At 48.7% G+C, this 140,358-nt stretch overlaps 6 protein-coding genes across 6 annotated transcripts; 4 read left to right on the top strand and 2 right to left on the bottom strand.

Moving 5' to 3' along the window:
- Nucleotides 1-9,617: 9,617 nt before the first annotated feature.
- LOC311200201 (C-type lectin domain family 4 member A-like) lies at nucleotides 9,618-21,197 on the top strand. Its single transcript, XM_084274389.1, has 6 exons — nucleotides 9,618-9,809; nucleotides 12,521-12,637; nucleotides 18,918-19,013; nucleotides 19,618-19,769; nucleotides 20,004-20,116; nucleotides 20,998-21,197. The coding sequence occupies exons 1-6, from the start codon at nucleotides 9,743-9,745 to the stop codon at nucleotides 21,137-21,139; spliced, it is 687 nt and encodes a 228-aa protein (XP_084130515.1). The 5' UTR covers nucleotides 9,618-9,742; the 3' UTR covers nucleotides 21,140-21,197.
- Nucleotides 21,198-28,115: 6,918 nt separating this feature from the next.
- On the top strand, nucleotides 28,116-39,330 carry LOC311192204 (C-type lectin domain family 6 member A-like; the record flags this gene model as incomplete). Its single annotated transcript, XM_084264628.1, has 8 exons — nucleotides 28,116-28,193; nucleotides 28,346-28,494; nucleotides 29,420-29,535; nucleotides 34,120-34,215; nucleotides 35,263-35,355; nucleotides 38,232-38,383; nucleotides 38,506-38,732; nucleotides 39,012-39,330. 8 exons carry the CDS (start codon nucleotides 28,116-28,118, stop codon nucleotides 39,169-39,171), a joined length of 1,071 nt encoding a protein of 356 aa, XP_084120754.1. The 3' UTR covers nucleotides 39,172-39,330.
- Nucleotides 39,331-62,495: 23,165 nt separating this feature from the next.
- TCAF2 (TRPM8 channel associated factor 2) lies at nucleotides 62,496-72,078 on the bottom strand. Its single transcript, XM_084263359.1, has 7 exons — nucleotides 71,456-72,078; nucleotides 69,416-70,386; nucleotides 68,274-68,368; nucleotides 67,112-67,325; nucleotides 66,033-66,272; nucleotides 64,695-65,032; nucleotides 62,496-63,755 (listed from the first exon to the last, which is right to left on the bottom strand). The coding sequence occupies exons 1-7, from the start codon at nucleotides 72,070-72,072 to the stop codon at nucleotides 63,510-63,512; spliced, it is 2,721 nt and encodes a 906-aa protein (XP_084119485.1). The 5' UTR covers nucleotides 72,073-72,078; the 3' UTR covers nucleotides 62,496-63,509.
- A 7,993-nt stretch (nucleotides 72,079-80,071) lies between these two features.
- FKBP4 (FKBP prolyl isomerase 4) lies at nucleotides 80,072-96,741 on the top strand. Its single transcript, XM_084279117.1, has 10 exons — nucleotides 80,072-80,290; nucleotides 84,046-84,190; nucleotides 85,478-85,620; nucleotides 88,625-88,745; nucleotides 89,263-89,419; nucleotides 90,745-90,835; nucleotides 91,157-91,240; nucleotides 91,950-92,135; nucleotides 92,749-92,988; nucleotides 96,067-96,741. Exons 1-10 carry the CDS (start codon nucleotides 80,207-80,209, stop codon nucleotides 96,163-96,165), a joined length of 1,350 nt encoding a protein of 449 aa, XP_084135243.1. The 5' UTR covers nucleotides 80,072-80,206; the 3' UTR covers nucleotides 96,166-96,741.
- Nucleotides 96,742-99,274: 2,533 nt separating this feature from the next.
- ITFG2 (integrin alpha FG-GAP repeat containing 2) lies at nucleotides 99,275-109,946 on the top strand. Its single transcript, XM_084277090.1, has 12 exons — nucleotides 99,275-99,453; nucleotides 101,015-101,110; nucleotides 101,550-101,591; nucleotides 102,320-102,491; nucleotides 102,789-102,928; nucleotides 103,341-103,489; nucleotides 104,606-104,700; nucleotides 107,114-107,167; nucleotides 108,020-108,111; nucleotides 108,644-108,761; nucleotides 109,375-109,548; nucleotides 109,711-109,946. Exons 1-12 carry the CDS (start codon nucleotides 99,358-99,360, stop codon nucleotides 109,842-109,844), a joined length of 1,362 nt encoding a protein of 453 aa, XP_084133216.1. The 5' UTR covers nucleotides 99,275-99,357; the 3' UTR covers nucleotides 109,845-109,946.
- Nucleotides 109,947-121,158: 11,212 nt separating this feature from the next.
- On the bottom strand, nucleotides 121,159-136,469 carry NRIP2 (nuclear receptor interacting protein 2; the record flags this gene model as incomplete). Its single annotated transcript, XM_084274379.1, has 6 exons — nucleotides 121,159-121,251; nucleotides 122,071-122,123; nucleotides 124,851-124,978; nucleotides 125,460-125,542; nucleotides 131,098-131,274; nucleotides 136,239-136,469. The coding sequence occupies 6 exons, from the start codon at nucleotides 136,467-136,469 to the stop codon at nucleotides 121,159-121,161; spliced, it is 765 nt and encodes a 254-aa protein (XP_084130505.1).
- Nucleotides 136,470-140,358: the final 3,889 nt, after the last annotated feature.

Genomic DNA, 140,358 nt, shown 5'->3' with positions numbered 1-140,358 from the left:
TTATATATGGAATATATGGTATGGCATATCTTGTTGGCCAGTTTGGGTAGCAATCCTGGCTGTGTTCCCTCCCAGGTTCTTGGGCCCTCCCTGCCTTCTCATTGGCAGGCCTGTATGAGAAGCTGAAGAGTCCTTGACTGATTGTCAACAGCTAAAACATCAGTGCATTATCAACATTCTACTCAACAGTTCAAACAGTTCAGAGATGCACGGAGATGCTGCATCAGTACTCCTATACAAACCATTGCTTTGATTAGCTGTGAGGGACGAGGAACTGGATTCCAGTGAGCAGCCATGCCAAGATGGGTAGGAGAGCATAAAGAATATGTGCTAAGGGGCCACATATATGGCAGCATAGGCTGCATATCTGGCCCACATTTAGGGGCTGCTGTCACTGGTACCTAAAGCTAAAGTATGGGTACATCTACAAAGCACACTTGGAAATGACTGTTGCATACTTTTTGGGTTGAAGAGCAGGAAAAGTCCTTAAGCAATATATTCCACGTGGAAATAGGATTTCAGTAAGCAGAGAATCTGCCCTGGGTGCTCTGGTCTAGCTTCAAATGTAGCCCTGCTTTGAGCAAGGGTTGCAAAAGATGCCTCCAGCCTCAGCTATCTCCTAGAACAACTTTTGTGCCTCGCTGCGGTGAGGTAGGTCCCTGTGGTGGGCCATCAGTCTGGTGAGACATCTTTGATGGGGGGTGGTAGGTGATGGGGAACATCACATGAGGTCTGACAGTGGTCCTTCAGCTCAGGAAGGGTCGAGTCTGTTCAAGGACCAGTGTGGTGTGTTGTGCCTGCCCAGTCTTTAAAGGCTAAATGTGCAAAACACCCTGAACCGGAGGCAGAGCCTAAAAGAGACGTGGGCTGTGGTGCTGCAGGACAGTGTGAGTCAGCAAAGGGCACTTTGCCCTCTGCATCAGTGCCAGCTGGCAGCTCCGGGCCTGCAGGGAGGCGGCAGCCGGGCCCTTTGCCCTCTGAGTCAACGCCGGCTCCATGCTGGAGGCTGGAGCCCGGGAGCACCATCTCCCTGCCCTTTGCTTTACTGAATGCTGACTTCAGTGTCCCAGCATGGTAAAAACTGGCGATGCGGGCGCCAGGAGAGTGTGCCCTTGGCAACCAAAAAGTGCCCTTCCCCACCTGACTGCGCTGGCACCTGCGGTGTGAGGAAGCCCACAGCCTGAGCCCTTGCAGACCAGCATTAAAAGCTTCCTCAGCTTACTTCAGTGACGAGGTGCCACAGAGTGTCTGGCTGAGGTCACTCTGCCCCCCTCCCCCGGGTTTAATTCAGCTTTTTACAACTGTTTTCAGGCGGCCATTGCCTTACTCCTTCCTGACAGGAGGGCTGTGCTGCTCTGGGGGCCGGTTGTGCCCCTCTCCCTGCTGCTGGCCTAGCGCGGGATGGCTGCAGAGGCTCCAAATGGCGCGCAGGGCCTACTTGGCTATGGAGGGCTGCTGGGACGCGGGGTAAGGATCGGCGCAGGAGGCCGTTCGCAATCTTTCTGATAACGGCGCCCTTGAGGATGGGAGCGGCGGGAGAGCCGCGGGATGCCCGCGCCGAGGGGAGCTCTGCGGGGCCTGGGCGGCTTGTGGTGCTGCTCCAGTGCCATCTGGTGGGGCAGCCTGGCCGGCGCAGCTCTCCCCGCAGCCGTGGCTGTATTTGCCTGGGTGTGCGGGCGGAGGAGGTGAGGAGGCGGAGGGAAACAGCTCGAGAGCCAAGAAGAGCGGACCTAAAGTTGCAGCATGGGTCTGGGTGGGCTTTAGCTGGTTGTTTTCCATTTTTTGTGCTTGTTGTGGGTTTGTGTGGCTGGGTTCTGGTGAAGAAGGGGGGGGCTCAAAGCCAGAGGCATTGCTGGTGAAGGCTGAGCCCATCAGCAATGGTCACAGCGCCTCTAGGAATCATATTTAGGAGAAAAAAAACATGGCAAACAGCCACTTTTTGCCACCAGAGAAGGGAGTGAGAAGATATAAGAAACTGTGCAGACACCAAGGCCGGTGAAGGGGGGGAGAAGGCGCCCCAGATGCCAGAGAGAAAGATGCCCCTGCAGCCCGTGGAAAAACCCATGGTGGAGCAGGTGTCCCCCCGCAGCCCATGGAAAAGGCTGAGACCCCACCTCCAGCCCATGGAGAGGCCCCACACTGGATGGAGCAGATGGAAACATACAGGAGATGCTGTGACCTGGGTTGGAGCAAGCCCCTGCCAGCACTTGCAGCCCATGGAGAGAGACAGAGACACAGAGATGAGCGATAGAGAGAGACCCACATTGGAGCAGGTTTGCTGGGTGTGTGTGTGACCATGTGGAGGAGCAGGCTGGAGCAGTCTGGGCCTGAGAGACATTCTATGATTTATGACTGCACCCCATAGAAGTGACCCACACTGGGGCAGCTGGTGAAGAGCTGAAGCCCTGTGGGAAAGGACTCATGTTGGAGAAGTTTGTGAAGGACTGTCTCCCGTGGGTGGGACCCCACAGTGCAGCAGGGGAAGGGTGTGAGGAATGCCCCCCTGGCTAAGAAGGAATACAACTCATGAGGAACTGACCAAAACCGCTATTCCCTGCCCCTCCCCATGCTACAATGGGGGTGAAGAAGGGGGAGAAATCTTGACTAATCTGCTTAGAAGGGAGGGGTGGGGGAGGTGCTTTCAGATTTGGTTTTATTTCTCAGTATTCAACTCTGTTTTCATTGGATGGGGGTGGGGTGTGTGTAATAAATTAGATGAGTTTTTTATTCCATGCTGAGTCTGTTGTGCCCGTGACGCTGATTGTGGAATGATCTCTCCCTGTCCTTATCTTGACTCCTAAGCTTCTCAATATATGTTTTCCCCCCTGTCCAGATGCAAAGGGGAGGGATAGAATGTCTGGTGGGTGGGTGTCTGGTCTCCAGCCAGGGTCAAACCACCATAGTGCTTTTTTTTCCACTTCCCTTACTTCCCCTTCAAAAGAGGGACATAAGGTTCATTTCACCTCCCTGGGCAGAGCCGAATTCAAGGCTGTTTGAGAACCGTGCAGTCCTTGGACAGAGCTGACAAGGATGCATGAAAGATTGCTTCTGTGGGGAGGTGTTATGTGACCACAGCTTGTTCATGCAAATCCCATGTGCCCATTTTAAGAAGCTAAAAGTCACAGCTCTGCATCTGACAAGGGACACTGAGTCTGACCAGGACTTGGATCTGGCCCAGGTTTGGATTCAGATGTGCAGCTGTGGCAAGGAACTACACCATCTAGATCTGATCTCCAAAAACCTCTGGCCTTGAGGCTTGTGTCTCAGATCCAAAAGAGGAAGGGGGTGATGATGTGATGTTCCCAGTAACGTTATAAAACAAAGCTGTGAGATAATGCATCCGGATGTGTCCTCTGTTGGCTTTGATTGGTTAATTTGTTGATTAAGGGGAAAAATGACACATATTTTCTCTTCTGAAGAAACAATCCTGGGTTAATGGTATATGTGAAGTGGCAGGTTGGGGTCTTGTCTGTTTGAAAAACTGGACACAGTTCTTTCTTCTCTTATTCCTTTGCTGATACCTGAGGGATTTGGGGATCCTATAGTTGCAGGTGAGCACACCGATTTCCTTCTTTGAATCTGACTGAATTGAGCTTCTCCAGCTCAGATAACTTTGCCACATCATCTGTGCTGCCTGAAATCCTCACCTCTTGGTAAAACATGACAGACATTTGTGTGGGGCAGGAATGCACAAACCCTTTTAGGGAGGAATATTTCTTTCTCATCTTTCCTACTTTTCTCTCATTTCACCATGTGCTATGTGGTACTGTAACCACAGCGTTTTGGGGAGCTGCTGGGCTCCATCAAAGTGCCAGAGTGTCACTGCAGGTGGGTTTCTGCAATGGGGCCCACAGTACAAGAAAGATGTGGAACTGTTGGAGAGGGTTCAGAGGAGCCATGAAGATGATTAGAGGGCTGGAGCACTTCCCCTGTGAAGAGAGGCTGAAGGAGCTGGGCTTGTTCAACCTGGAGAAGAGAAGGCTGTGGGGGCACCTCACTGCAGCCTTCCAGTACCTGAAGGGAGCAGAGAAACAGGAGGGGATTCAACTTTTTAAAAGGGTAGACAGTGGCAGGTCAAGGAGGAATGGATTAAAGCTGAAGGAGGGATATCAGGGGGAAGTTTTTTACAGAGAGTGGTGAGGTGCTGGAACAGGCTGCCCAGAGAGGTGGTGGATGCCCCGTCCCTGGAGGTGCTCAAGGCCAGGCTGGATGTGGCCCTGGGCAACCTTGTGTAGATCCAGGCCTGGAGGTTGGTGGCCCTGCCTGTGGCAGGGGGGTTGGAACTCTGATCCTTGGGGTCCCTTCCAACCCAGACCATTCTATGATTCTATGATTCTGACTCGTGCCTGTCTGTGGTGAAGTGATGCCACTCACCAGAAATTAGCATGGCTTTGCAGTGCCACCTTCTATCTGTCCCACTCTCTGCTTTCACCTCCCTTTCTCACTCTCTGTTCGGTTCTCCTCTGTGTTCTCTTCGCCCCTGGATGCTCAAATATCCTTTTCTATGAGCTTTCACAACTCCATATAGCCCATTTCTTCCTAGGCCTCATAGTGTATCTCTGTGGCACCCTGGCTCACGTTCTGTCACAGTGGGGGTGACTGCCTTCCAGGACAGGTCTCTTCTCCATGTAGCTCTGGCTGCTGTTGCCAGACGTGCATGAGAAGGGTGTAGGATGCCTCCCTCTCAGGTCCCAACAGGCTGCAGCGCTCTCACACTGTTCTCTGGAGCTCCTACAGCGAGAACTGCAGCATCCTCCCCCTCCCTTCCCTAGCCAGTTCCTTGCAGGAGGGTACACAGTGGGATCCCTTATTGCTAAATGCCCTCTGACCAGCAAAACCCCTCAGAAGCTCTAACTGCTTGAATCCTTTTGATTAGGCATCTGCCATCCCTTACTAACTGCTCAGCCTCGGGCCCTGGGGCCCATTCTCCATGCTTTGGTGCCTTTTTATCTTCTCCCCTTGCTACAGGAGCTCTGCTCTCCCTTTATGACCTCCAGGGCCTTCAACCCCAGGAGAGGAGCACGGTGATGCAGCAAGGGAAAACCAGTGGCGTGGCACACATTCACTTCTGATGCTTCACCTCCTCACTTAGGTGCAGGAACAAAAAGCCAGGACTGGGTTTATGCTGTCTTCATCTGAGAGACCTGGAGACTTGTGTTAGCTAGAGGTACCATAAGAGCAGGAGGTGGCAGGGCTGACCCATCAGCAGGCAGCTAGGGTCCAGGAAAGATTGGAAGGATTGGATGTGGGCTTTGCTTAAATAAGAGGTCAGAGGCCTTGTGAGAGGGTCTGTGTTAGTGCTCCATCCAAGAAACTGGACAGAGCCACACATCAGGCTGAGTGATGATAGTGACAGTTACATGAATGACATTAAACAGAGCAATATAATAATAATATAACATATTTCCCCACCACCTTATTTCTGTCTTTCTGCCTTTCTTGCTCTCTGCTTTCCAGAATGCAGCACACTGCTTTCCCCATGTCTGTGCTCAGGGGGAGACCCCACCACTGGCAGAACAGCAGAGGCATTGTCCCTGGGAGATTGCTTTTGTACCAGATGGTTGGGGGAGCTGAAGCCTGCTCAGAGGATGACAGCCACATCAGCAACACTCTTCCTGCTGCTGGCTACAGAATCTCAAGCTATGCTCTTAGCACCTGACTGTACCCTGACCAACCTTCACCTGATAGATGCAGGACAAGAAGAACATCCAAAATGTTCTTCTTTATCTTTTGCTCCCTTCCAAATGTTACCAGAATAGGTCACTTTGCATTAAGCAAGCCCTCAATGCATTTCATTCCCATTATTTTTTTCCAGCTTCCACATTTAAGCCAAGTAAGCTTTCAGCATGCCCAGCATCCTGCTAATTCCATGCCTTTTGCAGAGTCACTTTTATTTTGGATTAGTTCCTCCCCACAAAAAAAACCCCAAATAACCCAGGGTTCTTGTGTGGGAAACTCTCCAATCTCTTCCACTGTCACAGTTAATTAATTTAGCTTTGTTTCAATGTCCTTGTTCTCTCTGACAGCTTCTTTTATACCCTGTTCTTTAGTTGTCTTCAGAGATGTGAAAAGGTTTCCAATTTCATTATCCACAGGAAAGAATTCTGATGGCTTCTGCTAGTTGTTTTCCAGACTCTTTGTTTAACCTTTGCTTTGTTGTGCTTTTACACTTAGTGGAGGTCATGATAATTTCAATTCTCCTCATTTGGATGCATGATTTGCTTTCTGGAGAAGGTATACTGATAATCCCTTTGGCTTCACATTTTAGCCAGCTCAGCTTCCTTTTGCCTTTTGCCAGACCTTCTAAAGAGGTGCTAGGTACTTTGGGCTGCCAATGCCATGCCCCTGTGTAACCTCCATGCCACTTGTGATAACTGAACTCCCTCAGCTGACCCTCTCCATCCTGAACAGCTTGTAACCAGTGTCTCTCTTCCCAGCAGCTTCCACCACAGCTGTGCCCAACTTCAAGGGGGGATTTTTTTCAGAACATGTGAGGTCACAGCTTTAGGATTCAAGTCCTTCTCTTTGCTTATCAATTCAATTTTAACTCAACTAGTTCAGCTTGATTTTTAGAAGAACTAAGTGGCATCTCCTCTGCTGGTACATGGACCTGCTTGCTGAATTGGGTGGAACTGGCTGTGAGGTGAAAGTCTGGCAGATAGTAGCCTATGCAAACTTCATCCATAGATGGGGGAGTGTCCTGCTTCCTCCAGGATGGAGATAACTTCCCAGGTGAGCCAAGTTAACCCAGGGCTGCTTTCCACTGTCCAGAATCAGGACAGGGAGAAAGACCACTAGTGCTTCTACTGCATTCTGTTTGGGTCAGCTAGCCAGGGGTGCTCATGCAGCTTGAAGAGCAACCTGCAGCAGCTCTACTATGAGTAAGGAAGGGAAGCAGAGCAGGACTGTTGTGATGGGCAAGCCTATGAGCTCTGGAATGGACCTGGGACTTGCAAGGTATGTGGGAGTAGGGAGCAGGGGAGGTACCTGGCAGTGCTGAGTGGGGATGAGGTGAAAGAGGTCTGTGGGGAAGCATGAGTATTGTGGGAGGACAAGTGTGTACTGGATGGGACACAGGTGGAGGGGGGAGGGAGGAACTGAGTAACAGCAATAGGAATGCAAGGAAACAGATTTGGGGTTTGGGTTTGTTTTTATAAGCAAGGTTTCCCATTTTTCTCTTTACAGCTCCACAACTCACTAACTGCTGTTCTCAGTTCTCCCTGTCTCCCACCCACTTACAGACCACCAGTGTATAGGTAATTCAAAGCACAATTTTTTTTTAGTGGAGGATCACCTTGATGTTGTTGCACAAGAGCCCAGCATTGTGGAATATGGAAGTATGGTTCAGGGTTGCATTTTGACAGCAAGAAACAAATGTGATGGTTGTGAAGGAAGAGTTGTGTCCTGATGTTTGAGTGCAATCTAGTGTATTCTAATAAAACCAGCTGCTAGATCCTGAATTTGCATTTCAAATTCCTCAGCTGTGTTCAGAGGTGGCAATGGCAACAAGCTCATGAAACTACACTGTGACTTCCTTCTTTGTCTGCTGATGTTATTTCCCTTTCCCTCGTGGTGGAAAGTTTGAAACCCTCACAGGAAGTAAGCATTTTCCTCATGAGTTTGGTTTGGTTTGGTTTGGCTGGCTAGGGGGAGGAAGCACATGGAGGATTAGTCTGACTGAAATCTCAGTGGAAAAATCTGGGGCTACGACAAGGTTTCAGCAGACACTTAGGGAGGCTTAATTCCAGTGAGAGGGCCAAGCCTGGAGACAAAGGGAGGTGCAGGAAAGATGTTGGAAAGAAAAGCAGGCAGTGTGCATCTTCTCAAGGGACCAGGCTCTCCAGCAGCTCTTCTTGTATAAATGCCACCCAATTTGCACACAGTGCAGAAAGGAGAAGTAAAACCAGCTCACTGCACAAGAGGAGGCTCCTTGGTAAAGAAATCCAGCCCCGTTCTGTTTAGAGGGCTGGTTCTCTAGAATTTGCATGCAAATGTCTGCTACATGCCTCCCTTCCCTCTGCCTTCTGCCACATCATTCTCCTCTGTTGCCTGTTCTTCCTTGTGTTCTTCCTTCCACTGTCCTAGCTCACCTCCAGCTCCACTCTGTGCACCCTCTTACTAGCTCCATGGGTGTTCTGCTCGTGTGTCATTCTTGTCTTCCTTGAGGAAATTCTAGCCAGCCAAACTAACCAAGCCACACTTCTTCCTTTGGAGGCTTCATGGTGGCTTTGCAGTACTTAGAGGGGGCTGATGGCAAAGGTGGAGGGAGACTTTTTACCAGCACCTGTGGTGACAGGACAAGGGGCAAAGATTTTAAACTGAAAGAAGCTAGATCCAGGTTAGATATAAGGAAGGAAATTATGATAATAAGGGTGGTGAGGCACTGGCACAGGTTGCCCAGAGAGGCTGTGGCTGCCCTGGCAGTGTTCAAGGACAGGTTGGATGGGGCTTTGGGCAACCTGGGCTAGTGAAGAGTCCCTGCACACAGCAAGGGGGTTGGAACCAGATGAGTTTTAAAGGTCCCTCCCAACCCAACGCATACCATTCTGTGATTCTCAAGTCCTATCTGCTGACTGAACCCTTCTTACTCTTTCTCCCCAAGGTATCCTGACTTATTGGCATTTCTTCTCAGAAGTCTTTCTGATTCATCACATATCTTAGCAGTCATGTCCCTTAATTGTCTTTGTTCAATATTTGCCCCAACTTGAAATCAGATTAAACAGTAGGCTGACATTTTCCCCTAGGTAATATCAGAGGCCTTTAACAGAAAGCAGCACAGGGAGTTAAATGACAGCAAAAATTATAAACCAGTCCTTTGTAGCCTCAGAAATGGAGCCTGACTCCCTGAAGCAAGCACTGCTCTGAACTTCCACAGGCTGTAAATCAGGTTGTGACAGAGAGGTCTCAGTGTGTGCTCTCCCAACAACCTCTCAAACCACCAGCACCACTTTTATTTTTTGGTTTAAATTCCACTTTGCTTGTTCTCCTCCCCAACCCTGGCCTCATCCTTTGCTTCTCCTTGGATATATCAAACTTCTGATTGTTTCTATTCCCCTGCCTCAGGCTGCAATTCTCCCATCTCACTTCTAGAGGAAGAGTTCTCCATTTGGCAGTTCTTCCAGTGCTAGCTGCCAGCTGGGGCCAATTTTCCAGGATGAGACATAGCATGTGATATTTGATGTAGCAAATGCTGCTTAACCATGAGAGACAAGTGAGGGCAGAATGTGTTTTGTGCTGGGCTGTGCTGCAGGTTAAGCTGGATGAGGGCCCATGATAGATGTAAACCCAAGAGCAATGGCAGAATTACTAACAAAGAAAGGCATGAAATTAAGGGTAGGGGAGAGAGTGAAAAAAAAAAAGAAGGATGAAAAAAGAAAAATCAAGAAATCTTAAAAAGGAAACCCGTTAGCTGAGACTCTGATATGGGGAAGGAGGGGTGTAACTTCCTTCTCAGCAGTTAGGTTCTCATTTTTCTTTTCTCTCTGGAGTGCCCATTATTCAGGGCCTGATTTCCCGGGCGAAGAAGATCTGTTCAGAGCATTTCTGCACTCCCAGGGCTCCTCAGGATATTGCCAGTGCTCCCAGTGCTGAGCACAGCCTTCTTTGACAGACAGGACGTGAATGAGCAGATGGGAAAGGCTCAGTAACTTACTGCTGTCTCCCTCTGGAACCAGGGACCAAAAAGGGCCACCTTTTACATATCAAGACTAAGGACAGAGATCAGTGATCACACCGTGGTTAAATGGCATCAGAAATCACCTACGCTGAGCTGAATTTCAAGAATGCATCACAGGCTCCAGGGGTGGAAGGTAAGGAATGGGTGAGCTATGCAGGGGAAAGGGGGCTGCAGGACAGGGAATGGAGTCTTTTCCTCCTGTGACTCTGGTTCTTACCTGGCCTTGACAAATTGGTGAGCAAGAGGAGTGTCTATCACTACATGAACAGGAGACTGACTGCAGTGAGAGGGTCAAGGAATGTCTACAAGAGGAGAGGGGGGAATTGTTAGAAGGTTGGAGGTGCAACATGAACCAAGATAAGTGTTGGGAGTACAAACAGTGGGTTTCAAGTGAGCATTCAGTAAGAAATGTACTTGGGCTCCCTTAGTCCCTTGCAACACCAACAGTGGTAGAGAGTCCAGGATGAGTGCTTAACCCTGCTGTGATGCAAGCAGGAGCTGCCTCTCTCTGTGCTATCTAGTCTTGGATGAGAGGGACATTTTTTGACAGACAGTTAGTACCAACATGAGAAACTGTGTTTTATTGCAAACAATCTGATATGTCACAAAGGTGGAGGTGCTCCCAGGGCAGCAAATAAATTCAAGCCCTGGCTGCTACAGCTCTTTCATCTGAGAGAGTGAGGCTACCGACTCCTGCTTCCTGAGAGAGCAGGAGTGGAGAACCAACCTGCCTCCTGACAGCTGAGCAGTCAGTTGCCTTCTGCAGCTTTTGAGAGGTGGCAATGGCTGTAGAAACTTATGGCCCTATTGTCCTTAGTTGACTGAGAACTGGTCCTTGGAGAAGAGAGACCCAACAGTTAAAAGGAAAAATGGACTTGAACAACCTAAAATACACAGAGGAGGTGTTATCTAAGATTCTTAGGAAGTCTGTGACTGACACCCACCACTCCTAAAATATAATGAACACAACAAACTTTTTTTTTATTGCTATTAAAAATCAAAGTTGGAAAATGGTGTCTTTAGTAGGCTTTGGGCTAACCTGAGGCATGTCCTGATCAGTGTGTATTCTGTGGTCATTTTGCCACAAAGTAGGAACAAATAGAGATGTTCCATGTGTGGCTCATTGCTCCTACCCTCATGTACAGGACCCTGTACAACAGCAGGTTCCAGTATGTGTGTGTAAATGAATGAAAGAATAAATAAATGCATTGTTATTGCTGTTACAGATATTAACTTGCCCAGGTACAGCTTTATCTCAGTTTTACAATCCCAGACAGAGCAGGCATCAGCTCCAGGTTATTCCTTGCCTGCTCCAAGGCACGAGTCATGGAAATAAGGCATGTAAATACTCCTGGATGACTTGAAAGCTTACTGGGTTTGATGCACCAAGATTAGCTGGTTACAGCTAGCATTTCCATCCTTGTGAGGTGGGGGTGGTGGAAGTTCCCCACTGTGTGCCCAGTGACCTATTCCACAGACGCTTGAGCCAGCAACGGTTGCTTTTTCTGCTGATGCCAAGCTCGTGCTATAGGTTTGGGAGTGTGCCCAGGGTCTGTCTTTGGGTGTGCCTGTCCAAGTGACCACACACTACTTGTAGCTTATATGATGATTTCATCCCTCTGCTCTCCTCAGGCATACAGCCTAGCACAGCCTAGTTTTACTACAGCAAATCTCTGAACCTGACTTGGTGTCCTGGATTCAGCTGGGATAGAGTTAATTTCTTTTCTAGCAGCAGGTGGAATGCTGTGTTGGGAGCTAGGATGAGAGCAGTGCTGACAGCACCCTGATGTTTCCAGTTGTTGCCCAGCAATCAAGGACTTTTGTTGTTCATATTTCCCTGCTAAGGAGAAGGGAGGGGACACAGCCAGGACAGGTGACCCGAACTGGCCAAAGAGGGTATTCCATGCCAATTACATCATGCTCAGCATAAAAGGGGGGCTGGTGGGGGGAGGAGCAGGCAGCTCCAGGACATGTGGTTTGGGGGACAATTTGGTTTCAGGACAGCTTTGAGTTTTATGGCCTGAGGTCTGTAGTTTTGTGAGAAACTGCACTCCGTGTCACCAGTCTCGTATGTTTTGCTATAAAGTCCTGTTATTGTTATATCTATCTTTCTGCTATCCCAGTAAACTATCCTTATCCCAACCCCGAGGTTTTGGTTCCTTTTTTTTGGTTTGGGTTTTTTTTTTTCCCTTTTCTTTCCCTCTTCCCCCTCCTTCAACTTCCCCCACCCCCTTTTAAAGAACAAGCAGCTGCGTGGTGACTGGTTCTCAACTGGGGCAAAACCACTACAGTTGAGAAGCAGAGATGCAAGGGAAAAAACATAATCTTCCAGTGATTCTGATCCAGCTTATGTTTGCACATTTTTTGTCTCCTTCCCTCATTCAACTTACACCAACCTTCTCCTACTCAGAAAGCCCATAAAGCTCAGAAGGAACTGAAGGAGGCATAAAAGATTTCTGTGGAGAAGTCAACCTGGAATCTTCATGTGAATGTCTCAAGTCTTACAGACAGAGCGATGTTGTGTTTAGCAGCTCTCAGCTCAACCTAGACAGACATGGTTTCACTCCAGATTTTGAGGCCATGTGAAGGCCTGACCTCCAAACACTAGCAATTAGCATTGCTTGCTCACTGATGGGGCTGGGAACAGTATTGCTAAACCTGACCTTCTCCACAAGTCACAGAGGTCTCCTGCGCCATCCCAACCTGCCCAGAGAAGTCTCCCAGACTTCCACTTCAGAAATGAAATTGCTTTTTTTTGTGTGTGTCTTGTACATCCTTGGTATGTGGGCTCACTAAGGGGAAGATGACACTAGTGTTGTGTTTGGTGTATTCCTTTGCTTTTAGTACCTCCTGAGACGAAGAAGCGTGAGCACCATCCCCAGAAATGCCAGCTTTGGCTCTCATGGCTGATCTCGCTGCTGCTCTTCTTGCTGTGCATTGCCCTTGTTGTTGTTCTCCTTGGTGAGTACATACAGACTGGTTCCAGTAGAGAGGCCTGGGATGAGTGCTGGGAGAAAATCATAGAATGGTTTGGGTTGGGAGGGACTTTTAAAGCTCATCTAGGTCCAACGCCCCTGCCATGGGCAGGCACACCCTGCACTAGATCAGGTTCCCCAAAGCCCCATCCAACCTCACCTTGAACACTGCCAGGGATGGGGCATCCTGTTCCAGTGCCTCACCACCATCATAGTCTACGTTATTTTCCTAATGTCAAATGTAAATCTACCCTTTTAGTTTAAACCCATTTCTCCGTGTCCCATCACTACACTCCCTGATAAACACTCCCTCTCTATCTTTCCTGTTGGGCCCCTCAGGACCTATCCCTAGAAGGGGTAGGACCTTCCCCTGGAAGGCTGCAATAAGGTCTCCTTGATGCTTTCTCTTCTCCAGGCTGAACAAGCCAACTCTCTCAGCCTGTCTTCACAGGAGAGGTACTACAACTCTCAGGTCATCTTTGTGGCCCTCCTCTGGACTGGTTCCAGCTGCTCAATGTCTTTCCTGTACTGGGCTCCATAGGGCTGGATGCAGTGCTCCAGGTGGCATCTTACTATGGCAGCATAGAGGGGGAGAATCACTTCCCTCCACCTGCTGGTCACACTGTTCTTGATGCAGCCCAGGATATGGCAGGTGCACATTGCTGGCCCCTGTTGAGCTTCTCATCCACCAACACACTCCGGTCCTTCTCCTCAGGGCTGCTCTCAGTCCATTCTCTGCCCAGCCTGTGCTTGGGATTGTGCTGACACACGTGCAGGACCTTGCACTTGGCCTTGTTGAACTACATGTAGTTCATGTGGACCCATCACTAAAGCCTATCAAAGTCTCTTCTGGATGGCATCCCTTCCCTCCAGCAAGTCACAGCTTGGTGTCATGGGCAAGCAGCTGAGGGTGCACTCCATCTCACTGTCCATGACTCCAACAAAGATGTTAAACAGTGCTGGTCCCAGTACCAACCCCCTACTTGTTACTGGTCTCAGTCTGGACATTGCACTATTGAACACAACTCCTTAAGTATAACTGTACAGCCAATTCCTTACCCACCATCAAATCAATGTCTCTCCACTACAGAGACAAGGATATTGTGTGGGCAGGGTCAAATACTTTGCATAAGTCCAGGTAGATGACATCTGTCACTCTTCCCATATCCACCAGCACTGTAACCCCATCACAGAATGCCACCAAACTTGTCAGGCATGATTTACCTCAAAGTAAGACATGTTGGCTGTCACCAGTCACCTCTTTCCTTTCCATGTGCCTGAGCATAGCTTCCAGGAGGATCTGCTCCATGATCTTGCCAGACACAGAAATGAGACCAACTGGCCTGTAGTACCCCAGGTCTTCCTTTTTTTTTAGCTTTTTGAAGATTGGGGTTATGTTTCCCCTTTTTCAGTCAGTGAGGACTTCACTGTACTACCACAACTTCCCAAGTATGAGGGATAGTGGCTTAGCCACTTCATCTACCGGTTCCCTCAGGACCCACAGATGCTTCTTGCCAGGTCCAGTGGATGTGTGGGCCTTCAGGTTTCTTAGAAATTCTTGAACATAATATTCCCTTACAGTTCATTCTCCCAGTCCCCACCTTTGCCTTCTGTGACCTGGGCAGTGTGACTACAGCCCTTGCTGGTGAAGGCAAACAGTTCTTGAGTAGATCAGCCTTCTCCATATCCTGGATAAGAAGGTAATTCATTTCATTCTGCAGAGGACCCACATTTTCCCTAGTCTTCCTTTTGTCACAGACACAGAAACTTTTCCTGTTGCCCTTGATGTCCCCAGCCAGATTTATCTCTATCAGGGCTTTAGCTTTCCTAGCCAGATCCCTGGCTGTTCAGACAATATCCCTGTATTACCAAGTGACCTGCCCCTTGCTCCCAGCCTCTGTAGGCCTTCTTTCTGTGTCTGAGTTGGTCCAGGAGCTCCTTGCTCACCCATGCAGGCCTCCAAGCATTTTTGCCTGACTTCCTCTTGCAGGGATGCATTGCTCCTGAGCTTGGAGGAGGTGATCCCTGAATTCTAACTAGCTGTCTTGGGCCCCTATTTCCTCCAGGGCATTCTCCCACAGTACTCTACCAAGCAGGTCCCTGAAGAGACCAAAGTCTGCTCTGCTGAAGTCCAGGGTAGTGAGTGTGCTGCACATCCTCCTCACTGCCCTAAGGATCTTCAACTCCTTGGTCACTGCAGCCAAGGCTGCTCTTGAGTTTCACACTGCCCTTGAGCTCCTCCTTGTTGGTGAGAACACGGTCCAGCATGGCACCTTTCCTTGTTGGCTCCTCTATCACTTGGGGGAGGAAGTTGTCATCAATGGAACTTTCCAATGTTCCATTGATATCATCTAGGAACTTTCTGGATTGCTTGTGCCTTGCTGCATTATCCCTCCAACAGATACCAGGGTGGTTAAACTCTTCCATGAGGGCCAGGGCTTGTGAACATGGTGCTGCTCCTATCTGTCTATGGAGGACCTCAGTCTCCCTGGTCAGGTGGCCTGTAGCAGACCACCACTATAATGGCCCCTGTCCCTGCCCTCCCTTTAATGCTGACCCACAAGCTCTGGGTCAGCTCCTCACCTATCCCCAGGCAGAGCTCCATGCACTCCAGCTGGTCCTTGACATAGAGGGTGATGCCCCGCTCCTCATCTTCCTTTCCTAAAGAGCCTGTATCCTTCCATCCCAACACTCCAGTGATAGGAGCCACCTCACCACGCTCTGAGTGATGCCAGTAAGGTCAAAACCCTGCAGGAGTGAGCACGTCTCTCTCTCCTCTTGGTTACTGCCCGTGCTGAATGCATTTGCACAGCAGCATTTCAATCGTCTGATGAAGGTGACTGGCTGGCTGGAGCACCTGGGATTCCCTTGGTGTACTTCACCACTGTTTCCCTGTTGGTTATATTACCTCAGGAGCCCCTGGCTCATCTCTGCTAGACCTCAGGTGTGGTGTGGTGTGTCCAGCAGGTCTCTGAGCAACAAGCTGGAGCCAGGGAAAGCAGAGAAATCAGAGCCCACAAGGAAATATCCTTCAACAAGGAGGGAGCTCTTGCTCAGGAACTCTTTTGTCATGAGAAAGGATGCAAGTGCCACATTTGGACTCAGAAAACCCAACTGTTCAGTATTTGAAAAGTCTGTTTAGAAGCAAAGTTCTTCCTGACTACTTAAACGTTGGGGGTTTAAGGGAACAGTTGTGACATGGTGCAAACTTCTCTCTTGCAGGGCAGCAAAACCAGATGTTTAGGGCTGCTGGTATGCAGGAGATGGCATGATGCCAGACAGTGCTGTTGGACACATCCTCTTTCTCAAAATAACAAAAATAGTTAGGTGGGAGGGGACTTCTGGGAGTCTCTAGTCTCGTGCCCTATTTGAAGCACGGCCATCTTCAGAACTTCAGGGTTACTTGGGCTTTCTGAAAGGCTTTTCCACCCTGATTCTGTGTATGTCTGCATACATCCCCCAGATCTTCCACTGTTTTCCCTGAGGCCTTCTCAGTGTTCCCAGGCTGCACATCCCCATCTTGCCTCTTTGGGACCACAAAACAATTCTCCACCTGCACACCACACAAAAAGAACTTAATTACATTCAGCAGAGGGGGAAAAGACCCTGGAGATGGCAAGCACAAATGTCTATACAGACAGCTAGACCTGCCCTGGAGCTCTCTTAGGTGCTTTGACACACTCTGTGTCCTAGTGGAAAAGAAACAGCTTTTCATAATTAGTCCTGGCATCTAAAAGATTAACTGCACAGTGCAAACTCTCACACTCTCTGGTGTTAACCACATTCTGCTAGAATATTCCATGAAGAGGGATTCTTGCACATGCAGAATGTGGAGATTGTGGTCGTTATTTCATTCTCTGAGAAGCATCATTTGTGGCATGTCTCACCCATTGTCAACAAAGGTGATGGATTCTGGAAGAAGGCTAACTTGGCTGCCCTTCCTTTTGATGTTAGTAGTTCCCAAGTCCCAGAAGTTTGCATTGCTTTGTTCCCAAAAGTCTTTTCACATTACTCTGCTAAGTGGTTGGAGAGGTTTGCAGTAGGCCTTGAGAGTCTAATACTCTTGTCTGTCCAGGTTCTTTTACCTGTTCCACACATGGAGGGTTTAATCCTTAATGGCAACTTTACTTACCCAGGGTAACTGATGTTTTGGTTTAGCAGAGTAATACAGCAGTGCATTTAAATAAAAATACAAGCACTTAGAAGAGGGTAGCAATTGCAGTCACAGAAAGGTAGGGGTATGAAGGCATCTCTGGAGATCATCTGATCCAACCCCCCTGCTAAAGCAGGATCACCTAGAGCAGGTTGCACAGGACAGCAGTCAGGTGGGTTTTTAGTACCTCTGGAGAAGGAGACTTCACAACCTCTCTGGGCAGCCTCTGCCAGTGCTCTGCCACCCTCACAGTAAAGCAGTTTTTCCTCATGTTCGGGTAGAACTTCCCAGTTTGTGCCTGTTGCCCCTTGTCCTGTTGCTGGGCACTCCTGAATAGAGTGTGTCCCCTTCCTCTTGACACTCACCCTTTAGAGATTTATACATGTTGATGAGATCCCCTCTCAGTCTTCCCTTCTCCAACTAAACAGACCCAGCGCTCTTGCTTTTCCTCATATGAGAGATGCTGCAGTCCCCTTATTATCTTTGTAGAGGATCCCTTGGCCTGCTGGCAACGCTCTTCTTAATTCCAGCTTGGGTTGCCATTGGCTTTCTTGGCCAGGAGGGCACACTGCTGGCTCATGGTGACCCTATTGTCCTTCAGGACTCCTAGGTCTTTTTCCACAGAGCTGCTTCCCAGCAGATCAGCCCTACCCCGTGCTGGTGCCTGGGGTTATTCCTCCCCAGATGCAGGACCCTACACCTGCCCTTGTTGAATTTCATAGGGTCACTCACTGCCCAGCTCTCCAGCCTGTCCAGATGTCACTGGACAGCAGCACAGCCTTCCAGCCTGTCAGCCACTCCTCCCAGTCTTATATCATCAGCAAACCTGCCGAGGGTGCACCCTGGCCTCCCATGCACCTCACTGATGAGGAAGTTGGACAAGCCAGGACCCAGTACTGACCCCTGGGGTACACTGCCAGCTCCAGGCTTCCAACTAGACTCTGTGCCCTTTATCACAACCCTCTGGGCTCTGCCATTCAGCCAGTTCTCAACGCACCTTTCTTTGCCACAGGCATGGTCAGTTGTGCATCGCCCTTGCCCATCTCCTCCAGGTCTTCTGCCTTTATAGGAATTCACTCATCAGGCACTGTGATTACTCTGCCCCCCTCACTACTAACAACATTTCTAGATGAAACAGTTGATGAAAATAGACATCTGTATTGCTTAGCACACCATGGTCAACTTCCAGTCAACAGCCCTGACTGTCTGCATTAGCAATAACCTTACAGTCCATCAGGCTGTGCATGTGGCCTGCTGACACCTGTCACTAACACTCTATTATTCTCCAGAAGGTGGCTGGTAAGTACTAGAAGCTTACCTTCCACACTGGTTTCAGCAGCTCTAGCTCTGTGTGATTGCATTCACAAGGGCTATCGTTTTGCTGGTGAAATAGGCCCATCGGATGTGTTACTCATCCAAACGACTATTGATGCCTGCCTTAGGAAGAGAGAAACAGTGCCATTGAAGTTTTGCTTTTTATTCACTGATTGTAAATAGATTTAGACAGGCAGCTTGGCTGTAGGTACCTACATGGCAAATGTGTGTGCTTGGAATCAATTCAACCCTGTCTAGTATGTCCTCAGTGTGATGTCCTCCAAGTGGTCCTTCTGGACATGGAAGATGGACTATTTCTGCCTGAGATGGCAGCCATACCACTTGTTCAGGCTACTTTTCTCAGAGCCATGGACCAGGGATCAAATAACCCCACATCTCCAGCTTCACAGCACCCAGGGGAGCCCGGTGTCAGCTGCTTGGTGTTGGGACAGACTCTGTTGACAAGCCATAGGCCAGCTATGGCCACCTGGGACTGCTTGGGCAGACCACAGGCTTCTCTAGCTTTGGTGGCTCCGTCAACCTGGCTAGGTCTTGTCAGTCAGTGGATGTAGAAGTCCTTGAGGGAAGCTGTGGGATGCTGGGAGCAGAAATGCCTGTGTTCCCTTTGCCAAAAGGACATCAGTTACGACTTATGAAATGGAAGGAGACAGCCTGAGGAGAGACGATGCTGAGGCAGAAGTTGGTGGGGAAATGGGGGGAAAAAAACAATGCCCAGAGATGGTGTTTTGAGGAGCCAGGACAAAGGGGTAATCCTGCTTCTTCTCCTCTTCCCTTCCAGTTGTTCGCTGCTCCCATGGCCGTGAGCAGCCTCCTGCGTTCCTGCAGCAGAAGTTCACAGAGTGGGACTGCATCTCAGCAGCACAGCAAGGCGAAGGTCGGTGGTGCTGGCACGAGTGCAGGAGTGCAGCTTTGGGATGGGAACAGTCAGTGCTGCATCTGGTCTGACAGCAAGCAGCGGTGGAAGCAGGCTCTGGAGATGCAGGCTCTAGAGGAGATGGGTGGAAAGGAAAAGGATTTCCTGCTAACAGCTGTAGGGGAGTAGAGGGCTGTGTTAATGCTGTCCTGGAGGGCAGTGAACACTGACAACACAAGGGGCAGGTACAGAGGCACAGGGAAGGTTAACAAGGGAGCAATAATAAAAGTGCCTCTCTAGTCAAGGAAAGAAAGGATATTCCCCGTTTCCTGGGGCCTAGAGGAGACTGTACAAACAGAAGTCAAAACAAATGACCAAAATAGCTTTGTCAAGTCAAGACCTGAGGTCACTTACAAGGATTACTGTGGTTTATGTACACAAATCTCATTGGTCATACCCCAAAACAATGGGAAAAAATATCTGTACTATCCTTGTTCATTGAAGCCCTTTCTATCAGGAAAAGTGATCTAAGGAGAACACAAGCATTGCTGCTGAACAACAGGGTCCTTGCATTCACCACATCTCTCACTATTAAAATCCATCTCTGTGGTCCTTCCCTGCACAGAGCAAGGCTGGACCTGCTGCCCAAAGGGCTGGAAACGCTTCCAGAAGAGCTGCTATTACATTTCAGAGGATACAATGAGCTGGAACGCGACTGTGCAGAACTGCACGGGAATGGGCTCCCACCTGGTGGTGATCAACAGCAAAGAAGAGCAGGTAGGTGCAGGGCTGAGAGGGGCACAGCAGCCACAGACATGGTGCCAGTCCCCAGAAGGGACTCGGGGCCCCTCCTTGCTCCTGCAGCTGAGGAGTCTGTGTGTGTGTGTGTCCTCTGTGCATCAGTTCAGTGCTGGTTCCCCTCTGCCTCCAGCCCCACCCCGCAGGGACTGCTGCTGTCTCCCTCTGCTCAGTCCTGCACCTCATGGACATTGCACTCTCCCTCATTTCCAGGAGTTCCTCACTAGAGAGCTACAGTCTTCATCAGAAGCAAATTACTACATCGGTCTGCGTGCGCGGAAGGTGGGAGAGTGGCACTGGATTGACCAGACTCCACTTACTCTGGAGTAAGTATCCCTGGATGGAGAGGGTTTGGTGCAGCTCTTGCTAGTGCAAGAGAGTAGGAGTGATCACAGAATCCCTGGGTTGGAAAAGACCTTTGAGATCATCGAGTCCAACCTTGTGAGGGTGTCTGCTGATGCTTGAGGGGAAGATGAGACAATCCTTGTGAGAGGTCAGTGATGGAGCAGGAGAGGGATGTGTAGGACACCAGGTGCACATGGCCCTACCCATGGTGGTTAGTGGTTGTTAGTTAGCTACCTGTGATGTTGCCATCAATGCTGTAGGCTCAGAAGAAGCTGCATCTTATCAGCAGGAAGAAACCTTGAGAGATGACTAGCCTTACCTGCCTTCCATATGACCCCCACCATGCATATGTACACAGGGCTGGTGCTGAGATGCTGTGGAAGAGTTGAGGCACAGGGAGAGAGCACCAGGGCTGTGATTTCTGTGTCTTCTTCTGGAGAACAAACTCGCACAGGCCTCTACCTCTGGAGATATTCAAGACCTGTCTGGACACCTATCTGTGCAATATGAGCTGGGGAGCTGCTTTGGCAGGGGGGTTGGACCCGATGATCTCTCGAGGTCCCTTCCAACCCCTGTGATTCCATGATTCTACTGGATGTGAGGTGCATGGGGTGAGCTGAGCAGTGGTGAGTGGCCTCCCTCACCAAGACTGAGCAGGGCCCCTTTGTGTTGGCTGTGGGCAGAAGGCAGGTTTCCATGCAAGACTGGTGCCAGTGGGACAGCAGAGGGAGAGGAAGGATACAGCTTCTGCGTGTGAATCAGCATCTGGAAATCTTCCCTCTCCCCTCCAAGCCTTGTACTCCACCATGGCCCTTTTCCAGTAGGGATATGCTGAGGAGTAACACCTCTGTCTCTGTCTCAGGTTCTGGCGGGAAGGGGAACCCAGCAATGTGGAAACGGAGATGTGTGTTGTTATCCATGCGAATCCAAACCCACGGAACTGGAATGATGTCCCCTGTATACGGCATCATCGGGCCTGTGAGGCTGCAGCAGTGACTGTGTGATGGAGTGACCCTTGCTCTGAGTAAAGCTGCAGGAGGAGCAGTGAGCTGGGAACACTTCAGGGCTGTGTTGGGAGGGGTGGGGGGGCCTAGCATCCTGCATCCTCACTCTTCTGGAAGAGATGATGTAAGTGGAAGTGATGTTACCCTGTGTCCAGCATCCCCTGTACATGTATATATATATATATCTATATTTCTGCAAGTACTGTGCCTCCTGGACAGGAAATAATCCATGCTGGGAGAGCTTTCTGTGCTGTCTCTGAGATTGCTCGTCCCTCCCATCCCATCGTGGTGAAGACAGATTTGTCAGTGGAAGCTGCAGCAAGCATGGCAGGTGCAAGGATAGGTCTGTATTGGAAGAGGGGTAATACCTTCCTCTCAATGCCACTTCCCCCATGGGAGTGACAGTGGAGTCTCGGCGTCATCATAGCAGCTCCTGGGCTCCTGTGTTCCCTTCCCTCTGAGTGGATGCGGCGGCCACGGAGTGGAAAGAGGCTGAGTTCTCCAGGAAGAAGACACAGGAATGGAAAACAGATGTTCAGAGCTGCCATTTCTTCTCCTTGAGCAGCGGTGTCTGCTGTTTCTCCTGTCACACAGAGAACGTCCTCTACTTGCATGGGTTTTGCTGCCCAAATACTGATTCCCTGTACTAGGGAAAATAAAATACTAGGCCAATGAAAAAGGTTCTGTGCTCTGTGTCTTTCCCCCCCTCTCTTCCCCCCCCGCCTCTTTCCCCCCCGCCTCTTTCCCCCCCTCTCTTTCCCCCCCTCTCTTTCCCCCCCTCTCTTTCCCCCCCTCTCTTTCCCCCCCTCTCTTTCCCCCCCTCTCTTTCCCCCCCTCTCTTTCCCCCCCTCTCTTTCCCCCCCTCTCTTTCCCCCCCTCTCTTTCCCCCCCTCTCTTTCCCCCCCTCTCTTTCCCCCCCTCTCTTTCCCTCCCTCTCTTTCCCTCCCTCTCTTTCCCCCCCTCTCTTTCCCCCCCTCTCTTTCCCCCCCTCTCTTTCCCCCCCTCTCCTTCCCCCCCTCTCCTTCCCCCCCTCTCTTTCCCCCCCTCTCTTTCCCCCCCTCTCTTTCCCCCCCTCTCTTTCCCCCCCTCTCTTTCCCCCTCTAAGCTGCAAGTGTTTTGCAGGTTTGGCAGGCACATCTAGTAGGGCTAGAGGGAACATGGAGAGTGGTGGCTGTTGGAGTTTTGGCAGGTGGGCTAGAAAGGTCTGCTAGGAGCTCACGATCCAGAGATGTTGCTGTGCTAGGATAGAGCCTTACACATCTACTGCAGTGTATTCTGCATCCACCGAGTGAGAGTAAAGCCCTAGTAAAGCCCTCGGAGACAAAGTGGCTGCACAATCCCGAAACTTGGGAAGGGCCTGGGCGCAGGAAGCTCTTTGTCCTGGAGTCAGACAGAGCTGTCAGTCACCTGGATGTTGTGAGTTCAGCTGTTGATTTGTGGGGAACAGTAGCTTGGTTTGTGTTGCTGCAAAGAAAGTGATTTGTTCCTCCTCAGCTTTAGGCCCTGCGCAGGTGAGGGTGCTTGCACAGACCTTCGGTTTGGTCAAGTTGCCTGGACAGCAACAACTGACTAAACAGGAACGTGACTGTGAACAGCTGTGTGAGTGTCACACAAACTATCTGAGAGAGCTTTTGGCCTGGTTGGAAGGGTCTAACCCCCCTCCAAAGCAGGTCCCCTAAGACAGGTCACACAGGGAGGTGTCCAGACGGCTCTTGAATATCTCCAGAGAAGGAGACTCCACCACCCCCCTGGGCAGCCTGTCCCAGGGCTCTGTCACCCTCACTGTGAAAAAGTTCTTCTGCATGTTGGTGCGGAACTTCCTGTGCTCCAACTTGCAGCCATTGCCCCTTGTCCTGTCTCCACAGACCACTGAGAAGGGGCTGGCCACTTCCCTCTGTCTCCACACTTCAGATATTTATAAACAGTGATCAGATGCCCTCTCAGCCTTCTTTTCTCAAAGCTGAACAGTCCCAGCTCACGCAGCCTGTCCTCATAGGGGAGATGCTCCAGGCCTTTAACCATCTTCGTAGCCTCCTCTGGACTCTTTCCAGGAGATCCCTGTCTTTTTTATACCAGGGAGCGCAGAGCTGGACACAATACTCCAGGTGGGGCCTGACCAGGGCAGAGTAGAGGGGAAACAAGAACCTTTTTAAGATAGAGAAGTGGGAAGGAAGTGACGGTGGAAATCTGTCCTGATAGCCACCCTGCAACTTTGCAACCTCTGTACGTAAGATATCCTCCCTCCTGGGTGCTGCAGGCAGCCCCCATTCCTGGCAGAAAGGGGGGCAACATGTCCAGGCCCACAACTCCAGCGTGTGCCCGAGAGCTTGTGCTTTCCCCCTGCCTTGCAGGTTAGCACACTGCAGCAAGAGTTGTGCAGACACACGGACCTGCATCTGCAGCAGGAAGCAGGTGAGGACGCAGCAATCCCTGGTCTGGGAGGTGGGATGTGTTCGTGCGGCCTGTGCTTCCTGTGGTGGGGGCGGCAGGCAGGAGGTTGCACAAGAGAGCGCGTGAACGAGTGTGGAAGTGGCGCTTAGCGCTGCTGGGGCTCAGTTACGTAAAGACTAGAAATGTCCAGTTGTTTGTCAATGTTTTGTGTAGCTGGCACCTTGCTTTATCCGTTGGTTTGCTGATAGAGATCCCCAGCATACAGGTCATGGTTTGTCAGTTCCTTACATGCCCCGAACAAATCGTTAAGCTGCTTTTGCCCTGCTCATTTGGGGCTTCAACTGATGTGTTAGCCATCCCGTGCCTCCCCATGTGCATCCCAGCGTGCCTCTTCACTGGAAGCAGCTAGCTGATGGGATGGGATGTGGGATGGAATCCCACAGTGGCCTGGGGTGCAGCCTTCACTCTGCCGTGCGCCATCTACTCCGCTGTGTGCCACCTACTCCAGGCCACTCACAGTGCAACGAGATCTGGTGGAGATTATTTATCCTTAGGGACACTTTATCCTGCAGCGTGTTGACTCAAGTTGCCTCCAGCAGTGCTAGAAGCACCTTGTATGCCCGTGCCTTTTCTAGTTGTGGCCAAGTAAGACGTCGTGATCCATAATGCACGGGGGTTCTGGCACCACCTAGTGATCCGTTGTGACCTCCAGCTCCGTAACAGGCAGGTCATACTCAATCCCTCCACTCAAAGATGCACCCTCTTTTCCCCAGCAGTTAGTTAAAAACAGCGTTGGCAAGCTCTGTGCTGTGCTCTGGGTTCCTGGGATGGGGCTTCACGTGGGGCTTGCTCAGGCTGAGTCACAGATATGCTTTCCTGTCATTTACCGACTCTGTTTTGCAGGATGTTGTAAGTGGGTTTAGCCTTTCGCTTGCAAATACCAACAACATGGGCATTGTCACACCCAGGCTCATCAGGAAAGAACAACCACCAAAGAGGTAAGGTCAGTAGTATGTCCTGTGAAGCTGTTTGAGTATGTGCAAGAGGAGGTTGGCTGAGCCAGAGTGATACGACTCTTCTTCTGTTTCCATTTGTCTCTGTGCGTTTCTGTGTTGCAACGAGCGTCTTGTGAAGCGCCCTGGCAGAGAAGTGATGAAAATCGCCCCGCCTCCATATGATGTGGGGAACACCCAGGACATGGCTCTTCCTGAGCACCAGATCAGAGGCTGTGGAGGCTCCTCAGCAGTGTGGGAGCTGCCCTAGTGCTACTCTGTGCAGGAGCAACGCTGTATTCGTGGCCATGTCGGTGATGTACAGTACTTGGCTGAGAAGAGTGGTAGAGATGATGAATCACCCAGGGCGAGTCCGTGCTGGAGCTGCAGGTAAGCACAAAGCCTTCCTTTCTCTCCTCCCACAGATGAAGGAGGAGGTAGGGGGAAATACAGGGTTGGGATAGATGTAACGATCATGGCATAGTGGCTGGCTTCATACCAGGAGAAGGGGCTTAGGACAAGAGCAAAGCGAGAGATGAGGGAACTAGGGAGTGCTCAGGGTAGGAATGACCTTATTCCCAGAGTTGGGGGGATGAAGGTCCAGGCATAGCACTGTCTGCCATCCCCTGTGGTGTTGATTCTGTAAATGGTGGTACTGGAGAGTGCTATTCTACCACCATGATCCAGGTAAAAATACCCACATCAAGCTAAGCATGAGCCACTGCTCCCACCTCTGGCGTCTCTAAGGAGAACCAAGCGAGGACTCTCTCAAGAGCTTGGAAGTGCCCCTTCTCCCTGTGGAGACAATCTCTTCTGTGCTTCTGCCTCTGTAAACGCCCAGCTGGACAGTCACTCCTCTGCCTGTGCACTGGTGCATAAAAGGGCTTGGGGGACAGAGGCAAAACAAAGGGAGCTGAGAGAAAGAAGCTCTAACGGGAGCTGAAGAGGCGGGAGGTGTGGACAGAGCATTCAGTGAAAGGGGTGATGGAGGGGTGGTAAGGAAGACGTGTTGGGGAGAAAGGAGGTGGGACAGGACAGAGGAAGGAGTGCAGGCTGTGAAGAGTACATGCAGGGCCTGTGATAAAAAGTGAAACAAAAGAGCAGCTTCAGAGCAGCCTCCCCTGTTGCCCTACTCTGGATGTCACCCACTGCTAATGATGGGCAGCAGGACCTGGTTGCAGCAGCACCTGGTTACAGCGCTCCTGGGGCTCCCCAGTCCTTGGAATAAGGGTACCAGCAGGTTGTTGGGGTACAGCTGTGCTATCCTGCCCCTGACTCTGAGCTGGGGGATTCCTATTCTTGCCTTGTGTTTTTCAGCCCCTGTGGAAGACAGAAGCTGCTCCTGGCTGAAACCCTGCGTCTTCCTCGTTTCCGTCATTGTCATCAAAACTGCCCTTGTAGCCATCTGCATTGGTAGGTTCCAGGGCCTCATAATTCCCTGGGAGGAAGGGGGCCATTGCCTGCCTTTTGTCAGATGGAAAAATATTATCCTAGTCTCTCTGCCAGCAGGCAAATGCCCTCCACCCAAACAGCCTGTTGTGCAGCCCCTCTCCTGCCTCTGTCCTCTTAGTCAGGAGTTAGGTCCCTTCCACAGCTAAGGTTTGTTCTCTGGAAGGGCCTTCCCACTGCTCCTCTTGCTTTCCCACCTGCCTGAATGATGCCAGCCCTGATGAAACCAGGTACTTTCTCCCTTCCCACCAAGAGCAGAGAAGTCTCTTTAGGGTCCAAGGGCCTATGAGTAGGCTCCCTGAAGGCTGGCGGGTGGTCATTGGCTCTCCTGACCTGGTGTCTCCCTCAGAGCTCCCCGTGACAATGTTGCAGCCAAGGAGCCAGTGTCATCTCCTTGGAAATACCAGTACTGGTCTGCCCATATTTTAGCAGGGTGGAGGTGAATCCATCAAAATCCTCCAGCCACGCTGCCTGGACTGACCCAAAGTGAAATCCTTTGCTTGTAGTGTCCTGGACTATCATATTGCTCTGTGATGACTCTTCCATGCTGCTTCTTAACTTCCTTGGGTGAGACCTTAATACTCAACAATTGTACTCCTTGATAAGGCTAAAAATGATAGGCTAAAGCTGCAGTGCCCAGGAAGATTAAGAGGGAATATATATCAATACTCCAGCTTTAATAAGCATATCCCACGACTTCTTTGACTCTTTCCTGACCCCATCCTCAAAGGATGCCTAAGCTCTTTCTGTCAGATGGGAAACTGTGTCTCAGCCAGCAGAGGTGAGAGGAGCTCATCTGATCCATACATGTGCAGAGGAGGAAGTGTCCAGCAGTGGGAGAGATGGCCTGCTGTTCCTTGCCTCTCTGCTCAACACAGATTTCAGAGCCTGTTAACATAAGAGAGTCTGTGGGGGCTTTAGACCAGAAGTGGGGGAGGGTAGGACAGGTTGTTTGTGAATAAGGAAAGCATTACAGTAGCACTTTCCTTCTCTTTCCTCTCTCCCCAGGTGTTTTCCTCCAAGGAAGCCATGGCCAGTACAAGACCCTGTTCCAGAACGCTGGAGAGTGGTGCTGTGTCGCCAACGTGTCTGCAGGCGAAAGTGAGTGGGAAGAACCTCACCAGTATTTATACTGGTATCAGCCCGCTTTTGATGTTGGGAATGGGATTGTCAGCCAGAGCTGGATTGCCTTGAGGAAGGGAGCAGGACAAGTGAGGAAAGAAAACGCTGCATTGCACAGTTTTACTTCGGATGCTATGGAAACGTGTTCTGGGCCAGTGGAAGAGGGTGGGTTGTTCCCGGTGTGCCTTTGACCACCCCTCCTACCCTTCCCCTCTCGCTGGCCCCCATGCAACCTCCACTGCTAGTCCAGTTCACTAACGTAGCTGCAAGTGATGCATCCTTTTGTAAGGGCTGCTGTTGCAGTTTTGTGTAGCTGGGTGCTGGGAGAGAAGGGGAGGGCTGCAGAAAATGGGTGCTGTAAGGAGCAGCCAGAGCTCTCTGCAGGCCTCAGAGAGGCAACATCGGCTGATCCAAGGCCGGAGTTGTTGCTGACCAAGGCTGAGCCCATCAGCCATGGTCACAGCGCCTCTGGGAATCACATTTAGGAGGAAAAAAAACGCAAGCAGCTGCTTTTTGCCACCTGCCTGTGGTGGCAGCAGCTGTCAGAGCACTTCACTGTTCCTTTGTGTTGGTCTGCATGAGCTGAGAGCTAAACCTTTGGGCAGCACACCTCTGATGGAAGAGTTCCCAGAAGAGTGCAAGACAACTGCTTCCCATCTTCCTCAGGAATTGTAATGCAGTAACTGTGCCTCACAAAACGGAGGTTGCATGGACATGGCAGAACAGACAGAGAAAGGGAGAGGCAGGTCAGGCAGGGGCCTTGTGGCAGGAGCCTGTCAGGCTGTCAGCACCATTACTTGTGGAGCATGGAAGAGAGCATTTACCTCTGTTCAGATTAGAAGTGGTTCAACCCCCTTTCCTGACACTGGGAACCTACTCTGAGGTCACTAAGATGGAAGACAGCACATCTTGTTCAAAAGCAGTGTTGGTTTTCCCCCACACACACAGAGGAGAACTGGACCTGCTGCCCAAAGGGCTGGAAATGCTTCCAGAAGAGCTGCTATTACATTTCAGAGGATACAATGAACTGGAACGCGACTGTGCAGAACTGCACGGGAATGGGCTCCCACCTGGTGGTGATCAACAGCAAAGAAGAGCAGGTAGGTGCAGGGCTGAGAGGGGCACAGCAGCCACAGACATGGTGCCAGTCCCCAGAGGGGACTCGGGGCCCCTCCTTGCTCCTGCAGCTGAGGAGTCTGTGTGTGTGTGTCCTTTGTGCATCAGTTCAGTGCTGGTTCCCCTCTGCCTCCAGCCCCACCCCGCAGGGACTGCTGCTGTCTCCCTCTGCTCAGTCCTGCACCTCATGGACATTGCACTCTCCCTCATTTCCAGGAGTTCCTCACTAGAGAGCTACAGTCTTCATCAGAAGCAAATTACTACATCGGTCTGCGTGCGCGGAAGGTGGGAGAGTGGCACTGGATTGACCAGACTCCACTTACTCTGGAGGAAGTATCCCTGGATGGAGAGGGTTTGGTGCAGCTCCTGCTAGTGCAAGAGAGTAGGAGTGATCACAGAATCCCTGGGTTGGAAAAGACCTTTGAGATCATCGAGTCCAACCATGTGAGGGTGTCTGCTGATGCTTGAGGGGAAGATGAGACAATCCTTGTGAGAGGTCAGTGATGGAGCAGGAGAGGGATGTGTAGGACACCAGGTGCACATGGCCCTACCCATGGTGGTTAGTGGTTGTTAGTTAGCCACCTGTGATGTTGCCATCAATGCTGTAGGCTCAGAAGAAGCTGCATCTTATCAGCAGGAAGAAACCTTGAGAGATGACTAGCCTTACCTGCCTTCCATATGACCCCCACCGTGCATATGTACACAGGGCTGGTGCTGAGATGCTGTGGAAGCGTTGAGGCACAGGGAGAGAGCACCAGGGCTGTGATTTCTGTGTCTTCTTCTGGAGAACAAACTCGCACAGGCCTCTACCTCTGGAGACGTTCAAGACCTGTCTGGACACCTATCTGTGCAATATGAGCTGGGGAGCTGCTTTGGCAGGGGGGTTGGACCTGATGATCTCTTGAGGTCCCTTCCAACCCCTGTGATTCCATGATTCTACTGGATGTGAGGTGCATGGGGTGAGCTGAGCAGTGGTGAGTGGCCTCCCTCACCAAGACTGAGCAGGGCCCCTTTGTGTTGGCTGTGGGCAGAAGGCAGGTTTCCATGCAAGACTGGTGCCAGTGGGACAGCAGAGGGAGAGGAAGGATACAGCTTCTGCGTGTGAATCAGCATCTGGAAATCTTCCCTCTCCCCTCTAAGCCTTGTACTCCACCATGGCCCTTTTCCAGTAGGGATATGCTGAGGAGTAACACCTCTGTCTCTGTCTCAGGTTCTGGCGGGAAGCGGAACCCAGCAATGTGGAAACGGAGAAGTGTGTTGTTATCCATGCGAATCCAAACCCACGGAACTGGAACGATGTCCCCTGTATACGGCATCGTCGGGCCTGTGAGGCTGCAGCAGTGACTGTGTGATGGAGTGACCCTTGCTCTGAGTAAAGCTGCAGGAGGAGCAGTGAGCTGGGAACACTGCAGGGCTGTGTTGGGAGGGGTGGGGGGGCCTAGCATCCTGCATCCTCACTCTTCTGGAAGAGATGATGTAAGTGGAAGTGATGTTACCCTGTGTCCAGCATCCCCTGTGCATGTATATATATATATATCTATATTTCTGCAAGTACTGTGCCTCCTGGACAGGAAATAATCCATGCTGGGAGAGCTTTCTGTGCTCTCTCTGAGATTGCTCGTCCCTCCCATCCCATTGTGGTGAAGACAGATTTGTCAGTGGAAGCTGCAGCAAGCATGGCAGGTGCAAGGATAGGTCTGTATTGGAAGAGGGATAATACCTTCCTCTCAGTGCCACTTCCCCCATGGGAGTGACAGTGGAGTCTCGGCGTCATCATAGCAGCTCCTGGGCTCCTGTGTTCCCTTCCCTCTGAGTGGATGCGGCGGCCACGGAGTGGAAAGAGGCTGAGTTCTCCAGGAAGAAGACACAGGAATGGAAAACAGATGTTCAGAGCTGCCATTTCTTCTCCTTGAGCAGCGGTGTCTGCTGTTTCTCCTGTCACACAGAGAACGTCCTCTACTTGCATGGGTTTTGTTGCCCAAATACTGATTCCCTGTACTAGGGAAAATAAAATACTAGGCCAATGAAAAAGGTTCTGTGCTCTGTGTCTTTTCCCCCCTCTCTTTTCCCCCCTCTCTTTTCCCCCGTCCCTTTCCCCCTCTCCCTTTCCCCCCCTCCCATTCCCCCCCTCCCATTCCCCCCCTCCCTTTCCCCCCCTCCCTTTCCCCCCCTCTCTTTCCTCCCCTCTCTTTCCCCCCCTCTCTTTCCCCCTCTAAGCTGCAAGTGTTTTGCAGGTTTGGCAGGCACATCTAGTAGGGCTAGAGGGAACATGGAGAGTGGTGGCTGTTGGAGTTTTGGCAGGTGGGCTAGAAAGGTCTGCTAGGAGCTCAGGATCCAGAGATGTTGCTCTGCTAGGATAGAGCCTTACACATCTACTGCAGTGTATTCTGCATTCACCGAGTGAGAGTAAAGCCCTAGTAAAGCCCTCGGAGACAAAGTGGCTGCACAATCCCAAAACTTGGGAAGGGCCTGGGCGCAGGAAGCTCTTTGTCCTGGAGTCAGACAGAGCTGTCAGTCACCTGGATGTTGTGAGTTCAGCTGTTGATTTGTGGGGAACAGTAGCTTGGTTTGTGTTGCTGCAAAGAAAGTGATTTGTTCCTCCTCAGCTTTAGGCCCTGCGCAGGTGAGGGTGCTTGCACAGACCTTCGGTTTGGTCAAGTTGCCTGGACAGCAACAACTGACTAAACAGGAACGTGACTGTGAACAGCTGTGTGAGTGTCACGCAAACTATCTGAGAGAGCTTTCGGCCCAAACATCCTATTGCTATGACCACCAGTAGGAACTAACCAGGGAATTGGGCTTTTGAGAGAGGAGTCGGTCTGAAAACAAAGCTTAGAAGAATCACAGAATTGTAGGGATTGGAAGGGTCTAACCCCCCTCCAAAGCAGGTCCCCTAAGACAGGTCACACAGGGAGGTGTCCAGACGGCTCTTGAATATCTCCAGAGAAGGAGACTCCACACCCCCCTGGGCAGCCTGTCCCAGGGCTCTGTCACCCTCACTGTGAAAAAGTTCTTCCACATGTTGGTGCGGAACTTCCTGTGCTCCAACTTGCAGCCATTGCCCCTTGTCCTGTCTCCACAGACCACGGAGAAGGGGCTGGGCACTTCCCTCTGTCTCCCACACTTCAGATATTTATAAACAGTGATCAGATGCCCTCTCAGCCTTCTTTTCTCAAAGCTGAACAGTCCCAGCTCACGCAGCCTGTCCTCATAGGGGAGATGCTCCAGGCCTTTAACCATCTTCATAGCCTCCTCTGGACTCTTTCCAGGAGATCCCTGTCTTTTTTATACCAGGGAGCGCAGAGCTGGACACAATACTCCAGGTGGGGCCTGACCAGGGCAGAGTAGAGGGGAAACAAGAACCTTTTGAAGATAGAGAAGTGGGAAGGAAGTGACGGTGGAAATCTGTCCTGATAGCCACCCTGCAACTTTGCAACCTCTGTACGTAAGATATCCTCCCTCCTGGGTGCTGCAGGCAGCCCCCATTCCTGGCAGAAAGGGGGGCAACCTGTCCAGGCCCACAACTCCAGTGTGTGCCCGAGAGCTTGTGCTTTCCCCCTGCCTTGCGGGTTAGCACACTGCAGCAAGAGTTGTGCAGACACACGGACCTGCATCTGCAGCAGGAAGCAGGTGAGGACGCAGCAATCCCTGGTCTGGGAGGTGGGATGTGTTCGTGCGGCCTGTGCTTCCTGTGGTGGGGGCGGCAGGCAGGAGGTTGCGCAAGAGAGCGCGTGAACGAGTGTGGAAGTGGCGCTTAGCGCTGCTGGGGCTCAGTTACGTAAAGACTAGAAATGTCCAGTTGTTTGTCAATGTTTTGTGTAGCTGGCACCTTGTTTTATCCGTTGGTTTGCTGATAGAGATCCCCAGCATACAGGTCATGGTTTGTCAGTTCCCTACATGCCCCGAACAAATCGTTAAGCTGCTTTTGCCCTGCTCATTTGGGGCTTCAACTGATGTGTTAGCCATCCCGTGCCTCCCCATGTGCATCCTGGCGTGCCTCTTCACTGGAAGCAGCTAGCTGATGGGATGTGGGATGGAATCCCACAGTGGCCTGGGATGCAGCCTTCACTCTGCCGTGCGCCATCTACTTCGCCGTGCGCTACCTACTCCAGGCCACTCACAGTGCAACGAGATCTGGTAGAGATTATTTATCCTTAGGGACACTTTATCCTGCAGCGTGTTGACTCAAGTTGCCTCCAGCAGTGCTAGGAGCACCTTGTATGCCCGTGCCTTTTCTAGTTGTGGCCAAGTAAGACGTCGTGATCCATAATGCACGGGGGTTCTGGCACCACCTAGTGATCCGTTGTGACCTCCAGCTCCGTAACAGGCAGGTCATACTCAATCCCTCCACTCAAAGATGCACCCTCTTTTCCCCAGCAGTTAGTTAAAAACAGCGTTGGCAAGCTCTGTGCTGTGCTCTGGGTTCCTGGGATGGGGCTTCACGTGGGGCTTGCTCAGGCTGAGTCACAGATATGCTTTCCTGTCATTTACTGACTCTGTTTTGCAGGATATTGTAAGTGGGATTAGCCTTTCGCTTGCAAATACCAACAACATGGGCATTGTCACACCCAGGCTCATCAGGAAAGAACAACCACCAAAGAGGTAAGGTCAGTAGTATGTCCTGTGAAGCTGTTTGAGTATGTGCAAGAGGAGGTTGGCTGAGCCAGAGTGATACGACTCTTCTTCTGTTTCCATTTGTCTCTGTGCGTTTCTGTGTTGCAACGAGCGTCTTGTGAAGCGCCCTGGCAGAGAAGTGATGAAAATCGCCCCGCCTCCATATGATGCGGGGAACACCCAGGACATGGCTCTTCCTGAGCACCAGATCAGAGGCTCTGAAGGCTCCTCAGCAGTGTGGGAGCTGCCCTAGTGTGCAGGAGCAACGCTGTATTCGTGGCCATGTCGGTGATGTAGAGTACTTGGCTGAGAAGAGTGGTAGAGATGATGAATCACCCAGGGCGAGTCCGTGCTGGTGCTGCAGGTAAGCAGAAAGCCTTCCCTTCTCTCCTCCCACAGATGAAGGAGGAGGTAGGGGGAAATACAGGGTTGGGATAGATATAACGATCATGGCATAGTGGCTGGCTTCATACCAGGAGAAGGGGCTTAGGACAAGAGCAAAGCGAGAGATGAGGGAACTAGGGAGTGCTCAGGGTAGGAATGACCTTATTCCCAGAGTTGGGGGGATGAAGGTCCAGGCATAGCACTGTCTGCCATCCCCTGTGGTGTTGATTCTGTAAATGGTGGCACTGGAGAGTGCTATTCTACCATCATGATCCAGGTAAAAATACCCACATCAAGCTAAGCATGAGCCACTGCTCCCACCTCTGGCGTCTCTAAGGAGAACCAAGCGAGGACTCTCTCAAGAGCTTGGAAGTGCCCCTTCTCCCTGTGGAGACAATGTCTTCTGTGCTTCTGCCTCTGAAAACGCCCAGCTGGACAGTCACTCCTCTGCCTGTGCACTGGTGCATAAAAGGGCTTGGGGGACAGAGGCAAAACAAAGGGAGCTGAGAGAAAGAAGCTCTAACGGGAGCTGAAGAGGCGGGAGGTGTGGACAGAGCATTCAGTGAAAGGGGTGATGGAGGGGTGGTAAGGAAGACGTGTTGGGGAGAAAGGAGGTGGGACAGGACAGAGGAAGGAGTGCAGGCTGCGAAGAGTACATGCAGGGCCTGTGATAAAAAGTGAAACAAAAGAGCAGCTTCAGAGCAGCCTCCCCTGTTGCCCTACTCTGGATGTCACCCACTGCTAATGATGGGCAGCAGGACCTGGTTGCAGCAGCACCTGGTTACAGCGCTCCTGGGGCTCCCCAGTCCTTGGAATAAGGGTACAGCAGGTTGTTGGGGTATGGAGCCAGCTGTGCTATCCTGCCCCTGACTCTGAGCTGGGGGATTCCTATTCTTGCCTTGTGTTTTTCAGCCCCTGTGGAAGACAGAAGCCGCTCCTGGCTGAAACCCTGCGTCTTCCTCGTTTCCGTCATTGTCATCAAAACTGCCCTTGTAGCCATCTGCATTGGTAGGTTCCAGGGCCTCATAATTCCCTGGGAGGAAGGGGGCCATTGCCTGCCTTTTGTCAGATGGAAAAATATTATCCTAGTCTCTCTGCCAGCAGGCAAATGCCCTCCACCCAAACAGCCTGTTGTGCAGCCCCTCTCCTGCCTCTGTCCTCTTAGTCAGGAGTTAGGTCCCTTCCACAGCTAAGGTTTGTTCTCTGGAAGGGCCTTCCCACTGCTCCTCTTGCTTTCCCACCTGCCTGAATGACGCCAGCCCTGATGAAACCAGGTACTTTCTCCCTTCCCACCAAGAGCAGAGAAGTCTCTTTAGGGTCCAGAGGCCTATGAGTAGGTTCCCTGAAGGCTGGCGGGTGGTCATTGGCTCTCCTGACCTGGTGTCTCCCTCAGAGCTCCCCGTGACAATGTTGCAGCCAAGGAGCCAGTGTCATCTCCTTGGAAATACCAGTACTGGTCTGCCCATATTTTAGCAGGGTGGAGGTGAATCCATCAAAATCCTCCAGCCACGCTGCCTGGACTGACCAAAAGTGAAATCCTTTGCTTGTGGTGTCCTGGACTATCCTATCGCTCTGTGATGACTCTTCCATGCTGCTTCTTAACTTCCTTGGGTGAGACCTTAATACTCAACAATTGTACTCCTTCTTGATAAGGCTAAAAATGATGGGCTAAAGCTGCAGTGCCCAGGAAGATTAAGAGGGAATATATATCAATACTCCAGCTTTATTAAGCATATCCCACGACTTCTTTGACTCTTTCCTGACCCCATCCTCAAAGGATGTCTAAGCTCTTTCTGTCAGATGGGAAACTGTGTCTCAGCCAGCAGAGGTGAGAGGAGCTCATCTGATCCATACATGTGCAGAGGAGGAAGTGGCCAGCAGTGGGAGAGATGGCCTGCTGTTCCTTGCCTCTCTGCTCAACACAGATTTCAGAGCCTGTTAACATAAGAGAGTCTGTGGGGGCTTTAGACCAGAAGTGGGGGAGGCTAGGACAGGTTGTTTGTGAATGAGGAAAGCATTACAGTAGCACTTTCCTTCTCTTTCCTCTCTCCCCAGGTGTTTTCCTCCATGGAAGCCATGGCCAGTACAAGACTCTGTTCCAGAACGCCGGAGAGTGGTGCTGTGTCGCCAACGTGTCTGCAGGCAAAAGTGAGTGGGAAGAACCTCACCAGTATTTATACTGGTATCAGCCCGCTTTTGATGTTGGGAATGGGATTGTCAGCCAGAGCTGGATTGCCTTGAGGAAGGGAGCAGGACAAGTGAGGAAAGAAAACGCTGCATTGCACAGTTTTACTTCGGATGCTATGGAAACGTGTTCTGGGCCAGTGGAAGAGGGTGGGTTGTTCCCGGTGTGCCTTTGACCACCCCTCCTACCCTTCCCCTCTCGCTGGCCCCATGCAACCTCCACTGCTAGTCCAGTTCACTAACGTAGCTGCAAGTGATGCATCCTTTTGTAAGGGCTGCTGTTGCAGTTTTGTGTAGCTGGGTGCTGGGAGAGAAGGGGAGGGCTGCAGAAAATGGGTGCTGTAAGGAGCAGCCAGAGCTCTCTGCAGGCCTCAGAGAGGCAACATCGGCTGATTCAAGGCCGGAGTTGTTGCTGACCAAGGCTGAGCCCATCAGCCATGGTCACAGCACCTCTGGGAATCACATTTAGGAGGAAAAAACTACAAGCAGCTGCTTTTTGCCACCAGAGAAGGGAGTGAGAAGATGTAAGGAGCTGTGCAGACACCAAGGCCAGGGAGGGTGGGGGAGGAGGCGGCCCAGGTGCCAGAGAGAAAGATGCCCCTGCAGCCCATGGAGAAACCCGTGGTGGAGCGGGTGTCCCCCCGCTGCGCACGGAAAAGGCCGCGACCCCACCTGCAGCCCATGGAGAGGCCCCACGCTGGAGCAGGTGGAGACATACAGGAGATGCTGTGACCTGGGTTGGAGCAAGCCCCTGCCAGCACTTGCAGCCCATGGAGAGAGACAGAGACACGGAGATGAGCAAGGGAGAGATTGACACATGAGCAGGTTTTCTGGAGGGGACTTGTGACCCCGTGGAGGACTGGGACTGAGAGACGGAGAGGCATTCTATGATTTATGACTGCCTGCCATAGCAGTGACCCACGCTGGGGCAGCTGGTGAAGAGCTGAAGCCCTGTGGGAAAGGACTCAGTCTGGAGAAGTTTGTGAAGGACTGTCTCCTGTGGGTGGGACCCCATGGTGCAGCAGGGGAAGGGTGTGAGGAATGAATGCCCCTCCCCCCCTCCGGCAGAGAAGGGAACCAACTTGCAAGGAACTGACCAAAGCCCCCATTCCCCCAGTCCCTGCCCCCCTTGTGCCACAATGGAGGGGAAGAAGGGAGCAAGATCATGACTAAAGGGAAGTCTGCTGAGAAGGGAGTGGTGAGGGGAAGGTGCTTTTAAGATCTTGTTGCACTTCTTTAAGATCTGGTCGTGCTTCTCGCTATCTGACTCTGGTGTCACTGTGTGTGTAGTGTAGTGTAATAAACTAGAGTTTTCTTCACTCTGTGATGAGTCTGTTTTGCCCATGTAGTTGATTACAGAATGATCTCTCCCTGTCCTTATCTTGACTACTGAGCCTCTTCCCTGTCCAACTAAAAAGGGGAGTGTTAGAACGGCTTTGGTGGGCGTCTGGCCTCCAGCCAGGGCTAAACCACCACAACTGGCTAAACAAGTGGTGTTCTACACATGCTCAATTTGATGTTCCCTGTGGAAAAAAAAAAACAACCCAAACAACTTCCTAGCTCCACGAGGTACATGGATGTCCATCCAACCACAGACAGGCTCTCCCAACCAACAAGAACTCAGAATATGTTGTGGAATTCAGAATGGATGGAAAAGTTTTGCAGAGTACATGATGGCAACATGCCACCCTCCAGCAGTTCAGTGGAAGGTCAGGGTGGGCAGCAGAGAGAGCTCCAAGTCTTCTTTGACTGTTTGAACTTGATTTTGTGTATTTTTCTGATGCTCTCTGGTGCCAGGTCTCTTTCTACAAAAGTACATAATGGTGCACTCTGGTACATAATGGTGCACTCTGAGTAGATTTAATATACACAGGTAGATCTAATAGCACAGGTAGGTTAACAGAAGTTTTGCTAGCTGTTCCACTAACAGGACTTGACTCCTTCCATTTGGTGCCCAGAATGGGACGAGAGATTCTGTGCTGTGAAGACAGCTCTTGAAGGGCACAGGGTTGTCTGGGTCCATCTTGTAGTATAAATACGATGTACTTGCTTGCTTTGAGTAGGCTGGAGCATTGGCTTGGCTGGGGCATTATCACTGCATGTGCCTCCCTGAAGAGCCCCTGACTGGGAAACCCAGGAAGAGAGTCCCCATGAAGCCTGAGAATCAGAGGAAGCATCTGAAGTAGCACGTACAAGGGTGGGTGTGTTTGTTGGCTACATTCAATGAACTCTTCAGACTGACAGGTTCTATACAGAGATATATTGAGAGTGTAACATATACAGCTCATAGATATATAGCCTCAAAGCACGTAACCTCATGCTCTGACAGAATATATCTGTGGTTTTTTAATCCATCATGTGACTTTCTGGCTATAAGGCAGATCTCTAGGAAAACCTGGGTAGCGTGAGGACCTGCCTGTGGTGGCAGCAGCTGTCAGAGCACTTTACTATTCCTTTGTGTTGGTCTGCATGAGCTGAGAGCTAAACCTTTGGACAGCACCCCTCTGATGGAAGAGTTCCCAGAAGAGTGCAAGACAACTGCTTCCCATCTTCCTCAGGAATTGTAATGCAGTAACTGTGCCTCACAAAACGGAGGTTGCATGGACATGGCAGAACAGACAGAGAAAGGGAGAGGCAGGTCAGGCAGGGGCCTTGTGGCAGGAGCCTGTCAGGCTGTCAGCACCGTTACTTGTGGAGCATGGAAGAGAGCGTTTACCTCTGTTCAGATTAGAAGTGGTTCAACCCCCTTTCCTGACACTGGGAACCTACTCTGAGATCATTAAGATGGAAGACAGCACATCTTGTTCAAAAGCAGGGTTGTTTTTCCCCCCCACACACAGAGGAGAGCTGGACCTGCTGCCCAAAGGGCTGGAAACGCTTCCAGAAGAGCTGCTATTACATTTCAGAGGATACAATGAGCTGGAACTCGAGTGCGCAGAACTGCACAGGAATGGGCTCCCACCTGGTGGTGATCAACAGCAAAGAAGAGCAGGTAGGTGCAGGGCTGAGAGGGGCACAGCAGCCACAGACATGGTGCCAGTCCCCAGAGGGGACTCGGGGCCCCTCCTTGCTCCTGCAGCTGGGGTAGGGGGTGTCCTCTCTGCATCCCTTTAGTGCTGGTTCCCCTCTGCCTCCAGCCCCACCCCGCAGGGACTGCTGCTGTCTCCCTCTGCTCAGTCCTGCACCTCATGGACATTGTGCTTTTTCCAGGAGTTCCTCTTCAACTCGGCAAGAAGAGAAGTTACTAATGCCTACGAAACAAAGTTCTACATAGGCTTATCTGCTTACAAAAGTGGGCAATGGCAGTGGGTGGATGAGACTCCCTATAAGATGACAGCCATGTGAGTATTGCAGGGGAGTGAGGAAGGTCTTGCAATTCACACCCCTTGGTTCAAGTGATCAGTACACATGTCAGAGAGGAGTCTCTGTCCCTAATTGCACTTAAGTCAGAAAAGTTGACTAGTTTTCCAGTCAAAAAGATGGCTAGTCTTTGTCTTGACAGAGCTCCTGATCTCTGTTGCTGTAATCTTCCTCTTTCTTTTCCACACCTGTCTGAGGTGACTTCACTCCGACTGTTATGTATGCCAGTGCATTCCCAAAAGATGAACATTCTTTTACAGGTTCTGGAAACCCAATGAACCCAATTTACTCTTTGCAGAAAAATGTGCTGCAATCCACATCAAGGGAAAGACAGATCCCAACACTTACAGTAACTGGAATAACATCCTTTGCTTCACAAGCTGCTATCGAATTTGTGAACTGACAGCCCAGTTTGTTTGAGGAAGGAAACTCCACTTTGGAAGTAGGACCTGAAGAAGTACCCTTGAGAAAGGACAGCTCATGAAAGAGCTGCTGAAAAGCTGATCTGAACCCACATGAATGCTTTATCTTGCAAGGTAGGATGAGCAAGCCTCCTACAGAATCCCAGCTCTGAAGGACTTCAGTTCCCAGCCTGTACCCCTGCATCTCTTTCCAATCTGACGATCAGTCCTGGATGAAATCACTCAGGCTGATCTCAAGGACCTACTATGCCCATTTTCACTCTCCTCCTTCACAGATGGGTGTCCTGACCCTCCTGTAGTTTCCCTGTCACCTTGTCCAGATGATGATGTGGAAAAGACCCTCTTTCTGTTTCATAAAAGTGGAGTGTTCCTTCCACCCTGGAAGGAAACAATTATTCATGCCTTATCTTTAATGTTTTATCTTTAATATTTAATTGTTAATGTTCCCTTTTTCCTTCAGTATATCCTGTGTCATTAGGTTATAAAACATATCAATAAATGTTAATTCTGAACTTTGCATGAGACTGTCTTCTGAGTGACAAGCCCCAGCCCCTTGCCAACCCAGCCTCTCTGCGTAGAGGATATAACTGTTCACTCTGTTTGGCACCCGCAGGTGAGAATATAAAATAATATAGATATTTTATATAAACTGTGCTCATAGAAATATATATATATAAATTGTATACAAATATATGCTGATATATATGTGATGCACAAATTCAGTTGCTCACCACATGTGGAAGGAAAAAGAACCCAACTAACCCCATACCCAGCCTCTTTCCAAGCAGTGCTCACAGCTCCCCCAGCTATATCTGGAGCGTGATGGTTACATGGTAGGGAACATCCCTTTGGCCAGGCTGGGCCAGCTGTCCTGGCTGTGCTCTCCCAGCTGCTTGTGTCAGAAGCTGAAAAGTCCGTGAATTAGTGTGGCCACTACAATTGCCTAGACACAATTAAGAACATCAGTGTGCTACCAACATTGTTCTCATGCTAAATCCAAAACACAGCACTATATTGGCTGCTGGGAAGAAAATGATCTCAGCTGAAAACAGGACACTGGGGTTGCTGGGATCTTTTCACAAAGGAGAAGGCTTTGTTGTTCTGTTTAACATGACAATAAATCAAAACATTGGATTGGAGTTCTCTTTTCGATTTCCCCCAACTCGGTTCTGGAAACCACAGCAGCAGGGTTTTGAGGAAGAAAATGGGTCAGCAGAAATACAGAGAGAGGGGCCAGTGTTTTACTGGAGGTTCTGGAGGTAGCCACAGCTTCGTCCTGGCAAAAGAGGGAGGTAATAATGGGTGCTGCAGAAGTGCTGAAGGGAAGTTCCTGAGCCCACCTCCCCGCAAACACAGGTGTGCACACACACATTGCACAAGCACAAACCCTGCTCTACTCCTTACTGTACGTTAGTTGTACAATACAACAAGGGAAAGAAGACATAAGATTCGGTCCCTGTCCCTGCTCTGTGCAGCCACTGTTGAAAGTGGTAAAACCCCAAGCAAGAGTTTCACCATGTCTCTGAGGAAAGCCAGTGCCCTTGACTAGCCCACCCCAACAGCAGCACTCAGGGTCGCCTGCTCCTTTAGGTAGGGATGGGCTCTGTGTGAAGTGGGTGCATGAGGAAAAGCCATCCTCTTAATGTACCCCTCTCTTAGAGAAGGATTTATCCGAAAGGGGCACCTTTCTCCAATGCAGCCTCTATGTCTCGAGTCTGCCTTAGTTCAGGAAGCAGCAGAAGCAGTTGTAGCAAGAGGCAGAAATAAGGATACACAGTCATGTGCAGCATTGTGGAGGAAACACACCCTTCTTCTGCCAGAGCGGAGAGATAGGGGCTTTTCTCTGTTCCCCTCACCCCTGTCCAGCTGCCAGGGAAAGTACCAATCAGCCCTGGGCCATAAGGTTGTGCCACAGGACTTTGAAGGACCGGTCACAGCTGCTATAGCTTGGGGTGGCTGCTGGGACTGCATGGGGAACCACTGCAAACCTGTGACATGAGAGCTGCACTGCAGAAAACATCTCCCACAGCTCATGGCCCTGAGGAGACAGATTTTCAAAGCTGCTTCACCTGGAGTGACACAAAGCTGCATCACCGGGTTACCCCAAGGCGCTCTCACCTGCCCAAGAATGTTATTCTCCTGTTCAGGAAGGTGCACCCATCCTACACAGAAATATGCCCAGCAATTACAAGTTTTCACCACCTGGTCCTACATCTGTAGGAGACCTGTTTGCCTCAGAGGGTTTCTGCCCTGGTGCATGCAGTGCCCATGGGTCTGCTGCCCACAAGGTTAGGCTGGCTGAGAGAGAGTGAGAAGCTGAGAAAGAATTTGAGCTGCCTTAGAGGAAGGCAGGCTGGCAATGCTCCTGAGTAGAGGTTATGAGGCAGGCATTTGATTCCCTGTTGCCATTTTTCAGATTCATTGTAAGATATTAAAACTACTGCTGTCCTGTACTGCTGGAAACACATACATCTCCAATGAGGCCAAAGCAATTAACAGTTAGATATTTGCCCAAAAGCTGAATCTTTGCTTTCACAGAAGGTTTGCAGACAAGAGTAGCCGCTCCCTTTGTCATATTTGGACAAACATGTTGGATTCACACAGAAGCTGTGATGTTTGGCAGTATCATTTGCCCTGTATCACTTCCCAATAAAATCTGTGTCCAAGCAACCTCTTGGACAGAATGAGTTTGGCTACTCAGAAGCAGCCTGGAAGCAGCTGGCCCCCCCACAATGCCACATCTTAAATATTTGAAATCTGCTTGAAGAATAATGCTTGTTTCTTGATTTCAAGATGGTGAACAAGACCACCTCAGATTCTGCTTTTCTGTCATAGTAAGAACCAGGATTCAGGGTTTCCCCAGGTCCCCTCTCATCAGACTCCCTCAAGAGAGGCAGGGTGGCCTGTAGTCCCACATCCAGGAGACCCAACAAATCCTTCACAGATGCTTTCCTGGAGTGACACAAATGTGACAGGCTCTCAAGGAAAAGCAGGAAAATCCTATTTCCATTCTGGTATCTTATTCCTTTCACAAACACAAGAAATCCTCCCTGTCACAAACACATGAAAGCCTCCTTCCCCAGGGGCAGGGCTTGAGCAGACTTGAGCGTCTGTTGGTTGACCATGGGACTGAGGGTAGAGACAGCCCGAAAAGAGAGGGTCCAACTTGATAGAGAGAGATGGGAGATTGAGGATCCCACCAGCATTGCTGAGATCTGCAGTTTCCTTCTCAGCACCTGTACAGATTGTGTGGGAGTTCTTGTTCCCGTTGATGGGACACTATATCAGGAAATATGCAGGAGTAGCTGACACGAAGACCTCTCTAGTCCATTGGACAGCAGATCCTGCCCTGTGTGTGGAGGACAAGCACAGAGCAAGCACTAATGGTTCCCATGGGATATTCCATAGTAACTGGGAACCACATAGGATCCTTTCCTCCTTCTGCCTCGGATTTCCCATCTTGTGTTTATAGGCCTTTGCCAAGACTGGGATAAAATATGGGTTATAAGAAGATTTTCCTAATACATTTAGCAGCTCTAGCTACATCAACCACCTGATTATTGTGCATCTGACCATTCATGAGGAAATCTATGCCTGGAAAAAAAGCATCTCAGATTCATACTGAATATACAGGAAATTAAAAATAGCTTTGTGGAAATTTTTCAAACATTGGGGTTGAGGAGATAATCATGCACTGTTAGCTTTTAATTCCTGAGAATCAAATCACAAAGTCTTTAGCTCTCAGCCGAGAATCCCCAAAACTTCAAACCAAAATCAGAATTGTAGGACTTTCCCAGGAGAATAAACAGCAGCATTTGAACATTTGGCTTCAAAGTTTAGAATAAAGTTACTCCAGTTTAGGATGGCTGAAGGATTTGGGGATCTTTCTTGGTAACATGTACTATTTGATGTACATGTGAATGATTTGTACTATTATTAATGCAGGTCACTCCACTGGCTTTGGATTATTCACAGATTTGACACATGTTTATCTGGATTAAGTGAAAAAAAATAATACTTGATCTTTGTATCCCATACTTCCCAGCTCTTCTGCTGAAGAATGCTCAGCTGTGGCCCAGGAGAGCTGGAATAACCTCTGACACTGTTGCTGCTATCCCTTGTGGTGCAGGTCAGTGAAGATGAAGAATTCTCTAACATTCACTAGAAAAGGAACCACAGCCAAAAGACAAGCAACTGCTTGGCTCATGATCTCAAAACATAAGCAAGTTTGGCGTGTCTGTGTCTTCACAGGGTAAATTGAGGTGCAGGATTTAAGAGAGGAACATGGATCTAATTATTTAGATTGGAGATCAAAATAGAATCACAGAATCACAGAATCTTAGGGGTTGGAAGGGACCTCAAGAGATCATCGGGTCCACCCCCCCTGCCAAAGCAGGCTCGCTATCTCATATTACACAGATAGGCATCCAGACGAGACTTGAATATCTCCAGAGAAGGAGACTCAACCACCCCCCTGGGCAGCCTCTTCCACTGCTCCGTCACCCTCACTGTGAAAAAGTTCTTCCGCATGTTGGTGCGGAACTTCCTGTGCTCCAACTTGCAGCCATTGCCCCTTGTCCTGTCCCCACAGACCACTGAAAAGGGGCTGGCCAATTCCCCTGCGTCCCAAGTCTAAGATATTTATAAACACTAATTAGGTCTCCCCTAAGCCTTCTTTTCTCCAGGCTGAACAGACCCAGCTTACTCAGCCTTTCCTCATATGGGAGATGTTCCAGGCCCCTAATCATCTTCGTGGCCCTTCTCTGGACTCTCTCCAGGAGATCCCTGTCTTTTTTATACCATAGAGCCCAGAACTGGACACAATACTCCAGGTGGGGCCTGACCAGGGCAGAGTAGAGGGGGAGGATCACTTCCTTCGACCTGCTGGACATACTCTTCCTGATGCATCCCAGGATCCCATTGGCTCTCTTCGCCACCAGTGCACACTGCTGGCTCATGGTCAACCTGTCATCAACCAGGACCCCCAGGTCCTTCTCCACAGAGCTCCTTTCCAGCAGGTCATCCCCCAGCCCATTGTAAACACACTCTAGTGTTGCTTTCCTGTCAACACATTCAGTCCTGGGAGGTGAGACACCTTCTGCCTTAGAACCTTCAGCAGAGCAAGTTGACACAACTTTACATTCACTAGACCTCTGCAGATCTATTCCAGCTGAGGACTGAGGTGGTAACTTCACTGCCTGGACATTGTTTTTCTTTTGACATGAACTAACACAGCAGTGTTAGTTCACTAACAGTGCTCTGAACACTGTTCACTAACACCCTGTTCTGAAAACAGAGCATGAATACAACCCTATTTTAAACATTAAGACAAATATTAGGGCCTTTCCTGTGCTGTCTGTCAAGGTCTTCCTTTCATCATTCTGATTTCTTGTTGCTGTAGCACTGATTTTACCTTAGATCTTCCATCTGTTTCTAGCTTTATTATCTCCTAACATATCTCTATTTCTAAAATGACTTTTCCCTCCTTGTTCCTACTCTTCTTTTAATGATCTTAAATACCAAACTTTGCATATCTGTTGCAAGAGTAAGTCTGGAACCTTTTTAGAGACAAGGAAATAGAGGAAGTAAAAAAAAATAGGAAGTAGTTGTTTTGTTTAACAGGTATTAAGACAGCAAATATTTCCCCTTTTGGGATTAAAGTTGTCTCTGTTAGGAAAAGAAGTAGTAGGACCCTAGCACACAGAGGTGGTCAGGGTTGGTACACAAGAATCACATGTACAACGCAGAGCTGCTTCTCAGATTCATTATTGTTCCATACCATTCAGGTTAAAACTATTGCAGGGGTCTGGCTTTATCACAGGCAACCACAATTTCATTTTCATGACCAAAGATCCTCCTTAGGACATATATTACATCACTGGATCATTTGACCAAATGGGGAAATAAACAGCCAGCTGCTGGGAAAGGCTTGGTTGGCCATCCCCTGTCCTTAACGAAAGGAGTCAAATTCTTCTTTACCAGATGAGAAAATGTTTCTGCCCACAGATTTGATTTTGAGTTATTATCATCTGGGAACTCAGACATATTTTGGTATTTAGAAAAGATTTCAGTGAAGGCTTCCAATTAAAAGGCCTCTTGCAGCTAGAGAACAGAAGAAAAGATAAACAGTACAAAATATATTTAGGGAAGTTTAGAATTACTCTCATTCTTTCCAAAGTCTTTCCCTAAATGAAATTACTGATTTTACCAGGTGTTTTTCTTTCTTTTATGTATGGGTAGCTGCCCAACAAATTCTAAATGCCTACTGAAGAATCACAGTAGCCCTTTAACACTGTCAGGCTGTCCAACAAGCCTATATCTGTAATACTGGCACAAAACCAAACATCAAGTATTTATGGAAGTGCTTTCCATCCTGAAGGAATGCTGCACTTGCTGCACTTACAGACTTAATTGCTACATTTTTTTAACAGCTGTTACAGTTGTTCCAAAAAAAATTAAATTGATACAAATACCAGCCCACCTCTGCATGCTTATAAGTATGCATCTGTATGTTGCATCTCTGAACACTGGTGATGAGTAAGAGTGTCTTCTCTCAGTGGGAAATACAGGCTCTGCACTTTGTGTTTGTACCACCGGTTAATCCTGGGTTAATTCTGCTGAATGAAGTATTGCACCAACAAAAATGAAACATTGGCTTAAATTAATAAAAAAAAAAGAAAAAAGACAAAAAAAAAGGAAACAAACAAAAAAGAAACTATTACCAGTGATCAAAAGTCATCTTTGGTAATGCCCAAAGGTTGTGATTTATCATTACATCCCAAAACAATAAATTCCACAGATCTTTACGCTGTGGTGAGATCCCAAATGACTCAAAAGAAGTAAATTTTTTTTGAGGTCTTCTTTGAAGAGGCTTCCCTACAGCTTTGTGTCTCCTGCTGAAGCGTGATACCCAGAGAGATCAAGACTGACTCATGGTGGTTTATGGAATCCTATGAACTGGCACACAAAGACAGTGCTGGAAGCTAAGAGTCAACAGAGAGGTCAGGTATCAAGTGGGTGCAAAAAGTGAAGCAGTGGAAGGAAGTAACCCTGGATTAAAATCAGTCTGTAAATCTGTTGCAAGATTAATTTGCCTGCAGGTATGTCTCCAGGGCAATAAATACTTCCCAGCCCTTCAGCTGTGCTCCACTGTCAATGGAATCTTGAATCCTGTTCTTTCCAAGCTGTAGTGTGAGTTCATTGTGGGCCTTACCTCATGGGATGCCCAACAGAGTCTCATTCACATAAAAAGACCAGAGGTTGCAGGTGACTTTGGTGGTGTGAGGGGGAGACTCATGTTCAGATTGCTGCTGGCTGTGGCCCAGCTCATGAATGGCAGCCCCAAAGGCCCATGGCTTGGAGAGGTGGCACGTCTATCGTCCCTGTCACTGACTCCAAACGGTGCATGACTGGGTAGGCAGCATCCCTGGGTCCCAGCCTGCAGGGATAGTAAACCACAGTCTTGGTAGTCTGTCTGGGAAAGCTCCTGGGATGGAACCCTACAGTGAGCAAAATACAACTAACTGCCTTTATGTTAACTCATTCTTTGAGCTGTTTTTCGTGAGTGGATGCTGCTCATGATGTGCTTACACTCCCTGTGCAGGAGTATCAAATGTATCAACCACAAGTAAAAGTTAAATGCACACATTTGCATGGTCTCCATTTCCACTCTTTGGCACTACCCAATGGAAAGAGGAAAAAAGGCCAAATTAATGTTGCCAGAGCTATAGACATCGCAGATGGCTGGTTCAGTGATGTAGATTAAGAGATGTAGCTTATATTAATATAGCTTTAATATAAGGAGAATTTGTGTGCTTTGAGAATATAAAGTATTTGTGTGTTTTGGATTTTAGTAGAATATGGCTGTGTGAGCTGTTTCATGGGAGCAGCTACAAAATTTAACCATAACAGTGGGACAGCCTTGAAAACAAAGAAACTGAAGATAGGGGAGTAGTAAATAATGAGCCCAACAACCAATTAAGAGACAGGGTATGTCCTGCTTTCAGCTAAAAGGGGTTCCTAACTAGTTTGTGCAGGAATGTGGTTTTGAGCTCAGGAATGTGTTTTTGAGAATATGGAGAAAATCATAAAGAGCGTGTGCTGAGGGAGAGGAAGATGTCCAGCCTTCATCCCAGAAGACCCCCTGAGTGTCACTGAACATGCTCTACCTGGGAGGAGTTAATGTAAATGACTTCCTGGAAATAATTTACATAACCCTGCCTTTTCTTAGAAATTATAATGAATATGTGGAGTTAATCTGTATAAACATGAGAAATTTGGCTTTAAACAGCTCACACATTCAGAGGAGCAATCCCCTGTGTGCCCAGTGCTGCAATAAAGAATACCTGCTTAACAGTCACCAAGGCTACTGAGTTTTGATTCCAGATTTTCAAGGGATCATCAGTTCATACTCCCAGCTACAGGAGTAGAGAGGAGATGTAGAAATTTAATTCTGCCTGTAGAAGAACTTTGTGTTGACACTGGTGTTTTCTTATTTTCAGATCTGGCAAGGAAGATGCTAGGGAAAATTTGTATCTTTGTATAGGCAAATAACTGTATGGCTTGTGTTGATGACAATTATACCAACACCCTCCCCAGCTCTCCCTAGAAACTCCATAAGTTTTGGCTCTGGAGGAAATACATGGGGAGGGAAACTCATGACAAATAGGAGACACAAAAAAAGTAGAAAAATGGATTATTTTTCTTAAAGTCCAGCCAAAGAAGGAGATTTTAATCTCGAAGGCAGGGAACTAAAATGTTTTATTGCAAAATTCTGTGTCAGGGCCCTGAGTTCACCAGAAGGCTTTAATGGCCTTCAGCAGCCCCACCGGGGGATTCCACTCACACTTCCTCTTGGTAGCCCCAGGGGTTGTGTTTCAGCTTGTCCCTGGGCTGCCAGTCCTGCCTGAGCTGTGGTATAGGCATGCCTGGCTCCAGCTCTGCCACAGCCATGCCTCTGCCTGGCCACGGACCCTGCTGATTCAGACCCTGACCCATGTCTTCCTCGCTTGGTTTCAGACGTGCCTCATCACAGTGGGCCTGCCCACTGAACTGTATCTGACCCTGGTTACTATCACTTGACCTCACCCTCAGACTGATTTCCTTGCCTGACCTCAGAACTGCCTCATTCCTGAAGACTTGTCTGGCAATCTGGACTCTCAGCTGACTCTGGCTGTCGTGCCAGGCCTGTCTTGCCTGGCAAGGGTGCTGGTAGAGGCGCCTGTACTGCTGGATGTGTTACTGCAGTTGGCTCCTGATGTCCTGTCCCTCAGGGAGCACTTGGTCTCCACTGTGCCCTGACAATGTCTGAAAGCCAAAAGTGAACTGGGATTATTTTTTTTGTGGAGGCATATTCTTGCCAGTGTTTTTAGCAAAGCAGCTGGTTAGTACTGAAAAATATTCTATAGTTCACTTCAGCTTTGGATAGAACCTGCTGCTGATGGCCACAGTTACTACCTCACTATAACTGTCATCATTTCGGTTCCAGTTTTGCTGTTCCCTTTGTTATTTGTAAATTTTCTTTCCAGAAAAGACAAACAGACTTAACATACTCCTTAATATCTCCCATTAATTTATCAGTAATGTTGACTACCATAAACAGATTTAAAAATCAAGTTTCTGTAGCTTTTCATAGGAATTTACCATCCTTTTCCTTCAGGGCCAATTCAGTAGCCTCAATGGACCATTCACTGGTTTATTGCAGCTCCAGAATAGCACAGGAAGGATACAGAGCCATTCACATCTCTGCAATGGTGCAGAGGCGTGCAAGAAGCTGGAAGAGGTCTCTCTGTTGGGTTCTACCAGTGTGGCCTCTGGTGGACACAGCTGGTTATCACACCGTGAGTATCCGATCTAGTCAAAGGTGTCCCTGCTTACTGATCCTTAAATGTCCCTTCCGACCCAGCGCATTCTATGGCTCTTTGATCTGTGTAGATGGTTGGAATACATGAGGAGAAGGAGCCACATAAATCAATAATCCCTAAGTCTTTGTTTCTGAGGGCAGCTTCACTCAGAGAATGGCAGCTATCAAAGCAAGAAGTGTTTCTCAGGGCAGCTTCTCAGTTGGTGCAAACTCATTTGAGAGACCTGCAGCTGTGAATCAAGTCTGCATATGTTCAGGGTCATGCTGGCTTTTAGCACTCCCGTTTCTCTACCCCTCAAGGGAAGGGACAGCTAGTGGCTTAACATTCACCTCCATTTGTCAACATCCAAGGATTTTAAACTCTGGCATTTGGAAGTCAGTTCTTCCTGAGCATCAGTAAAAATTCCTGTAGAACAGCCACATGTGTCAGCACAAAAGCTCCTGACTGGCCTGGGTCATGCACACACCATGGCTTGCATGCTTGGATTATGGAATCAGTGCAACTAAACAAAGCAGGAAAAAGAATGGTCTATGCTCTCTGACATGCACTGCCAGATTAACTGTTTGCTCATCCTTTATACCTGTACAAAAATATTCATGGCAATTATGTTACCTTTGTGTCCTGAGTCTGAAGTTTCAAATAAAGCTGTCACCAATCCTAAGAATGAATGAGAAAACTATAATACTCCCACATTCCCTGTTGATCTTGGGTCAGCAGGTACAAAACCAAGCAACTGACATGTAATCTAAACACAGTTGTTGCAGAGCCACTGACACATTACAACTTCATTGTTAAATTTAGAGCCATATATAGCCACACACAATGATTGGTTACTCTGATGAAATCCTTCTTACATAAGGATATGCTTGGAGGAACATAGAGCAGCGTGGAAACACAGCACCTGTTTATCATAGAATAATGGAATGGTTTGAGTTGTAAGGGACCTTTAAAGGTCATCTAGTCCAACCCCCTGCCATGGGCAGGGATACCTTTCACTAGACCAGGTTGTCCAAAGCCCCATCCAACCTGGCCTTGAACACTGCCAGGGAGGGGGCAGCCACAGCTGCTCTGGGCAACCTGTGCCAGTGCTTCACTGCCCTCATTGTAAAAAGTGTCTTCCTTATATCTGTCTGAATCTGCTCTCCTTTACTTTAAGACTATTACCCCTTGTCATATCACTACAGGCCCTACTAAATGGTCTCTCCCCATCTTTCCTATACCTCCCTTCAGTACTTAAAGGGGGCTTATAACTTACTTTGGTTATATTTCACTAGTGATCATAATTGACTGGTTATCAATAATTGAAGAGCACCCTGCTTACATTTGAGCCAGCCTATACTGAATTAGTCCTACTTGACTGACAGTAGCTACCCTATGTAAATTAAGCTGCTAGAGCTGTGGCTTATTGACAGGGCGGTGGCCTGGGCAGCTGCTGAACGTATCCATTCAAGTGCTAGGAAACACCTTTAGTGTTTTAATCAAATAGAGCTGAAGGCATCTGCCAATCCTACTGAGAAAAATACAATACCTGAACAAAGATTAATTGCAAATAATGGTGAGATTTGGCCTTTAAGAACCTCTTTACCATCCACTACTGGCTCCAACCTCTTCAGCTCCACTGGCCTAATGAATCGTGTTTAAGTAGCATGTTTCTTAAATGACAGCAAAAATCTGCTTACAGCAAACTTTCCCCCTACCACTATCCTCAATTCCCCACTGATGTGATTGTAGGTCTGCTAACATCAGGGTCTTATTACATAGCAAGCTGACCGTGTGTTTGTTACATGCCATGAGTTTTCAAGATCTCATCTGTCCTGCCTAAAACCAGCTAGAACTCTTTCCCTTCTTTCGGTTGCAAATAGCATAAACTCACTCTCACAGTAATAAGAGTAACATGTCACAGCACACATGCCACTGGTGGCCAGCCTGTCTCCCTCTGCTGTGTTTTACCCTGGGACAGCCTCAGACTTAGCAGCAGAATGTGTTATTTTTGTGTACAATCTCTTGGCATTTACGGAAGATTCTTACTCTCATGAGCAGCCTCCTTGGATGTGGTGGGATTCATATGCTGACTTGAGCATCTGCCTGATCTTGTGATAATATTACTGCCTTGTGTGTTTCCCTTACAAACATCTAGCACAGATAAAGGCAACATGTTCCAGCTATTATACTTGCCATGAGATATCTGGACACATGCTGCCCTCCTCTCTGGCCTTCAAAAAGTTGCTGGGATGGCTGCCAGTCTGGCTATTGCAGTCATCATCTTGTTCCAGATAAAAAGCAGGCTCTCTGGGTTGTCCATGTGGCATACATCAGCAGCTGGTACTAAAAGGACGATGTACTCTGTGGCCAGCTCAGCTCAATGAGCTGGGTACTGATGAATGGTTGGTTGCCAGGCAGAGATGTCAGTTTCCCCTCATTCAGCATTCAGGTGAAAAGAGGTAGCCAATTTGCAATGCAGTTTTAACTGTGAAGGCAAGGGAGGATCACCATAGCTAAACTCCTCACAAAGAGTAAGTTCACCTAGGTGTAACTGGGTTTTACTCGATGAGGAGACCCTGAGATTCTGGCAAGGGGTCCAGTCGTCATTGGTGAACCCCCATCTACTGTCACTACAAAGGAATTGATGATACTCACTTTTTAATAACAAGCCACTTTAAAAGGTGTCTCAGACATGCTCAGGCTGGGAATGTGAACAGAGCTTCATTCCTAAATGAAAGTCCTATCAGTGTATTTTCTGCACTGGGAAATACAAAAGTTTCTGCAAAGGCTTTCCCAGGCATTACTTATTCTGAGGGATTCTCTATACAAGATGATAAAAAACCAGGCAAATATAGGCAAGCCATCAGTACAGAAATACTCCTTACTCACCTGCCTATTCTTAAGTTTTGGGACCACTTACCAAGCCTGAAGAATGGAGCCTGCACAGCCTCTTTAATTGTGACTGATATTTGGCCTAATGTGCTCTCTTTTGGCACCATGATATGTGTGAGGCCACCCCGCAGACTAGAGATTTCCATCATGTTTTTTTCAGCTTGGAACTTCTTTACCACCAAGGGAGGCTGCTTCAGCTCTACAGCATAGCTGAGGTTGTCAGTGTGACAACCAACCTGCACCTGGTAGGCACCAACAGTCACCAAAAGGCACTACAACCCAATGGGCTGGGGTGGCTCCACTCCAAGCACAGTGTGTTCTGTAGCTACCACAGGTAGCAAGATGGTCTTGTCTCAGCAGGGAAAGGCAACAGTAGGCGACCATATAGAACGACATACAGCAAATGGAAACTGGCTAGTAAAATGTTGAACTGTGATAGCTGTTTGCAAAGTTTCACAGTCACCTGCTCTCCTGATTGTCTCTTTGCCATGTGCTTCAGTCTAAACTGTAACCACCATTGCCTGCCTGCCTCTCCATCCTGGGATACAAGTATAATTTTTTCATCATAATGGTGACTAAACACTGAACAGATGGCAAGACAAATTGTGGAATCTCTGTCCTTGAAGATATTCATTACTTGACTGCTCTAGGTGGCCCTGTAGACACTGAACAATCATTGAAGCAACTGACCTTCAGAGTTCCCTTCCAACTTCAACTATTCCATGATTCAAATTTCCATCAGCACGTCCCAAATACATTGGCAGTGCAGCATACCTGAAAAATTACTGTGAAGACAATGGCTTATTGCCTCAGCTGAGCTGCCTATTTGTGAAGACAATGGCTTATTGCCTCAGCTGAGCTGCCTATCGAGCATGGCCAGGGCTGAGCCTTGTTATCACGACACCGTCTACTGTCCTTGTTTGAACATAGCTCTGGGACAGACATGAAGCTGTAATGCATTCTTCCTTATGTAGCTGTATAAGGTCCAATTATTGAGCTTCCAAGGTCCCCCACTTGGTGGGTGAAGGGAAGGCTTTTGATGTAGTTTTTCGGGATTTTAGTAAAGCTTTTGATACTGTCCCTCACAGCATCCCTCTGGGCAAGCTGTCCAACTGTGAGATGAGCAGGTACATGGTGCAGTGGGTGAAGAACTTGGCTGAGAGGCAGAGCAAAAAGAGTTGTAGTGAATTACATCTGCCTGGTGGCCAGTCACCAGTGGTGTCCCTCAGGGCTCAATTCCAGGGCCAGTTCTGTTCAGTATTTTTATCAATAATCTCGTTGCAGGAGCTGAATGCACCATTAGCAAGTTTGCTGATGGCACCAGACTAGGAGGTGCTGTTGACTCTCTGCAGGGACAAGAGGCCTAGCAGAGGGATCTGTATAGATTGGAGCACTGGGCTGGAGGGAGGCATCTGAGAGTGCTGGTCAACAGCAGCTCCATAGGAGCCAGCAGCCTGCCCTGGCAGCCCAGAGGGAAAACCACATCCTGGGCTGCATCCAACACAGCAAAACCTCAGGACAAGAGAGGGGATTGTCCCTCTGTCTTCAGCGTTGGTACAGCCTCACCTTGAGCACTGTGTGCAGTGCTGGGCCCCACCCTTTCAGAAGGATGTGAAGGTCCTTGAACGCATCCAGAGGAGGGCAAGAGGGCTGGTGGAAGGGCTGGAAGGAATGTCCTATGGGGAGTGGCTGAGGGCTCTGGGTTTGTCTAGTCTGGAGAGAAGGAGGCTGAGGGGTGACCTCATTGCTCTCTACAGCTTCCTGAGGAGGGGAAGCAGAGAGGGAGGTGCTGAGCTCTTCTCCCTGGGATCCAGTGATAGGACACATGGGAACGGTTCAAAGCTGCACTGGGGCAGGTTCAGACTGGGTGTTAGGAACAACTTCTTTACTGAGAGGGTAGTCAAACACTGGAAGAGACTTCATAAAGGGGTGGTTGTTGCCCCAGGCCTGTCAGTGTTTCAGAGACAATGCCCTCAACAATAAACTTTAACTTTTGGTCAGCCCTGAAGTGGTCAAGAAGTTGGGCTAGATGATCCCTTCCCACTAAAATTATTCTATTCTACTCTATTCTATTCTATTCTATTCTATTCTAGTCTATTCTATTTGCAGCACTGGGCAGAAAAAGGGCACCTGTGGTACTGGGTCTTGTTGCCTCCACCAGCAGGCATCTGCACAATGCACAGTCTAGTGGGAAATGTGCAGCTAGAACATGGACCCTGTGTGGAAAATATCCAAACCTTTTGGATCCACACAGTATCTACCCCATGTTTCCCAGGGACTTTGAAGTGCACCCTGAGGTGCATTGACACCCTATAACAAAGGTAATAACTCTGTTACAAAGGCCTTAACAGTTACACAGGAAAAACAAATGCCATCTTTTATGTCCAATATGCTGCATCAGGAAGTATTTAAATACCTCTGGCAGTGGCCTTATAGCTGTGCTACAGATACAGTGGAGAAAAAAGGCTAAATGTGCCATAGCATGTCAGGTCAGGCCCAAACACAAGTTTCTTCCTGTACAGTCATCTGTTGAACATTTTAACATAGAGAAAGAGCCAAGGTTCTTGGGACTTTCTCAACAACCTGTAGAAACACCATCAACTTCTGCACATCCATCTCTATTTATAGTCATTCTTTTGGGCAACAAGGAGAAGAGTTCTTTTTTGTTCCAGCAGGACAAGAGCAGAAAACCCAATGCAGAAGAAACACTATGTACAATCTACACACAGTGCAAATGAATGTTTACATACTCACTGGGTGATAAGAGGAGCCCTCGGCTTTTCTTTGGACACTGAGAAGGTACCACTCTCTCCCTCACTGCCTGTGAAGTACACGTCAGCCATGTTGGTCACCTGGTTCCTAGGGAATTCAAACAACTTCTCCTTGCCACATTCACTAGCCCAGTGCCAGGTTTGGCCACCAGTGATCAGCCCCCCCCCATCACCCTTCACAAAGCCAGCCATGTCTTTCACCTGCATGCTGTCATAAGCCTCCATGCAGCACACCCCAGGGAGGGGGAAAGCTCTGTCCCAGCCCTGAGTAGCAGCTGGGAGGGGGAGTTCAAATGAGGCTTGAGCCACTCCACTGCATTTCTGAGGAACTGAGAAAACTTGGAGTCCTTCAAGATACCCTCATGGGAAACAACCACCATCTGGCCCTTCCCATAACAAGATGCTGCAATTAGCACTTGCCCATTGGTACTCACCAGCACTGGGAGGGCCTCATCTTCAATGAGCAACAGCTCACATGGATGCTGGTTTGTTGTGAAATCAAATGAATTAACATCTTTCACCAGAGAAGCATAGGCTGCTGTGGAATCCATCTCATTCAGTACTCTTTATCAAGAGTACTGAATGAGAAAGAAAAAGAAGCACTTTTTAGACTAGAAGTTACATTTGAAATGTTTAACAGACATGAGTTACTGAGATACATACCAGCTATGCTGTTCTACAGTCCCAGGACACACCTGTATCCAAGAGTGATGCACTTACAAGCAGTAAGGTGAGCCAGGAAAAAAAATACAGGAATGAGGAAACTTACCATAGCTACTAGACACAAAATAACCCTGAGAGACATATTAGGAAATGAACACTGAATACATAATTCCAGTTAAGCCTTTCTATATTCTTCTGCCTGCGGATGTTCAAATCAGTATGAAACTGCTTTACAACATCCACATGCCTGGATTTGTAGAAGAACAATCCAAATAATGTTTTAATTAGATAATAAGTAGACTTCAGATGACTAGGTATAGCCACAAGCTATTACATTTCCATGGCTCAGTTTTAAGAGGAAGTCTTGCATCCCTGGGTGGCAAAGGCCTTCAGCTGTCTCTAAGACTGCAGGGTTTAGTCTTCATCCCACTGGTGGAATTAGTGGCACTCACACCATTGTACACCTGCTGTCAGACTGTGGTGCAATCCATGAAAGTTGTATAGACTTAAAGGAACATACTCTATATACAGAATAAGAATTTATCCTTAGTCTCATTAGTGTCTTGATAATGTAATTACAGTACAGCAAAAATATTAATAGAGTTAAAATGATAGTAACACCTATAATACAAATCATTCCATTATTGCTAAATCTCAATAGTGATACAGTTACAATTTCTATACATAAGCTCCCTGGCATCTATCCATTTCCCCAGTGTTGGGTCCTGATGTTCAGTCACGCTGATCTTTTCTTAGATGAGGTGGTTTGCAGTGAGTCATCAATATCCTGAGCTCTTTACTGTGAGGACCTCAGTGGAGAAAAGTAGAGGGGAGTTGTTCTTCCTTGATCCTAGGTCCTCTTGGGAGTTATTTTTATAGTCCTTACAACCTGTTTCTTACTGGCCCATGTGTCAGTTACATGATGACTACTTAGTAATGGTAGACCTCTACCATATCTGATAAATATGCAGAATCAGTGTTAAGCTATAGGAGATAGCTCTCCTGACTCTTTCCTGACACTTGTAAATTTCTGAAGTTATATCTAAGAGAGACCTGTGGCCACTCAAGGCTTTCATAAGTCTTGAGCTGTTAAATTAGAACAAGGCTCGTGGTTGCCTCTAGCAGTAGCAACAATGCATTCACTGGGCAACAGACGATCAAAACCCTTTCAGAACATTACATATGGAGTGCTGAAGAACTAGACAGACCCATGCTTTTTCAAGGCTGTGTGTTCAAAGGCACATCTTTTGGCATAAGTAATGTGATCTCATTGCCTACCCAACCTGCCAGGATAGGATGGATGAATGCGTGGATGGATTCATGGATGGATAGGTAGGTAGGTAGCATATAGGATAGATAGCTGCATCCATTCATCATCAGCATGTGTCCTTTGGGGTTACACTAGTGTGGTAGGTTCCATGTATTTTCACCTGTCCATACAGGGACACTAACCAGCAGGGTAAAGCTGTGTTAAGCATATTTTCTTCTTAATCCAATCCTGCACTGGATGCTACTTTCTTACATAAGCTGACCTAGCAATACAATGAATTCCTGTATTAGCAAGAGGACAGAGCACAGACCTAGAAAAATGGCCCTCCAGGAGAAGGAATAGGGTGTTACCTCACATCTACCTCAGGCTGGAGTGAATGGAAACTCCAGCCATTTGTTATTTGCTTCCTATAACCTCAGTGGAGTGACCAGCTGATCTAAACCCATTTCCCTGGCAGCTGAGAAAATGCTGTCAAAATACCCACCATGCAAGGTTTTCTGCTGGAGGTTCAGATGGATGTCAGGGTCCTGAGTGAACCAAAAGGCCTTTATAGCCTTAATGGCCAATCTCACCTGCAGCTTTCCCCCAGTCCCTTTGCCCATGCACCCAGGCACTCCATTTTGGCTCAGCCCCGAGCCTTCAGATGTTGTTGGGGTGCCTGTCTCTGTCCCTGCCTCCTGTATTGGTCTCAGAAATTCGTTGTAGGTAGCTTATCTCCAGGATGCCCCTGCAGACATACCTGTCTCCTGTCAGGTCTCTGATGCAGTTCATTCAAGGCACAGGGTCTAGGCCTGACAATCACAAGACAGCGATTTTCATTCTGATCTAGCTGTGGCTAAACTATTCATCTTTTAAACCTCTTTCATTTGCTTTGCTAGCCTGTAGCCTGTGGGGAAAGGTATTGTTTGTTTCTGTGTGTTTGCACAGTGTGCTGCACAAGAAGGCTGTCACCCTTGCAGGACATGTTGGCCTAAAAAGAATAATGATGTCAACTCCTAGGCCAGATCTCTTTGGTTAGGGACATGCTTTTGCTTTCTTGACCGTTCAGTCATTTGTCTTCAGTGAACACTGAAATAACTACTTCTTATTTTTTTAATGTCAAGGTAACCTTTTTTTTTTTAAACTTTCTGTGTACAACTGTGTCCAACAGTCCTCTGGTGCCTGGAGTGCCTCCTCTCCCCCTCCTTCTTCCCGGACCTTGGTGTCTGCAAAGTTTCTTACATCTCAGTTGTTTTTTTTCTTTCCTCCTTAAAGATGTTGCCACAGAAGCACTATGACTGCCACTAATGGGCTTGGCCATGGTCAGCGGTGGGTCCATCCTTGAGCCGGCTTGTATTGGCTCTGTTGGACTTGGGGGGAGCTTCTAGCAGCTTCTTTCAGAAGTCACCCCTGTTACCAAAACCTTGCCACACAAAGCCACAACACCACGGCAGCAGCTTTACAGCCACATGCATTTTAATGTGTGTTGGATAATAAAGGCCCCACCTCAATAATGTAAACAGACTTGGAATAACCAGTGTCTCTTTGGCATTGAAGTTGGACAAGCAACCCAGGATAGAAGGATTAGAGAAAAGGAGCATGGTAGAGACCATAAATATCAGAGATGGCTTGCTGGGGAAACTTGGATCTCCCTCTCCACCCCCAGCGCTGTCTGTTGGGAAAGTGCACTCTTGGTCACATGCAATGAGGAAGCCTGTGAGGGGGCAAGACAGAACCCACACACCATGTGGCCATCTCTGGACTTGAGCTTACAGGCACAGCTGTGTGCTTAAATTGGGAGGAACCAGTAGGGATGCTTCAGCTGGGATTTCCTCTGACATGCAAAAATCTTCTGTCATGGTTTAAGTCTCCTGTCATCAGGTCTTTTATACTATATAGATGGCGTTGGCCCCTGACTCAGCAATCAAGCATTTCCTCTCAGACCACAGAGGTTTGAAAGGTGCCTGAATTGCCCACATCTCCTTCCACAGGCCAATGACTACTGTGTCCCTCCCCCTTTAAGCTGCTGCTGTTTGACACATCCTTGAATTTCTCCTCTCTAGGCATTCTGAGACATCTCGAAGCACAGCTGAAAATACACTTCTCCTTTGACAGAAGCCTTTAAATTTCTTCCTCTCTTCTACAATATTAACGTAAATTAAATTGTTTTGTACTTCCACACTGTTTCTCCACTGAGCAGTTTAATCCATTGTGGACCTCATAACCTCATTACTTGCTTTTGAGATGCTATGGGAGTTTCAGGGAGCTCTGCTTCAAAAAACAATTTGTTGGGTGAGGAGGAATGCTTCTTCCCATGTGTCCTGGTTCTGGCCAGGCGAGAGTTAACCTCCCCAAACAACCATCCCAGGTGAGCTGAGTTGGCCCAGGCTGTTTCCACACCACCTGACATAAAATGGGCTGGTCAGAGAGGGGTGGTTCTGGGGCAGTCTGAGTGGGGTTGGCCCTTGAGTCAGTGCAGTGCTATCACCACCTTGGGTTGGTGAAGCACTCTGTGTTATCACTGGGTGCCTGTATTCTGCCATGGGCTCTGTTGCCATGGTGCTGGTCAGGAAGCCATCAGCCTCAACTTGTGGGGCTTTGTGTCTCCCTGCTGGGGAAGGGGAGTGCAAGCAGTGCTGCCTGGGGCTGAGCCACGACTCCTTGGCAGTTCATGATTAATCCCTTGGCTGCACTCATTTTTTACGTTCTGTAGCAGCAGCTTCTGAGTGATCCTGTGCCTGGTCTTCTGTTTCCCCATTTGAGAAATGGAAGTAGGCTATGCACACCAGCTCTGGAAGCATTCAGGTATGTTTTTCAACCTGTTACCATGAGCCCAACCATGTTCAATTCTGCCTGGGTTTATTTACAGCCCATTTGGTGAGGCTGTATTTGTTTTCACAGCACATCATGGCTGTGCAGCACAAAGGCAAGGCTGCTGGATTGCAAGCACTTGTGCTCTCAGCCAGCCACTGATACTGTTTTGCATTTTTCCCTTACCAAGGGCTTTCCAGTATAATTAATTACCTTCCATCCTTCCTATTCCATCCAGGAACAAAGCATCTGTAAATTATGGGCAATGCAGTAGTTAACCCGGTGTCAGACAGCAGGAACAATATTTACTCTAGAGGCTGATGCAGAAAGTAATGGCTGCCAAATAATTTATGTAGTTATGAGTTTCAGTAATGTCCCTTGCTTTTACCCCTTTTTAAGGTGGGTCCAAGAAGGAAAGGCAAGCAAACATCACTGTTGTGGTTCAGCCCCAGCCAGCAACCGAGCACCATGCAGCTGCTTGCCCATATACACACACACCCCCTCCACCCTGGCAGGATGGGGCAGAGAAATGAGGAGACAGAGGCAAACCATGGGGTTGGGATAAGGACAGTTTACTGGGACAGCACAGGGAGAGGGAAGCAACAAACCATACAGCTCAGACCTCTGGCCTTGAGCTGCGCATCCTGGAGCTGTGTCACACCTCCCTGACCAGTCCTGTTTTATACTAAGCATGATGGTTAGTTTGGTTCAACTGTCCTGGCTTTGTCCTCTCCCAACTTCTGGTGGAAATTAACCCTATTCTAGCCAAACCCAACACAATTGCATACAAGGGTAGCACCAGATCCTTAAGAATGCAATCCATGTAATCCACGACTGAAGTCTCATCTAACTTGTGGAATTTTTCAGTTACAGTTTCATGAGAGCCCACAGCTTTTAAGCTGTGTGAACCATCAGAAGCTATGTCATACATAGCCCCTGTACTGTTTCTCTTTCAAAGAAGAGCAGAGGGCAATTACCAGAATTCAGTTTCTGTATGCAGCAGAATTCTGTTATCTTGGACCTCACAGTACTAGATACTTGCTGTTATGGAAGGCAGCTAAAGCCTAAATTAATGCTCTAATTTGGTCTGGTGACGACAGGGTAAGCTCCCTCACAGCAGCCCAAACATCTACAGTCTTCTGTGGCCGTTCTGGATGTACTCTTGTCAGCATGCAATGCTTCTGTCTCACCCTGCCCAGCCTCTAGCCAGGGTACTGCTTGTGCTTGTTAACTCATACAGAGCTCTGTGCTACAGCATCTACTCATGAGCAGCCTCCAGCCCACCACAGTTTAAAGGTGCCTCTCTCTTGCATCACTGCTGTTCTACCAGTAGTTCTATGCATAACCCATACCACGTGGCCAGCGTCTTGGCCACAGACTGTGTACCCAAAGTAGTGCTTTGCCTCTGAGACACTGTCACAAGGGACCTTTTGTTCTGTTCTTCAGCAACCAGTTTCTTCTGAATTGTAGTTGGGTTTTGGTTTTTTTTTTTTTTTTTTTCTGAAATCACAGACCTCATAAAGCTCTTTGATGTAGGACTTTGAAGGTCCTACATCTGCACGGTTGAATCTGGATTATCTTGGGTGAAGAACAAGGAATAATTCATGAAAATAAACCAGATCTATACATTTCCCTACAGGGTGTTATATGCCAAATACACTTGATCTGAAGGCATCCACATATCTTAAATTAAGTCATGATATACTTTATGGAAAGAAGCCAGCAATATCTTAATATTGTAGTTTAAGATTGTAGTTTATACTTCAATTGCTCTTTCCTACTAATAAAGTACATGTTTACATGCTGAGGGTGCACTCTGTCCTCTCACGCACGTCACTGATGAGTAGGTTGAACAAGACCAGAACCAGTACTGACCCCTGGGGTACACTGCTAGCTCCAGGCCTCCAGCTAGACTCTGTGCCCCTGATCCCACCCTCTGTTCTCTCTTTCAGCCAATTTTCAATCCTCCCCACTGTACATTCATCTAACCAACATTTCCTTAGCTTGCCTAGGAGGATGCAGTGCGAGACGGTGTCAAAAGCCTTGCTGAAGTCAAGGTAGACAATGTCCAATGGTTTCCCTTCATCTACACACCCAGTCATGCCCTTATAGAAGGCTACCAGGTTAGTTAGGAATGACTTTCCCGTAGTGAATCCATGCTGACTACTTCTGATAACCTTTTCTTCCACATGTTTTGAGATAACCCCCAGAATGAGTTTCTCCAAAATCTTTTGTGACGTTTTGATACATCTGACACTTCACCTACTGGTGAAATCACCATTAGCCTGATAATAAATGGAAATTTATTTGGGTTTTTAAATTTACTTTATGGAGAACAACAGACATCATTCTGAGGGTGACATTAATCTGAGTTAGTCCCAATTCTGAATTTATTTCCTACACATGCCTGCATATTTCAGGCTGCATTTAGAGCTGGTGTAAATAAATTGTATCTTCTCCACCTAAACTCCTATCCCTATGGTTGAACTAATCCATACTGGCTCAGAATCCAATTCATCACTGTGGTGGGTCAGCCTCAAGCAGGGGCTGAGCACCACATGCTGCTTGCTCACTTCCTGAGAAGAAACAGACAGAGCCTCCCTGGGCTGGGATAAGGACAGTTCACTGACAAAATCACCATGAAAGGGGAACAGTAACAGCCAGTTACACTCACACCCAGGGATAGCACAGAGTACCTTACCGACCCAGTGATTAGAGTGCTGCACAATTCAAGGACTGACCCCATGCCCCAGCTGCATCTGGACTGCTCTGGAGGCACCCAGGAGCACCCCTCCCCAACCAGCCCCTTTTATGGGGGAGTGATGTCAGGTGGTGTGGAAACAGCCTGGACTGACTCAGCTCCCCTGGGCTGGCTGCTTGGGGAGGACAACTCTGGCCTGGCCAGAGCCAGGACAGTCACCTTTTTCTTTTGTTCTTTTTTTCTCTTAAATATTAAAAGATCCAATTTGTTATGTTGGTCATGAAAAAGCAATAAATCCTGCCACACTTAGGTAAAAGAGCTGATAATAGTTTGAATATATTTTGTAATGTACACAAACTTAACTTTTATTCATAAACTCATTAGGGGTGAAATCTGCTTCTGTAGTAGGGTCAGGTGTAAATCTTTATGCCATGTAAATTTTCTTCTGACTCTTCAAACCAGGACCAAATGACTATTGAAACACTAAGCTGTGATTCAACTCTGCATTTCTTTTATTGGAAAAACAACTCATACTTCCTTTGCTCCTTGGAAAAGTCTGGTCCTCTGTCTTGATGAACTGCTGTTGTCCTTCTCTCTGCTCCCTCACGCTGTCATGTCAGTGCCTATTTTTTAAATCTTTGATCAATCCCCAAGTTAAACCCTTACTGACCACAATCAGGTCACCTCTTCTTGGTTTCCACTCTCCAGCTATGGTTAAGAGCCACGGCTACAACTTATACTCAAAAATCTGATTGTTGGATCACAGAGTCATACAAGGCAGGAAGAAACCTACAGCATCTCAGTATCAGCTAGGTATGATGTAAGCAGTATATAAGCTTTATAAGGTCATTTTCATCACAGTAGGCGTGGCAGATCTGCGTTCTTAGAGCTATTAAAGATTAAGGATTTTAAGCTAATCACAATCATAGTGAAAACTTTGTATTACTGAGACTATATAACTGAAGACTAAGACATTGTGGAGGTCACTATTTGCTTTACTGACCCTTCTTCTATTGGCGTTTTCCTTGAGACCACTCAAGGACTGCTCCACCATGAAACTTTCCATTTCCTCAGAGAGAGGTTCTGCAGGAACTAGATATGCTCAGAATGACATTCCTCCTGTGGTGATGAAAGGTCATTCATTATTTTCAGAAGGTGGCTTAGGTGGTTGCTGAGCTACACAGAAGTTTCTGCCGAGTTCCTCTTGGTGACGACCTCACAGAATCATGGAATGTACTGAATTGGAAGGGACCTATAAGAATCACTGAGTTCCAACCTCCACTGATAGCACAAAACTAAAGGATTTAGTGTAAAGCTAAGCGCCCAGTTAGCTATCAGTCAGCACACAAGAAGAAAAAGATAGGCCATAGGTAGTCTAAAAATCAAGGTTTAGCCATATTTTCTTCATGGTCTGTAGGATCTCATTGGGTCCTGTTCCCAGCTGGGTAAAGAGGACAGTTCCACTGCCAGTTCTTTCTTGATAGGCCAACCCCAGGTAGTAAAAAAAGGAGCCAGGTTCTTATTCACCTGCTGAGAAAACTTCTTTGCCCACAGGTTCATCTTTGAACTTTTATCTTTTGGGATGTTTGACATTTTCTGGTAGTCAGCGAAGAGCTGGATGAAGGGGTCCCAACCAAACCCTTCCTGCAACTGATGGAGAAAAACACAGTGTAAAAACAGTGAAGTTCTCATCTGACTGGTGTGAGATAGAAGATGTGGGCTTCTGCAGTCCCTCTTAGAATACATGTGAAGTTAGATAAAGGCATCCAACTTCCAGGCTTCACACCACAACTCACTGCACTGGAGTACAGAAAAATACACCTTCCCATTACACCAGGAGATGAAAGGCGCATTGGGAGAAGCTGGAAATGGCAGCAACCAACTCTACAAGCTGCTGATTTGGGCAGAAGAAAGCTTCTTGAGCAGTGAAAAGGCATCAAAGAGGACACTGACAGACCCTGGACAGATGGAGCATAGGAAATCAAGGAGTAATCAGAACACAGGAAGGAGAGACTGTGAGCCAGGCATCTTTGACTAGGAATAAGGGATCCAGATAATCCAGATAGGAGAATTGCTGTTGCATGCACGAAGAGTTTAAAATAAAGAGCCAGGGGAAACCTACACTGGTGCTCAAGATGAGGTTAATCTGAACAGCTGACATGGAACAGTGTAACGGATGCACAGTGTCCACTCAGTGTCCACAGTTCCTTACAAAGCCATGACCTGCATCTCACTGATACTAAATAGACTGACAGTTGCATTCCCCAAATCCTCCATCCTGCTGGAACAGATAAGCAGGAGGCAGCAGTTCTACATTAGGCAGAACAAGCAGGCAGCTATCTGCCTCTGATAACCCCCTATGGATAATGAAACTCCCGGAGCTGAGACCAGCTATGGACTGGGCAGTACTGTTTTGTGGGAAGGTTGGAGAGCCATGAGGAGGCTGACTGGAACGGGTCCGGTCTTGTGCCAGTCAGAAGCTGTAAGCCAATTTATACTGGAGGAGGCTCAGCTCCAGTCACCAGGCTGCAGACATCCTCTGACACAAGCTTCACTGACTGCACTAGCACACACGCTTTTCCTGGTTACCTGCAGGTATGTCTCCAGCGCAGTCCACACCTCCCAGTGCTTTAGTTGAGCACCTTTCTTCAGGTACTCCCTTATCCTTTCCTCCCGACACTTGGGTTTAAGTGCCTGATGGGCCTTGTGCCTGGGAATCCCCAGTACATTCTCATGAACAAAGACAGACCAGAGGTTGCAGGTGGCCTCTGTGGTATGAGGGGGAAACTCCCATGCCTGCTGCTGTTGATTGTGTCCCAGCTCATGGATAGGACCCCAAAGACCAGTGGTTTGCATGTGCTTCACATCTGTCATCTCCTTCACAGATCCCAGGTGTCCCATGATGGGGTAGCCAGCATGCATCCAGCCTGCAGGAAACACAGGAACCAACACATGTGGTAAGTGCCCACCCCAGTGCCTCTTAGACATAAATGACTGACACACAAAAAGTTCAGGTCCAGTTGTGTGAATGAAACCATTTAAGTCCTCCCCGAAGCAGAAGGGAATTTTCTGTCTGCATACTGATGTGTTTTAACTGGCATTTCCTCAGGACAGTGGAACTTCACAACCTCAAGTAGTGGGACAAATTCTTTCCCTGTGTCTTAGCAAAGGGTTAGGACATCAGAGTTCAGGCCAAACACTTTTTTCACTGTGGGATGATGAATTTAACCATGCTACTTTGAAAAACAACTGAACAAAACTCATACTGCAAAGTTCCACATTCACTATCTGATTTTACTCTAGATCAAATGCACTCAGTTCACAATTTGAAAAGCTGGGCTGGGAGAGCATGACCTGCAAAACTACAACCTCATGGGTTTTGACAGTGATACCAGTTCTTCCCCACTGCCATCATCTCAAGCAGATGTCTTTTCGGGCTAAGCTTTCCCCACGATTACCTCCGTGCAGCCCCCCACCAGCAGGTAGGCACGCATGGGTTCAACAACCATCCCTGAATCCGTAAGAACCTCAGTCCTGTGGCTGAGGCAGGGAAAATCAGGGATCAGAATGCCACCTCCCAGCTGTGCTGAATCTGCAGTGCTTTCAGGAGGGAGAATGAGTAACTACATGGGAGCCAAAGCCACTGCCAGCAGCAGCTCTGCCTCTTGACATGCCCAGGCGGCAGAAGAGCTGCATGAGACAACACTAGGCTGGAGAGCAGGGAAGCACCTGAAAGGGCCAGTACCTTTCCTAAGCACTGCCTTACACTGTTTCCATCCTGATGGAGCAGCTCACAGTTACAGAAGGGTCACACTCATTTGACACCTTACGTATCTTCCCAGCCTGGTTTCAGCAAAACAACAGGCACAGACATTTCTGCTGGAGGCCACGTGTCTCTCAGCCCCTTGAGAAGGTCAATGTACCTACCACAGGAGATCTGGACATCTGTTACAATCCTCTCTGGCCTTGGGAATTTTGTTGGTACGGCTGCCAATTTGCTTATTGCCACCATGATCTCGTTCCAGAGGGTCAGCAGTGGCCGCGGATTCTCCATGTCGCGGATGCTGTCAGATGGCACCGTCAGGATGAGATTCTCAACAGCGAGTTCTGCCCAGGGAGCAGGGTAGCGCCGGATACAGGCCTCCCACTGCTTCTCACAGGTCTCCCCTACATCAACACCACCAAAAAAAAACCATTAAGCACGGCTCTGCCTTTTGAGCCTGCTCCTAGAGATCAAGCTGAAGAAAGAGACCAAGGTCAGGAAATGATCTTGGAAAACGGAATGCGGTGGTTGTGAGGCTGAGGGTGGTGGCTGTTAGTTAATCCTCATCCTGTGCTGCTTGGGTAATCTCCTTTAGGCTCTTTTATGGCTAGGAGACAGACTGGGCAGGACTGGCACATCCCAGAGTAGTATCATACCAAGAATGGATCCCTGTTTTCCACCTGAGAAAAAGCACCAGTGTCCCTTGGTGATCTCACTTCTCCAGCAGATTTGCTATTTCATTTAACAATCCTGGTTTTGTTTAGTTTGACAGAAGAGCAAGAAGAAATCACATACAGGAAAAGAAACACTGATGGAAAACCTGGGAAATTCAGCTGGGAGGTTTACTGTAGGGACTGGAGGTGGCCATATGGGGCACAGTAAAGCAGGCAGAGCACAAGGCTGGCTTTGTTGTGGCAGAGGTCAGCCGGTCTGCCTCCAACACAAGGGTTTCCATCAGTAATGACAACTCCAACCTCCAAGACATGTCAGTTTGGACAAATCCTGCCCATCCTGTGACAGCTCCCTCAACTACCTCCTTCCATGTAGTAGGCACAGAGTGACTAACTTCGGACTTACCAGAATCCCAGAGGACCACAAAGCAAGGAAAGTAAATCTAGGTATTCCTAAACCCAGGCATATTTAAGACATTCCTAAACATGGAATCAACCTTCCTTTCAGCCTCAGAGACAGCAGCATCTGTGAGGAGCACTGAGAAGAACGGCACCAAGGCAAACAAACCTACCCAGCTTGAAGAAAGGAGCTCTGACTGCCCCTTCTACCGTGATGGGCACTTTACCCAGGACACTCTTTGCTGGTACCAGGATGTAAATGAGGCCACCCCAGAGGCAGGAAATGGACTGCTTCTGGCAGGCAATATCACAGGTGCGGATTACCACTGGGGCTCGTTTCAGCTCTGAAGCGTTGGAGAGGTCATCTGCGTGGCACCCAATCTGCACCTGGCAAACAGAAGGGTAGGGGAACAGCTGGTCAGAGGGCTCCAAGTGTCACCTGGCAGAGTCACCACAACACTGTGTCGTCTGCAGCAGCAGCTGTCCTTTGAGGGCACGCTTTCAGAGACAACCTGCTGACTCCAGTCTAGTCCAAGCTGTGGACAGTCCGGCCTGTGCCCACCAGAAGCACCAAACACAGTGAAAAGAAGCTGAAGTTCAGTAGAATCCCTGTCTCAGGCAGTCGTGCAGCTGCACTCCCATTATTATTGGGTCAGCCACATCCTTCACCAGCAGTACTGTGGTGACTTCTTGGACTTGCATTGACCATTCCTTCACCAGCATCGAAGTCACATCCTGTGACATGAGTTGGAGAGATGTGATCACTGCTGGCTTTTCTTGTGTTTCTTCCTGAATCAGCATGTGGCTGCAGGATCAGACAGGAACACCTGAGTTGTCTTTGCTTTTCAGCTACAGGGAGCTTGCTGCAAAAAATATCCAAGCAGGTAAGCATCTATCTGCTTTGTACTCTGCAGAGAACAGGATCCCAAGTAACCAGCTTCTATCTGATCTGGACACATCTACCTGAGCAACAGTGACAGCGCTGTGACGGTACCGTATGAGAGATCCGCAGAGACAGAACTAACTTTGGTGCACAGAAGAGCTGAAATACTTCTCTTGGGCCTGAAACCGCCGGGATCAGCTCTCTCTGCATGACAACAAAACAAACACTGCTGCCTGCAGGCAGCAGCCATAGCCTGGTATCCCACCATCACACAGAAGTAAGAGGAATGCAACGGAAGAGAGCGGGAAACAAGGTTAAAAATCATGCCAATACATGGAAAGTGCCACAGGGTGGCAGCAATAGGAAAGGACTGAAAAGGCAGCAAAACCAGCCGCCTGCAAGCTGAGGCCTCACCTGACCAAAAGACGTTGGTGTTAAACGGCAGCGCTTACCTTCAGACCAGCACCCATCACTAGGCAAGGGAATGTTATAACTGCTGTGTGCCCTTCAGGGAGGTAGAGTCCTGTACTCCTCCAGGCCGTCTTACCTGAAAAATAAGAGAACAGAGTCCTAAACAGTCAAGGACTTTTTCAGCCTGGGATTACAGATTTTGGAGATTTCAAACTGCAAAAGAAGAGTATTCTTTCCTTTTCTCTCTCTTTTTTTGTTTCTTCTACAGTCACAGAACTGTCTCATGTTCTACCCAACCTGTCATAAATACAGCTTTAATGCAATAAGGTAGCAGCGTGACCAAGAAAATCACACTGTTAGTAAGCAAGACAAATTTAAACTTTTCCAAATGCCAGGCTGAAATATGCTTACTAGAAAATAATAACAACAGTAAAATAACAATAACAATAATAATAATAGGAGGAGGAGTAGAAACCAAAACCCAGTACCTCCTCCACTGTGATCTTCTTACCCTAAAGCCCTTGTAAGGCGTCCATACTGCAGTGATGGCCTGTGTGGCAGGAATCTCATTGATAGATACAAGGCCTAAGCTTAGACAAATCATTCAGGGTATAATTCCCAAATACCTTGGCTCCAGTGATGATGTCAGCCCAAGAAGTTCCCACTATGCTTTCAGCCTCTTTCTTTTACCCCCAAAACCAGACCTTCACACCATCAATTATGCTGACAAGTTGTGAAACGGTGCTATAACTCAGGCTGAAGTTATCTAGATAAAAAATAAGCCTTTTGTTCCTAACTCCCACCTCTTTGTAGGATGGCCCCACAGACCAGCTGTATCAGCACAAATATAGTGGTGACAATATGTAGTACAGAGCCCCGAGTTTCTCCAGGAGGCTTTCTTGCCAAAGCAAGTATCCCAAGGTGCCTCTATTAGGAGGTTCTTCTTCCACAAGTGCCTGTGCACAGTAAGGAAGCAGGACTTGCATGGGAATATTGAAATCGGGGCTGGCCACAAAAGGAGCCCATCTGCCCCTCACAGAGGTCAGCCTCCTCACAAGTCCACAGTGCAATTGTGCATCTGTGCCCATGCTCAGGCATACACAGACACATCCACACTGAGGATGGGTGTCCCACTGATGCCAGCAACTGGATGCCTCAAGAGGAAGGGAGATATGCTCCTCACCTGGGTTTGTGCCATCAATTTCCACAGTGACAGGGACAGTACAGACCTCACCAGCACATTTCTGCACTAGGGCCGAGCTGTCTGTCATGGTGAGGGACAGCTCAGTCGCCATGCAGAGAAGGACCGCCTCTTTGGAGTTGCTTTTGACAGGGCACTTGCTGCTGACCTGTGGGATCCCATTTCTCTGAAGCACTTTGATCAGGATGCGGTGGAGTGAGGCATATGCCGGGCAATCGTGGGCTGGGATGTGCAGAAAGGCAGCGCAGTCCTGTGCTAGCCTTTGCAGCCAGCCCTTCAAGGGGGCCTTGAGCTCCTCACGCTCATCCACATGCCTGTTAAAAAGAGCGAGGGCCTTGCGGAAGTGGTAGTGCTCCCCAGACCCCACGGCCGGGTACTTAGCTGCCCGGGCGCTCTGCCCCAGGATGCTCAGCCCGAAGCGGTTAAGGATTTTGTTGCCAGGGTATTTTGCCACAGCAGCTTTGCCATGGTTCTGGGAAGCCCAGTACCAGGCCTGGCCTCCAATCAGTAGGCCACCTCCCTCTGCCACGAAAGCGTGAATCCTCTCCGCCTCTCCGTCGCTGTAAGAAGTGCAGCAGTACACGCTGATGTCATCTGTCAGCTGTGAAACTTGTGACTTCACATCTCCCTGAGAGAGGAGGCCACACAGTTTCTTCACTCTGGCATCCACACCCACCATCCCCTTTCTCCCGGCATCCAGCGAGCGGACAGCATTGAGCAGGAATCCTGTCATCTTAGGGGATAACAACTGGCTTTCGTGGCTTGCCACCACAACACGGCCTCGGCCATAGCACGCTGCAGCTAAGAGGCAACAGTGGGAGCTGTCCAAGCAGAGTGGGAAGGAGAGCACACCATGCACCAGCAAGGAGGACGGGGTACCCCCGGTTGTCAAATCCAGCTCTGACACATCACGCAGGAGAAACTCAGCATTAAGGCCAAGGTTGGCCTGGGGCCTGCAAAACCAAGAGAGTCCAAGTTAGCCCTCATTCCAGAATCCTTTCCTAAAAGGCAGCCCTGTCCATCCTGCTGCTGCTTCTTCCTCCCTCATCCTAGTAAATCATGCCAATTATTTGTTTGAAAATAACAGACATTTGGTATTATATTTCCACATGGAAAAGGCCAGGAAGGAAAGACCTGCAGGGATTTTCATTGTAATCTCTGCAGTTTCCAGTGCAGTGGCACGAAGCTGCCACAGAGGGGAAGTGAGGGAACGCTCATGCTCCTCGGAGAACCCACTGTGCCTTGTCTAACCCAGAAGAAAATGGTGTGAAGCACAGCCTGGCACAACTGCTGGCAAGGGGAGATGGAGGAAGACAGCAGAGCAACACCCAGGACTCTGCTGCCTGGCCTGCTGTGATTACAATAGCCCTGAGTTTTCAATCTGCTTCTGCTCCAGGATCCAAGGATTAAGGCTGTAATCCCAAATGAACAGAGAGCACGGAAGTTTCCTGCCCACAGCCTGTGTCAGAAGCTGAGAAGGGAGGTGGTGCCCAAGCCCAGCCCCTCAGCTCTGTGCCAGCCCCTGGGTTTCACTTGCCGAAGGTGACTTTCTGCAAGTAACCAGCTAAACAGGTTCGGCAGATGCCAGCCAGACCCTGCCCCAGAGGCCTGGACTGATGTTCCATCTCCAATCTGGCTTTGAACTGTGGGAAAGTTGCCCTGAACATGTGTGTGTACCCACCCAGGGAGAGGAGTTACTCCTCCCATCCCTGCCCGGGTGTTGCTGTGTGCTGCATTCAGGCACACTTGGTCAGACAGACTGCGCCTCTCATTTCCTTCCCCTCCAATGAATTCCCTGGGCCTGGCCCAGCTGTCCTGGCAGCAGCCGAAGGCACCATTCCTTCCAACTGCAAAAAACAGGAAGGTCCCCCTTAAATTGAAAGACAACAGTTGCACCCCATCCTGGCCATTGAAGAACCAGCGTTCGCCATCATTCTCATCTCACCTCAGGAACCTTCTGTAAACACCTCACCTGCATAGCATAACCTCAGCAGTTGTTCAAGTAGCAGTTCAGATACTCACGGGACATTTAAGGGGATCTTGGGAATCTTCTTGGCAACTTTGAAGATGCCTTTCTCCACAGAGTTGCCTGTGAAGTACACACCAGCCACACTGGTCACCTGGTTCCCAGGGAATCCAAACAGCACCTTCTCCTTGCCATGTTTACTAGCCCAGTACCAGGCTTGGCCCCCGATAAGCAGCCCTCCACCACCCTTCACAAAGCCAACCAGGTCTTTGGCTTGCGTGCTGTCGTAGGCATTCACACAGTACACCCCCAGGGAGGTGCTAAGCTCTGCCCCAGCCTGTACTTTGGTGCCAGCCCCGAGTAGCAGCTGGGACAGGGAATCCAAAGAAGAATGAACCCCAACCATGGCCTCAGAGGATGGCTTGAGCCACTCCACAGCGTTTCTGAGGAACTGGGAAAACTTGGAGTTCTTCAAGATTCCTTCATGGGAAACAACCACCATCCGACCTTTCCCATAGTGTGAAACGGCAATCAGAACTTCCTTCTTCGAGCTCACAAGCACAGGGAAAGCATCCTCTCCAACAAGTAGCAGCTCACAAGGAACAAAACCACCAGTGAAGTCCCATGGCCCAACACCTTTCACTAACAGCTCATAGGTGGCAGATGGTTTCATCTTCAGGTCACTCATCTGGTGGAGAGAAGACCAACATTCATTACAGCATGGATCAGCAAGAAAGCTGTAACAACTCGGAGGGGTCATTTCTGGGCCATCTATTAGGAACTCCAAACACATGGGAAACATTTACTGGAAGCAGCTTTGTGGTCACTGATTTGGGGCTTAGGTTTTTTTGTTTGTTTGTTTGTTTGCTTGGCTTTGTTACCACAGAATCACAAGGTTGGAAAAGACTATTAAACACACTATCAAACAGCTATTTCAACTTTGGTGACAAATGTATCAAGATGATGGAGGAAAAGAAAACAACTGTTTCTGCATCATAGAGGTAAACAAAGGCATTCCCTTTCCCATTAACAGTTTGTTTGGAGAGAGTACCGGAGGTTCTGTGGAATCTACTAGGAACTTGACTGGTAGAGGTGGTTCACATGGAAATAGCCAGAAAATGAACACAACACAAAGCATAATTCAAACATGTACTTCACTTTTTCCTTCCTACACAGATACATACAGAATTACACCAAGTTTCTGCAAGGTAATAGTCCAAAGTTGCACCTTTCTATCTCTGTTTAAGCACTATAAGCCCCTGCTTAATAGTAGAAGGTACTTTGAGGAGGAGGAGAGTCAGCAGAAATGATGAAGACAACCAGCTCTCCTGGAATAACTGTCAGTTTAAGCCATGCAGTACCTAGGAGAGCAGGTCTGGGCACATTATTTCAAGGAATTTATTTCCCTTTCCTGTAGCATTGTTTCTCCTGTTTTCCCACCTGTGAAGTAAAGGGAACAGTACTTACCTCAATTGCCAACCCCTCCGAAGTCTACAGGTGCTACGTGGTCTATTCAGGCTCCTGCAAGTGGAAGGTTTGGCTCTTCTGCTGAGCTGAGGCTGCTGTGACTGTGGAAAGAGGAAGGTTGTAAAGTAGAGAGTATGACCCAGTCCCACCCAGTTCCTGTCATTCAGGACTCACACTTAGAATGAAATATGTACTGACAGGGGAAGCACTGCCCCAGGGCAGGCCTGGCCCTTTCCTTGAAAGCATCCCATGCCAACACTAGGAGCAGCATTCTCTGGTCTTCACATGCATTTCATCTTTGGCTATCCTGAAAGCAAATCCTTGGCACAGAAACACAGGAAAATGGAGAAAATTCCTGGTGGCTTCTGTGGATCTGATGTTAATGCACCTATACTGTTACACCGTGGTGCAGGGGAGAGGAAAATCAGGTGGAGTTTTGGCAACTTGCAGGCTCCCCAAGGACTGCCCTACAGGACTAGGTTTGAAGTAAATTCAGTAAAAACCCTTACTTCCTAGTGACCACCCTTCTTCTTAAAGCATTCGAAAACTGACATCCTAGGCCAGGTCCCAGAAGAGGCTGGGCACTCCCTGCCGCATCTACAGCACACGGAGTGGCTGTCTGGGGAAGGATTTTAACTCTCTCTCAACTGAATGCAGTCACCACCACATAACAGAGCTCTCAAGTTCCATGTAACCACAGTTTCTCCCTTGTCGTTACAGCACAGTATTAACCATCCCAGTGTGGAGAGAAGGAAGGGTACTCCTTGAACATGACTACAGGTGAGGTTCTGTGGTATCAGGGCTTCACTCAAGGCAGATTTAGGATGCCATAATCTGCTGTACAAAAGCCATCACATCCAGGCAAAAGGGATGTGGTATGAGGAAGGAATACCCCTTGGTCCACTCAGGAGGAGTATCTCTGGGAGACAGGTGACTTGGGGGACTCTAGAGGGGAAGAAGGGAACAGACTTTGTGTGTCAAGCGCCCAGTCACTTGGGAGGTGAGTCCTTGAAGGTCCCTGTAGAGCCTGAGAGATCTCTGGAAGTAAAATGTATGGGATTGTGCAGTGTCTGAAAGAAACAGGACAAGGAGGCACAGGACAGCTACCGGGATGGGTCCGTTCTTAAAAACACAGGCAGCCTAATTGAGACAGACACAGTTCCTGGGAATTTGGCTGTTCTTCCTAAATATGAGGGGGTGGGCTGGCTCTTGGGGTTTCCAGCCTTTCTTCTTTTTCAGATTTACAGTCTAGTTGTCTGCACAGTAACCAAACCCCATATATGCTGTGAAGTCTATCGGCAGTAAAGAATCATTGGGCATGTTTAACATGTTTATCAACAAATTGAGCATGATGAGGAATGCTGACATTCTGCATTTGCTGTGGAGACAAAGGTATTTAGATTCATCATGTCTGCTCATCATCATCATCAAGATTTTAAAGTGAAAGAGAGTAGATTTACAGTGGATATAGGGAAGAAGTTTTTTATGATGAGGGTGGTGACACACTGGCAGGGGTTACCAAAAGAAGCTGTGGTGCCTCCATCAGTGGTTGAATGGGGCTTTTAGTAAGCTGGCTTAGTGAAAGATGTCACAGAAGGCAGGAGGGCTGGACTGGGTGACCACTGAAGGTCCCTTCCAACCCAAAACATTCTGTGATTCTATGCCTTGAGTGCTGTGTAGCACAAATCCAAAGGTAGCATACATAAAAATGTAAGTGTGCTTCAAAGTTCTATGGCATATTATTAAAAAGAAAGACAGCACAAGAGTAAATATGGGTGCAGGCTGGAGCATAGGAGGTTCCATGCGAACATAAGGGAAAATGTTTTCACTGTGAGGGTGACAGAAGACTGGAACAGGCTGCCCAGAGAGGTTGTGGAGTCTCCATTTCTGGAGACATTCGAAAACCAGCTGGACATGTTCTTGTGTGACCTAATCTAGGTGATCCTGCTCTGGCAGAGGGTTTGGACTAGATGATCTTTTGAGGTCTCTTCCAACCCCTAACATTCTGTGAAGTGGGCTCTAGAGCTGGATTAAGCATGCATACAAGTGACAGCTGGTGTTAGGGCAGTAATGTGCTCAGGCTCTGCCCTGCCAAAGGATCAGGAACTCAGGCTCATCCAGCTCATGCTCAGGTGTGAATAACATCCAGGGTAAATGTGAGGATGGACTATTTGAGAATGGGCTCAAATTTATATTAACCTGAAGATGGAGACAATGACTTTCAGGACCGAACACCTCAGGTATGTTCTGCATGCTTCTCCACCCTTTTCAACACCTGTGACAGGATAAGCACAAGGAGGCCACCAGTGGGGTAGGCTAAAGCAGAACCTGTGAAATCTGAAGATCAAGTAACATGCAAGAAGCGTGGTTAGATGCAGGAATAAATTCAAGTCCAATGGATTGCACTCAAAAAGGAATACAATACTGAAAACTTGGACAATGACCTTTCTTAAAGAGCTGCTCAAAACTGTGGCAGAACAAGGCACCTAGTGCAGAGCACATAGTCACAGAGCATCTCAAGTTGGAAGGGACCATAATGACCACTGAGTCCAACTCCCTCCACCTCGCAGGGCTACCTAAAACTAAACCATATGACTAGGAGCATCACCCAGCATCACCCATACTCCTTGAACTCCAACAGCTTTGGTGCCATGAACACTTCCTTGGGGTCCCTCTTCCAGTGACCAACTCTCTCAGTGTAGAACTTCTTCCTCATGTCCAATCCAAACTTCCTGTGATGCAGCTGCAGAAGTGGAATGGACAAGTGGGAGGCAGGGAAGCAACAAAGCTTGAATGAGACATGCAAAGTTGGAAAATAAGACATTAAAAAAAAAAAAACCTTTTCTGATGTTATATAACAAGTCAAAGAAACAAAGCTAAATACAGCACATTGAAATAGATCTAGAGAACATTAGGTTGTAAAAGTAATGACAACTCTAAAATTACACCAAAATCTAGATCCACCAAGAGCAACATCACAAAAAGCTCCTATGGTGCATGCCTTCCAAAGGTAACTGCTGATAAAAGTCAAATGGGTAAAAATGTAATCCATACAGGTAGCCAGAATCAGATTATTAAAGCCATCTCAGCTCAAGAAAGCGATTACCAAAGGAATTTACTGTATTTACCCCTTCACCATCCTCATTGCCCTCCTCTGGACACTCTCCAATAGAAAAGCTGAATGTCTAAACATACATCTGTCCAGCAATTTTACTTGCTTTGAGAGGTAAGGCATGGAGAGAACAGAATGAAAGCACCTGATAGTATGGGTATTTTAAAATTTGTTTTTTTTTTCATTTAGAAAGCTAATTAAAAGTAATGAAAATTTATTAAAATGAATTTTACTAATTTCCTATGAACTGAAAGCAGGCTGATGGGCTATGATCAGTACAGGGATACACTGAATCAGAAGAGATAGGTTTAACAAAGTGCTGATGAGTGTAAATATATGCATATATAAACCAGCACACATAAAATGAAATATCCAAATATTATAACATGCAGAAGCACAGGAGAAGTAAGCATAACCTTACTGAAAATAATTCTTAAAAACCAGGAACTCGCCTAAATGCAAGTCCTATGGCTCTAGTTAGGAGTGTTGACATCTGTTGGTGAACAAGGAGAAGAGCAGCTCAGAAATCTCCAAGAACTGCAGACCTGAGTCCTTTTCCAGGCCCATACTGGATGAGCTGAGCCTTATTTGCATGCCTGCTATGTAACAGCTCAGCTTATTTCTCTGTAAATGCTTCTAGGTTTTAAAGCAGGGGATGAGTGTACCACCACTCTTTTCATTTGAAAAGGAATGGAGAAGTTCTTTGCATGCAGGCCATGCCAGTCTACTATAGCCTGCAGAGGTGTGGTAAAGGACAACAAAAAGCCACTTTCCCTCTTCTAAACTGAAAGGGCAGCACAGGACTTGTTTTGCTCTACTGCCAGGGAGCAAGTGAAAGCAGGGCTATTGGGACAGCTGAGAATGAAGAGCAGGCAGGGTGTTAACTCAGGTGGCAGGCAGCAGCTGGCATCCTTCATGGCCCACCACAGATGCATCACACACACTAAGGGTGTAGGGTTAGGCCAGTGGAGCTTTGTGCCCCACTGTGGACTCCAAAGCCAGCACTGCTTACAGCGACAGAGAAACGTGCAGCTCGTGTAAAGTGAACACTGCTTCCTCCTTACCATGTACCACTGGGTTTTGTCATGCAACAAGCAGAAGTATTACAGGCTATCCCTGACCTCTTATAAATCGTATACCTTTCCAACTCAGTCCAAGTGTGATGCACCCAGGGCTTCTTGCAGATCCCGAGAGTAGCCAAGCAATCCATCAGAAATGTATGCCACATGAAAAAAAAAAACCCAAACAAGCCCACAACAAGTTTCCTTAGCTGTTACTGGGGCTATATAGATACCTAAAATTGATGTTTTAAGGCCTTATCTCAGTTAAAACGGGCACACAAATTATCACTCTTGCCCACGTCCTGTGAGCTATCCCCTCTGATATTAGTTTCCCCAGGAATGTCCTCGCCACACTTGAGCCGTGTTGGCTCAAATCACATCTTCCCTGGCAGTTGGCATCAGGGGCGTCCCTGCCAATGGCCGGGCTGTCCATCGCCTGCCAGCTGGCAGCAAGTCCAAGTCAACACAGAGCGTGTAGCTTCTGTCTTCACTCCGTACTTACACCCTGTGCTCGGCCCTTTCAAGGCCATCAAGTGCGCACCCAGGGGTTGTGATGAGCTTGGGTCCAGTTCACATTTCAATCACAGGTGAGCATGCAGGTTTGTTCCCTTTTTGGCTGACTGCTGTTACCTCATACTGTTACCTCTGAGCTTGTACAGACCTGTGTCCCTCGCTTACGCCCGCCTGCGTGAACCCGCGATGCAGCGTGATCCCTCCAACCTGAGAAGTGAACCTCCCAGTCAAAGCCTGTCATGGCAAGGCTTTGGTCAACCTGCACCGTGCAGTGACTCGAGTCGTGACATACCCAGGAAGTCAACCCTTTGACAGCACCCCAAAGGTCCCTCCTGCCTGATGGGCTAGCCCACTCCTTGTTTGCCCTCGCCCGTGCAGCACCAGTCAATAAAGCTACAGCTGAGCTGTGCTGGCCCACGCCATCTTTTACGTTTCATGTGCAAACCTTGCTATTTCTAGTAAGTCTTTTTATAACCCTATTCGTAAATCTCACACGTTGCAGACCAGTCCTAGATAGGCTTCATGTCCTGGGAGGCTGTTCCATGTGCCTGCTGCAATTGGTTGTTTATCAGGGTATTTTACTGTCCCGGACTACTTACTCTCTGTTATTTTAGGCAATCAGCTAGCTCACTTGTCTTTCACTCTGCCTAAGAGCTGTTGTCAAAATTTTCATTTTCACCTCTCCTGAGCGTACCCATTAACTTCTGTAGCCTTTCATTTGTATTCTCTCCACCCTGCTTAGTTTACTGCCTCTCGTTTCACTTTCTCTACCGTGCTCCTTCTGAAGGTGCGGTATCTTTTCAAAGCAGTTCATGCTGAAAAGCACACTTTTTCAGGTGAAACCTGCAGATTTTGCAGCGTGCATCCACCTGCTGAACTAACTACAGGTTATTTAGGTTCTTTTACTACTACTTCCCTTTGTCGATCAACAGAGCCAGCCTAAGGCTGTGCACAGACGCAGCTTTATACTAGCACAGAACAAGTCCAGGGTGCATGCAGAGTCAGGACAGATGCAACACGCGTATTCACTGAGCAGTCTCACATACTACTGCCAAACCTTCTGGAACCTTTCCAGGGATGCCTTCGGAGCTTACAGGTCTGCATTGCACAGCCCCACACCCTGAGATGGCATTCGAGTTTGGGAAAGCAACTCTGGAAACACTGAACAACAGCTTGTGAGCCTCTTTCACTTTGTGAGATCGGTTTTGTTGCCGGAGCCGGACCAGGCACCAGGCTGAAGATGCAGAAGGCATGCAATAGGCACTTGCGTCTTCTCCTCAGCCGTGCATGGCATTTGCACGGTCTGGCTGTGGTTGCACAGCCCCAAGCCCCTTTTCGGAGCCAAGGGAGCAGAGGAGTGACTGCTGCAGGCAGGAAAAGGGCAGCACGCGGCTGCTTGCCCCCTCAGCACCCGCTGGGAAGTGGCAGGAGAGGGGAAAGTTCCAGAAGGGCCGCGAAGGCGCTATAGAAAGATGCTGCCCTCAGCATAGAGTCAGTGTTAATTGCTTGCAGGGGAAGGCTGAAGGCTTTCACTGCAGTTATTTATGCCCGAAATGACTGAAGATCCTGGTCTGACTGTGCGGCGTTAGAAGTTGCAAACGAGTTGGGACAAAAATAGCATGCAGCCCGGGAGGTCTGTTCGGGTGCCCAGACCCTTGCCTGCTAATTCCTCAGCACCTGCACCCCTACACTCCGTATGCAGAAGGGCCATTTCTTTTTACTGCCGCATCCCCACGCGTTTCAGCGGCAGGTCGAGGTACAAAACAATGCCACTTACCCCAACGGATTCGGGCAGGCAAAGCCACAGAGCTAACGCTCCCGTGCCCTAAGCTCGTCTTCACCTTTGCCTGGTCCCAGGTAACAAAGCGTTTTCAAGCACGCTTTTCTAACGGGGCCCTGGGCCCAGCAAGCCCAATGGATGCCCAGGCTCCCCGGGCAGCAGGCTCGCTGCCGGGCGCGTTGCTCGTCCCCTACCACCTCCCTCCTGTATCCTTCCACAGGAGCCAACGAGCCCCGCGAACACCCGGGCAGCAGGGAGGATAATTTCGCTCTAACTGCGTTTTAAAGGAAAACTTCCCCCCGGGAAGGGCGCAGTGGCTCCTCCTCGCTGCTGGGTCGGGTCGGGCCGGGCCGGCCCCTTTCCCCGCGCCACCTGCGAAAGGTGGGCGCACCTTCCCGGGGCGCTGCAACAGCCAGCCCGCCCTCCTCATCCTCATCCTCATCCTTCACCCTCCCTCCCTTCTTCACCCCCGCCGAGTAACGCTGCCAGGCGGAAGCCAGCACATTCCCCTCCCGCCGCCCCACGGGCGACGGCCCCTCTCCGCCCCGAGGGCGGGGGGGGAGGACGAGGGGGGGGGACGCGCACTTTCATCCCGTCCCCTGGCACAGCCGAGCGCTTTCCGGCAGCCCGGCTGCCTCTCTAGAAACTTCTCGGTCCCTCCCCATCCCCTCCCCTTCCTCCTCCTCCTCCTCCTCCCCGCTCGACCGGGGGGCCGGCTCTGCGGCGAAGGCAGGAGGAAAGGAGGGCGGGCGCCGCTCGTCGCCGGAGGTGCGGCGGAGTGCTAGTGCCAGCCCGGCGGGAAAGCCGGTGCCGATCGCGACCCCGACCCCGTGAGGCGGCCCTTCCCTGCGCAGCGGTGGCAGCGGCGGGCGGGATGACGGCGGAGGAGATGAAAACGGACGGGGCTCCCTTGGAGGGGGTGGACATCACCCCCAAGCGCGATGAGGGCGTTCTCAAGGTACCCAGCGGCGGCTGCGGGCGGCCACTCCCCGTCTCCCCCCACAGACTCAGGGGCTGGTGGGGAGGGGTCCGCACGCTGGGGGAGGCGGGGGGGAAGAATGGAAGGGGGGAGCGGCCTCTCCTCGCCTACGAGCGGGCGCAGTCCCGGTGCTCAGCGCTTGCCGGGGTCCATTTTACCCCCTCAGCCCCTTCCCTGAGGGGGGGGGGGGGAGGGATGAGGCCATTGCCGGGCTCGCGCAGCCCCGGCGATTAAACACGAGCGGCGGCGCGCGGGGCGGGCGGGAGGCCGCCGCCGCGCACGCGCTGACCGCCCGCGAGGGCTCCCACGCGGCGGCGCAGGGCGGCCGGTGGCTCCCAGCTACCGCCGCCCCCCCCCCAGCCGAGGCTGCTCGTTACCACCATCCCACCGGGCTGAGGGGGGGTTGCGGATGGCGGGGGCGGGGAGGGAGCTGCGGCGGCGAAAGGCACTTCTCGCTGCGTTCGAGCTCTTCCCCCGGGGTGGGCCGGGCCCCCCGCTTGGCGCTCGGGGTGCGGCTCTGCCCGCACGGCCAGTTCTGGGGGAGGTGGGGGTGGGCTGGAGGTGTTCCCCCCACCCCTCCCCGTCCCCCCGCCCCGAGTGAGTGCCCCGTCCCCCCGCACGCGTTGGGAAGCTGGCAGTGAAACGTGGCGCAGGGCTGGAGCGCTCCGCATGCGGGCGCAGAGCGGGGGGCGCTGCGCTGCCCGCTTCTTCCCGCTTTCCCAGGCGCTGGAGACGGGCCTCTCCATCGTGGCGCGAACAGCCGCTCGGGCCTGAGGCGATGGGGCCCTGCACGCGTGGGCCTGCTCCGTCAGGGGGCACCCCGCCGGCCCGCCCCGGGGTTCAGCCCCGCTGGGAAGAGCGGGCGGGTGAGGTAGGGCCGGTTGTGCCCGCCGGTAGCCTGGCTGCCTCGCTCCCTTTGTGCGGTGAGGGCGGTTTGGTCAGGGTGGCGGGATTTACAGCGTGAGGGGGAGTCGCGCCGACTTCCTCTGTCAGATATTTCCGATTTCCATATCTCTAGAAACTTCTTTCGGCTCTTTGACTTCAGCGAGCACGTGAAGCTGGGGTCTTTTTTTTATTATTTCTTTAAAATCGCAGTGAAATTTCGGCGTTAACAGCGCCCGGAGGTACAAAAGCATCACCACATCCCAGGCAAAAGTCAGTTTTTAACCTTTAGGAGCCCTCTGGCTTTTAGTTCTGGGTTTGCCATAGGGGGGCCACTGCCTCCAGTTTAGGAACGGGTACCAGGCTTAGACTGGAGATGAATGGTGGGCTTCCCTCCGCGGCTTTCCCATGCTTTGGGCAGAGTCTGTATTATTTTTTGCCTGGAGCACGCTGCCGGGTGAAGTTCTCGTGTGGGTGGCTGCCCAGGAAGCTGCTGGCGGGTCTCACGCATCTCAGGTCCCTGAGGATGGCAAAAGGGAGCAAGTGTCTGCCTGACACTTCCAGTACCGACCTTGTGTCGATGGAGGAGTAGCAGGTAATTTTTATTACTGTTTTGAAAGGAGCAGAGGAAAAAATACTGGCAAAAGAAATAAGGCAATAAAACCCTTAAAAAATAAATAAAAAAAAGATATTGTGACTTGATAAGGCAAAAGATTACAGAGCTCATGAAGTCTAGCCTTTATGCATTTTATTTTTACAGTAGTTGCTGGAGTGCAGAATGCACCCATTGAAATCAGGGGTCTAACTCTTATCATCTACCCCAGTTTGGTACTGGTATCATCATACAGATTCCAGCAGATTTCTATTTGTTCGTTAGCTTTGTATCGCATTAGTACCCAGAGGTTTTAATTTGGTACTGCTGAATGTGCTTGTGCTGCTCCTAGGGTTAAGGATTTAATTTTAGAAATAGAAAAATTTGCAGTCGCAATATAAACTGAAAAATCAGGTTTCCCCACCTGAAAGGGAAATGTAAATGTGATGGAAAATAGGCTTGCCACGTTTAGCACGTGAAGAGAGTGAAACTTGAGTTTCCTGAAAATTAAACAAATGCAAAAGAAGATGATTGTATAAATACTGAAAATGAGATGCTCATTACCTTCCTGTTGGATAACTTGGTATGACACTGCAAGAAGATGGCTTTTGGGAAAGCTTAGCGAATTTCTGTTAAATGCAGTTATTTCAAAGTGACTTCATATTGACTGCTTCAAAATTACTACTCTGGATCAGCTTTTATTTACATGTATGCATATATATATATGTAATTATTATGTAGTTCAGGTTGGTTACCAGATTCCTTTTTCTCTGTGGGAGTGGTTGCTTGAATTTTTATCTTCTTTGGGGGAGAAATCAATGGATTAGTACTGTAATGCTAGTAACTGCTGTAGGAGTGAGGTGGTGCAGGATAAGGGGATGGTGTGCTGAGTGAGTGAGGTCAGGCATCCCTTTCCACACTGTGTGTTCTCTCCTTCAAAAACTGAGCGGGTAGTATTTTTTGTCTGGATGGTTTGTGCTTGTGGTTTTTGTTTGGTTTGGGGTGTTTTGATTTTTGGTTGTGGGTTTTTTCCTCTTTCTACATCCAGGGAGATGCTTTCTGACAGAAGCTGTTCACCTTGTCTGGCTTTGGGTGGAGGGTGCTGGTGTTTCAGTCAGTTGCAGGGATGGAGATTGACAGTTGCAGGAAGTTGAAATTTGGGAAGGGGAATCCCAAGAGTCTGCTCCCTTCAGTGAAAAACATTGGTATTGAAGTTTCTTCTTTAGAGTAGGGACACCAATCCATGCTTCTGTATAACTGGACCTGAGCAAGTGCTTATTTTGTTTGAACAGTGTTTCTCAAGTCTCCCTAGATGCCAGCAAGTAGGGTCCTCCATTGGTTCCCATTTGCCTGGCTAAAGTAATGGAAGAGCTTTAGCTCAGAGGTAGATGGTTTTGGTCACAGTTGGAGAAAACTTCAGTTTGAACTTATGGAATCCTGTTACAGGCAAGGCTTTGTATACTTGCTCTGTGAAATATGTCAGTATTATTTCCTATTTGTAAATACTAATTTAAAATGAGTGCTTGAGAGATGGACCAGTCTTGCTTTTTCTATAGTGTAGGTTTATTTGATACAGGCTGGGAAACTGCCTGAGAAGACCATCAAATCCTTGGAGCTGTATGTGAAATTGAGGTGCTGGCAATACGGGGGGAGGCAAAATTAATAGAGTGTGATATTTCCTAAGTGTTGCTTTGTTGCCTGCTAGAACTAGCCTGCATTGGAGTGAGATTCTGTTAACCTTTGTTAAACTGTCTGGTTTAACTGGGTGATCTCAGATCACCCCTTAGAATGGACTTTGCATGGAAAGAACCAGCCGGTTTCATTTAAAGGCTTTGCCTAGGACGCCAAACTCTGGGTTACTGGTAGAGCTGTGGAGAGGAAAGTACTTGGATCAAGTAAAAAAAAGCCCTCTGTCTCAAATGTTTTACCTGGTTAAGTTTCAAGAACGTTTTAAATCTTGTTGAGGAAAGGTAAGTGACACTGCTAACTATAGATGCAGAGATCCCTAAGCTGGTGTCAACTGCTGCCAATTACATTCTTGTATCACAGCAGAGCTGTCTTGTCTTGAGATTCTTGCATTTGCAACACTGCTAACCTGCAGGCAGAATGGGCAATCCATGTTCAGGTAATTGGAGTAAACCTGCAAATCCCTTATCTACTGAACGTGATAACATACGCACCTGAGTAAGCGGAGTTAATGTCTGATAAGCAGATAAGAGTTTTTATCATCTTAATGTTTCTTACTGTTTTTTTTCCTCAGGTTGTCAAGAGAGAAGGCAGTGGGACAGAGTCCCCCATGATAGGTGATAAAGTGACTGTCCATTACACGGGATGGCTTCTTGATGGCACAAAATTTGACTCCAGTCTGGACAGAAGAGACAAATTTTCATTTGACTTGGGAAAAGGTAATACCTTGTGTTTGGTATTGACCAGTTTTGGCAACAGTTGAGGTCGAATTCCCTTGCATGTGTGGCTCCTTTTTGCATGTTAAAGTTGCTTTTTAAACTTACTTTCAAAGCTTAAAGTTTATTCACAGAATGGCCCAATAAGAATATTTTTGAGGCTTTTCTGAATGCAAAAGCTCTGTAACCCTGTGATAAGATCTGCTGAAGAACTCACAGGCTTCAGGCAAAGCATTCCAGGGGAGCAAATTTGCCCTGAAGTGTAGTGGTAAAGGGTAATTAAATAGCCAGAATGTCTATTTTGTTGATATTTTTCTTTTTGCAAAAGACTCAAATTCAGGAGTAGTTCATTGTGACCAGACACTGGGGCAGGGTGCATGGGGGCAGCAGTCAGCTGCAGCATGATGAAATGTACTCAAGTTCCTGAATTAACCCAAATGTGAAGCTTGAAGCAGTGTATCTGTTCATTATCAAAAGCCTTCTCTTTTTTTTTTTTTTTTTAAATGCAAAAATCCCTCTATCTTTGTTCCAGCAAATCATACTCCTCTGAGTGCTTGCTTGGCAGTTCCTTACCTGCTGCCTTTCTGAGGGGGCATGATTGGGGGGGGGGGGAAATAGTGCAGCATACATGAAATTTGAGATGATATGAAGCATACCTATTAGCCCAAGACTAATAGAAGGGCTGCTTGACTGAGTTTAAAGGAGCAGCAAGTAGGAGACCTTGAGTAAGAGGATTTTGCTACTTTGAGGTTCCAGCTTCTGTTCTGACTTGGCTTTAGCAGGGATACTATTCCTCCCCTTTCTGTTACAAGTGCATGTAACTTTTAGTTACCATTCCTGCTGCTCTTTGCCAACTGATACAGAGTATCAGTACAGAGGGGAAAAGGCTGTTGGTTTGGATTGTTTTCAAACACAAGCAGGCAATCTCTCACCCTAAGACCTTCCTCTTTGAAGAGTTTATTGTTATTTCCTCACACTTGACATCGTGCCAGGCGCTTCAGTCTGCGCCTGTGTTCAGATGGCTGGTGCTCTCTACAGGCGAGGAAGTCAGGGGAGAAAGAGAATCACTATGCCCTGAATGAAGAAATGTAGCCAAATTTGGGTCTCCTGGTAACTTCAGAATTTAACTAGGATTAAAACTGATGGGCATAAATCAGAGTGAGCTTGAGTCTTAAAGTATTTCGGCTGACCTGGCTTTTGAATGCTAACAGCCATAGCGCTCAGTTTCACAGCAGACCACGTCTTTGATGTGTGCCTGTCAGTCATGTGATTGAAATTTGACTTGCATAGGTGAGGTGATCAAAGCATGGGACATTGCTGTGGCGACCATGAAGGTTGGTGAAATCTGTCGGATTACCTGTAAGCCAGAATATGCTTATGGCTCAGCTGGGAGCCCCCCGAAGATACCTCCCAATGCTACACTGATTTTTGAGGTAAGTGAGAGCCCATCTCTAAAACTGTACGCTTGAAAAGCAAACTACTGTTTCACCACAGCAAATGTGTGATGTCATAGCCTTTCAAAACAGGAATGCTAGATTTTTCTAAAGGGAAAGATACGATCAGTTAAGTAGTGTGGGCAAAGCATGGGCTTCTGGCCTAGCTGCGACTGGTCTGCAGTGGCTCAGGTTCCCTTATTTTGGAGTCTTTAAAATGCCTCAATATCTTCCAGTGTTCAGAGTTTTAATTTTACATTTATGGAATGATTCACTGCAGGAGAGTGCAGATTGGGGGTATGGGACCAGGGAAGAAGGTGCACTGTCTCAGTGGTGGGCTCTGTGGTAGTTGAAAAAACTTTAATCTTTGATCCTCTTTCCAATTATTCAGACTAAATAAGATGTTAAACATCATGAAGCTTTCAACAAGAGAAAGAGCAATTAATGTTCTCACTAACTTTATAACAGTTTCATACTGGCTTTGTTTCCTTTGCAACATTAACACAATCTTTATGAGCTACCAGAACATAACAGCCCTGCAACTGTGAACTGTTTTCTGTGGCGCTAAGCATTTTAACCCTTAAAGCAACCAGAATCCAAACTGATCTCACGGTGTTTGATGAACAAAGTCTGCCTGTGGATCTAGGCAGATCAAGCATACCATCAGGGAGAGGCACTGGTGCACACTTGGTCCCTGTGACATATGCAGCAGCCTCGAGTTTGATGTCTGGGTAACGCTAGCTTTACAACTCATACGGGCAGCTCGTCTCTGCTGAGGTGAACTGTGTGTCTTGGTGAGCATGGAGCTAATCAGCATGGGTGTTTCTTGAGCTCACCAGCAGAGCACAGGTTGCAGCTGTCTCCTCTGTGTGTTATTTCAGTAGGGAAAGCGGGTTACTCAGCATTCTGAGACTTGGGTTTGTCCTCTCTGTAGAGGAGGATATTAAAGCTGTTACTGGAGTGTGTTCTGACAAACAGTCAAAACAGTGTTTTGGGTGGATTTTGTTGAAGCAGTTTGGTTTTCTGAGAAATATTTTAATTGCACCTGAGAGAAGGCAGATGAATTTTAAGGGTGGTTTCAAGAATTACTTAATTCTATAATACTCAGTCAGTGGATTGGACTCCTAAATTGGGGGTGTAAGGAAGTTTTTTATATCTGATTACTCTTAAGATTGAATGTTTTATCTAATATTTGAGAGGTAAATACAGCCAGTAGAGTAGGGACTGAAAGCCTATATAGATTAGTAAGCATCTCTGAAGCGTAAATTAAACTTGGTTTGGTATTGTATTTAGATAGTGTATTTGCATCTTTTTTGCCTCATGAACTTGTGAGTTAAAGATGCTTTTTGTTAGGAAGGATTCAAAAAATACTTCCAACTGATAGTAGCCCATGCCATTAAAGGATGAGAGCTAACTAATTTCAAGTATATCAGAATCAGTGCTGATATTTCTGCAGTTGACCGTTGGAAATACAATACCATTTAAAGCTGTTCTTAGCATTCTTAATATATAAATGTGAAGATACTGATGGCTTACATGGGTTCATAGGATGCATGCTGGAATGCTGTATGCTTTGTACAAATGCAAATGACACTAAGTGTAATATAGGGCAGGATTGAAGGGGGAGATAAAACTGCTAACACCTACTTACTGTGTTCTGACCTGATGATTCTATGCAGGCAAACTCTCAATGCCTTTTTCCACTCACCTCATTTCAGTTGAGGGAAAGGAAGAACAGAAAGAACTTCAGCATAGCTAGCAGTTATGAAAGATGTTCAGCTTCTCTGCTCTTTACTGTCCATGCATAGTGTCTCAAAGCTGGAGACCACCTACCTCAGCAGCATAATATAAAGCGTTCTTAAGGGCTTAGCATTAGTACAGAGGATCATTGTCCTGCAAGAAGAGATACCTAACCTTTGAATAAGTGAAAGCACTAACTGCAAGATGGGATCTGTTTTGTCAGACTACTGTTGAGTCTATCTGATGTAGTCAGCAAGATGCTTCACTTCCCACTAGGTTTGTCTTAATAATGCCAGTCTGACATCTCCGTCTTCTAGTTACTATGCAGATCCGAGTAGTGTTTCGTTCATGACCCTTTATACCCCCTAATGTCTACCTGAGCAGTAATGTTAGAGAAGAAAAGAGAGACAGAAAAGCACTGAAGCTGCCTGTGATGGTTTTGTGCTTCCCTAATAAAATGGCCTGCAGATGACTGGCTATAGTGAATCAGCAGTGTTGGGTATTTTCTGAATTGGGAGGGTGGGATGGAACATAAATCCACAATTTTTTACTAAGTTTTATTAGGTAGGAGTGATAATCTGACTAGTATGATTCTTGGGCACTTAAAATCTTGTAAACTTGCACTTAATTTTGTCTTGCTCCTATGTTTACTTTTTATTATTGAAGTCAGCGTGGATCCTTTGCAAGTGCCATCATTGTACCACGCTTTTGTATGAGTTGCCTTAAAAAGGAGCCTCTAAAACTTAAAATTAGAGTATTTTGTAGCTGTGTCATAACCACATCAGCATTTGGTTATGACTGAAATAATGGATGGCTTATGGTTTGGTTTTGTGTTGGTTTTTTTTCCTCCTCATAATTGTTTTTGCTAAGCAACACTGATTCTTCCATTTCATGCTGGGCTTTTTTTGTGAAGGGAAACCTGCATGGTCATCAGTGGGATGTTCTGGAGTAACTACTTGTTACAGAGTCTGGAGAGAAAGATCAGGATATTATTTGTCATTAGGTATCCATCAAAACACAAAGTGGAAGTACTCTTTGTGCTGGTGAATCATATTAATTTTCTTTTGCTTTAAGTCCAGTGGCCTGAACCCCCAAAGCATTAGCCTTGAACTTTGTTTTTTAGTGTGTGATATTCTACAGGGCATTAACCAAGATAAACGGCTTCCCGAACAGCTGTAGCTTCAGGCATCTCTGGTGAACAAATTCTGTGAGCTATTGAATTGATGTGAGGAGACTGAATGCCAGGTTTTTCTTCCTTCTGCAGATAGAACTCTTTGAGTTCAAGGGGGAGGACCTTACCGATGATGAGGATGGTGGCATCATCCGACGAATCCATAAAAAAGGGGAAGGCTACTCCAAGCCCAACGAGGGTGCGCTTGTGGAGAGTAAGTATGTTGCATAAATAGTAAATGTGTTTACCATGTGGGAGGGCACAACCCTTTCCCCATCTATACCTCCTTGCCCTGAGAGAGAGAAATACATGGCTTCTCTTTCCTTTACCAAGTAGCTTAACCTAGAGTAAGCTTTCGTTCTCTTATTTCCAGTGAGGTTTACATTTCCCAGCAGCATCTGTGTTCTCTGGAGATACTGAACCTGATAAAGTGCTTATCTGATCACAAAGGTAGATGAGTCTAATGAAGTATTTACATTTGCTCAGAACAAGATGGGGGAGTAATTCTGGTACTTGTTGGAATAGAAAAGAACAAATTTGAGAGAGTTTAAGTTTAGCAGCAGAAGTTGCATTTGCTGCTAGTAGCCACCACTTACAGGTAGCTATTAAAAGAGAAAAGACTGTTTAGGAGGAGGCTTTGTCACTCTCTGTATTACCTGTGCTACTTGTCCCTAATCATACATAAATATATTCTGATTTTTTCTCTGGGTTGTTCTGTTCTTTGTTCCCAGTCCAGTTTGAAGGGCGGCACGGAGACCGTGTGTTTGACAGGCGGGAACTGCGGTTTGAGATTGGAGAAGGCGACAACTATGATCTTCCTCATGGTCTGGAGAAGGCAATTCAAAAGATGGAGAAATCTGAGGAGTCGGTGTTCTATCTCAAACCCAAGTATGCTTTTTCTGACCTTTTGATACTTGAAGGTCTTACACCAAGCATCTGTCAAGCATTAAGTGTGTCATTATAGTGTCCTTCAGCTTTAAGTGCTGTAGCAAAAACCTGATCCATCAGTCACCTGTTTGATGTATGAGAAATACACAGCTAAGGTAACTTTGCCACTAGGTAGTAAAGTAGTAGCACTCTGAAAGATCTTTAATTGAGTCTTTATAGTGTTGATTTCAGTGGTAATTTAAAAAAAAAAAAGTTCTTCAACTTCTATTTCTGTGGTCCCTCTTAACAAAGCAGTTCTTAACTGTACAGCAGTGCATCTAAAGATACTGAACAGCCTCAGAATAGGAAAAGAGCAGGTGAGCCTTCTGAGCAGCCCGATGTGACCAGTAATGGTGTGGTTAATAGAGAGTATCAGAAGTGCTCTGTCAGTCGAAAACGTTCACTGGCTTTGTGAAGGCCTTTTGGAAGACCTTCAAGATTCCTGTGACCTACAAGGCAGAGTTCTCTCTGAGCCTTGGACCATTTGGAGAACTCTGAGACTTAAGAACAGCTAACTGAGAGGTATGACTGCCCAATATTGTAACATTAAAACAGTCTTGGATATGAGAAGAATTTTCTCTTTGCAGTGAGAATGCATCTGAAACTAGTAGAGTTTGCTTGCACTGCTTGCTTCCATCAAACATGAATTCATTTCCGGTTTTAAGTCTTTTAAACTGGAGCCAAACCTGGTGGGAGAAAAGCAAAGCAATCAGATCTTGAGAGTTTTTTCTGCTAACAGGTCCTTGCTGGAGTTGCAGCAGGGAATCTTTCTGTAGGCAGGTACTGGTTGCCACTACGTTAAGTGTACTGTTAAGTGAACAGCAGTTCACTTATTCTCTATATTTATTGTTGTATTTGCTTTTCTGAGAAGAGTACTAAAATACAGGTGCTTCTGAAAGAAACATCCAGTCTCAGACCATTGAATATAAGAAAGATGTGTACAACTTGAAAGTGGGTTGGTTTTTCCCTGATGGGAGACATAACTTGCTTTTCCTTCATATAAGGTAAAAAAGGAGGTGTAGGGGGAAAGGAGCTGGTAGCTCAGAGATTAATTAAGCCCAGGTTTCTCCAGCTTTCTTCTACTTTGTGCTTGTTTATTTTAGAGGAGTACTTGGATTTCTTGAAGGCATTTGTCTTCTAATAATTCTGTATAGGCATCCCACATTTGCATGGGGGTTTTGCCCCCAGCTTCCTATGTAGCAAACGTGGCTGGATGGATAGTTACCTAGATAATTACATAACTCTTTGGGTTTTGTTTTGGTTCTTCCCCACCCCCAATCTTACAGCTATGGTTTTGGAAGTGCTGGGAAGGAGAAATTCCAGATCCCTCCAGATGCAGAGCTACAGTATGAAGTGAAACTCAAAAGCTTTGAAAAGGTAGGAATTGAGAGGTGAAGTCCCAAAGAGATTGAGGTGTGGGGGGAAGAAGTGGGAATGCAGCTTAAGCAAGGATGATTGAATCCTTGACCATTAATCTGTTGTCAGAGACGATGATGCCCTGGGAGCTCTGGGCTGAGATTGTACTTGTTCTTACTGCATTCCTGTCCATTGCTGTCCCATTGCTCTATCCCATTTTCCAATAGCAGTACAAAACTGCTCTGCAAATCTCTCTCTGCCATGCTGCTGTTGAGAAGCAGCATAGCTGCTGGGTTTTCCCAGAAATTGTGTTACTGACTTGAACTGTTCCTGTTTGGGTAGGCTAAGGAGTCCTGGGAAATGAACACAGATGAGAAGCTGGAACAAAGCTGCATTGTGAAGGAGAGAGGCACTCAATGCTTCAAGGTAAATTGCTGTCTCAAGTAACAATAGCATTTCTTAATCCATGTCATGAGCTGAAAATAATAGTTTCTGTCATTTCAGTGTGGTGTTCTTGGTATTCTCTTGTGACCTTTTTCAGGAAGGACCAGGGGGGGAAAGTGTTTTTTATAAAACAAGCCAAAAAAAAAAGGCTCTGAGTTAAAATATCCAAAGAGCTAACTCTACAGGGAAGTAGAGCTGTTTGCTCTGCCTACAGATAATTTGGGGATATACACTGAATAATAGCAAGGTTACAGTATGAAGTTCCTGCCGTTGGATAGTGATGTGAATGAACAGCATCCATCTGGGTAGAGATGTGTAGAGAAGCTGTTTCAAACAAATAGACCAGCTAAAGGCAGACTTGCTTATTATCTTCATGATACAGCAATAGTTGTGCTGTTTGGAAGGTAGGCCATCTTCCTTGTTTTGTATCAAAAATTGAATAAAAGGTGGGATTTCAGAGTGCTGGCCTGTACCCCTGGATGTATTGGGGGAGTTGGTAGTATTCCTAGAGATTTTCTGATCCTATGCAAGAATAACTTTTGGAAGTAGTATATTTTTAGTGATAAATGTTATTTTCTGATTACTCTGAATTACTTTTTTCAGATCTGTTGCTTGAGCTAAACAGAAGGGGCAAGAGAGACATAAGTTACTACTGATGAGCTGTGTGATAATTAAACTGCCTTGTTTACAGGAGGGGAAATACAAACGGGCAGCATTGCAGTACAAGAAGATTGTGTCCTGGCTGGAGCATGAATCGGGTCTGTCTGATGAGGAGGATACAAAAGCAAAAAGCTTGAGGCTTGCTGCCCATCTTAATCTAGCTATGTGCCATCTCAAACTGAAGGAATACTCCCAGGCTTTGGAGAACTGCAACAAGGTAGTAAGAGTTTGTTTATTCTTAGCCTGCACAAACAATCTGACAGTTTTATCTGTTGCTTTAACAATTGGAAGGATACCAAGCCATGTGGCATTTGACTTGTCTTACCAGCTGGCAGTTGGCTAGTACTGTAAAAATATCCAACAGGTTATTTTCATAATTACTGTCCTTTGAATATCTTTCACTAACTTGCTGCTACATTGAGAATGTTCAAGTGTGTTGAAATTAAAAACCTGGACGTGGTGAAGGAGGTAATGTTGGCAAAGGTTGTTCAAAGAGGTGGAAGAGAGCCAGGGCTAAATCTTAGACATGCTGGTTCTCTTGTCAAATACCCTACTAGATTCAACCTTCTTTCTATTTACTTCTGTATTCATAGTAATAATAATATATATTATATATGCCTAGACACTTTTTTTATTAGTAAGCCCTGATAAGGCGCTTAAATCCACATCAGAAAGTCCAATTTCTAGAAGCCTCTGGTGTTCTGACCGCATGTTATTTGTGTAAAAAAAACCAAAACAAACCAAAACCCCAAAAACCAAACCATCACCAACAAAAAAAAACCCCTAAAAATCCCCATTATCCTTGAATGTGGTGTTATTTTTCCCTGTAGGCACTTGAACTGGATAGCAACAATGAAAAAGGCCTCTTCCGGCGTGGAGAAGCACACCTGGCTGTCAATGACTTTGAGTTGGCCCGGGGAGATTTCCAGAAGGTGATACAACTTTACCCAAGTAACAAAGCTGCCAAAGTGCAGCTGGTAACTTGTCAGCAAAAAATCCGGGCGCAGCATGAGAAAGAGAAGAAGATGTATGCCAACATGTTCCAAAGGCTTGCAGACAAAGACTTAAAGGTAAGTAACACTACTCCAGGAGAGTAGAAGAGGTGGTGTCATGTGTTAGACAAGGAATAGTCGTTTAGGTGTTCAGCTTGCTTGTTAGTACAGATAAGTAGAGGGGGAGAACACTCAATTCAGTTAAAATGACCAGGTCATCTTGTTTGAACAAACATGATAATGGTGAAGAACTGAAAGTGCTTATTCTTCCTTGAACTTAATGTTCTAAAGAAGAGTCTGTCCTGATGCCTAGTGGCTCATCTACTGACACTTTATGCCTGTCACACAGATGGTCCTGAGCACCATCATCTTCTTGTGGAGATACTGAGATGTGATTGGTGCTCTCCCATCTAAAATGCCACAGATTGTGAAGTGTCAGAATTCAGACTATTAGAATCATTACTCTGCTGTGTGGATGTTTTTTCTCCTAAGCTTCCACTAGCAGTTAACATCGGTATGAGTTGAGTATGAGTACAGGCAGGCTATAAAAGGTTGTATCACCTGGCAAGAAACATTCAGAGTCACTGGTGAGAATCTTAAAAATTGGTGTACCTGTTTTCTGCAGTTAACTCTGTCAGTGAGTCTGTCCAGGGGCCTGCTGTCCCTGGATGATTGCATCCTGACAATCCGGTTGTCTCGCTGTCAGCGGTGAACTTCTACGAGAAACACTTCACAAACCTCTGTTTTTTCTCCCCAATTTCAAAATGAGACCTAAAATCAATTTATCTCCCAGAGACAATGGCAGATGTATTCCATTCTTCACCCCTTACTCTGCTAAAGTAGTAATATAGTAAGTGTAGGGTAATAAGCCCTAACTGGATGGTTGGGTGGATAAGCTGTTCTTTTTGAGGCTCTTTGGTTGTGGGTGTTTGGTTTTTTGTTGTTTGGGTGGGTTTTTTTCTCTTCAGAGTAGCAGTGGTTCTGTGGATTTGGTCCTGCTTCTCATGGAGAAGTGTAAACAAACATGTAAATACAGACTTTGCTCACTTATTCTGCAAAGAAAATGTTATTGGTCATCTAGTTACATGTCTGGCTGAAGTAGTCTGATGTCAACAGTCCTTCCTTATTGCAGCCTGGAAGAAAGTACTCTTGTCCTTTTAGATGTCACATAATAGCCACACAGTACCTTAATTTTTGGTAGGTTTTAATGAAAAACCTCAGGAAGATAAAAGATACATCAACTAAACCAGGATTATTTCACCGTTGGGCATCCTCACTTCTGAAACAGCAGGTTTTAATTGTGAGCTGTCAGGGTCTGCACTGTGGGTTCTTCTAGCTGACACAGCTGCTGGGAACCTGGCTTCCTCAGTAGGTGTGGGTCACAGCAAGGTCTGCTGCTCAGAGAAGAAGAGCAGATCTATCACTTCTTACTTGGGAGACCAACACCCACCTGGCTACAACCTCCTTTCAGGTAGCTGTAGAGAGGAGAGAGATCTCTTCTCAGCCTCCTCCAAGAACTGAGCCACCCCAGTTCCCTCAGCTGCTTCTCATAAGACATGTGCTCTAGATCTTCACCAGCTTTGCTGCAATCCAGCACCACAATGTCTGTCTTGTGGTGAGGGACCTGAAACTGAACGCAGTACTCCAGGTGCAGCCTCAAGCATGGGGGGACGATCACTTCCCTAGTCCATGTTTCTGATACCAGCCAGGATGTGGTTGGCCTGGTTCGTTCTTCCCAGTATCTGGATGAGCTTGTGAATCTGCACGTTCTTGCACTGCTTTTTGTCGGAGCCACTTGGCCTGCTTCAAATTGATGGGCTTTTATATGAAAAGAGATGGATGGAACTGTAAACAAAGGATGCTTACTCCTCAGGTCAGTCTAGGGGATTTTTTTATACAGGAAAACATGTTTTTCTGTTAATTTATTACATGGTTTTACTCTGGCTCCAACTGTTTCTCTATTAGTGCTCGTGGGAGACGGTCAAGTGTTCTGGAGGAGAGGGCCTGTTTACCAAATGTCTTCTGATTGCTAAGGCAGCAGCTTGGATTACAGTTCTGAAATTCCCACATCTGGATGTCTTATGGTCTGAAGTTCGACAGCCAGTCTTGCATCAGTTATTCTTTTCATGAATTTGAATACATGTGTTAAGTGTGATATTTTAAAGCTTTTTTAAAGGTTGAGGGTATTTATTATTTATTTAACATTTTCTGTGGTGAGACTTCACTATTGTGTGCCTAACAAAACGCTTCTGAGGATGAAAGGTTGTGGTTTCTTGTTGCAGCTAAGTTGATGATGTAAAACTTTAGTTTGATTCTGTTCCTGTTCCCCTCACCCCCCTTCCCCAGTGAATGCTTATGTCCTTGCTGCTGCTTGTCTGGTTCTCATCTCACCTCATAAAAACCTAGGTGTTTCAGGGTGCTAAGCTGACAGGTGGAATAGTGATTTCGTTGTGCTGCCTTTTAAGATGAGCAGGACAAGACACTTCTGCATTTGAAAATGATTGCAAGGGCAGGATGTGCTGCTTATGTCCTGTTGTAAAAACTGACCTTGGACCCTTCCCACATGGCACTCTGCCTTCTGTTCCTTTTTCTGTGGGCTTGGAAGATACAGCAAGGAGAGGGCTTTTAGAGCAGCCACCTTCTCAGGTTAGACTTTTCTCCCAGCTAAGCTCTTACAGAGGACATCCAAGTGACTGTTGACAAGTTGGAGTCACTCTTCCTGAAACTAGCTGTCCAACAAAGGTATTTCTTCATATCTTGAGTCCAGGTGTGCCTCATGCAAGGTGGAGGTGAGGGATGGGGATGGCTGAAATCGAATCACATGGAAATCGAGGCAGATTGAAAGCGGTTTGGTGCAAAAGTTTCACAAATAAGATTCAGTTTGTGGGAGAACACTGAAGTGTTATGATATGGATTATAATCACCTAACTCCAGTGTTAGTTCTCAGTCTTTTCTAAGCTGCTTTGGGCTGCTGAGATGCAAAAACCAGAAGTGATGAAAATTGTTTGATTTCTCTTGGCTGAAGGTCGGAGGATCTTGATTTGGCCTGGCTGGGAGACCACGTATCCTAGTGATAAGCAAATAGCATGTATGGTATTGTTTTCAAATGCTAACAGTTCTGAATAACAATGGAATATATTTTATCTCTCTATTTAGTCAGCTGCTACTCTTCAAACCAGCCACACTGAAGATGCAGAAATGAAAGATGAGCAGAATGGAGTCGAAGAGAAATCTGAAGTTGACACGGAAGCATAAAAACAAACACTATTCCATTAGTTTTGTAAATGAAAGAATTTCCAGTGAATTAGACCTTTATTTTTCTACCTGGTTGGACAGTGGCTTCAGGGGAGCAGAGGCTGTAGCCACCATGCCACAGTCAGTTACAGCTTTATGTGTCCGTTGAAGAAGCTGAGTGGCAGCATAAATCTGGTTTAATCCTAGGGACTTTATTTATTCATTCAGCCTCTGTTACTGTTTGGGTTCTGTCTGGATTTACTCTGCTTGGTTTGTTTGCATTTTGCTCTTGGTGTCTGTCTCTTTCTGGTTATGGCTCAATTTAATCCCAGGTTCTGCTGCCTAAATTTATTTCCTTGATTTCTTTCAAGTAATTGGCCTTCTCCAGACATCCTCACATGAGACTTCAGAACAAATTGGCGCTCCCAGTTCTGCCTTGGCATTGCCCCCTTCCTGCCTGTTGGGTAGGGACAGCTCCCCCTTTACATTGAAGTCTTGTAACTTTCCTTGTATGCCTCCTCCTCCTTGCAAATTGCTGAAGGTGAAGACTGTGAAGTCACAGCTTAAGTAATAAAGCTCCAATTAAACTCAAGAAAACGGACCTTTTCGTGGGTTTTTATTGGAATTTGCATGGAATTAAAGACAACTTCAATCATTCAGCATTTTCTTCTAGTAGCTGTACAGTGTGTAGCCACAGCATCAGATTACTTTTCTGTGTGCGATTGTTGCCATAGGAAATTCCCACAGTGACTGATACAGTATTTACCCCCTATGTTTGCAAAAGGAAGAAAAATATGTTGCTTAATTTGTATAAAAAGCAAGCCTATAACTGATGTGTAGAGCTTATTTTCTGTTCATATTGCTCTTCCTCTTCACCCTCCACACTGCAAAACTGGACCAGGGAAAAAACCCAAAACATTTATACCTGGAAGTGACTGGCTTTGAAGAGAAAGTAAGTGATAAGGGTTTAATGCATCACAAGTACTTATAATTACCAGTGGATTCCAAACTTCTGAGTGATTCTAATATCTGCTTATTCCCATCTCACAAGAAAGATATTGCTTGATATTCTGCTTCTTCCTCCAGTATGTTGTGTGTCTTGTTAAGGGGGGGGGTGGGGGGTGCTTTTGGGTTTTGTGTGGGCTTCTTGTTTTGGGTGGGTGTTTATATTTGTCTGCAGGCATGGAACACAGTACTGAAACTTGCCTTCTCTGTTTACCCTGTTTTATGGTGTGTTAAACTCAGCATCTCCACTGCACTGCTCTGAGACTCCCTAGCAGCAGGGACACTTCTGCCTGCTTGTGCAGCAGGAAGGTAGATAATCTGTTCCTTGCAGATGTAACAATGGATGTTTTACAGTGGGGTTTCTTTGCCTGGCATGGGCTGGAACTGTGTGTATAGTGTAGAGGGCGTCCCTGTTTCAACGTGAGTGACTTCTGAAACCCTAGCTTGAATTCCTGGTCTCCTTTGCTGAGGCAGAAGTACCAAGTACTGTGTAAGCATGTGTTCCTGGGGGGTTTATGGCCCAGGAGGTTGCCAGTACCTGCCCTTGCAAGGAGTGCCAGCTCAGGCCTGGCAGCTGCATTGCAGAACTGTCCCCAAAGCTGTATGGCCTGATTGCTCTGCTGGCCTGGGCCTGGACCCAAGACACCGGCCGATCTCTGTGTGGTGTGACTGCCCCGATCTTCAGTGGGCTGGGCTGGGGATAGTAGAAGAGGCAGGAGAAAGAGCTTTGGTAGGTCATGGTGCTTCAGGAAATGCTGATTGGGTTTGCTTAATGAAATCTTGGCGTTGTCAGGTAATGCAGGTACTTGTCGTGAGTTCTGCCTCTCCTCTCCCAGCAGTATCTGTGTGTGAAAATTCACCTCCTACCAAAGCGCTGCTGCCTCTAAGGGCAGGAATGTCACAGGTTACCAAGAGGTGGGAAGAACATCTGTCAACTGAAGTTACAAGAGGGAATTTCCAGGCACAGAACAGCTGTGAGGGGGCAGCAGGAATGTCAAGCAAGAGTTCCTTTCCTGTAGCAAAGAGATTCCTTGATTTGTTGGGAATTACAGGAAATACAAGCCCCTGTGGCTGAAACTTGTGGAAGTCAGCACAGGGCCAAGTTCTGAGGATAGACTTTGAGTTCTTGAATAGATTTGTCAGAAATCTCACACAGGGATGATGGTTCAGCGTTGTCTTTGAAAGCAAATCGATTATTTCTGCAGAGCATCTAAAAGCTTCCAGGAGTCGGTGGGGGATGTGTGATGAAAATACCATGTTGTCCTCCCTGTTACTACGCATCAAGCTGAATCGTTGAGGAATGTACATCTAACTAAGGACACTAACCCTGCCCTCTTCAGGCAGCTGAGTGGAGGTTCCACGCTGTCTTTAGCAACGGGTCTAGCAGCCAGCAGCAGAAGGCGGCGTACCAGTGTTTGTGAGTGAGGTCGTGCATGTAAACTTCAACTATGAACTTATCTGTCATGTCCTGATAGAGAAACGCTTAAAAATAAACGCCTACAACACCGACTTTGTAAACCCCACGCCCCTGTCTCTCGATATTATAGACCCTTCCTGTTGCGTGGCACCTTCAGAGCAGCACCCGCGTCCCGCTTCCCTGTGAGGCGGGGAGGGATGGACCTTCACCCGCGGCCCAGGGCAGCGGGGCGGCACCGCTCGGGGCTGCGGGACCGGGCCCTGGCCTGGATCAAGGCACGGCCCGGTGGCGGGAAGCGGTTCGGCCGTGGGGAGGAGCAGAATGACGTAGCACCGCCGCCAGGCTGCTGGGAGCGGGGCTGGCACGGAGCCTGCGGGCTGGGCGGCCGCAGCTCTGCCCGCTGCTTCCCTTGGGCAAGCGCCGGCGGGGCCGGCGGTGGGGCCGGCGGTGGGGCTCGCCCTTGGCGGAGCTACGGGCAGCCCGCAGCGCGAAAGCGAAATGCGCCTTTCCCACACCAGAGCGTGAGGCTGGGCCCACCCTTCCTCTCGCCCCGGCCTCGGCGGCTGCCCAGGGCTCCGCGGGGCCGGGCTGGGAGGCGCTGCCGCCGGCGGGGCGGGGCGCGGCGCAGGCAGCCAGGCCTGCCGGGAGCCCCGCCCCGCCCCGGTGCCTCACGTGACCCTCCCTGCGCCTCCGCGCCCGGGCTGCGTTTGTACCCGCGGAGCCGCCGTCGCTTCAGCCTGGCGTCCGGCGCGGCAGCCGGCGGCAGCTCCGCCTCTGCGGGCGGCGGCGGGATGCGGTCTGTCAGCTACGTGCAGTGCGTGGCGCTCGACTTCGGCGGCAGCCTCTTCCCGCACGCCATCTGCCTGGGGGATGCCGACAACGACGCGGTCCGGAGGCGGGGAGGGTGGCTGCCGGGGGCCGGGGCGGGAGGTGTAGGGGCGGGCGGGGCGGGCCCCGCCCTCGCCTGGCCGCGGCGGCGACTCCGGGGCGGGCCTGTGGCAGCTGCCGCGGGGGGTGGCGCTTGTGGCGGCGGAGGGCCGGGCCCGGCTTGGCCGGTGGGCTGCAGGGAGCCCGGCGGCGGGGCGCTGCAGTGCCCGGGGATGGTGCCGCGCACACTGGGACGGGGGAGGGGAAAGAAGCCGGGCCTAGCCGGCCCGGGGAGCCACCCGGCAGAGGTGCTGGGCAGGGCGAGGGGCAGCAGACGCCGGTTGGAGCGAAGGGAGTTAAAACGGGGCGGGAGGGAAGTGCCCCCGGGGACGGTGCAGCACCTGAGCAGGTGCCTGGAGCAGGTGGGGGGACCTGGAGCTTGATGCGGGCTTGTCCGAGACCCAGAGCCTGGATCAGACACACACACACCCCCAGCACCCACCCCGAGGCGCCTCGCCAACGGGGCGTTTCAGTGATTCGGGGCCCCATCGCCATGAGACGTGCCAGGCACCCTCGGCGGGCCCTGGGTAATGCCGGCCTGCTAGCGAGGTTAGCGTTCGGCCCCAGCGAGAGGTGCTCCCCTGGCGCAGTGGTGGGGCTGCGGAGGGGTGGGGCAGTGCTTCGCTGGGGCACGGTGGGTCACAGAGAGAGTAGAGCCGGGTTTCAGTGTCTTAACCTGTGCGAGGGTGGGTGTGCATTGAGAGAGTCGCCGTCAGCCCCACAAATGGCTCTTTCTGATGGGCCTTACTACTCCATAAATAGGGAGAGGTGACGGTAAACAGTGCTGCCTTCTCCTGAACAGACAGGTGTTATTACAGACCTGCCCCGTTGTCCTGAAAAGTGTCGTGGCCAGCGATGCAGTGTATGATACAACAGCTTTATCTCCTGAGAAGATAAGTGGGGTATTGTGTGCAGGGAGTTACGGAATGCACACCCTTTAAATACACAGAAGTAAGATGCAGAATGTAGGGTAGTAGGAGTAGACTCGTTAGCTGGCATGACTGGTGATTTTTAGCTGTCACCTTTAAGTAATCACCATTCTGAAAGAGCTTTACCCCTTCATCAGTGAGGCTGAACATCCAGTGCCAATCTGTTCTAAGTGTTCTTACAGCTGCTTTCCAGGTGATGTATTTCTCATTGCCATCACCTTCCTCAGGCGATTAAAGAATGGTCGAGTCAATCTAGATTGAAGGATGGAAGCTGGGGAGATGATGATTAGCAGAATGTGGTGTTGAAACAGCGATGCAACTCTGATACAGCAGCTAGAGAAGCAGTGGATAGCGGGATGTTTGCTCTGAGGACCCATTCTCTGGCTCTTTCATCTGCCAGAGTAAAATTAGGGCTTTTATTTTTTTTTCCCATGCCTCCTCTATGGATTTGAGGCTCTTTAACTCTCATTTTGCTTTTAGGCTTCCTCCTGCAGCGTGATTTTTATATGTGGATCCTGTCATTATTGCTGTGTGGGGAATATTGTTACTGTAATTGGGAATTTCTTGGTACTAACCCAGTTCTCTTGTACAGCTGAATGAGCTGGTGGTGGGAGACACCAATGGGAAGCTCTACGTTTACAAGAACGATGACAGCAAACCCTGGGCTGTGCGGTCTTGCCAAGGAATGGTCAGTTCTTGACAAAGATTTTTTTAATAGTCAGGCCTTTGGGCATCTCTGCTGCCAGCTGCCCTTGAGCACTCCCTAGGAATATCCAGGCCAGAGGGAAAGGGCAGCCAGGACTGGTTCTGATGCCTTTCATGTAGTTATGCAAGACCCTGCTTTTGCCCACAACTCGTACCATGGGCGAAAAGTGATGAGCAAAGAGCGCTGAACAAACACGGGAACTGGGCTCCTGTCCCACCTTGTCCCTGCTCCTGTGCACTGTGGATTTTGCCTCTGGACAGTTGTGAGGCAGATACGCTTCTGTTGCAGTCTCTGCTGTCTTTGTCCTTGAAAAGGCTGTGTAGAGTTCAAGGGACAGTTTATGAGGGAGTTGGGAGTGGGGCAGAGGCTTATCCCAAAGTGCTGCGTTCTCCTCTTTCATGAGTGGCTTTTTCTCTTGCAGCTCACGTGCGTCCGCGTGGGAGACGTGTGCAATAAAGGAAAGGTGAGAGCAGCCAGACTCTTCCCAGGTGTGTCCCTAGGGCACGTGGGAGGTGCTTAGGACATCAGAGTCAAGTCAGATCCTGAGAGTGGAGGAGGATGGGCTGCAGATGCTTTCTCTCCAGGACCTGCCCTTGCTCATAGAGTTTTAGCGCGACTGTTTTAAAGCCGTTCTTCTGCCTCTGTATAACCCATATGTGCTTCTGAGCCCTACACAGGTTCTAGTGAGCGAGGAAATCCATCTTGTCTTGAGGAAGCACTGCTGATTTGCATGTCCCTCTGTGTGTGAGTGCCACAAGGCTTTGGTGGTTTGACTGTTGCTCCTTTTCCTCAGTGGCTTTTGCCCTGCTCTGTGCTGGTCCCTGCTGTGGGCCGCGACCCTTCTGCCACTTGGCTGTGTACGTTTAAGATCATCTGAACAAGACTGAGCCACAGAACAGTCTAGACTCCTGAGCAAATTCCCCTGGGTCTAATATCACTCCTTTCACTGGATGTTTTGGGGATTGCATGCACACATCAGCTTGATATCCTAGACTGACAGGGATGAACAGTAAGTTAGGACCCTGCAGTACCTGAGTACTTTGTATCTAGCTAAAAACCTTCTCCTGTTTCCTCTGTAGCAGTCATTGATCTTGATGGCTCCACCCTTCTATCTTCTTTTGTCTGGCTGTGGGATAGCTTCTGCAGTTTCTAAAAGAGGAGAAACCAGAAGGTTTTTCTCTTCCCTCTCAGAATCTCGTGGTGGCAGTGAGTGCAGAAGGCTGGTTTCATCTCTTTGACCTGACTTCTCCAAAACACCCAGATTCTTCTGGCCACCATGAGCTGGCCGCAGCAGAAGAGCAGAAGCCAGTGTTCAAGCAGCACATTCCTGCCAACACCAAGGTCATGCTGATCAGTGACATCGGTGAGCTGGGATAGGAGTGTGGGGTGTGAGCGTTTGTGGGGTTGGGAGGGAGAGAGTGAAAATGCCTGAGACTCTCAGGAGGAAGTCCCTGTCTTGCTGAAACAGGCACTGTAAGGAACTGCATTCAGGTCATGGAGAAGAAGCAAGAACTTCAGGAATCTTTCTGAAGTGCAAGTTCTCATGACAGGATGGGGATCCTCAGGCATGTTGCCTGGTGGAAACCAGACCAGTGATTTCTGAATGCCGAGGGTCTCGGGCTCTCTCAGGCTTTCATATGTCTCCCTGTATTCCTTGCAGATGGAGATGGGAAGTGTGAGCTGGTGGTGGGTTACACTGACAGGGTGGTACGTGCCTTCCGCTGGGAGGACTTGTCGGACAGTTCAGACCACATCTCTGGGCAGCTGATCCTGTTGAAGAAGTGGCTGCTAGAAGGTCAGGTAAGTGAACAGGATGTTCAGAGCAGGACTTGTCTAGAAAGAAGCAAAAAAAAAATATCTCAGTCCTGTAAACAAAACAATGTCTTGTGGATGGCTTGAAAGATTTGCCCAGTGGGTGTCCTGTATATGCAGAGCAGCTGGAGCGTTGGTCTGGGAAACAGCCAGTAGCTCTCACCCAACTAGAGAGCGTAAGTGGAAGACATCTGCTTGTTCTTAAGTGGCTTTTGGTAGGCAAACTTCTACTGTAGTTTGCACATGTTGCTTCTGGCTGAATTTTTTCAGCTCCTGCTCAGCTCTGCCAGAAGACCTGCCACATTCAGGTTTAGGTGCAGGGAGCACAGTGAACCATTCTGAGATGTTTAAACGTTCTCAGTTCACCTCTGTCCTTTTCTTATCCCCTCTGCCAGCGCAGGTGGACAGCCTGTCTGTGAACCCCGGCCCCGATGGCTCGCCGGAGCTGATGGTGTCCCAGCCAGGCTGTGGCTACGCCGTTCTGCTGTGCACCTGGGTCTCTGAGCAGCAGGCCAGGACAGAGGGAAGAGACACCTCTGCCTCAAGCAGGTGAAGAACATTCATCCGTGGGGTAGCTGAGGAGATTGCTGTGGATGTGTGTCACAAGGGGGCACCACCACACCACCTTTTGGGGTGGGGGAGGTTCCTTGTTTCAGTGACCTGCTGTACCACTGTCAGTTCATGACTTACGCCCACCAGCATCCAAGCTTCCATGAACACTCCTCTTGTCTCTCTCACACAGATGAATACGACTCCTTTCCCTGTTATCCCACCCTCTTCTCCTTGAATTGGGCCAGTAGGGTGGCAAAACCATCTCATTGAGGGGGGCAGTACTGGGGACTTAAGGTAGGGAGATGAGTGACCTAGATCTCTGGAGAAAGATCAGTAGGCAGCCTGGTGACCTGTCTAACAGTGGGAAGGGTAGCAGCGGAAAGGCTGGGCCAGGCCCACTTGGGTTGAAGCCCAGGGTGATGCTTTGGGTTTGTTCACTCGTTTCTTTCAAGTGAGGTAATGGGAGGTTTTCCTAATGAGACCCCTGGCAACCAGTGCTGTAAATTGCAACCAGAGTGATGGGGATGAGCAGGGAGGTTATTGTCCTTGGTGCCAGAGGGACCCTAGGGGAGAATTCAGGTGCTTTTGTGCTATGGTATGAGACTTTAAGCCAGACAGAGAAACCTGCAGCAGGAGGGGAGCTGGGTGGATCTTGATGTCTTAGAGACCTCAGCGGGATCCTCACCTGGAGCCAGGCCCAGGCAGGATCTCTGGCTGACCTGTTCAACTCCAGGCAGCCACTTCCCAAGTGAAAAGCAGCCGGGCTTACATGACAGTAGTGATAAAAATGGGTTCTCTTTATTCCCCTTGATCAGAATACAGGTTTTACTGTCTTTTTTTCTTGTTTTAACCCCTTTTTTTTTTTTTTCAACTCTTGCCAGTTTTCCAGTGTGCACCACATGGCTCCTGTTTTGTGTTCTGAGCTTTAGCAAGTTCCTTTCCTACCCGGGGTGGCATGCCCTTTTAAGGGCTAACCTGCTCACGGGCTCTATCACTCTGTGTGTGTAGAGCTCTGGGGTACAGTGCTTTGGAGGTTGTTCCTGCACAGTCCCAGACATGGCTCCACGACCTCTCCCTGATGCCTGCCTGTCTCTCTCTCTCTCTGTTCCCCAGCGAGGCCCCAGTTCGAGACGTCGTCCTGCACCAGACCTCTGGGCGGATCCACAACAAGAATGTTTCCACTCACCTCATCGGTAGCATCGCCCGAGGTGAGGGATGAGGGGTTGGGGTCCCTGGCTCAACAATCCCCCCCCTGATGGTTTTGGGTGTTTGCTCAGGACATCAGTCCTGTGTGAAACGAGATTTCCTGTGGTTGAAGAGTAACAGTGGGAGGCAGCTGCACGAACAGAAGGAACTCTGCTTCCGTTAGCCAGCTCCCCAAGAGAGACAGCTGGGGATTTGCATTTAACTTTTTATAGCCTTTGTCCTGCCCTAGGTGCTTTTCAACTAGCACAGCAGATTTTCTGCACCCTCCATTGGCCTGCCTTTAGCCATGCTGAATCAGGCTTCCATGCTTTGCTACTTTGTCTTTGCTTTTGCTTGGCTGCAGCTTATGCCCTCCTCTTGTTGCCTAGATGTGTGTTTCTTTCCACAGCCTTATTTTTATTCTGGCTTTTTTGATTCCTGCCACCTGGCAGCTATATCCTGCTCTTCCTTTACCTACGCAGTCCCAGCCCCTCCAGAGCTGTTTCTGTATGTTGTTTATATCACTGTCTTCTGTGTCCTTCTAGTGTCTTTTCCAGTGTATTCCCTTCAGCCAGTGTATCCACACAGCTGCTGGTTTCTCTCAGCCCTGACATGCTGCTGTTGGGCCCAGACTGTTCTCCCTTTTCTAACTGCTTCATGCTCTGACCTGCACCTCGTGTACCTCACAAATCCTGGTGTGGTACCTATGGAGAAGAAGCAGCTCCCAGTCACCTTTGGAGCACGTGGGTGTAACACAGGAAGGCAGAAAATTCCCAATGCAATCATTTTCTCTTGCTTGCAGCTGGCTGGAGTGTCCAGCTGCATTTGCACTGCCCCACTATTGCCCCCTGCAGTGCTGTCTGAGAACAGTCTGGGCTGTGCACTGTAATTACAGCTGGGGGAGAAGAACAGTCAACTGAAAACCACCCTCTTCCCCAGAGTGCTCTTCCTCCCCAGTTCCCAGGCTTGACATGCCTGGCCAACAGAGCATGAAATCAATTATTTCACTGCATACAAAGCCTTGCATCTGATGAGAGAAGCCTGTGACCAAGGAAGGTGCACAGAGCAAGGGATGCTGGCCCATCAGTAATGAAGCAGCTGAGGAGTGCCCTGCTGACCAGAGAGGGGGACACAGAAGATCCTTTGGATCAGAGCCTGTCTGGATGAATGTCAGATGGGGGCAACAGAGCACCCAACCAGCTGGTTGTTTGCTTCAAGCTGATCTGTGGAAATAGAGTAGTCTGTGTCCTGGCAGCCTGCAGGATGTTGTAGCTTGGAGCTGCCTATGGGCAGTGGAGGTAGGCTTACAGTATTACAGTGTGCTGAGGAAACTGCCTGTTGGCTTTCACCTCTGCCAGCTGGTCCCTGACTGCCAGCTCTCCTGGGTTCCTGCACACCTCAGGGAGCCAGTGTCTCTGCTGCGTTGTCACCGAAAGGATGAGATGCAGCTGTAATTGAACACAGCTCCAGCTCTCTCCCCCCAGGGGCTTTCAGAACCTGCCCTTGCGTGTCTTTCCAGCTGGTAGCTAGGTAGAGAGCAGCCCAGTGGTCAGGGGAGTCTCCCCTCCAGATGTAACTGGTGACACTTGTCAGTGCTGTCCTGCCCACAACTGTCACCTACAGGCTTTGGAGAGGAGGCTGCTTGCCAGAGGTTCACAGCTGTGTAAGTGCAGCTCAGGAGAGCTGGGGCTGAGTGTGCAGAGGAGCGTGAAGGCAGATGTCTAATCTGCTCATAAAGCAAGGGCTCTCCAGCACCTGACTCCAGTCTTTGCTGGAGGAGGGTCACAGCTGCTGTGCAGTTTTGCTCTAGTGAAAACAGTAGAGTTGATGGCATGATCTACACAGAGAGAGTTGCCATGGAGGTGCTTCTCTGCTAATGTGACTGATGCTTTGTCCTTCTGGCATGACCTATATTTTTGTTTTGCTCCCCCCAACTCCCACCTTCCCAGAACAGCCCAAGGCCATGTTCCCACCTGTGAAAGGAGAGAAACACTGAGTGTGCAGTTATACACTCTTGTTAGGCTTCACAGACTCTTCACTTGTGATAGTCCTGCCTCTGTGTGTATGTTTCTGGACCCTGGGGAGCATGTGGTGCAGCCCACTGAAGCTGGAACTGGCCTGGGCCTGCAGGGCAGTGTGTGGTACAGGCAGGCTCCTGGGAGCAGCAAGAAGAGCCAGGTCTGCCCCTATCAGTGCAAAACAAAGGTCTTGGATTTTGAGGTTTATGTGTATGGGGCTGCTCCCCCTTACAAATAAAAGCCAGCATGAAGTATGAGCAGTTGCAAGAACTGTATCTGCAAGGCAGAGTGTCAAGGCTGGGCAAAAAAGGAGGCAGGATGGATCTGCTTGCTTTGAATAGGTGTGTTTTTCAGGAGAGGGGGGGGACAACTTTCATCAACCAGCATCAACTCCTGTCACTCTCCTCTGCACTTGCAGGCAGCGCCAGTGAGAGCGGTGGCTCAGGCCTCTTTGCCCTGTGTACTCTGGATGGTAAGTGCTGCTGCTGTCCCGGAAGAAAGGCCTGTGGGGTGGCCTGGGTCTGTCACTAATTCAGAGTAAGGAACCAGGGGCTCAGTGCTTTTGATTTTGAAGGATGGGGGGAGCTGGGCTTCAGAAACACTTCCTGGGTCAGGCAAAAGAGTCTGACTCAGACTTCTGAAGTCATGAATGCTGAGACAGGAGCCAAGGTAAGAGTTGTCACTGTGAGCAAGTCGCCCATAAACCAGATGTGTGATAATGTGCCTGTATCTGGGAATATAATGAAACAGACTGAAGCTGAGCCCATCTTCCTGTTCCTTCCTGAGTTGGCTTTCATCTTGTGCAGGCTTGGTCTCTTCAGGAAACCTGTTGTGTTTCCTGTATTACTAATACCTGCCTCTCTTCCCTGGTACGGTCTATTCATCTGTGGATTTCAGAGCATTTTACAAACATTAATTACTTGTATGTAATTAATTAATTACATGGCCTGTGGGGGTAGAAGTATTAATGTCATGCTGCAGAGAGCAGCTGGGGAAATGAAGAGGGTTGGAGAGTGACACTGGAAATGTCTACTTTGGGAGCCTGTTTGGGCAGTTTTCCTGTCTTGGAGCACACTCCAGTTAGCAGGGCTGCTCCCACCTTTCTTTGTTGCTCCCAGTTACTGATGACAAGACAACGTGCTGCCGCCCTTCCTAGAACTGAGATTTTGTTACCTGTTGTCAGGCACAGCCAGTACCACGGGCCCAACCCTCTGCCTGCAGAACCTCAGTGTAAGGAGCGTGCAGGGGCCAGTGTTCACAGGCAGCTTGCTCTCCTTTTCATATTTTCAAAACCTTATGTTTGAAATTCCTTTTTCCCTTTCAGGGACGCTGAAACTCATGGAGGGAGCAGACAAGCTGCTCTGGTCTGTGCAGGTTGATCACCAGCTGTTTGCCCTGGAAAAGCTGGATGTTACTGTGAGTGTCTGTGAGTGGGACTGGGAGGGGCTGAAGACAAAAACCCAGCGTGGCTTTGTGTATAAGAATTAGGAATACAGGAAGGCCATACGGAATGTGGCTCAGCTGAACATCTTTGGGGTGGCACACAGAGTGCTCTGACTGCAGAGGTGCTTTCTGCACTCCTGTCAGTCTGTCTACCCCCAAGAAGCTGAGCTGTGTCTGCCTGTTTGACCTAGTGAGCCCAGCATCCTGCTGTGAACTTTTTTGTCACTCAGCTGCTCTTCTTCTGTGGTATTGCAAAGCCAATGGTTGTGCACAGTGCTGATACCCCCACTGCCTACAGGCTCTTAGGATATGTAAGAGTTATGACAGAGGAGAGGTGGTCTCCAAGTGCAAAAAGACTGGACTCTCTGGGGAAGATGTCCAAAAGGGACATCTTGTTCAGACATCAGCGTTCTGTTTCTGAGCAGCCAGGAGACAGGATGGGTTCTTGGCTGCCTCTGGGGATAGCTGGTGTCTCTGCTGATTCGTGTTCTCATGGTGCCTGCAGGGTAACGGGCACGAGGAGGTGATCGCCTGCGCCTGGGACGGTCAGACATACATCATCGACCACAACCGGACTGTTGCCCGATTTCAGGCAGATGAGAATGTCAGTGCCTTCTGTGCAGGTGGGGAGCCTGACTGCAGAGCCAGCCCTCACAGCATTTCTTCCACAGAGCTACTGCTCCCCTCCAGGAGACCTGGAATCCTTTGTCAGCCTGCAGTGGGGAATCACTTCCCTGTATATATACTGCAGAAGGCCCAACCAGTCTTCCTTCTGGTGGCATCTGGGAAAAGCAGGGGTGGGAGGAGGTGATGCTGAGGTCTGTCTCTGATGATTTTGGTTGTGGGTTTTTTTTTCCCCTGTCCTTTTTGGGAGTGCTACAGTGGTCTCTTGTCTTCCCCATTGCTTTTTTAATTTGTAGACTTATAAGCTGTTCTCAAGCAGGGATAAGGAGCCCCATGAAAGCACCTTGAACCTTGGCTTTGCTCAGTCCCCTCTCTCAGACCTGCAGGAAGTGGCTTGCAAATCCCCAGACTCCATGAGTTAGTAACAGTGCAGAGAAACTGTCTTGGACAGACTCAAAGGGACTTAATGTACCCCAGCCAGTGCTTGTTTACCTCGCTCCTGGTGCTCACCACTTCCTGCTAACAGCTTTGGTACCTCACTGCACAGGGTTACGGATCTTCTTTCTCTGTCCTTTTGGGAGTTGGTCAGATCTCCACACTTGCTTTCTGCAGGCCTCTATGCATGCAAAGAAGGACGAAACAGCCCCTGCCTGGTTTATGTCAGCTTCAATCAGAAAATCTACATCTACTGGGATGTGCAGCTGGAGAGAATGGAGTCCACCAATCTGCTGAAAATCCTGGATTGTAACCCGGAGTTTGGGTACCTCCTGCAGCAGCTGGGTGTGGGTGAGTACAGAAAGGGTGAAGGATGTGCAAGGAAGAAGAGAGGAAGGGGTGCTGGCAGGTGACACGCTGAGAACTGGAGTTCCACTTACTTCCTGAGGAAGATGGGCTTTCCTAATGCCTGTTGAGAATCCCTAACAAGTGTCTTGTCTGTCTTCTCCATAGAAAGAGACGACGTTTCTGCGGTCAGAGAGCTGATTCACAAGACGCTGTATTTCCCTGAGAGCTACCAGCAGAGCCCGGACCCTGCCGGCGCCGACGCCTCTGCCCCCTGCGCTGTCACCCAGGATCCCTCATAACGAGCCCTGGGGGTGCTGATGTCTGTAATACCAGCACAAACCATTCTCTGACTGGTGTCAAACATCTAATGAAAACGAGACTCTCTGGGTCTTTTTTTCTCATCTCTGTCAAAGTTTCTAGACAGCAGAGGGTGTGCAGGCTGGGCTCTGGGGGGGGGGCGTGCGTGGCTGTAGGCGTGAGTGGAGGTGGTGGGCTTCACTTGCCTTCAGCTGAGGAAGATGCTGGAACCGCTACAGGGTCCTGCCCACTGGCCTTCCATGGCCAGCTTCCATGCTAGGTACCAGCTTCCATGCTCTCTGCTAGGTAAAGAACTTCATGGGTGACTGTGAAGGAGCTCTGAGGACACAGGTGGAAAGAACAGCCGAGCTCAGTCTCTGTTTTGGCCTGTCCTTACCACTGTTCCAGTGATTACTTCCGAGTTCTTAGCAGGATTGCAGTGCAGGACCTGCAGCTGGAGTAACTGAGTTAGGGAGCAGGCAAGGGCCTCCCCCTGTACATGTGTGTTTTAAAGTAGACCCAGGCATTGTCTGCTTCTGCTCTGCTGCTGGTCTTCTACCAAGGTGTTTCTCACAAGCTGCAGACATGTGAGAAGAACCACAACTTGCACTAAAAAAGTGTTGGGAGGTAACAGCTCCAGCAGACCCCAGCTGTACTTGAGAGGCATTGCTTGTCTCTTGTCTTCTTGGGCAGGGTGATCCCTGAGATGGCTGTGACTTAGCAAAGCAGCTGTGACCAGGGCAATGAGAGGAATCTGTCTTAACCATGGATCTGTGGTGCTGTGTAAGCACTGGGAATGCCACGCTTCCCTCTTGTTGGAGAGCCGTGCTATTTTGAGCACTGCAGAAGTGAAAGGGGTGGACTTGAGGTGATGTTCCACTTGCTGTCATGCACAGTCTGGGAGAGGCCGCTGCTCATGCAGGCTGCTCATCTGCAAAGGCCCAGGCAGGAGCCTGGCCACATGCTCCTGGCGCTGTGCTTTTCCCTACCTCAGCTTGCCCCTTGCCTAAGGCAGCTTATGAGGAAAAGAGCAGGCCCACCTGCTCTTTTGCATCTCATCCTTCACTTGGGTAATGTGCAAATACAATTGTGAGCTCTCTTTAGCAGCTGGTAACACTTAAAGGTGCTGCAGGCAGTTAAAAACCTGCTGTGCTGGACTCTGTGAGATGTCCAAGGGCAGCCCTTGCTGGGAGGAAGAACTTGGTGCAGAGAAAAGAGTGTCTTTCCCTCAGGTCAGGAGAATTGTTGGAGGAGGCCTGCGTGGTGGAAGGGCAGGGTCTTTACATAACAAGCCCAAGCTTTGCTTTGTCATTTCCATCTGTAGGTTTATATAAGCTTTTTTTTATATATAGAGGACAGTGTGTCCCCCTGTGTTTGATAGCTGTGAAGGTGGAGGCATGGAGCAGTGACCTGCTCTTCACCAGCCAGCGCTCTTCCCACTTCACAGGCAGCTCCGTCTTCTGCCTGGGTAACTGCAGGGGAAGGTTCTCTCCATTTCAGTGACTTCATTGAGAAGCACTTTGAAGTGTCCACCTGTTAACACTAAGGAGTTGTGTACAACCAGACCCTTCAGGCAGGAGCTCTCAAGTCATATCACAACGTTAGTAACAGTGGTGTTCAGAGCAGCAGGGCCTGATTTTGTCAGCTCTGGAGAGCTGGCAATGTGAGGACCATCTACTGTTGGGCTAAAGCAAGGAGTCATCTTGAAGATTGTTGGCTCTAGACTGTAACCTCAGGAAACTGACATCTCTCATGCTGTCTACAGCCACCCATCTGACAAATTAGTCAGTGTTACCTTGGGCGCTCAGCAGCCTCATTCATAGTCCTTTCCTAATGAGGATGAGTCTTGGTGGGGCTGGTAACTAGGTATAAAGGCTGCTCTCTCCAACTGCCAGACCAAGCAAGGATTCTCCCTTCTTCCAGGTGAAGTAGTAGCACTTGCCACTCTTACAGAACCAGAGAATCATGGAATATCCTGAGCTGGAAGGGACCTATCACCAAGTCCAACTCCTGGCTCCACACAGGACCAGCCAAGTCAGAGCGGCACTGAGCGCATCGTCCAGACACTTCTTGACCTCAGCCAAGCTCAGTGCTGTGACCCCTTCCCTGGGGAGCTTTTGTCTTTCCCTTGGGGCCCAGCTGAGTTGGGGAGAAGCAGATATCCCTTCAGGTGGGGTGTGTTGGTTTTGGCTGGAAGACTTAATTTACTTCATGGTTGGTCATATGGGGCTGTGTTTTGGGTTTGTGCTGAAATCAGTGTTGATGGTTGTGCTGCCCCTGAGCAGTGCTTACAGAGTCCAGGCCTTTTCTGCTCCTCACACTACCTCACCAGAGAGTGGGCTGGGGGTGCACAACGAGTTGGGAGGGTACACAACTGGGACAGCTGACTACAACTGACCACAGTCATAACATATGATGTCATGCTCAGCATGTAAAGCTGGGGGAAGAAGGAATTGGAGACACACACACACCTTTGGAGTGATGGCATTTGTCTTCCCGAGTCACTGTTAAGCTTGATGGGAGCCCTGCTTTCCTGGAGGTGGCTGAACACCTGCCTGCCCACGGGGAAGGTGGGAAGAAATTCCTTGCCTGGCTTTGCTTGTGTGCAGGGCCTTTGCTTCACCCATTAAACTGCCTTTGTCTCACCCATGAGGTTTCACCCTTTTACCCTTCTGATCCTTCCCCCATCCCACTGAAGGCTGGGTGGGGCTTAGCTGCCAGCTTGGGTTAAACCATGACATGGAGTCAGCGGTTGCTTTTCCCTCTATTCTGAGCTGCTTCCAGCTTAGACCTGCTGCTGCCTCATTTTAACCTGGCACTTCAAAGTTAGTGGAACTGCCCTGACTAGGGCCTGTGGTGGAGCAGGACTCTGCAGAGCCATTTCCAGCAGCATGCAGTGTAAATCACGCTGTAGCAGTGTCTCAAACCAGGCCTGTGTCCTTCCATCCCCAGCAGGCTGACGTTCTTCCTCTACTTAAGGGTGTGTATTTTCATGTTCTGACCCTCCCCTGATATCATCTGCCCCTTAATCCTGTGGCTTCTGTCTCCCCCATTGGGGACAAAACCAGGATGGCCTCAAGCAACAGGAGACAGTAATGACTGAGTTTTCAGCCAGGGTTCACACAACCTGGTTCTTCCGTGGCGTGTGCTCCAACAAAACCCAGACCTACCAAAGCTTGGGCTTGCAATGCCCTGCTCAACCATTTCTGGTGTGTTAGGTGTTCCCCACAGACATCCTCTCGCTCTTCTGCCACTGCTGGAACCCCCTGAGCCTCCTGCAGCAGTTGCCTGGAGCCTTCTGCTTGCCTGAGAGTTGTGCCGGTCTGAGCTTAGTCTGGCAGCTGAGCCTCCCAGGCTGCTGGAGTGCAGCTGTACTGTAACCCCTTCCTCAGGTGTAACAGGAACCCCGAATGTTCTGCGCTCAGAGAACAACTCCATGCTGTCCATCCATGCCAAATATAAACCTTTATTAGCAACACAAGCGCAGGGAGGGTACAAACAGCTGTATGGCTGGGACTCTTCTTATACAAAACAATAATACGCTGTTTGATTTCCAAGGACAGATGGTCAAACTGATCTACTGCTGGACTGTTAATTGCTGAGAAGAATCAAGAAAGGGTTAATTGGGGGGAGGAGATATGACATCTTCCTAAGAACTAGCTGTAAAAGAACATGGGGCAAAACCAATGCAAACGTTGGATGGGGCCACCTGGTGCAAGCTAGCCCCCCTCTCGCTGGCTTGAGGGTAACGGGGCCGTGCGTCGTGCGAGCCCAGGCGTGCGGCGCTGTGCAAAGCAGAGGCTAGAAGGTACGGACGCTGCCAGTCAGCCGCTCCCCACAACTCTTAAAGAGCTTTCCTCTTGGAGAGGGAAAGCACTGATGCTTGAGGGTTCCCCCCCCGAGAGTTCTGTATTGCTTCAGCAGGTAACAATTTGCAGATGCGTTTTGCTCCTGTGCCCCTTGTGCACAAAGGAAGACAGAAGCTGCCTACACAAGAATTGGAATTTCTGTACTGTTTCTTGGCCAAAAAAATCACTTTTGCCCTTATTCCATGCACTGAGCTCCTATGTGACAAAAGGTTGGCTGTAGTCAATACTTCCCGAAGTCAATGTGTTAGGCTGCTTCCACAGGGAACCAGTTTCTCTGAACTATGGCTTCTACTCGGAGAAGGACCTGTGTATGCTTTGCCTCTGGACTGGTGGAGTTACATTCACCAACAAGTGGAAGAACTTTTTCACAGTGAAGGTGACAGAGCCCTGGGACAGGCTGCCTGGGGTGGGGTGTGGCGTCTCCATCTCTGGAGATATTCAAGACCCATCTGGACGCCTCCCTGTGTGACCTGTCCTAGGGAACCTGCTTTGGCAGGGGGGTTGGATGATCTCTGGAGGTCCCTTCCAACCCCTACAAATCTGTGAATTCACTTGCATCATAACTCACTGCCTGTTTGTCCTTGCCAGCCAACACAAGCTGTACAGTTAAACTGGAAGTTGTTCCTTCCAGCACAGCAGAAAATGTTGTTTGCTACACCCTACTCAGTAGCAGACTGGCGTGCCTGCTGCTGCCAGGAAGCTTTTTGACAGGGCAGGATTTGCAGGACACATCAGTACATCCTGGTGCTGGGAGACAGCAAGTGAGGAGCCCGACAGCGTTTGCAGACACTAGGGGCGCTTTGCAGCGAAATGACTGATGGCTTCGGTTGTGGTGCTCAATTTACTAGCAAGAAAATAAAGGGGGGGGGGAGGGGGAAGGAGGAGAGTGTTGCTTTATTTTCCTGAGACATAATAAACCCACTTACAGTCCCTGCTTTCGTTTCTACAATCTGCATGTAGTTATTCCTGTAGCTCTTCAGGTAGATCCTGGCGTTTGCCAGTGGAGCCTCTTGACAGAACTGACTGTAACTAGGTGTGGGTCTTCGGCTCTGTAACGCACCTGCTAGCAGTGAAAGGAGGAGCAGGCCTCTGGGCATGTGGGTTGCTGGAGCTCCCATTCCATTCAAAACCTAGTGACCCCAAGCTCCTAGAAGCAGTCCCAGTTATGGCTTTGGCAGTATGCATGCTCTTGGGATAGGTTTAGCACTTGCACAAAGACCGTGGAAGGGCCTCAGAAGTCCATCTCCCCATCCTGGGCAGGTACAGCCATGCATAGCTCACACCTGCCATGGGCACTTGCCTCTCTCTTTCAGAATCTTGGTGTGGCAAACACTTCCCTGCAGACGTTTTCCCACTGGCCACGCTACTAGCAAGTTGCCCTAGTAGGAGCTGACCACCGATGTGGTTCGTAGGGATTATCCCTGACATAACAGCATGGGCCTTATCACGAGGAAGCCAGTGTTGGGCACATGCAGGATGTGCCAGTGTCCTACTCTGAGGTGGTAGTTTTTTACTAAATTTCTACTTTTCATAGGCAATGTTTGGCATTTTTTGATCTCTAATAGAAAACACCCTTAGACAGCTCCTTCCTTCCCCCTTGTTCCTCAAAAGCAACAGATGATAGGAACTGGGGGGATAGGGAAGTGTATCTGTATAATAGCTTTTTCCAAAAGAAGCTACAATAGAGACAGTCTTCAGCTTTGCCAGTCCACTTAAAAATTACTCACTGGGCTCCCTAACATAGGAAGACTTAAAAGCTAACTTGTTTGTAGATGGAGTCGAGTTTGCTTCTTTGAGATGTTTTAAGTCCAGTTTATAATTGTGCCTTTAAAAGCCACAATTTCTGTCTTTGCTATGTGCTGGCAGCACAGCACTGCTCTTTGGAGGCACATATGTATGGGCAGTGATTCTAAATGCATGCATTGAGGTCAGTGACAATGTGTCATTTAATGCAAAGGAACTTTGGGGGAAACTTGGGAACCCACCAGGAGGTCTGTTTAAGGAGGAGGAAACCCAAGTGCTGACACTGTATGTGACAGCCACACTGTTAGGACCTGCAGTGCTCATATAGTCATATAAATATTTGGGGTGGGTTTAGCTCTGCCTACAACAAAGCCCAATTGTGAGGTTCCAGGATAATTGTTTGCAACAGATTCCTAAATACCTGGGTAGAAGAGGCCTTCATTTTGTGGGCCTGCGTGTTAAACTGGCCTTGGATGGGAAGAAAAGCATGTCTTCTGCTCTGGAGCTGATTTCACAGCTGAGAAGCAGCATTCTCACATGCTAATTTAGCACTTGCTCTGAAACATCCTCTCTGTGTCTGATAAGTGGCTGTTGTGGTTTTGCGTGGCTGGGTTCTGGTGGAGAAGGGGGACTGCAGGGGTGGCTTCTGCAAGAAGCAGCCAGAAGCTCTCTGTAGGCCTGACAGAGCAAACACCAGCCGGCTCAAGGCCAGAGTCATTGCTGATGAAGGCCGAACCCATCAGCCATGGTCACTGCGCCTCTGGGAATCACATTTAGGAGAAAAAAATCCCATAAGTAGCCACCATAGAAAGGAGTGAGAAGATGTAAGGAGCTGTGCAGGCACCAAGGTCAGTGGAGAAGAGGCGTCCCAGGTGCTGGAGAGAAAGATGCCCCTGCAGCCCGTGGAGAAACCCATGGTGGAGTGGGTGTCCCCCCCCCCAGCCCATGGAAGATGATGGGGAGCAGAGATCCCGTGTGCAAACTGTGAAGGACCCCACACACAGGTGTGGGGTGGAGACACCTGAAGGATGCTGTGATGCCATGGGAAGCCTGTGTTGGAGCAACCTCCTGGCAGGACCTATAACTTAAAGAGGGTCCCACGCTGGACGTATTAGCTGGTGGGGGGACTTGTGTCTCCATGGAGGACCAGGCTGGAGCAGTCTGGGCCTGAAGGTTGGCACACTGTGGAAGTGACCCACACTGGGGCAGCTGGTGAAGAGCTGAAGCCCCATGGGAAAGGACTCACGGTGGAGAAGTTTGTGAAGGACTGTCTCCTGTGGGTGGGACCCCACAGTGCAGCAAGGGAAGGGTGTGAGGAATGAATGCCCCCCTTGGCCAAGAAGGAAAACAGCTTGTGAGAGGAACTGACCGAAACCCTCATTCCCCCAGTCCCTGCCCTTCCCTGTGCCACAATGTGTGGGAAGAAGGGAGCAAAATTATGACTAAAGTGACGTCTGCTGAGAAGGGAGTGGCAGGGAAGGTGCTTTAAGATCTGGTCACACTTCTCATCACCCAACTCTGGTGTCACTGGGTGTGCAGGGCAGTGTCATAAATTAGAGAGTTTTTTTTCTGTATTCTGTGCTGAGTCTGTTGTGCTCATGACACTGATTGCAGAACAATCTCTCCCTGACCTTATCTCGAGTCTTGAGCCTCTCAATAGATATTTTCTCCCCTGTGCAGCTGAAAAGGGGAGTGACAGAGCAGCTTTGGTGGGCGTCTGGCCTCCAGCCAGGGCCAAACCAGCACAGTGGCACAGGCTGTTTATGCATGCAGTTGTTAACAGCAGAGGGAAGGCTGGCACGGTAGTGCCACACCGTGAGAGAGTATTAGCAATTGGGGTGCAGGAGGGTGTTAAAAAGATTGTATAAAAGGGGTTCCTTCCTTTTCAGAAGCAGCAAATTTGTCACTTACCCATGTGGGAGAATGAAGGATGTGCTGGGGGAAAGGTAAGGAGGACGCAAAGGAGGACTCGTTACGCAGAGCAGAGAGGGACAGGTCGGGCTGATGAGTTTCACCTACTGTAGCACACTGGTTCTCAGAGGAGCCTGAACTATCGGTGATTTGAGAGAGGAGGCATGTGAATCACAGAAAGGCCTCAGAAGGACTTGAAGGTGTTCAGAAGGTGAGCAAAAGCAGAGGTATTTTCCCAAGACTGGCATGCAGGGACAGCACCTGGTGAGGTCAGTGTGCAAGTGTCAGCAGGGTTGCAAGAGACAGGCAGTAGCCAAAAGAGTGTCAACATGAAGTCATGCCAGCTTTGAGTAGGATCCCATCAAGCACCCTTTAAATCTTTGGAAAGATTTCTGTTGGCTTCAGTCCACGTTTGGGAAGACTTCTACTCACCCACACCCTCACCCATGCCAGACCCCAGCTGCAAAACATACACCCACGAGGCATGGCTCTCTCACAGAGGTGGCCAGGACTGAAAGCTGCTGGTGGGCCCCCCCTTCCTTTGGCACACTCATCGTAGCCCCACCAACTCTGGGGCTCTGTGCTTTCCAGAATGTACACCCACCACCCAGGGCTCCCACACAGAAGTGGTCAGGACTGACAGCTGATGGTGGCCCTCACCTTTCCTTGGCAGCTACTTGTAGGCACCCAGAGAGCTGTCAGACACTCTGGAAAGCATCAGCAAAGCCCTGGGGTGCTTTGGAGGGAAGCAGGGCCCCTTACAAACCTCACAAAACCTGTTGAAAGCCCCTGGGAAACTCTGGGAGGCAGCAAACACCCTTGCAGGATTCCACAAAGTCTGGCTAGAGTTTTGGGATGCTTTGGGTCCCCTTGCTGGCAAAAGCAAAACATGGAAGAAGCCCCAGGGTGCCCTACGCTGGAAGGAAGCAGGGTCCTTTGCAGGCGCTGCCAAAAGCTTTCAGGTAGGGTTGGGTGATTAGGGATAGGGTTAGTAATTGGGTTAAGGTTAGAGAGAGGGTTTTGGTTAAGGACAATGTTTGGGATAGGGTTTGGGTTAGGGTTTGGGTTAGGATTTGGGTTAGGGTGAGAGGGAGGGATTATCTTTAGGGGTGTTTTTAAGATTAGGGTTAGGCAAAGGATTAGAGCTAGGGTGAGAAGAGGTTTGTGATTGGGGTTTGATTTAGGGTGAGGGTGAGGGAATTATGGCTGGGTTAGTCTTAGAGTGATGTTTATGGTTAGGGATAGAGTTTTGGGCAGGGATACAGCTAGGTTTGGAATTAGGGTTAGTGATGGGGTTCATTTTTTCTTTAGACTTTAGGATGAGATTTTGGGAGCAGGGTTATGTTTACCAGGTGACAGGCAGTGTTTGGTGTAAGGCTTAGTCCCAGTGGTACATTCAGGATTATGGGTTAGGGTTCTTATTAAGGTTGCATGTTAAGGTCAGCTTTAGTGGGTAGAGTTTGGTTTATGGATAGATTTTGGGTTAGTTGTTGGAATTTAGGGTTTAGGATAGTGTATTAGGGTCAGGTTTTGGGTTTAGGTTTTATTTTTAATGTTTAGTTTTAAGTTTTAGGGTTGGGCTTTAGAGTACTATGTTTAGGGGTAGGATTTATGATTAGTGGCTAGTAGTTTAGGGTTGAGGTTAGAGTTATCATTCAGCTTTAGGATTAGGTTCAGGTTTTAGTTTTAGGGCTGAAGTTTTGGGTTAGGATTTTAGGTTAGGGTTAGCTTTATAAGGTAGATTTGGGTTAGGGTTAGTATTCATGGTTTGGGTTAGGGCTAGAGATAGCTTTAATATTTAGGGTTTGGGTTTAAGGTTTGTGTGGTTTCTTAAATAGATCATAACACTAATTAATATTAAGAGATATAATTAACATGTAGATTCCAGCTGGCACACAGGGTGGTCTAGTACAAGCCTGAAATGTCAAAAAGAGCCTTGGGTTTGAGAAGCTGGTCAGACAAGCAAGTGATACAGATCCAGGAGGGGTTGCTAGTACTTTGGAAGACAGGCTTTTCAGCTAGGCACAGGTCCTGACATAAGTGAGAGCACTGCTGGTGTCATGGAGGAGATTCACAGAAAGCAGTGTGTGCAGCTAGGTACAGTCAGGTGCACACGTAGAAAAGAGTGGCAGAGAAGCCAAGGAACAGGTCAGAAGCTGGAAGGTGTGGTGGCTAACAATAAAAGTCACTAGCCTGATGCTGCCTGTAGGACAAGAGGATGCCTGTCACACCAGCTAACACTGGTTAGTACCTCCAAGCTCCTGTCTGCCAGTCTGTAACACGTGCTGTCCTCAGCATGTGTTGAACTACAGCATCCACCCTCTGATTTAGAAAATAACCAACAGGAAAAAGCAAAACCAGATACAGGAGTCATTTGAGAAGCACAAAGGAAACAATGAGTGGTTTGATGAAGAAGGAAGAGGGCCAGCAGCGTTTCAGCCAAGAAGACAGGCGAAACGGGGGTGTCATGAGGTTCAAACGGTGGGCGAAGGGGCTTTGGGCAGAGTTTGGATAGTAAATCAGTAGTCATGAGGCATGGAACAAGCCCTGATATGGTGCATCTTTTCTTGAGCTAGTAAAGAATAGACTGTGTATTTATCATACAGCTATGCTCTAGGACGCAAATTTTAAAAAAATAATAATAATTCAAACATAATCATTAAAACCCCAACAGTTCAGTGATTTAATAATCACCTTGGTCATCCCAAATGAGTTCACAGTTCTCTGACCTGAGCTGATACTGCAAGAAAGTCTAGTTCTTGTTTCATGCAGAGTAGCAAAGTCGATGGGCTGTGAGAGGCTGGGGCTCGAGGCTGATGATGTCTCTGTGTCTGATCACTAGATCTCAAGTGGAAAGAAAGGAGCTGACAGAGCAGAAGACTTGGAGTGCTGCAATTCATTGCAGCATTTAAACTGAGTAGCAGGATCTCTGATGATGCAGCAGAGGTGACAGGAAAGTAGGTCTAGCAGCTGGATTGCAGGGAGGAGAGGACTGGTCAGAAGGACAGGGTGTACAAGTCTGGTTCCTACGTGTAACACCAAGAGATGATAATCATTGCCATTCATATTATATAGCTTAGTGGCCAAGGATGCAGTGGCAAAGCCCAAGCTCCTGTGACTGTCCACCATACTCTAGGCATCTATGCTCAGCATTTCTGCAAAGGTTTCTTACAGTTAAGAACTCTATACATGTCCTTGCTGCCAGGTTTTTTCAAGACAATGCTTCTGTACTGCTCTGAGCCAGAAAAAAAAGCGACAAATTTCAGCTTCCCAGGGTACAGGTGAGGGTACTGGCCACAGACCCCTTCCCACAAAGAAAGGGGAGTGGAGTCCACACACATTGAGGCCAAGAGAAGGGAAACAATCATGGCAATCTTTGGAGGCATTTGGAGAAAGCGCTGGCCTCCTGTCCACAGAGCAACTGGAGACTGACTGTTCATGGAGACTCTCTTGTCTCATGAACAGAGGTACTGTAAAAAGACCTCACTGAAAGGGTGGAGTGAGTTTAGTACAGAAGCAGGAACTGGAGTGACTGGGGACAGATAGAAAACCGAGAACAAAATGCCCGCTTGGCACATGGGGACAAGCAGGAGGGCCCACTGAAAGGAGGGGGATCTCTCAAGATGAGGCACTCCCAGCAGCCACAGCCTCCAGCACCCATCTGCCTTTGTCTCGCTCCCCAGTGAATGCCTCAGCCTAGAGCTCAGCAAGGTTAGGGGCCTGTGAGCCTCACCCTCCTCTCTCTCTTCCGGCAGCGAGTCTGCTCAGCCCCAGGGGTGGGGGGTGCAGCCAGTCACTGACCAGGCTCTTCGGAGGCGTGTAGAAAAGGCAGCTCTTGACCCAGCGCTTTACATCTCAGGACTCCTTCCTCCAAGTCGATGCAACACTGAGGAAAGGGAGAGCCAGTTACTTGCTGGATGTTTCAGATAACAAATCTCATCATACTAGGCAAAACCTTTGTAACCATCAGACAACCCCACTTTAGGTTTGTAGAGAACCTACAGTTCCCCTTTCTGTCCTCCCATGCTGCCTCCCCTGCTCCTATTTTCTTCAATGGATTCTTCTCCAAACAATTCACAGGGCCATTTCCCTCCCTTCTTCCTACAATTCCCTCTAAGGTGATGTCCTCACACCACTCAGACATTCAGCCCAGTGCTTTTCCAGCTTCCTGAGTCTAACAGACAGGCAGGAGCAAGCTTGGAGCAGCTGTATTCTGAGCCACCCAGGAGCCAGGCCCAGTAGAACACTGACCCTGACTGAGAGGAGGACTCTTTCCACCCATGTCCAGCTACTGTTGGACACTGATCATACAGCTTCACTTGGCTCAAAGCAAGCACAGAGCTTGTTCAAATCTGCCTTCAACAGGCAATGCAGATAAAACTCATGACATGGCATGCCTTGCCTTGCCTTTTCTTGTCTCCTCTTCAGTTTCCTTTTCCTGTTTACAACTTACATGGTCAGGAATACAAAGGATGGGAGATGTGATAGTATCCTGTTGGGTCATTCCTTTCTTGAAATGTTTAAGAAGGACTGGAAAGGAATCAGTGTCTCAGAGCACGCTACAGCCAGCCAGGCAGCTGTGCAACAGGTGTTGCAAGTGGCACCCTGGAAGACCTGGACATAAGTGTTCCTGATGCTTACAGCAACCAAATTTTGGAGAACCTGTTGAGAGAGGCCCTGTAATAAGCACGAAGCTGTTCCTTACCTTGAGAGACAACAAAGTCTGGAGGCCAATGCAAAACTCCAGCATTTCATCATCTGAGAAGAGAGAAGAGACTGATCAGTCTTGGGACTATATACACTGCCACTGCAGAGAAAGTATCTCCCCTGTAAGAGGATGTGGAATATAAGAACATCTGGTTCATGAAGTTACATAGTTATGGCCTATTTGGTGTAAAATAAACCACACATAGCAAGGAAAGCAATGGATTAAACACACAAGCAGCAGGTGGTAACAGTGAGAACAACAAAGACCAAGCACTCTTCTGCCACTAATAAGCCATTAAAGGAGCTACTTAGGCACTGCCCTGAAGAGGGTCAAAATGAACTTTGTATCTGGTAAGAGGAGGGAATTGTGATTATCATCCCAAGTATTACGAGATTATTTGAGGGACTCTGTGGTACTGTTTGAAACTAACCCATGAGATATCAGAAGGAGCTTGTGGGATCATGTAAAACTTCTTATGGGCTGTGTAGGGGAAGGACCAAGGGCAGGAGAAGAAGACAAGCAGCAGGGTGGGTCAGGGAAGAACAAGCATGGAAAAATGGAGAAGAAAAGGTGTAAGAACACCAGTCACATGCAAGCAGGTTGTTGGTCAGTTCACTTGTCAGACTGAACCCTGTGCCTGATGGCTGCAATTTCCTATTAAATAATTTTATTAAGTACATTTTTTTATATGTAACATTACTACCCTACATGTGACTGCAAATGTCCTTAGTGCCAGCAAATGTAGAAGATGCCACAGGTAAAAGGGCAAATATCTCTAGATGTCAGCAACCAGAGGGTCTGGCATGCACCAGAGATGCCAGGGACTGAAAGGACCACAGGCTCACCATAGGGCTCATAGGTCCATGTCAGCTACTAGAGACAGGCACGTGGCTCACAGGTGCCAGCAACTAGGGAGACCAGTGTGCAAGAGAAGTCTGGGGGCCAGTAGCTGGGGAAGGGAGCACAGGCCATAGGGCTTATATGCCTGGGTGCCAGAAACCGGAGAAGGATGCTGGGTCCCAGAACTTGTAGGATGCCACTGAACAGAAAGACTTAGGTGTGTTTATATTTCCTTGATGAATTTAATCCTATATGCTTGTGGTTTTGTGTATGTAATTAGCTAGTAAACTTTAATCTGGTCTAGTTAGTGAGTCGGACGAAACCTGCATCTGGAAAGACTCAAGGTCTGGGTCGGTGGTTGGGGTCAGGGACCCAGGGTCCAGACATGGATATCACACAGTTATTTGAAGATTCTGTGAATACAAGTGTGGTCATTAACCTAGAAACTGAGGATGTATGTGCTTCTGCTAGGGAACTTCAGTGCTGGCCAGCCAGAGAGGAGGACCAGAACTGGGCTACCTGTGCTGGTGTTTATGTGAGTGTGTGTAAAGGCCCTGCTCTGTGTGTGGCAATCGGTGGCTGGCCTTGTCTTTGTCCTCTCTGCATGTGCCTCTCTGGAGTATAGATTCAGCCCCTCTCTGTACCTACCTCTCTGGAGCACAGATTCAGCCTTGCTACTGTCTGACCTTTCCACTCAGAACATGCATTGGACTGGGTGACAGTGACCCTCAGGTGATCCACCTGAACGTCAGTGGCAGGGAAGGAGGAATCCCCAGGTCCTGGAGTTTGCAGGATTCAGCAACAACCACTAACGTCACCAACACTTCCCGTGTCTCCTGAGTGCCTGCTTGCCCTGTAACCAGTGGCTGCATTTTATGATTCATTTATAACCACATCAGCAAGAGCACTGTGTGCACAGGGAGATGTAAGCCACAAGCATAGCAGTTCTGCTCCTTCCAGGCAGCCATTCCACATCCCAGCAAAATGGAAAGGTGCTACTGGGCTACATTCACCCGTGCTGGGAGTAATGCAGACTGCTCATGAAGGGCAGGAACAAGTGGAGGGGAAACCAGGAAGAAGAGTCAGCTGGAGTATGGAAGAGGGGGAAGCTCTGGAAGCTCTTTTCAGATGACTGGGAAAGTGGGAAGAATGGACATGAGAAAAGGGAGCAAGGGAGGCCTTGGAAGATGAACACTACTCATCAAGGATGAGGAGACAGATAAAGGCAAGAGGGTAAAGCTGGAAGACTGGGAGAAAGAAGAGGAGAAAAAAAGACAAGTAAACTGTTTTCAGCATATGCACATCTTGATGCAAATGCAGAACATGCAGTCTTTCTGCTGTTTTCTGGGCATGCTCCAGTGCCAGCTGACTTGACCTTGTCTCCTACGGCTTCTTCCTTCAAAGGGCCCTGCCTCAGGACACTGAGGAAGACTCGGTGCTCTGGGGCTACCGTGTTCTTCCAGGGTGCTCCCTGCAGCAGTGGCAGTTGAATACACAGAGGAACACTCTGGGTAATAAGCCACATCCTGCATCAGTTTCTCTGATGTAATTCCATCCAGCCAAACAGGCAGGTACCCGTTCAACAGGAGAGCGCAGGGCACCAGAGGAGTAGGGCTAATCAAGCAGTCTGGATCCTTTTAAGAAAGGTCCATTTTGGAAAGGAATAAGAATTTTCCACATCCTGTGTTAAGACCAAAAAGCACCTAATTTCTCCCCGTTTTCAGTGTCTTCTCTCTTCTCTGTTCTCTTCCTGTGCCCTTTGCCTTTGGTTATATTGAGGGTATTCAAGGCACATAACAATCTTGGCCAGCAGTGGAGGTGGCCACATCACCAACCTCCCACCACATTAGATATTCCCCAGAGATCCTTTTAAATGCCCTTGGCAAGGCAAGAGGGACATAGGAAAACTGGAGGAGAGGAGGGGCTGGCACTCTCACCTACAACCAGTGCTGAACACAGCACTGTCTCCTGGCCAAATTGCACCTCCATATGTTCTACTCGGCCAACAACGCTGGGGATGGGAAGAGAGAGGTCTCCACAGTCCATGTCAGACACTTCTTCCAGCCTGTGGGACACAAGAGGTGTTATTACCTCAAGTGGGGGAAGAGAAGGAAAAACAGGGCTTCTCATTGACGGCAGTACTTCTCAGAACACCAAGACAGTCCTTGGTCTCATTTGGAACAGGCCCACAAGAGGAGAAATCACTTTCATACAGCACGTCTGGAGGCACATTCCACAAGCAAAACAGTAAGGCACTGTCCATTTGTGTTCCTCACCTCTGAGGCTGTCAGCTGGGCAGCTCTGCCTTGCAGTGCACACAGACAGAATGACCAGCTCTGCCTCCTGGTCTGCGATCTGCACACCACACTGCCAGCGCTCCTGGTGCCTTGCCCTGTAGCCCACCCTCTGCACCTTCTCCTAAACAGCCACACACACACAGGCCAAGCTGCCAGTAACTGTCATTGGGTCTGGAGTCAGGAGTGCCTGGGTTCTTGCCACAGGTTTTCTTTTAGCCACCCCTCCTTTTCTGCTGCGCAGAGACTTACCGCAGCTGATTCAAACAGCTCTTGGAGATGAGGTTTGGCAAACACCCCGTGTTGACAGTCGCTTTCAATACCTGACCTTGGCACTAGAAAAAACAACAACAGATAATTACTGTGGGCTCCAAGTTGGCAAACCCACTCCTCAAGCATGGTGACAATCCCTCAGACCTTTCTTAGCAGCACAGCCAAAGATGTGGTGTTTTAGGCAGTAATCAGAAGGCAGGAGACTCACCCAAGACAAGGGTGATCTCCCCAGTGCTCTGCAGAACTCTGCCAAAGGTTTCTAATCGAATATGCCATCTTTAATATGTGTTTGGTTGCCAAACCACCTGCCTGTTATTAGCAACTTTAACTTGGTGGTGCTCCAGACAAGAGGTGCATTACTAGTGAATTGGTTATAAAACCCACATGGAGTTATTAGCAGAGTAATAATTGATATGACAAAAGCTTCTAAACGAATATAAGCATCTGCTACAGCCTTCTTTGGTTTCCTCTCTCCGTTTCTTCTGGTGTCACAGGATCAGTGTCCCAGGGCTAGATGTCTGTTCTAATTTGAACAGCTTCCAGAGGGAGAAGTCTGTGGGAGAAGCAAGACCCTATTATGATTTGTATTTTTCCTGTGATTCCTTCTCTTCCATCCAGTACGGCACTCAGTGCCATTGAGCCACTGAGAAGCAGCAAGAGGCCTCCCACAGCTCATGTACCCTTGTGCTCATTCCTGACAAGCTTAAATCCTTTGAACACCTTAAGGTCAGCGTGACCGTCAGGGACTCGGTGTAGCACCAGCAGGAAAATGTCTCAATTTCCTGATTTCTCATTAAATCTGTTTATGATTATTACATGGGTTAATCATCACAGAGAGATACATCCTGTAGTTCTCAGATTTCCTTTTCAAAAATGTGCTATTTGTGAGTCATTATGAAGAGAAAGAATAAAACACCTCCTGTGAGAAAGACTAGACTGTTCCAAACAGACAGAACAGCCAGAGCAGCTTGAGTGCTAACTGCACTCAAGGCAACCTCAGAGACCATATGCAGTCCTGTTTGGTCTTGGAGCTATTATTTGGGTATAAACTGCACCTGCAGTACATCAGCACAGAGAATTTCATCATTCTGAACATTTAGATAGAGCAGGTTCCTCCAGTGGCCACTTAGATGAGAAACTCTCAAGAACTGGAAGACCACTGGAGCCAGAGATCTCAGCCTGCCTTACATAGTTCACCAAGAATCATGTAAGACTTGTATATGTGATGTATATTTAAATAACATCGGTGGTTTTAGAAGAAAGAGCATTCACCATGTGTGGCCTCATCCAGGAAGAAGGAGAGCAGCGCTCCAGCAATGCCTACACAGAAAATATGCACAGATGCATATTGTCAACAGCTCCAGATCCAGCCATTATACTTTTTCATCTTTAATGTCTTATTCATAAAGAATTATGTCCGGTTCACTAGCAGTCCCATGTGACTGCAAACACTTGGGACTACTTACAACACCCAAGTTAGGCATATAGTGCTAAATACTTAAGGAAAGTCAAAGCCAAGATAGGTATCTCAGCCTGCTGGCTGCCCAGGCTGTCTTCTGTTCCAGCACGTGCTTCTCACAGTCTCAGGCACATGGGCATGTACATTCAGACCCAGCCTGCTCTTTGACACGTGGTATGGAAATTGCCACAGAACTACTAAGTCACAGGTTGAGAGAACACACAACTTAACTGGCCTGATCCCAGCTGGAAGACTCACAGAGTCAGGCCACAGAGAAACCAGCCCTCAGAAGCTCTCTCCTCAGTTCTTTGCACATTCATACAGGAATATTCCCCCAGCTCCTTCGCAGTCCCATTTCACTATGGAGCATCTTGAGCTGCCATCCCATTGTAACAGAGATCACACCTGACAGAGCTGGTAGGAGACACAGCTGAGCCTGTTCCCAGAGCCAGCACCCATTCTCTTGCCTTTCATTCATGCATGCCTCCTGCCTCTTGGCACGAATCTGCTTTAAGCAGGCAGGGGAGCGTGCTAGAGCCTCACAGGAGGGGAAGAGATGAAAGCACTATATATAGAAGCTACTGCAATTGGCAGTGCTTCTGCTTGTTAAAGAAAAACATGAAGCCATGAAGGCTGCAGGCTGCCTGACATGTCAAAAGTAAACATTTAGGAGTAGGGGTAATGCCTGCCCATAGAGGTCCCCAAGGCTAAATGGAGAGATCCCATCTTACCTTACATCAACAGTTGTTTGTGGTATTACAAAGTCCAGGTTTCTAGAGAGAAAACAGCCTAGAAATTGACTGGACTCAAAGGACAGTCAGTCCCTTATCCCAGCCCATGGCGGGGGGGCGGTGGGGGGTGGAACTAGATGATCTTTAATGTCCTTTCTGACCTAAACCATTCTGTGACTCTGTGACAAAATGCTTATAGAAGTCTTCTGCTTTTAGAGGTCTATAATGTCCGTGCTGTCTGGTCCTCACAGAGCCCTGCCTGGAAGGATTGTGGCCAGACTAAGCAGAGGGGAAGAGATAAACCACGAAGTGCAGATAAATTCTAGGCATCTGCCTCCTCATCCTCTGTACTGCCTCTTCATAGAAGAGGCTTCCTGGTGGCTCCTCACTACCTAAGCAGGTATATTAGGCATGATCATCAGGTCAGGTCTGTTACCACATCTCCAACCTTCCAGCAGTGTCCAGCTGAATCAGACCTTCTCATTAACAGAGATGGATTGTACTGGGAAAGAGTTAACCATCCCTGTGGCTCACAGAAGCCAACTGATCATTGTCCAGCTACAGGAAAGGCATTGCACCACCTCTTCAGAAACAGGTGACCTGGAGTATGGATAACAGTTGCTAAGGAATCACTTTGGGAGCAGGTAGATCTGAGTTGTGTGTGCTGTTACTGCTGTTGTGATAATAAACTGACACTGCATCACCAGGCAGATTCTTGAATTTAGTTTCAGAGCAGGCTGGGAAAGTTGCAAGTTAGAAACTTGCTGGGACATAATAGGACAGTGGTTATTCTGTAGAAAACAGCTTTTCATCTCATCCAGTGGTAAACAGCCCCACACAGTTATCAGCTCTGTCAACCTCACAAAAACTATCCACCTTCCAGTTGTACCACTAACCATTTTTGCCACCAGGAGTCTGAGGAGCATCCTTGGCCCAGCATACCACAAACACGATGCGGATTAGATAAGAAATACAACACAGATTAGCTAAAGAGTACACAGGCGGCTGATGAGCAGCACTGCAAGAATTCTTGGACTAAGAGCACTTCCCATCACATTACCCACTCTCAGCTCTGCCACAGAATTTTCAGTCTGTTACTACCAGCCACCACTGGTCTTTATCTAAAAGTCAATTATGGAGATTTCCAAGAAAGAGTGGCAAGGAATCAATGAGGCTCACCATTTATAAAGACCTCTGTTTTCTGAAATAATGTCAGTTCCAAAGTCAAGAAGCTGCTTTAATCAACCAAGACCGATTAATCTCAGGTTGCTTTGGTACAGCAGTGGAATCTTCTGAATCTATCCAGGCCTGGAGGTTGGTGGCCCTGCTTGTGGCAGGGGGGTTGAAACTGTATGATTCTTGGGGTCCCTTCCAACCCAGACCACTCTATGATTCTATGGCATCTCTTTCAGTGAGAGTCCAGACCTACTGCAAAAAAGAACAGCTTGGTTTTGTGATGCAGATGCCAATCATGAGAGGCTTTCCAAAGTGCTTCACAAAAACTGCCACAGATGGGAAATTCTGCTGCAGTGCCATGTGAGCAACCTGCCTAAGCAAACAGGGAGGGGGAGTGACTCTGCAGTATGACCATTATAGACTGGGTCTATCTGCGATCTCTGGAACTTAAAAAGGCCCTGTTAGAGTGAAAACACTTGTTGCCTGAATCTCTCTATATCACTGGCATCTATGTATCTTCAGCTTTATCTCCTGTCCAAGTTCCATTACTAGTCAGCTGATGCACTTGTCACCATCTTGGAAGTTTCGGCCTACTTGCCTGAGCGTAAATGGAAGCTGGTACATGATCTTTAGTCAGGAGCTGCTGTCAGAAAGAAGAGACTTCACAGTGTTCATGTTCTGTTTTGTCTGAAAACTACACCACAGTCAAGCAGTTCTCCCAAAGGTACCAGCTCACCTCTCTCATTAAAACAAACCAGCAGCCTGAGCATTACTTGCTGCCACAGATCCGTTTACTTAGAGGCAAGGCTTTTTGAAGTTCATGCAAAGCAGCAAGACTAAAAAGAAGGGGAGGAGAACTTCCCTTCTTTCAAAATAAGAAGATTAAATGTGGCAGACAGTGACTGGATCTTAAGAAGGGCAGAAAAAGAGAGAAATGCCTGTGCAGAAGGTATTGAGTTCAGGGAGAGAAAAATGCAGCATAAGGCCTATTTCCTCGACTGTGATGTTCATTAACCTCCCCCTGTGAAGGAAAAGATAATGTGTATGACAGGGGTACGGTCCATTAGAAACACTAAAGGGGAACAAGTAGTGGACTCTGATGCCAAGTTAGCTACTGCCTCTGAGGTATGATAACTAGGCTTCTCTGTCCTTGCTCCATGTACCTGCCTGGCAAAAACACCCCACTCTTCATCACCAAGTTTGCTCTTACAGAACAATAGAGAGTACTGATTAAAGAAAAATAAACACCTTCATTTGCTCAAAAATAAAAGACCCCAGCTATTTGGAGAAATTACACTGCAAGCCACTTACCCTACTAGTCTATTTTCCCAAGTATGGTGATGTTAACCCAGCTAAAACCCAGAGTAAGCAGTGCCCAACTACAACAGTAAAGGCTGGAAAAGAGTCGAGACAGTGGTGATGCATGGCACTGAGACACCTGATCTGGACATTTCAGGAACTTGCTATGAGGCTGTGTTCTTACAATAATCAGTTGTGCCAAGTGAATTGTCAAAGGTACACGTGCTTCTCCTGCAAGCATTGACTTTACACTCTGGACACATAAAATGTTCTTTAGGATGGGTAACTGAAATAAACACAGCTTTAAAATACACAGCTTTGCATACCAGGTCTGTTTCTTGGTGAGTCTCATATCTGCATATTACTGAACAGCTCTAACTGTGCAGACCTCTTTCATGTGGCAACCATTTTTGGATGTGCTTCCTTACCTACTGGGGCCAGAGAGGAGCGTGTTCTGGTCTGTAGGAGGGTACATGAAGAGAAGGGAGCTAAACATACTGCTTCCATCAAGAAACACAGCAGCCCCAATTCAGAGCACAGTTAGCCATTTACTTAGGAGATCCTTTGACACCTGAGAGAATCATACCAGACTGGATCAAGTAAGTGTAAATCACCTAGGGGCACCTGTTTTAAAGTTATAAGGAGACATTCCTGGCTTCTGTATGCGGTTATGATACAGCTCATATCACAGGAAAGCTGGCCTTCAAGGAAGGGTATGTGATTAGGGTAATTTATACAGACAACTAGAATGCATGTGGCAGAAAGGCTTTCCTCTGCCTGTTAGAAGAATTTAATTCAAATTCTAGGAGAAGCCACGTGAGAAATCTGCTCTCTCTGGCTGCATCTGGCTTTGCAATGAGTAACTCAGCACGGCCCTTGGGAGTGGGGCAGCTGGAACTTACTGAGCATTTGCCATCACTGTGAAATCAGCAGCACCGTGTTGTTGCCTTACCTGGCACTGTATTAGCAGGGGTGAAGTCTCTTTTCTCCTGTCCTCTCCCTTTTCCATCTTTTCATCCTGGTCTTTTGCCAGCGGAGACTGTACCCATGCAGACTGAACCCTGGTCTCACCCCGCAGCTTGTTCAGATTGCCTTCCAAGAGGCGCCGCTGGACCACACTATGTGGCTGCTGTCTCCATCACAAAGAGAGAGAAATCCCAGCTAAGTATAGAGCTAAGGACAAGGACATTTGCTAGCCCAGGGAATCAGATAGCAAATGCCTCACCCAACTGATCATCCTGATGAAAGACAGGCTTATCCCAAAATTTAAGTTCTAAGATTTTTTCTGTAGCCACTAAGGTGATGTCAAAGTGTTGGGATGTCTGTGACAGACAGGTCCCTGGGAGGGGAAGAACATGCCTGATGAAAGCTCTCCCCACACATTCCTGTTCCTTCTGGTAAGCATGCAGTTGGCAGCCTCATAACTGTTTAGGTACTGTGATACACTACCTGGTGGGTGTGTGCTGACATTCAACCAGGCATACTCACACCTTCTAATGTGGGAAGGGACAGGAGATGCAGCATGTGTGTGATGTACATGTGGGTATGAAGGCAGGACTCCAGAAATTTTAGGTGTACAAGTAATTATTTGTAGTGAAGCAGGAAGCTTCCCCTGCATAAGAAACTAAAATCTAGTTTGTAATGTTCTTTGGAGTCTGTCTCTGCTCCTGTCTATCAGAAGTGATATTATATTTACTCCCTTCCTAGTTGGGGGTGGGGGGGCATGCATGAAGCCCTCTGTTGTTCACAGCTAGAAGGGAGCACCATCAGCCAGATCAATGGCTGAAAGGACCTGATTCTATCTCAAGTATCTTATTCATCTCTCATGTATCTCATATTCCTGTCTCATTCCTATCTCCTTTCTTCCAGGCAGAAGAAGGGGAGGTGCACCAAAAGGGAAGAAAAAAATGTGAAAAACTTCTTGCCTGACATTGCATACACACAGGGAAGTGTTGCTTTGGAAAGAAAGCTCCCTTTGTCACCAGCTTGATGCTCTAGTTTTTGCCCAGTGTTGATGCAGTGCCTGCAGTCCCTGCACAGCTACTGAATCAACAACAGGCAGCATCAGTGAAGTAGGTCTGTTGGAGGCACCTCTGTCCTTACTCCCTGCACTCAGCCCTGTGGCCCTTCTCCAGGACAGAAGCTGCTCAGAGCTGACCACAGCGTTCTCAGTAACAACTGTCCATGTGAAGAAAGGCAGTGAATCTAAATGTGCCTCAGCATAAAGATAAAGCTTTTCTCTTCCTCCAAAACCCAAAATAATTAAAAATCAACTTGCAGATGGTACAGCAGTTTGATGTAGGCTCTTATAAATGTGCAGGGCAAATGCCTGCACTCGACTAGACCTGCCAACAAACTGTGCTGTATTAACCCTGTGTGTGCTTCACATTAGCTTTGTGCTTGGTCAGAGGGCTGAGGCCAGAGAAGTGTGTGAACTGCAACTCAAAGCACACTGACCTGTCAGTTTTGCCCAATGATTGGAGCAGGAGAGCTCTTACTGGCTCTTTGGTTGCACTCAACATTGCTCTTTGCAGGATGCCAAGTCCCTCGTGCCCCTGTTTTCCCCTTGCTCAAGGGGCAAGAGTCAAATCATTCACATCCTGCATGACAGGCGCTTGAAAAAGTGTGGTTAAAATACCCCCCTGTTCCTGCTCTTTTCCCAGCTCGCTGTGCAGACCCACAGCACAGCTGGACATTGTACTTCACTCCTTAAACATTCTGAGCGCAGTGCCAGTTGGACTGCCAGCTGACATCTGGGCCATGGGAAAAGGGCAGGGAACTGACAGCAGGTCTGCAAACTCTCACCCTCCCTCCTATCTCATCTCACAATCTGGCATGCAAAGGACCTTTCCCTCTCCTTGCAAACTTTCCCACAGAAAGAGCTGGCCCTTTGCAGCTGCCACCTCTGTCCCTTGTCACTCAGGCTGGGAAGAGGCCAAACACTAATGTGGAGTAGCTGAGCTTTGGGACTGAGGAGACATCTGATTCAAGAGCAGACTCCCAGGGCTCTCCCTGTCTTTTGTCTCACCAGTGAGATGGGGAAGTGGATACCCTTATCTCTCTTGGGCTTGTAAGAAACAATGAGATGAAGAGGATGATGACAGAGGACCTGAAGGGAGTTGTGGTCAGCAGCTGAAAGGGAGGCTTAGTGCAGGTTCCCAGTGCAACTCATCACGTTCAGGCTCCCCAATGTGAAATCTCAAGGCCTTTCAATGATTAGTGAAGTGTTATGAGCTGGGGATCTCAGTTTTAGGGAGGGGAGAAGCCAGATCTTCAGGCTGTCTTAGTGCTTACAGAATATTTTAGCTCATTCAGATACTTTGGTTTTTTTAACCATTAAACAAACAAAAAAGCGTCATGCTTGTAGCTCTTTAAAGCTGGCAATGTGAGGTCTCCACTGGAACATATAATCTCATTGTTGGAGATGTGATGGGCCCATCAGATCAGAGACACTGCTGGATGCATTGCATATGCACACCCAGAATACACAGCAGAGTGGCAAAAAGTAACTGCCTGACTTTGCATAAGAAAACATGTAGGTTTTTTAAATAACATGGAGTCTTGCTCTAATTTTAGGACAGGAGGGCTGCCACAGCTTGAGTCCCTGGCCCTGTCAATGGAGACATGTTTTGGGGAGTTACTTAAACTCTGCTCCTGGTGTAAGTGCTGTAAGGGCGGATTTGGGGGTGTATTGCACTCTCTCCAATGTCGACCACTCCAGCACTTCCTGCCGCTGCTTCGTTTTCGGCCCTGAGGCCTGTTCTCCAGGAGGGAGCCTGATCAATTTAGGAAACACAGAAGGAGTTTTGCACGGGCCTGAAAGCATATTTGTGACTCTAATTTGCACCCCCAAAAACATCACAATGATTTCACAGTGACCTGCCACGTTGCAGGGACTGCTGAAATGCTCTTGGTATCCCAAGGCCTGGTTCTTCACTTGCTCCAAGGTAAACCAGAAATGGAGGTATCACAGCTACCGCATTGACCCCAGGTCAGTGGCACCATGTGTGCCAGCTTTGCACAGGTGCCAGGCTTTATTTTGTGCCTTGTAACACCTGTGCAAAATTTTCATGGCTGAAAAGATGTTTTGCTTTATTCACTATCAAATGTTTCAGCCTTTCTGTTACGGACCAAACATGAACCATGCAGTGGTTTTGAATGACTGGATGCCATCTGCATGTGAGGAACTCTCCTGCCTTGAATGGTTGATTTGACCAGGATTGCTGCTTGTGGCAAGCGATTCGGGCACCTGTCTCACTAGAGCACTCATTTTGGGGCTCTAGAGTGCCAGCCTCTGGAGGCCAAGGCTGCCACCCATACTGTGCAGGAGTCTCACAGAGGCATCTGGCTGGCACCACAGTTGTCATTTTGGGGCATGGTGTAACAGGAGTGAATTCCAAAGCAAAGCAGGCAGACAGGTTTCTCTCTGCCTGTGTGGCTGGGCTCAGCAAACATGCACTAGAAGCTTCAAAAGCGGTTCCTCCTCATTCCCTGACAAAAGCTGTACAAGGAAGGGCCACGGGATATGTCTGGCTATCTGCTCCTGAAGAGATGTCTCAGCTGCAGTGCTGCAGGGTGTGAAGGGTCAGTGCTAGCCTGCCCATGCTGCCAACCTGAATGGGGCCTTCCCAGCACCTGTGTGGCCAGACCTCCTTCCCCATGGGGGGGGAGAGGCCCTGCCTGTTCCTTACCAATGTGACACTTACATGACTTCAGACAGTGACTGTGTTCAGGGCCAGAGGGATGCTCAAGAACTTTCAGACGCCTGCTGAAAGCTGTGTGTGTGGCTGTGAAGGGCTAGTAAAGCATGAGACGACAGCTCAGGGAGACTTTGAGGAGGTACCCTTGACCCTGCTGAGCCAGGAAGTCTCATCAGCAGCCAAGGCAGCTGCAGAGAGGTTGGTGGAAGCAAAAGGATGCACTGGCATGGGAATGTGCCCCTGACCCCCTCGTCTGTGTACAGCAGAGCTCCCGCACCCAAAGGTTTCAGCAAGGGTGTAGCTTCCATTCTGGGCCAGTGCCTGGGACCCTGCCTGTCCCACACACATGTGACCCTCTGCGTAGCTGTGCGTTGCTGCTGGCAGCTGTGGGACCTGCCACAGGAGCTGGGAAACAGAGGACATACATGTGCATGAGAATCTGCGTCACTGCTGCGATGGTTTGAGGATGCGGAGGGAAGCACAGGCTTCAGGGAGGAGCAAGAGTTTGTGACTCCCACCGGCACAGCTGGAATAAATGGTTGTGCCCCTGTCACTGGCCAGACCCAGGCCCTCTCTTGAGAAAATGGTTTAGACCTCTGCATCCTTGAGCAGTTAAACTCCACAGCAGTGAGGAGTTAGACAGCAAAACTGCCAGAGCAAGCATGCAGCTAAGCCAGCAAGACATCCTGTGGGAAACTGCTCCCTGCTTTGGGGAAGTTCCTCCAGACCACAGACTGCCTGAGGTCCTCAATCAGATTCCCTCCCTGATGCCTCCTGCTCCACACCTCTACAAGGAGAGGCCCACAGGCCTCACTCCGGTGCCTCCTCCCTAGAGGTGCTACCCACAGGTGCTGCCCACTGCTGCTGCCTGTGCACCTGGCTAACGGTCCTGCCCTGCACTTGCCCCTCCAGAAATCCAAAGAGTTGGGGGAAAAAGAATAATGCAAAAAGGTGACAAGGTCAAACATAAGCCTCTTGGAGTTTCAAAAGCTGTGCTTCCCTCCCTGCTCAGTCCAGGAAGCAGCCTGCTTTTGAGCTGGATCGTGCAGGAATACATGGGAGCTTTCAGAGGTGTCCCACAAGGAAACATATATGTCAGATGAACATATTTATGTACCAGGTGAACGAAAAGGTGGATCCTGAGGACTCCCTCCAGTCCGTGTCTGCCTGTCTCTGTGATGAGTTTGGTTCCTATGGGAATGCATGGGAAGATGGAGGCAAAAAAATGGACAATTAATTCTTTCCCCTCACCCTGACCTGTTCCTTGAAGATGCTGAAGGGAAGTTTCATCTTTGCTAAACCCCTGATCCTTTCACAAAGCCTGGCAGTGGTTCCCACTGGGATAAATGCTATTCGGTGGACCCCCTCCTAAACGGGTTCCCACTGGACTCACCAGATCCTTGGAGGTGCCAAGCCTTGTCAAACCATCCAGGGGCAGCAGGTCAGCAGAGTCCTTGTGCACAAACTGGGTGGCCTGTTTAAGGCGCCTCTTCTGTTGCAGAATAGCTTTGTTCCTCAGCTCCACCTCACAGTCCTGTCGCTCCAGGTCAGAAATACCCTCACTCTGCTTTTCCTCCAGGTCTCCTTGCCCCACGGGCAAGGGGCAGCTCTTTCTTGTGCTCATGGTGCAGATTCAGACAGAACAGGTCCTTCTCGGTATGCCGGGGTGTTCCCTCCTGTGCTCGTCTCCTGGTGTTTGCCCTCCTGAGGCTGACTCAGTCTCTGAGCTCCTTTCCCTTTCCCCACAACTCCCCTTCTCTGCCTTCCTCTGTCTTTCTTCCTGCTCTTAGTTATAACTCACCCATCTCCGAAGTGTCCGTGCCTTTTTCTCCCTCTGCCCTCTCCACTCCGCCGGTGTCCCCCTGCTCCTCACCTCTCCCTCCCGTTCTCCTGCCCTGACTGCAGCTCTGCTTCCTCCAGTTGGCGGGTCCCTGGTCGTAACAGAAAGCAAAGACACCAATTTCCATCAATTACAGCAGCCCCGGAACGATGCTCGGGCTGGAAAAATCCAGCAGCAGCAGGATGGCCCCACTCTCGGGGGCTGGACTTACCTCCCTGGGGCTGTGCACGCGCACGCGCGCGTGCGTGGGGGTGTATGTACACTGTCTGTCCCCCCCCACTCCCTCCCCCCCCCAATACGCTGAAGAGACAGTAAATCTCTCGGTGTCAGGCTGTGCGGTTCAGTGTCTCTGCTGGAGCTGGGGGGGGGGGGGGTGAGGGGGGGTGGGGAGCGGCGGGGGGCTTTGACGCATCTCTGGTGAATCTGTAAATACTGGCAGCGGCACGGTTCGGGCTGGGGAGCTGCTGCAGTGCCTTGGTAGACGGGAGAGAGCATCTGCCTCAAGGCTCCCGGCAGACATGCCCAGTCTCCTTTCTGCAGAGCCTGTCGCGCAGTTGGAACAGGCTGCGCCGAGCGGTGTTACCGTGCGGCTGGAGTGAAACGCTGCAGGCCCGGCCTCCCTTTCTGGCCAGGGCCCGGCTCTGCCCTCATTTTCACCCTGCTCCATCTAGAGCCAAAGTTGCAGAAGCCTGAAATCGCCGGCTCTCTTGGAACCAGCACACTTACACTGAGTGTGCTGGCATTGTTGCGGGGTGGGGTGTCTGGACCAGGGCAGGCACCCCTCCTCTCAGGGGAGAGAGGACACGGCAGAGCTCGCTTTTCCAGCTACCTGCCTCTGGGTTATCCTGCTCAGAACTGTACACTTCAGCTTGATCTGAAGCTGCTTTATTTTGATCCCTTTTCACTGATGAATGTGCTGCCCTGAGTAAGGACCAGTTCTGATGTCAGGCACAGGGAAGGAAACTGTATTTCACCCAGCTGTGAAGCTGAGGAGAGCATTGCCTTTCCGTGAATGTCAGCTGGGGGTGAAACAGCAGCAACAGAATATGGAAGTTACAGGGAAAGGAAGCTTTCTGCTGCTCCTTTTTTTTACAGCTTAGGAATATGTAACTTTGAACATGACTGGTAACAATTATTTCTGTGTTCCACGTTGTATATAAAAATAAAACACTGAGTTTGCAATGTTGGGCAGTAAATCCAATGGTCTGTGTACAAAGATCGGTCCAGTCAGCCACTGAGAGACCTCAGTGTTGTTACAGAGATTGCAAAAAAGTTGGTCTCAGTGCAGAGCCAACCATGTGGTTTGCCTTTTACTCCATGCTAATCGTCGCAGTGATAGCATTTCTCTGGGGATCTTTGGTCCTCAAAGGTTAGAAGGAAGGCGGGTCATTTTTAGAGTCATTCTAAAATTTGAAAAGGTTAACCTTTTTGTTTACAGTATGCTAGCTGCTTTGCACAAGGTATCAGGGTTCCCACAGCACCGACTTGCAGAATCAGATTTGGGAGGAATTGGAGTAGAAATATATTTGAACCAACTGCTTGATACTACAGGGCCAGACTCCAACATCATAATATAGGCAGAGTCCTATAAAGGACTGTTTTCAACTGCCTTGGTCTCTCTGCAAGCCTAATTAAGAAGAGAGTGTAAAGGATACTGCCAGGGAAGCTGTGTTTCCATGGTCTTGGGCTTTTGCCTCTAGGTTATCACGATTCCTGATTTACACACATTTTTGACCTCTTGTGGCATCGCCGAGCATCCTTTGAGTCTTGTTATCAGGTCCTTTAATCATCCCCATAAAGCAGTTGTCTTGGGTTTTGGCTAGGACAGAGTTAATTTTCACAAGGAGCCAGCACAGGTGAGCTGAGCTGGCCAGGGGTGTTTTCCATGCTGTGTCACTTCATGCTTCCCATAAAAAGAGGGGCTAGTTGAAGAAGGGTGGTTCTGGGATGGTCTGGGTGCAGGCTGAGCATCTGGTCAGTTGTCAGGTTGGGAAAGTGCTTTGTGTTATCACCATTTGTGCGTTCTGTCCTAAGTCCTGTTGTTGTTGCTGCTTCCCTCTCCCTGTGCTGTCTTGGTAAACTGTCCTTACCCCAACGCCACAGTTTGCCTTTGCCTGCCCATTTCCCCTCCATGTCCTGCTGTGGGAGGGGTGAGTGAGCAGCTGAATGGTGCTCAGCTCCCAGCTGGGGCTGAACCCCGACACTACTACTGAATCATGCAACTCAATTCTCATACAGGGCCCTGTTTCCCCTCCTCCAGACTGAATACCTCAGCAGGCCATCCCTGACAAGGCAGCTCTGCTGCTGCTGGCAGCAATGGGAGTGCCAATTTTCTTAAAGCCTCCAAAGAGACCTTAAAACTACAAAGTAGAACAGAACATCTTGGGACCAGATCCCCTACAGTGTCTGCCTTGAAACTCACGGGCAGACGTACACACTTTCTGAAGACATCATCTCCCACCTTGGGTGTGCATGTGGGCATGAAGAGAGAGCCCAGTCCCAGTTCCTCCATGCAGCTAGCTGGTATTTTTTTTTTATTTGATCTTGCTCCACACTTTAGCAAAGCCCAATTAAAATTAGCTTGCCTTGCAATTGTGCTGGAGTCACTGCTTGAGTAGTCCTGCTTTAGGGTCTGACCAGCTACTCCTGGCCCCTAACTCACAAAATATTTCTCTCCTAGTGCCTCAAAGGGGAGAACTCTTCAAATCTTATTTAAAGCTTTCTCCTCTCCTTCATCCCTCTCACTCCAAAGAGTGGGTCACTTGGCTCTTTATATCCTGTGATGTGTTAGCTCCCAGGACACCTGTCACTTGACCACACTGCTCAAGGCCCCATCCAACCTGGCCTTGAACACTGCCAGGGAGAGGACAGCCACCACTCCACTGGGCAACCTGTACCAGTGCCTCACCACCTTCATAGTGAGGAATTTCTTCCTAATATCCAATCTAAATCTATCCCCTTCGAATTTAAAAGCATTCCCCCTTGTTCTATCACTTCATGCCATTCTAAAAAGTCCCTCCCCAGCTTTCCTGTAGGTCCCCTTCAGGTACTTGAAGGCCGCTATAAGATGTCCCCAGAGCCTTTTCCAGGCTGAACAACCCCAACTCTCTCAGCCTGATTCATAGGAGAGGTGGTCCAGCCCTCTAATCATCTTCATGGGCCTACTCTGGACCTGTTCCAACAGTTCCATGTCCTTCTTATTTTGGGGACTCCAGAACTGGACACAATATTCCAGATGAGGTCTCACCAGAGTGGAGTAGAGGGCAAGAATCACCTCCCTTGACCTGCTGGCCATGCGCCTTTTGAGGCAGCACACAATATGGTTGGCCTTATGGGCTGCAAGGGCACATTGCTGGCTCATGTCAAGCTTCTTGCCCACCAGCACCCACAAGTCCTTCTCTGCAGGGCTTCTCTCTATCATATCATCTCCCAGTCTATATTGATGACAAAGATTGCCCCAACCCAGGTGCAGGACCTTGCACTTGGCACTTCATGAAGTTCACATGGGCCCACTTCTCCAACTTGTCCAGGTCCCTCTGGATGACATCCCATCCTTCTGGTGTGTCAACTGCCCCACTCAGCTTGTTGTCATCTGCAAACTTCTCCACCCTTCATACAGGAGTTCCTACAGGTTGTTTTAACAGTGCTATTCAGACAATGAAAGAACCCCTTC

Source organism: Gallinula chloropus (assembly GCF_964237585.1).
Source record: "Gallinula chloropus genome assembly, chromosome: 1".
Taxonomy (NCBI): Eukaryota; Metazoa; Chordata; class Aves; order Gruiformes; family Rallidae; genus Gallinula; species Gallinula chloropus.
This window is presented reverse-complemented; position numbering and strand designations above follow the sequence as displayed.

Excerpts from the sequence above, each read along its gene's own strand:
- LOC311200201 (XM_084274389.1), top strand. The coding sequence starts at position 9,743 with ATGGCATCAGAAATCACCTACGCTGAGCTGAATTTCAAGAATGCATCA. Across the intron at positions 12,638-18,917 it reads CCTTGTTGTTGTTCTCCTTG|TTGTTCGCTGCTCCCATGGC; the intron begins GTGAGTACATAC and ends CTTCCCTTCCAG. Across the intron at positions 19,014-19,617 it reads AGCAGCACAGCAAGGCGAAG|AGCAAGGCTGGACCTGCTGC; the intron begins GTCGGTGGTGCT and ends TTCCCTGCACAG.
- FKBP4 (XM_084279117.1), top strand. The coding sequence starts at position 80,207 with ATGACGGCGGAGGAGATGAAAACGGACGGGGCTCCCTTGGAGGGGGTG. Across the intron at positions 88,746-89,262 it reads CGAGGGTGCGCTTGTGGAGA|TCCAGTTTGAAGGGCGGCAC; the intron begins GTAAGTATGTTG and ends CTTTGTTCCCAG. Across the intron at positions 90,836-91,156 it reads AACTCAAAAGCTTTGAAAAG|GCTAAGGAGTCCTGGGAAAT; the intron begins GTAGGAATTGAG and ends CTGTTTGGGTAG.
- ITFG2 (XM_084277090.1), top strand. The coding sequence starts at position 99,358 with ATGCGGTCTGTCAGCTACGTGCAGTGCGTGGCGCTCGACTTCGGCGGC. Across the intron at positions 102,929-103,340 it reads AGTGGCTGCTAGAAGGTCAG|GTGGACAGCCTGTCTGTGAA; the intron begins GTAAGTGAACAG and ends CTGCCAGCGCAG. Across the intron at positions 108,762-109,374 it reads TGTCAGTGCCTTCTGTGCAG|GCCTCTATGCATGCAAAGAA; the intron begins GTGGGGAGCCTG and ends TGCTTTCTGCAG.
- TCAF2 (XM_084263359.1), bottom strand. The coding sequence starts at position 72,072 with ATGAAACCATCTGCCACCTATGAGCTGTTAGTGAAAGGTGTTGGGCCA. Across the intron at positions 67,326-68,273 it reads TGATGGGTGCTGGTCTGAAG|GTGCAGATTGGGTGCCACGC; the intron begins GTAAGCGCTGCC and ends TCTGTTTGCCAG. Across the intron at positions 63,756-64,694 it reads CGCTGGAGACATACCTGCAG|TTGCAGGAAGGGTTTGGTTG; the intron begins GTAACCAGGAAA and ends TTTCTCCATCAG.